Raw genomic sequence first — 116,874 nt, 5'->3', positions numbered from 1 at the left:
ACACATTTTAGTGGTTAGAATAATAATATGTTAATGTTATAATAATGTTATCATCTTAATGTTATGATAATGTTGCCTACCTTGCCGGTTTTGTAAAAAAACAGATTTATCTTAGGGGATTCGTTCTCCTGTTGTTTAAATACTCATCTTCAGTCTTTGTGAAATATGGTAGTTATGCAAGCGAGTCACCTATAATGTAAAAGGCCCCTCGCTGCCAGGAATTACATTTTGCAAGTTATGCACTTTCACACAAAAAAAAAGGGTGATTTGAGTAAAAATCATGGTCAATATATTGTTTTCTGACCATTAGTCATGCGACAGTAGGGATTGTGAAAGTGTCAACACAGCATTCTAATGTATCTGCAATTGTATGGTGGTATTTTTCTGACTTTCTGTTCCTCTTTTCAATCAGCTGACTATTTTTCTATCAAGTTCAACGAGTCAATTTCCTTTGACTTTAAGGTCAAAACCTGATGGATCAGGTTTTTGGCCAAAGAATAAAATAGAGAAGAGGAAAGTATTTATATCTTAGTGGATTCTATTATATTCTATATAAACACATACAAAACAACACATTAGCTAGGTTTCCATCCAATTGGCGACAGATTTTCATGCGAATATTCAAAAATCTATCAAACAATGGCTTGTTGCTGATAAAATGCTGTGCGCCCTTACAAAAATGTACCATGGCAGTACAATGAAAGAAATACCATGGTACTATCATGTTTTTCTGGACACTACCATGGTAGGAAAATACTATGGTATTGCAAACAGTACCATGACTTGGCTACTCTTATACAATTCTAAAAAGGTATAAATTGTCATTTTATCTCATAGATACATTTCCATCATGCAATTCTCAACATATCCCTAAAAACAACAAGTTACAATGTTTCTCTTTGGGTGTGTTCCTAAATTCAATCTGTAGAGCAAGAGTGCGCTCTGTGCGTTAGTAAATTCAGAGAGTTATCAGATTGTCCATTCCTACATTTTTTGCTGACGTTTACTGACACTGGCCATATTCAAGGGGTGTTGAGTGTTGGTAAATTAATCAGTTATCCTGAGGGAATTTACGAACGCACCCTTACTAGGCAGGTTAGCTCAAGAGTGAGAGTGCTTGAAGCAACCACTAGAGCGAGCGGCTCCCTCTGCAGGCCTGAATCAAGGGCAACACCCTTGACTTTAAATACTGTAAATGATTACACAATGCCAAACATTTGACTACCATATACACTACATGACCAAAAGTATGTGGACGGACACCTGGTCGTCGAACATGTCATTCCAAAATCATGGGCATTAATGTGGAGTTGGTCCCCCTTTTGCTTCTATAACAGCCTCTTCTGGGAAGGCTTTCCGCTAGATGGTGGAACATTGCTGAAGGGGACTTGCTTCCATTCAGCCTCAAGAACATTAGTGAGGTCGGGCGCTGATGTTGGGCGATTAGGCCTAGTTCGCAGTCTGCGTTTCAATCCATTCCAAAGTTGTTAGATGGGGTTGAGGTCAGGGCTGTGTGCAGGCCAGTCAAGTTCTTCCACACCGATCTCGACAAACCATTTCTATATGGACCTCGCTTTGTGCATCCGTCTTACTGCTAGATGGTGAAGCGTGATATATCACTCCAGAGAACACGTTTCCACTGCTCCGGAGTCCAATGGCGGCAAGCTTCACACCACTCCAGCCGAATCTTGGCATTGCGCATGGTGATCTCAGACTAGTGTGCAGCTGCTCGGCCATGGAAACCCAAATCTTGTGCTGACTTTGCTTCCAGAGGCAGTTTGGAACTCTGCAGTGAGTGTTGCAACCGAGGACAGACCATTTTTACACGCTTCAGCACTCGGCGGTCCCGTTCTGTGAGCTTGTGTGGCTTACCACTTCAGGGCTGAGCCGTTGATACTCATAGACATTTCCACTTCACAATAACAGCAGTTACAGTTGAACGGGGCAGCCCTAGCAGGGAAGAAATTTGACGAACTGACTTGTTGGAAAGGTGGCATCCTATGACAGTGCCACGTTGAAGGTCACTGAACTCTTCAGTAAGACCATTCTACTGCCAATGTTTTCTGTGGAGATTGCATGGCTGTGTGCTCGATTTTATACACCTGTCAGCAACGGGTGTGGTTGAAATAGCCGAATCCACTAATTTGAAGGGGTGTCCACCTACTTTTGGTGAATTAGTGAATCTTACAATCTCCCACATTTTAGGATGGCAAGACCGGGAACCCAAACATGAGCAAAGAATGGTACAATTAATACAGAAAGTATTACCCCTTTTTCCCATCAACTATTTCCCTTTTTCTTTGATTTTACAGACAAACTAGGACCAACAATAGTAGCCTGACTATCAGAAATTTGCCCACACTGTAACGGCTTTCGTCCTCTTCGTCTGAGGAGGAGTAGGAAATATCGGACCAATATGCAGTGTGGTACGTATCCATAATATCGTTTAATGAGAATGAATACAAAATACAAAAAGAACAAGATAATCAAAAGAAAACCGACACAGTCCCGAATGGTGCAAACACTGAAACGGAAAACAACTACCCACAACCCCTAGTGGGAAAACAGGCTACCTAAGTATGATTCTCAATCAGAGACAACGATCAACACCTGCCTCTGATTGAGAACCATACTAGGCCAAACACAGAAATATAACACACAGAACAAAACATAGAAAAACAACATAGAATGCCCACCCCAACTCACGCCCTGACCAAACTAAAATAAAGACATAAAAAGGAACTAAGGTCAGAACGTGACACATACTGGTATATAAATTCATCAATATAAAACCAACCAACCTCTTTTGACCTTGTGGGGTTAATTTATTGAATACATGATACTGCAATTGTGCTATGGAAACGCACAATTAATAAAGATGGTACTATATGATAACTTTTTGCAGCATTTATCATAATTCTGCGTTACTATGGTAGAATGTATAATGCAGGTTAAAAACCATGGTATTTCCATGATCCACATCTATCTATACCATGATAATTCAGGAAGTACAGTGCATTTGGAAAGTATTCAGACCTCTTCACTTTTTCCATATTTTGTTACGTTACAGCCTTATTCTAAAATGGATAATAAGGTATTTATGTTCTTTATTTTTAATACATTTTCAAACATTTCTAAAAACCTATTTTCACTTTGTCATTATGGGGTATTGTGTGTAGATTGGGAAAAACATTTATTTAATCAATTTTAGAGTAAGGCTGTAACATAACAAAATGTGGAAAAAGTGAAGTGGTCTGAATACTTTCCGAATGCACTGTAAGTGAAGTACCATATAAGTAGCATTATATGAATGAAAATACCATAGTAGTACGTGGTACATTTTTGTAAGGGCGTGATGACGTAGTGCACATACAATACATTTTGAGGTTAAGTTGCCATGTACCTGAATAGACAACACAACTTAAATTAGTTTCCATCGCATTTTAAACTCTAGCCAACAGAGCGCATATAGGCTACATCTGCGCACTGTTGGATAGAGTGCATGTACAGCATACAAAATGATATTATTATGGACTAAAGAGTGAGATTATTTTTAATTCTTCAATTAGCAGCCAAGCAGGGATGATCATGTCACCAGAAAAATGTTGTGTTAAGAAAAACTGGGAAATCTCCGACTTCCAACTTCAGTGCGTGCAAGACAACTGGGAACTTGCAAAAAAACTAGTTCCGACTGGGAAAAATCTTTTTGAAAGTTCACCCAACTCGGACTTCCAAGTCGGAAACTCTGGCATCTTTCTAGAGCTCTGACTTTCCGACCTGAAGATTACTGATGTCATGATTTGACCTTGTTTTTTTCCAGAGTTCCCAGTTGTTTTGAATACAGCATTAGACCTTCAATATTTGTTGGAAATGAGCATCACCTTGCACTTTCACCATCCTGTGAAGTTCCTAACTTATTTCATCTGTAGCCTAATAAACAGCATGGTTACCGATGAGTCATAGTGGTAGGACCAGACAACATGTCATCACGTTTACTTAGATATTATGTTATTATATCAATATTTGTGGATAAAAGCGTTACCACCCACACAAAAACCTCCTACAGTACCTTGTCTAGCATATTTTGTTTTGTGGACATTTGGAAAGTGTCATGATATTTTTTATCCGACATGTACTTTACTAGCATAAAAAGGTTGGATGGAAACCGGGTTACTGTAGTAGTAAATCATAGACATAGGCCTAAACCCAACATTATACACTGAGTGTACAAAACATTAGCAACACCTTCCCTGCATGCACCCGGCCCACCACAAGGAGTTGCTAGAGCACGATGAGCCAAGTAAAGCCCCTCCGGCCAAACCCTCCCCAAACCCGGACGATGCTGGGCCAATTGTGCGCCGTCCTATGGGACTCCCTGTCACGGCCGGTTGTGACACAGCCTGGGATCGAACCCCAGGCTGTAGTGACGCCTCAAATTAGCGATGCAGTGCTGCGCCACTCGGGAGGCCCCATATCTACAGTAGCTTTGATTGGACTGATCATGTCAACATCATACTTTCAAAATCATCATGAATCAAGTCGACAATCTACTGGCAAATCCTTTTCAATCCTTGTCATATGAAGAGAAATTATAGATAAAACGTATCAGTGCTCATTGGCCATTGGACATAAACATTACACAACAAGTTGGAAATCGCAAATTCAACAATGAGTGATTTGGAAGGAATCAGTAGCTAACTGCAAACTTTGCAAAGCAATCACTAGCCTGCTATTCAGTGGAGAGGGTGTGTGGTCCAAGTCTGGGTTTAAGGGTCTCTTTTCCAAGCTTAAAAGGATAAACATTCACTCGCAACACACAATGGGCCAGATAAGGTTGAACGTTGAAAGTTTTGAACGGTCATCCAACTCGGAATTTTAAGTCGGGAATTACGGGCCTCTTTCTAGAGCTCTGACCTGAAGATCCCTGACCTCATGATTAAAACTTGTTTTTTCCGAGTTCCCAGTTGTCTTGAGAACACCATAAATCCAGAGAATTCCAGACTTGGATGACCGCCGCGCCACCTTCCTATTCAAATGAGCATAGCACAACAAACTGAGTACAAAATTGTATTGTATGCTGCTGCATAAATTATGTAATATGCCAGGGAGATATGTATACTGTAGCTAAGAAAGTAATACCAAGTGTATGTTGTGTAGTAAGCTGTTAGTGTTCCTCTCACCATAACAATGTTGTCCCTTTCCCCCTCATAACTTAGCCTACTGTTCTGACTTAGTGGTGCACATGTAGCCTATAGGTTGTTTTAGAAAAATGGAATCATTGAATGTAAGTGCTTTCCTCGTCTGCTTATATGCCCCCTTTTTTTATCCTACGGTTCTGACTTGGTGTACAGGGAGAATACTATAAGAATGGCCCATGTTCTGAATTCTGTCACTGTACATTTCAAAAGTTCTGAACAAATTGTTATATTGACTACGTCCGTCCTAGCTCGCTCATTAATGTCTTAATCAACGTTGTGGATTGCCTCTGATGCGCTCATCGTTCCCTTATGCCATAGTTTGTACATCTCAATTGTCATTAGAAACCACATTTGTTTAAGCAAGTCAGCCATATCAGCTATGTTTTTTTTTTTTAAAGCAGTAAAGGAGGCTGAATGAACTGTTTCGCTGCAAAACAAGGCTCCGCTGATAGCCAGGTGTAGCGGTGGTAAGGATTCACTCCATGGTGCTGAAGACAAAGCTCTGCTGTTGGGACAGCTTTATGTAGGCCCTAACAGTTTGTAGGCACCTTTTGGCACCGTTACAGTGCAATTAAGTGCAATTATTGTTTAGTGTTGTGTTGTGTAGTGGCTTTGCTGGCATGCATATCCATTTTTTTGTTGTTTAGTTTGCCCAACCAAGATGTACATGCTCAAATCGCCACTTGACAACAGTAATAGCTAGCTAGTGATATTATTGTCATATCAGTGGCATAACTGTTAACCGTCATGGTAGGATAATATCAACAGAACAGTTTTTACAACATGTTGCCATGCAAGGCTCATTTTTGCTTGTAGTTTTTTTCACAGATTAGCATGGTGTTGGTGGGCTGGTACACAAGGTATGTCATGTAACAGTTGTTTTTTTGCACAACTGATGTTAAAACATAAAATACATTTGAATAATTTGCATTCCAAAACACTAAATATCCACTGGGGGGTTATCTTTCCTTTTCAGGACGACCCGATACGTATGTAGATACGATACAAGAACGATACATATTTATATGGGGGGGGGGGGGGATATTGGTTATACTTCACTGACAAGCTCTAAACTTTGCCATTATACTTGTTTGATTATTGGCAGTTTAATTGGCTTTTATAAACATCGTTAGACTGCGCTGGAGAGAACCTGTCAGTCAAGCTCAGAGGTTTGTATGTATGCAGAAGATAGTAATTATTTATTGCAGTATAGTAAATTCTGATTAAGGGCCTACTTATAGTTGTTTTAACTTTAACTGTCTACATCGAACATGTATGTTATTGTGCGTCACTCACTGTCAATACACTGTGTTGTTACCCGATGGAAAAGACTGCTCCCTGACATTTGTGACCCATGCACTGGGGAAGGCTTGTGTTCAGGGACACAGTGGTAAGCAAGAATGCATTCAATATGTGTTTATCCTGCATTGATGATTGTCAACTGCCTCACTTGTCCATTCATCAGAAGAGTCACATAATTTTGTGTCTCTTTCTGCAGGGTTAGTGTTTGAGGTGCTGGCACTTCGCTTCTCCTCCTGCACTCGCTCAGACATGGTGTGGCAGATTGTGTGCTGGAAGCTTCTGGAGAAGGTCCTGGAGTGCTGGCTGGAGAGTGTGATCACTGGGCAGGTGCAGGCTGTCAACAGATAAGGGAAGGTGATGGGTAGAGGTTATAAAAAGGTGTCAAACTGTCTGCGTCTTTGTCCAATCTCTTTCTCTCATAATGTAAGTGTTATTTTTCCTCTAGGCCCGACAGAGGTCCAGGATCATGGGGAACCTGGTGTTGATGGACAAAAAGGCCCGGTTTGTCATCACCCAACCCCCTCTGGATTAGCAGCTGTATGTGAGCCGGGCTCTGCTGCTGTGTGTGGGACGACTGAGTGATACAGGGCTACAGGAGCTACGCTCGGATACACTACGGCACAGCATTGTATCACACGATCAGAGCCGTTCACATTACTTTCTGACCTGTCCACCTCCGGGTTGTGTTAATTTGAGAAATGAACAACAACTAAAATCCTAACATTTTGTTATGGGAAGTGTCCGTGTAGTCCCGTCTTGTTGAAGTCTATTTTCTCCTGTTTGGTGCGTCATGATCACGACCCTTCTATCCTTTCCTCTGTCAGAACTGCTACAGTTCATGCTGGGAGAGATGCAGAGCCACCTGGATAGCAGTGTAGTGCGTGTTAGGGGCATGGTGGTGGGCGAGTGTCTCCACTCCTGCATGGACCTCAATGGAGCCAAGCTGAAATTCAAGGTACAGTATGGCACCTTACCCAAGGTTTTCGGTGCATCCCAATAGTCTGACGTGGCTCACAGTCATTATATTCTGTTCTCTGCTCATACTCATCTAAACGAACTGGACGGGTGAAAACAAATACCCTAATGCTTTCATCTGTCTGCTGTTCAGATCAGAGATAGAGGAAGCCACTGTAGACTATTGAGGTGCACCCCTACAGTAGGCTATGGCTGCCTTGTTAGGAGTCCTGTGTAGGACACAGGGAAGGGTGTGTGTTCAGTGTTTCTTTCCCTCGGGATGAGGAGACAAAAGGAGCTGCTCTCAATGATGATCACTGGCTGATGAAGAAACGGAGCCGCTTGATGACAGATTGGGCAGACTGTAGCCGCTCAGGTTGTACCATCCCAGGCTGCTTCACTGGCCCAAAAATCAGGAGCTGACCCAGATTCAGAGCTGGATAGGTAAGAGATAGCATTATCATAACCAAACCCGTAACACTCTGTAATACCTCTTGTTACGCACCACATTTATTAACATGATGTTGTCTTTGAGACTGAAGCTTTAGATTCCCATTCAAATCACTACAACTTATTTAATCTTCCCATGGGCATTTAAGAAGACATGGTATAGAGCTCGCCTGTTTGTAGTCTTAAAAAAACGGAAATGAGTTACCTCTGGTTTGTTCAGCCATTTCGATTGGGAAAGAAAAGGATTTTGGGATAAATGCTGAAAATGAGGTCTGAGGTTAACACAGGTTTATCTTATGTGTTTTGTTATGCGAGATAATGTCAGTCAGTTAACATGACCTTTATGAATTATGACGCCTTTATGTGCATTTTATGATTACATAATCACTGATGAATATTATCTCATAGAACAAAACATACATAATCTCCCAAATCTTTGTTTACCATAGACTTTATTCTCAGCTTTAGTGCCTACAAAAGATTCTCTCTATAGTAGTGTTGTATTAACTAGGCTCTATGTCCCTGTCCTGTGTGTGTATGAACCAGTGATGATTCGCTCACCCCTACTGACCAGGAGATGAGCCAAGCCACCCCACCTCGCTACCTCCGAGACCTCTTGATGGTAAGATACAGTATATATAGTAGGTCACTCCATGGATGGGAGATGGACATTTTAGCTTATCAATGCTCTCTTTATTTAACTGACTTGTTGAATGATTGATTCTTCCATCCCTCTATCTCTTCCCAGCCTTCATCTCCTCTGAGGACCCAGTGAGGCTGGAGCTCAATCAGAGAGCTGTTGAGGGAGTGGTTAGGAAGAACACTTCTACAGCCAGTGAGGTGAGAGGTCACATGGTTTAGATGATAAATATTTGTCACCATAGTGGTTCATCTCTGGCTGTATGAAAGTGTATTTCCCCCCCAGGCGCACACATTTTTCTTTGTTTTTATCAAAGTAATTTGTGTAGAATGTACATTTCCCCACATCTCTTTACATTGCTTATGCATATTCGGATGCCTGATTGCATCCAGACTACACTACCGGTCAAACGTTTTAGAACACCTACTCAAGGTTTTTCTTTATTTTTACTGTTTTCTACATTGTAGAATAATAGTGAAGACATCAAAACTATGAAATAACACATATGAATCATGTAGTAACCAAAAAAGTATTTTATATTTGAGATTCTTCAAATAGCCACCCTTGATGACAGCTTTGCGCACTCTTGGCATTCTCTCAACCAGCTTCACCTGGAATGCTTTTCCAACAGTCTTGAAGGAGTTCCCGCTTTTCCTTCACTCTGCGACTCATCCCTAACCATCTCAATTGGGTTGAGGTCGGGTGATTGTGGAGGCCGGGTCATCTGATGCAGCACTCCATCACTCTCCTTCTTGGTCAAATAGCCCTTACACAGCCTGGAGGTGTGTGTTGGGTCATTGTCCTGTTGAAAAACAAATGATAGTCCCACTAAGCCCAAACCAGACGGGATGGCGTAGTGTATATCAATTTCCAAACACAAGCCTGTCAGATCTGAACCTATTGTGAGCACAATACTTTGAATGTTTTATATACACTGAACAAAAATATAAACGTAACATGTAATGGTGGTGGTGTTTACACAGTGTTGTAAAGTACTTAGGGAAAAATATTTTAAAGTACTACTTAAGCAATTTTTTGCAGTATCTGTACTTTACTATTAATGTGTTGGTCCCATGTTTTATGAGCTGAAATAAAAGATCCCAGAAATGTTCCATATGCAAAAAAAATCATATTTCTCTAAAATGTTTTGCCCAAATTTGTTTACATCCCTGTTAGTGAGCATTTCTCCTTTGCCAAGATAATCCATCCCCCTGACAGGTGTGGCATCAAGAAGCTGATTAAACAGCATGATCATTACACAGGTGCACCTTGTGCTGGGGGACAATACAAGCCCACTCAAAAATGTGCAGTTTTGTCATACAACACAATGCCACAGATGTCTCAAGTTGAGGGAGCGTGCTGTTGGCATACTGACTGCAGGAATGTCCACCAGAGCTGTTGCCAGAGAATTGAATGTTAATTTCTCTACCAACGTTCTTTTAGAGAATTTGGCAGTGCGTCTAACCAGCCTTACAACCGCATACCATCTGTATGGCATTGTGTGCGCCAGCGGTTTACTGATGTCAACGTTGTGAACAGAGTGCCCCATAGTGGTGGTGGGGTTATGGTATGGGCAGGTATATGCTACGGACAATGAACACAATTACATTTTATCAATGCCAATTTGAATGCACAGAGATACTGTGACGAGATCCAGAGGTCCATTGTTGTACCATTCATCCACCGCCATCACATGTTTACAATTCCCGGAAGCTTAATATCTCCCAGTTCTTCCATGACCTGCATACTCACCAGACATGTCACCCATTGAGCATGTTAGGGATGCTCTGAATCAACGTGTACGACAGCTACTGACTGGTTTTCTGATCCACGCCCCTACCTTTTTAAAAAAGGTATTTAGGACCAACAGATGCATATCTGTATTCCCAGTCATGTAAAATCCATAGAATAGGGCCTTGACATTGACTGATTTCCTTATATGAACTGTAACTCAGTAAAATCTTTGAAATTGTTTCACGTTGCGTTTATGTTGGGTTTGGCCGAGGTAGGCCGTCATTGTAAATAAGAATTTGTTCTTAACTGACTTGCCTAGTTCAATACATTTTAAAAATGGTTCAGTATAATACAGTCAAGAAATGGAATGGCAAGGCCACAGAATATCACATACGCAGACCACCTCAAGCATGCCCATAGTAGAGCCGGGGGTGGTGTTTACACAGTGTTGTAAAGTACTTAGGTAAAAATATTTTAAAGTACTACTTAAGCAATTTTTTGCAGTATCTGTACTTTACTATTTATATTTTTGACTACTTTTACTTCACCAATATTCCTAAAGAAAATTGTGATTTTTACTACATACATTTTCCCTGACACCCAGAAGTATGTTACATTTTGAATGCTCAGGACAGGAAAATGGTCCCATTCAGGCACTTATCAATAGAACATCCCTGGACATCTCTACTGCCTCTGATCTGATGGACTCACTAAACACAAATGCTTAATTTGTAAATGATGTCTGAGTGTTAGAGTATGCACCTGGCTATCCGTAAGTAAATTAAGTATATTAAAAACCAAATATTTTTCGACTTTTAATCAAGTAGTATTTTACTGGATGACTTTCACTTTGAGTCATTTTCTATTTAGGCATCTTTACTTTTACTCAAGTATGACAATTGGGTACTGTTTCCACCACTGTGTTTACCACACCACCACGCCTTCAGCAGGCTTGAAAAGTGGGATTGATCGGTTGGTCTTTGTTTGATCCATTTGTTTCAGTGTTCAGTAGTTAAATCCTTTGACGTATTGTTGATTTAAAAAATATATTTTTCAACAAAAATGCACTGGATTGGTTGAAAGGCAATACTAAACTAACACTGACTGTACAAAACAATAAGCACACCTTCCTAATATTGAGTTGCACTCCCCTTTTGCCCTCAGAACAGCCTCCATTCGTCGGGGCATGGACTCTACAAGGTGTCGAATGTGTTTCACAGGGCTGCTGGCCCATGTTTATACCAATGCTTCCCACAGTTGTGTCAAGTTGGCTGGATGTCCTTTGGGTGGTGGACCATTTTTGATGCACTCGGGGAAACTGTTGTGTGAAAAACCCAGCAGTGTTGCAGTTCTTGACACAAACCGGTGCGCCTGGCACCTACTAACATATCACGTTCAAATGCACTTAAATCACCCTCTGAATGGTACATACACAATCCATGTCTCAATTGTCTCAAGGCTTAAAAATCCTTCTTTGAAGCACAGTGGATCTCAAAGCTGTAAACATGAAAACACATACCAAATCAAATTCCTTATTCATAAAGGCCTACACTGTAGGTATCCTACCGAATTGTATATGTTCCATGTGAAAAGATCCCTCTTACAAGTATTATATGTCCCCATTGTATAACCTGAAGTATGCCTTTGTGCGTTGGGATTGGGTTCTATGAAAGACTGTTATCCTTATGATTGCCAAACATATTTATAATTTGTAAATTCATAAGGTACACCGGGAAGCATTATTTCATGGCTTGTACAGTCGTGGCCAAAAGTTTTGAGAATGACACAAATATTCATTTTCAAAGTTTGCTGCTTCAGTGTCTTTAGATATTTTTGTCAGATGTTACTATGGAATACTGAAGTATAATTACAAGCATTTCATAAGTGTCAAAGGCTTTTATTGACAATTACATGAAGTTGATGCAAAGAGTCAATATTTGAAGTGTTGACTCTTCTTTTTCAAGACCTCTGCAATCCGCCCTGGCATGCTGTCAATTAACTTCTGGGCCACATCCTGACTGATGGCAGCCCATTCTTGCATAATCAATGCTTGGAGTTTGTCAGAATTTGCATGCAGATGCACTCACACCTGCCTGCTGCCATTCCTGAGCAAGCTCTGTACTGGTGGTGCCCTGATCCCGCAGCTGAATCAACTTTAGGAGACAGTCCTGGCGCTTGCTGGACATTCTTAGGCACCCTGAAGCCTTCTTCACAACAATTGAATGGCTCTCCTTGAAGTTCTTAATGATCCGATAAATGGTTGATTTAGGTGCAATCTTACTGGCAGCAATATCCTTGCTTGTGAAGCCCTTTTTGTGCAAACAATGATGGCGGCACGTGTTTCCTTTTAGGTAACCATGGTTGACAGAGGAAGAACAATGATTCCAAGCACCACCCTCCTTTTGAAGCTTCCAGTCTGTTATTCAAACTCAATCAGCATGACAGAGTGATCTCCAGCCTTGTCCTCGTCAACACTCATACCTGTGTTAACGAGAGAATCACTGACATGATGTCAGCTGGTCCTTTTGTGGCAGGGCTGAAATGCAGTGTGAAATGTTTTCTGGGGATTCAGTTCATTTGCATGGCAAAGGGGGACTTTGCAATTAATTGCAATTCATCTGATCACTCTTCATAACATTCTGGAGTATATGCAAATTGCCATTATACAAACTGAGGCAGCAGACTTTGTGAAAAATAATATTTGTGTCATTCTCAAAACTTTTGGCCACGACTGTACATACACAGGTTACTCTAGGTTACCTTAAACCCGCTTAACTCCTCCTTCATTTCCTTATCAACAGTGTGGGACTACTGGACTTTCACCCATAGAGCCACGGCGGTAGACCAAAAAAAGTACGTAGGGTTGGCCATAAAGTAGTTAGTCACATAGCCTGGATGTCAATCTAGATCAGAACATAACGGCTGTATTACAGATGCAGAGGACTGGTGGCTCGGTTAGTAAACGTCTCAGGATGAGGAAGAGGACCGGTGACCAAGATTCCGAGGAGCAGAGGACGGACAGAAATAAAACTAGGGTGTCATCGAGTGCGCAGCCGAGGTGAGTTGGTAGGCTGTGCATCGCACTAGCACTGCTTAAAATGATCCTCCCGTCTAGTCTAGTCGAGGCTAGAGTCTAGAGTCTAGACTAGTAAATAGGCCTACAGTTGAAGTCGGAAGTTTACATACACTTAGGTTGGAGTCATTAAAACTCGTTTTTCAACCAGTCCCCAAATTTCTTGTTAACAAACTAGAGTTTTGGCAAATCGGTTAGGACATCTACTTTGTGCATGACACAGGTCATTTTTCCAACAATTGTTTACAGACAGATTATTTCACTTATAATTCACTGTATCACAATTCCTGTGGGTCAGAAGTTTACATACACTAAGTTGACTGTGCCTTTAAACAGCTTGGAAAATTCCAGAAAATTATGTCATGGCTTTAGAAGCTTCTGATAGGCTATTTGACATCATTTGAGTCAATTGGAGGCGTACCTGTGGATGTATTTCAAGGCCTACCTTAAAAAAACTCTGTGCCTCTTTGCTTGACATCATGGGAAAAGACCTCAGCAAAATAATTGTAGACCTCCACAAGTCTGGTTCATCCTTGAGAGCAATTTCCAAACGCCTGAAGTTACCACGTTCATCTGTACAAACAATAGTATGCAAGTATAAACACCATGGGACCACACAGCCATCACACCGCTCAGGAAGGAGACGTGTTCTGTCTCCAAGAGATGAACGTACTTTGGTGCGAAAAGTGCAAATCAATCCCAGAACAACAGCAAAGGACCTTGTGAAGATGCTGGAGGAAACAGGTACAAAAGTATCTATATCCACAGTAAAACCAAGTCCAATATCGACATAACCTGAAAGGCCGCTCAGCAAGGAAGAAGCCACTGCTCCAAAGCTGCCATTAAAAAAGCCATACTACGGTTTGCAACTGCACATGGGGTCAAAGATCATACTTTGTGGAGAAATGTCCTCTGGTCTGATGAAACAAAAATAGAACTGTTTGGCCATAATGACCATCATTATGTTTGGAGGAAAAGGAGGAGGCTTGCAAGCCGGAGAACACCATCCCAACCGTGAAGCACGGGGGTGTCAGAATCATGTTGTGGGGGTGGTTTGCTGCCGGAGGGACTGGTGCACTTCACAAAATAGATGGCATCATGAGGATTGAAAATGATGTGGATATATTGAAGCAACATCTCAAGACCAGTCAGGAAGTTAAAGCTTGGACCCCAAGCATACTTCCAAAGTTGTGGGACAACAAAGTCAAGGTATTGGAGTGGCCATCACAAAGCCCTGACTTCAATCCTATAGAAAATTTGTGGGCAGAACTGAAAAAGTGTGTTCAAGCAAGGAGGCCTACAAACCTGACTCAGTTACACCAGCTCTGTCAGGAGGAAAGGGCCAAAATTCACCCAACTTATTGTGGGAAGCTTGTGGAAGACTACCCAAAACATTTGACCAAAGTTAAACAATTTAAAGGCTATGCTACCAAATACTATTTGAGTGTATGTAAACTTCTGACCCTCTGGGAATGTGATGAAAGAAATAAAAGCTGAAATAAATCATTCTCTCTACTATTATTTTGACATTTCACATTCTTAAAATAAAGTGGTGATCCTAACTGACCTAAGACAGGGAACTCTTACTAGGATTAAATGTCAGGAATTGTGAAAAACTGAGTTTAAATGTATTTGGCTAAGGTGTATGTAAACTTCCGACTTCAACTGTATTATTGGCATAACATGCACTTCAATGGTAATATCCAGTAAGGTCAGCTGACACAGCATGGACCAGTTGTCATTGTAATGTTTATGCTTTTTTTCTTGAGTTTGGTGAAGTAATGATCCAATTTCTCTCTCAATTCAATTAAAAAAAAAATATTTAAGGGCTTTATTGGCATTGATAATCATATGTTAACATTGACAAAGCAAGTGAAGTAGATCTCTCTCGCTTTCTTTCTGTCTCAGACCTAGCCCACATTTGTTGTGGTGGTTCAAAAGAGGTCTCCTGGCTGTATGTGTCATTTATGTTTCTGTGACTTTCATGATGCCACTGTTTCCTGACATCATAAAGCACCTGGTTTATTCTCACAGAGGTGAGTGTAATCATGAGCATTATCCAAAATACTGGACAAATTAGGAATAATAACTCAGAGTAATTAGTATATATTCTCACCTTGTTTTTAGTCAGGGTCCCATTCTTCGTCGACCATAGCCAGCCAGCCGACCTGTCTCTTAACCACACAATGAACATGTACCTTACATCCGAACAAGGGATCTCATTGGGCGTATGGTGAGTAGGGTAACGTAAACTCTTTCTCCAGGTTACATTGTGAGTTACGTTTAATGTAGCCTACCTACCTTACATCTGAAGTACATTCACTGCCACTGGACAGTGTAGATTTATAAAGACTGCATTGAACTTTTTACATCAAAGTCAGTATATAGTCCCTTACAAGTGTTGTCACTGTACAATATCTTCAAGGCACACAGTCCCTGAAAGTCAGTGGAAAGAGGCACAGGGAAAGGACTTGGAATGGTACCAAGATTCTTTGAGAGCTGGAAATCCGATCATCATTTATCTCCATGGCAATGGAGGCACAAGGTAGCAAGAACAATGGATTGCTACACAATAATATTTCAAATGTTCTCACTTTCAATCTAAAAGTCCACATTATTTCAAACAGGGCAGCAAGTCACCGCGTGGGAGTAATAAATGTAAGTGACTGACAACTACAACAAAAGTTACTTCATCATGGTGTGAATGATAAACTGGTGGTTGGCCTTTGTCTACAGCTGCTGAGTGCAATGGATTACCATGTTTTGGCTTTGGACTACAGAGGTTGGTTAACATTTTATTATTCTACTAGACGGTTGAAACAGGTCATTACACCTATCCTTGACAACCTGACATTAGCCTCATTTTGTGGTGTGTTATTTCACCTTGCTGTAAAGAGACTGATAACCACCTCCAAATTCCAAATACTCTAGTAAAGTTCACCTTACCCTCTGGGGTTGTTTTGCTTCTGACTGCCCCCTTGTGGTAATTTACAAATCAGTATACAACTGCATCAAGTTTACCTCAGGCAGACAGACATGACATGATAAGGACTATACGTAGTCTAGTATGTTTGCATACTGTACAGCCATTGATATAAGAAACTCTGACAGGTTTTGGGGACTCCACCGGAGAGCCCACTGAAGTTGGTATAACCACTGACACCCTCTACTTGCACCAGTGGGTAAAAGCCCGCTGTGGGAGCAGTCTGGTGGTATTATGGGGACACTCCCTTGGCACTGGGTGAGTGACCAGGTGGATGGTTCAGTCTGTAGAGAAAAGCGAGTGGAAATGATAACTTATGTCAATGCATAGTTGCACACAATTCTGCTTTTACTCAAACTATACACAGCGGTCTCTTAAATGAACAATGCTCAGATTTCATTTCAAAACAAATAACAGTTAAATCACATGACCACGATTAAAATCATGAAGAGCCTAACAGTCAAATAAAATGCACATCTCAGATGTAATGTAATTGAAGTGTAAGGCAAATTTCATAAAAGCAAAGGTAATCAAAAGTAATATTGCGTCTGCATAAGCAGACACAATATTACCTTTATTAAATTTACCTTGATTAACTTAAACTTTCCCTGTAATGCCTTTGTCTTACATTCCAGAGAGATGTGTATGTCATTCCACTGGTAGGTATCTCATTATTTAAATTATGATTATGTTTTAAAGTAAGCATTGTTCATTCAAGAGACTGGACTATGTTTAAAGTTTGATTCAACACTTACTTGTTTCATTTGTTGCTTGTTCCCCTCATACACAATACAGGTATTTGTGATATTTATGTTGTGAGTTTAAGTTAGAGGATCTGTCACTACTACTACTACTACTTAATCTACCCCCACTAATGGTGATGATTGAAATAGTCAAATCAATGATTACAAATATGACAGAACATTTTGACAGTTACTCTGATAGAGTATAAGACATGAGCAGTAAATTCCATTTTCCCCCTCATCTTTGTACAGAGTGGCCACTAATACTGCAGTCAAACTAATGGAACATGGTAGGCCTGAATCCATTCAACTTTCGTATTTTATACCCTCTGGTTAAAGTACAATACACATGATCGGCATAATGACATTCATTTCATGAAAGTTTCTTGTGTGACTCATTATGGAAGCTGACTTGATATATTTACACGCTTAGAATATTTTTGCTTTTATCAGGGATTGTTGTTGATGGTGTGATCATTGAGGGAGCATACACCAACATTCGACAGAAGGGTGCTCATCATCCGTTTGGCTGGGTAAGATTCACATACCCACCTCTCCATAGCGATACAGCACATCTTTAAAACGCCATGATTTTGTATTTATTAATGTACTAAACTGCATTTTGTCTTCAGTTTTATTGGAAGTTCCCAGGTTTTGAGTACTTTTTCCTGGACACAATGGCAGAAAACAATATAATCTTCCGTAATGATGAAAAGTAAGTATTTTTGATTTAGACTTAGGTTCAAATGAAACCAAAACATTTTGTTGTAAATTTGTTTTGGTTCATGCAACTTTTCACCGTACTTGTCATCCTTTATTTTGATAACATAATACAGGTTTGCAATATGCAGTAACAAATCGAATCAAAATAACTGATACACCCACTGCAACCAAATGTGTTTCAGAATTGTTCGGAGAGTTTGAGGTTGACTGTTCATGAAAGTGATGTTTCACCATGTCTCTACAGCTTGAAGAGGATGAGGAGTCCTCTTCTGATACTTCATGCAGAGGATGACCACTTAGTGCCTATCCACATGGCTCAGCAGGTGTGGCTTATACATTTATTGTAACTCACAATAATTTCTCTATTGTCATCTGTCTATTTTATCACAGGCAACATTTGTGATATTATCTGTATGGTTTGAATGACAATAGCAAGAAGGGTTCCTGGAAACATGATATACAGTTAAGGAAGTTTCCACCTCTCGTCCTTTGTTGTGTTCCTATCAAGCTCTATGAAATTGCACAGAGCGCCCAAAACTCAGAGAATCGAGTTAAGATGGTACCGTTCGCCAGATCCCTTGGGTACCTTCACAATGGATTGTACAAAGACCCTCACCTTCCCAACATTATTGGGTGAGGAAATCCTGTCAACTCTTCAATTGCAATTTGAAAAAAGGCAATTCTGGTTCTATATCAATGTTTATTCTAACTATAAATCGTACACCTTTTTTTCATCCATATCGTTACAGGGAATTTGTACATTCATTGCCCCCCTAATCCAGTGACCTATGCAGAAGAACCTTTGGACATCAATTGTCTCAACATATCTAGAGAACTGCAAAACCTAGATGCACAGTTTGCACGTGTCTCTTTACCTTATGGCAAATCAGTAGGGTGGACTTCAATCACATGGTCCAATCATTGATCTAATATCAGATAGAAGTTACATTGCTAGTAATGTAAAGCACTTACTTAGCTGAAAGGACTGAGAAAAAAAGAGAATCTATGAGGTTCAACTCTGGGTTTAGCACTTACTGAGATGTCCAATGCATTATTATCTAGCTATAGTCTTAGTCTATGTGCAAATTACAGAACTTTTGAGATGGAGGCAATGGATTGGTTTCCTTTCTATGAATTATAAATGTGAAAAATTATGATTAATCAATGTTTAAAGTGTTCAAGTTTAGGTGAATTCTTAGTAGGGATTACAGAAAAGTTACTCTTGTAAATGCTTTTCTTTTTGGCAAGTATTACATTACAAATAAAACCTGATCAATGTTCATGAATCATACATGTTCTTGTTGGATGTTTACATTGCTGGTTACTAGTACGTCTGAGATAAAGATTAAAAGAGACAAATCACTACAGTGGAAGTGTTACATACTGTATTTTCTGATGATGTAATGAGATCCTAGTAGATACACTACCGTTAAAAAGTTTGGGGTCATTTTAGAAATGTCCTTCTTTTTGAAAGCATCCCGGAGTCGCCTCTTAACTGTTGACGTTGAGACTGGTGTTTTGCGGGTACTATTTAATGAAGCTGCCAGTTAAGGACTTGTGAGGCGTCTGTTTCTCAAACTAGACATTCAAATGTACTTGTCCTCTTGCTCAGTTGTGCACTGGGGCCTCACACTCCTCTTTCTATTCTGGTTAGAGCAAGTTTGCGCTGTTCTGTGAAGGGAGTAGTACACAGCGTTGTACGAGATCTTTAGTTTCTTGGTAATTTCTCGCATGGAATAGCCATCATTTCTCAGAACAAGTATAGACTGATGAGTTTCAGAAGAAAGGCCTTTGTTTCTGGCCACTTTGAGGCAGTAATCGAACCCACAAATGCCGATGTTCCAGATACTCAACTTGTCTAAAGAAGGCCCGTTTTATTGCTTCTTTAATCAGAACAACAGTTTTCAGCTGTGCTAACATAATTGCAAAAGGGTTTTCTAATGATCAATTAGCCTTTTAAAATGATCAACTTGGATTAGCTAACACAACATGCCATTGGAACACAGGAGTGATGGTTGCTGCTAATGGGCCTATGTAGATATTCCATAAAAACTCTGCCGTGGTCAGCTACAATAGTCATTTACAACATTAACAATGTCTACACTGTATTTCTGATAAATGTATGTTATTTTAATGGACAACAAATTAGCTTTTCTTTCAAAAATAATGACTTCTCTAAGTGACCCCAAACTGTTGAATGGTAGTGTATAATGATGATCTGTTCAATGAGTTGTCTCTGTAAAATGAGATATCAACAGTTTAGTCATACATGAGAAGTGGGTCAGGCTTCATGCCCCCAAAGGTGAGGCAGTTCTAATACTTACAGTCGGATGACGTGGCTGAAAGTTGCGGACAGTTTAGAAACCGGAGTTCCATTATTCAACTGTTTGTTCACCGTCTTCGATTTGATTTGAGATTACAAGCCATGTGACATGTCTGCATCAATCACAAGCGAATGCGATGCGAGTGAGGCAATTTACGCCATATGCGTATGAGAGCATCCTGAAAACTGCCACTGTCGTACAACCAGGAAGAAGGTGGGATAGCATTAACAAAGCTAACATCCCAAATCTGCAAACTTTCCCAGAAAATGATGGGGTCTTCCAGGTGGAAGATTGCAGTGGTGGTCTTTCTCTCGGTTGCCGAGATATTAATGCCGATCGAGGCAGATGAACACGAACACACGGTAAGATCATTTGAGGCCGAATAAAAATGGGTAGCCTTGTGTGTAGTGTGAAAATAATGGACGTTCTGGCTTGTTAGCTAGCTGTAGTAGCTACATGATACAACCGATTAGCCTATTTTTTAACTCAGCGAGATAAGAGGAATAATATCGTTGCATGTAACTAGCTAGTTCATTGTTATGAGGTTAACGTTCAATGTTGATAAATAATAAATACAATAACTAACAAGTTAACATAGGGGGCCAAAGTTAGCTAGCTAATGTTAGCCAGTGACATCTCATTGCATACATATGGTAGGAATATTTTGCATAACCAGTCATCCATATAATTTGGTTATTTAGCTACTTATCTAGCTAGCTTGCCAACTACATATAGAAAAATTTATCTTCTAGGAATATGCCTAGCTAGTTAACTATTTTCGGTAGTTTACTAACGTTGTCATTGCGAAGACTGCATATCCGGTTATTCAGGCGGTAGGCCTGTCTAGGTACTAGGATATCAAATGGTCAAGACAAAAGCAAATCGCCTTCTGCGTTTTACGGTACAATTGGAAGTAAATACTTTTGCTCTTGATTTCTGACCTGTAACCTATATGGTGGTTTGATCATGCTTCAACCTAGCCAAGAATTCTCAACTTTGCAAGTTCAACCTAGCCTATTCATGAACGTATCTTCTGGCGGAGGGAGTGTTGTAATAGCCCCGACGCTCGGTCTGAACGTTAACACGCATCGCTTGCGGTACTGGTTTGGAAACGTAAGAGACGTGTATTTCATATCGGTGACAAATAATTTTCATAAAAACAAAAGGTTAAATTACTACACACCTTTTTTATAGGGTTTGTGATCTCACACGTCTATATATCCATGTTAGCGCTTGTTTACTGAAGACAGACAGAAGATGGCTAATTAATACAGATGGTCAACTATCTAGCTTGCTCCGAAAACTTGTGTGTAATGGGGAAGTGTAGTTTGTTGGTTGGAGGCACACACAGTATGGATCTGTGCAAACCTGCTATACCCTACATGGCCAAAAGTATGTGGACACCAATTCAAATTAGTCCATTCGGCTGTTTCAGTCACACCTGTTGCTGACAGGTGTATAAAATCGAGCACACAGCCATGCCATCAATATGGACAAATATTAGCAGTAGAATGGCCTTACTGAAGAGCTCAGTGACTTTCAATGTGGCACTGTTCTAGGATGCCACCTTTCCAACAAGTCAGTTTGTAAAATGTATTCCCTGCGAGTGCTGCCCCGGCCAACTGTAAGTGCTGTTATTGTGAAGTGGAAATGTCAAGGAGTGACAACAGCTTAGCCGTAAAGTGGTAGGCTACCCAAGCTCACAGAACGGGACCGCCGAGTGCAGAAGCGTGTAGCCTGTAAAAATGGTCTATCCTCGGTTGGAACACTCACGACTGAGTTCCAAACTGCCTCTGGAAGCAACGTCAGCACAATAACTGTTCGTCAGGAGCTTAATGAAATGTGTTTTCATGGCTGAGCAGCTGCACACAAGCCTAATATCACAATGCCAAGCGTCTGCTAGAGTAGTGTTTGCCGCCATTGGACTCTGGAAACGCATGCTCTGGAGTGATGGATCACGCTTCCCCATCTGGCAGTCCGACAGATTAATCTAGATTTGGGGGATGCCAGGAGAACGCTACCTGCCCAACTGCGTAGTGCCAACTGTAAAGTTTGGAGGAGGAATAATGGTCTGGGGCTGTTTTCATAGTTCGATCTATTCCCCTTAGTTCCAGTGAAGGGAAATCCTAATGCTACAGCATACAATGACATTCTAGACGATTTTGTGCTTCGAACTTTGTGGCAACAGTTTGGGGAAGGCTCTTTCCTGTTTCAGCCTGACAATGCCCCGTGTACTGAGGTCCATACCTCACTAATGCTCTTGTTGCTGAATGGAATGTTCCAACATCTAGTGGAAAGCCTTCCCAAAAGAGTGGAGGCTGTTATAGCAGCAAAGGGGGGAACCAACTCCATATTAATGCCCATGATTTTGGAATGAGATGTTTGACGAGCAGGTGTCCACATACTTTTGGCCATGTAGTGTATGTTTTTAAAGAAAAACGTAGGCCTATTGCAAGCGATTATTGACGTTTCTAAACATTAAAATAGAGCGCTGGGATTGTAGTTCACATGGTCTTACCGGTAAAATGCTCTGCATGGTCAATTTGACGTCTGCAGTGGCCGTACAGCATTTACGGTGATATGGCCTCTGCAGAAGTCAGGGCATTCATACTTCTTGTGCTTTGTTGTTGTCAAGGAAGTGAGTGTGTTTATACAGGACCTCCCACCCCCACCTACCATCAACCAATCATGTCAATGCAGAGCTGTACAGAGCCATCGGCATTGTTACAAAATTTGTGGGTGCATGGCGATCCAGTACGGCTCTCAATTTGGCCTCTGCATGTCTCCAGAAGCTCCGCATGAAGCCTCCGACCACATTTTCGGATCAAGTATAAATTGGATTTAAGCCTTGTTTATAGTTGAGAACCCTTTGCATAAGTCACAGTGCCTTGTTAATGCCTTGGGTTCTCAAGAGCAAGCTTCAACTTGGTCCTCACTGGTACCATAATCAGTTAGCACTGGCTAGTAAGCTTTGCATCCGCACTCAGTGCAGAATGAATAGCTGGCTACACAACCAGCGCAAGCAGACATCCTTACCAATGCTGTGTTGTCAGTGTGAATGTGATCAGGTGAGTTTTTACATGGATAAAGCCCCTTGTCGCTACATTGTTTTCTGCCCGTGATTGTCAAGCTGACAACTAACAAGGGTGCTTGCTCATGCCTGAGCTTTCACTCCGGTTGAAAAGACCTGTATTCAGTTCAATATACATTTCGTTGTCGATGACTCATGCCTGTATGTCGTGTGGATTGGTTTTGACATGGTGTCATTAAAACAGTAACTTTATGACTCATTGTCAATGTATTTTTGCCGCCGACAGCTGCTATCCAAAAGCTTTATAGATGGAGGCTGCTTGGAATAGACTAACATGTTGGCTGTTTTTTGTTATTATTTGCCTGAATGCGCAATTTATATCCTTGAATGGAATACCAAATGCCGCCATCTGAGAACTAGCAAAACAAGTAAGTTATAGCATGTTTAATGTGTGTCTTCCCTTTTTCAGTACACAGATAAAGAGGAGGTGGTTTTATGGATGAATACAGTGGGGCCTTACCACAACAGACAAGAAACGTACAAGTACTTCTCCCTGCCCTTCTGCGTGGGCACCAAAAAGACCATTAGCCACTACCATGAGACATTAGGAGAGGCTCTACAAGGAGTCGAGCTGGAGTTCAGCGGCCTAGACATTAAGTTCAAAGGTATACAAAAATCTACACCCATAGGCAACTGTACTACTTGGTTTACTTGGACTCTGGAGTGACAAAGTCACTATTTTATCAGCATTGTTTGATTTTGAGTAGTCAATTATATTCTTTCCTGGCATGAAGTTAGATCCAAAAGCAGCCTACACTTGCATTATGTCTTGTAGTGTTATGTCACACTAAACACTTTTTTTTTTGTCATTTTGTTCTCACAGATGAAGTCATGCAAACAACATACTGTGAAATCGAGCTGGACAAAGCCAAACGGGATGCCTTTGTATATGCCATTAAGAACCACTATTGGTACCAAATGTACATTGATGACCTACCTATCTGGGGTGAGTCATACTGCTGCACTGCCTGTTGCAACTTGTCCAGTAATTTAGTTATGGAGAATCAGTTATGCCCCTGAGGCAGTTGAAAAGATGGCATCCAAATGTTCATTCATACTTTTCTGGGCTTATCTGTTGCCTCACTGGTTGGTATGGGAAGTTGTTTGACTATGACAAAGGTTATCTATGGAAAAGCCTAGTTCATTATTATTGAAAGGGGCCCAGTTCTGGAATGAGGAATGTCTTTAACATGGAGTTATTTCACATGGAATGGTGCCTACTAGGGTTGGGCGACGTGCCGATGTATAGTTTTTCAACTTGACTGGCACCGCAGTAGAGCTGACCGGGCAGCCCACAGCCGGGCCATGCCAGGTGGCTTTTGCTATAGCCTGCATAAGCTATTTCAATAAATATGTTTTAAACAATTTACAGAATGCAAGAGAATAATGTACAGAGCTAAGCTTTTCACCAAAGCAGCACAAAATGTCCAGTTGGAAAATGTTTTTTTTTCTTCTCTTTGAATATTTTTACCAGACACTCCGGCGTCTTAATTATTTTAAAGCCTAAATTTATTATTATTTTTTTTTTTTCATTTGATATGACTTCAGTTTTTATGCGTGCTGGCTTTCTCCCGTCGTGCTACTTCATGATCAAACAATTAATTTACCTAATGGAGTTCTAGGCTATATCAGAAAGTTTTATGTTTTTGAATAACCTAAAAACATTAACATGTTCTGACAATGTGAACTCGGCATTCCTCTCTCTCCCCCTCAGTAACATATTTCAAGTTTAGGAGTCAGAACCCATCATAGGCCTAAGGTAATAATGAGAGGGGTAGAACAAACCATAGCAAGACAAAAAACAGAGTGAGTAATTTGAAAAAAAACATACATTTCAGTAAATATCAGTCTATTAGCTATAAAGGAAATGATGCATGCATCCCTCTTCCTTGCTGTTGCAAATCAAAAGGCAAATCCTACTAATTTAAAATAGCCTATCAAAGCAATAATACAAGTTAGTTATGAAGGGTATTTCCCAAATAGGCTAGTGTTTAATGTCCTAAAGTTGCAGCTTTCAAATGGGAAAGTCGGTCTATAGGCCATTTTCGCTTTGTTTTGCTTTATTTTGAATGACAATTATTAGACAACGAGTGAAATCGAGCAAACAATATCAAGATGGAAAAGTCCAATTTGGAAGTCAAAAGAACTTATGATAGAGTAGGCCTATTTCCATAGCCTATTATTGGCAGTGTAGGCTACAACCTACCTACATCGTTTAAAACAGAAGCCTAGACCTGATAAGAGCGGAAGATTAGGCAAAAATGTCAATCATTGAATAGTTCTCCAGTTCTGGGGACAGCAGCGTTGCATGCTTTGCAGCCAGGCCCTTGGTGATTTATAACCCGTCACACGACGCACTGCCAGCGATTCTCCTTGACTGCCACTTGTACAGACGCGCACCTCTTTCGTGCCACTGCTCCAAATCAAAGTGTATTGGTCGAGTACACAGATTAGCCTATTCCTCTCCAATAAAGATTTGGCTCAAAATATATTTTGTCAAGATTCTTCTCATTGGCTAAACGGCCACACTTAAACACGGAGTATACAAAACATTAAGACTATGGTGAATCAGGTGACCAGGTGAAAACTATCATCCCTTATTGATATCACTTGTTAAATCTACACGATCAGTGTAGATAAAGGGGAGGAGCCCGGTTAAAGAAGGATTTTCAGGCCTTGAGACAATTGAGACATGGATTGTGTATGTGTGCTATTCAGAGGGTGAATGGGCAAGACAAAATATTTAAGGCATATCGGTTTGTACGTTTTTCACGTTCAACAGTTTCCCATGTGTATGAAGCATGGTCCACCCAAAGGATATCCAGCCAACTTGACACAACTGTGGGAAGCATTGGAGTGTGGAATGCTTTTGACACTTTGTACAGTCCAACCCCTGACGAATTGAGGCTGGGAGGGGGGTCCTAATGTTTGGTGTACTTGGTGTATATGTATGCACAGGAGGTGGGGCAGATGGCATTGCCCAAGTCTTTCTAACCACGGAATAGTTCCATATTCTGAGTATGAATAAATATAGACTTTGGCCCTGGATCTGGTTACTGCATTCCACACCAAACTTGCCAAGTTGCCAGTACTTTTCTGGTGGCTGTGCACTCATCGCACTAATCTCTCTATATTCTAGGAATTGTTGGCGAGGCAGATGAAAACGGAGAGGATCATTATCTGTGGACTTACAAGAAATTGGAGATCGGCTTCAATGGCAACCGAATTGTTGATGTCAACCTGACGAGTGAAGGCAAAGTCAAGCTTGTGCCCAACACACGAATTGCAATGTCGTACTCGGTAAGTATTTGCAATTGCTTTTCAGAGATGGGAAATGGGACTGGATTTTTGTAATATACACAGGGTTGAATATGTGTTTTGGAGGTGTGATGTTTAAATTTACTACACAGAGCTTTATATTGTTTTATATAAAGTAAAGTCCCCTACGTCAGCATCCAAACGTGGCTCATTTGCCAAAGGAATGATGTGAATTGTCTTTTACCACAGGTAAAGTGGAAGAAGTCAGATGTGAAGTTTGAAGACCGATTTGACAAGTATCTCGATCCATCTTTTTTCCAACACAGAGTAAGTTCAATCTTTTAAGATAAGAAATGCAATTTTGCACTGAACTGTACAGTACTCGGTGATCAACCTGTTTTTAAAGATGCAGTATGTAGAAATCGCTCCGCCATTTCCTGGCTGCTAAAATTCTAATAGTTTGCCTAATTTCAGTTTGTGACCCAAACAAGCAAGTATAGTGTAGAGAATCATTGTACCATCTAAACAAACGAGAAGCATGGAAATGGCACGCACAGAACATATCTACTGCTTCTTAGACTTGCTTTCAATGAGTGACAGCTCTAATATTTCTATGTGAATTTTATCGGGTCACCCAGAAAGTTACACATTGCAGCTTTAACAATTCTGGGATTCAAGGATGTCATGTTCTGGAATCTAGGGATGTGCGATATTCCCTGTGGTAATACAAAAATTGTGTTTTCTCTAGATTCACTGGTTTTCCATCTTCAATTCCTTCATGATGGTTATCTTCTTGGTTGGCCTGGTGTCCATGATCCTGATGAGAACTCTAAGGAAGGACTATGCTAGATACAGCAAAGAGGAGGAAATGGATGACATGGTAACGTTTCATAGCCTTGGTAGCATTAGTGATAGAAAATCACATTGGACATCATGCACTAAAGATTTTGCTTTATTAGTTTAGGCCCAGGGCTTCGTATGATTTTGGCTAGCTGTATGTCCTTTGTCTTAATGTACCCCTGGACTTTTGACGCCTCTCCCTGCTGCAGGACAGGGACCTGGGGGATGAGTATGGGTGGAAGCAGGTCCATGGAGACGTGTTCCGGCCGTCCAGCCACCCAATGATCTTCTCCTCTCTTATTGGCTCTGGATGCCAGATCTTCTCGGTCTCGTTCATCGTCATCGTTGTGGCCATGATTGAGGATCTGTACACCGAGTGAGTGATGAGCACCTCCCCGCAGATAACCCAATGGAGTGTTTTTTCCCGTTGCTGTGTAACGTGGGTGTGTTCACGCACACTGCGGCTTCCCATTTGTCTCTGCAGGAGAGGATCCATGCTGAGCACAGCCATCTTTGTGTATGCTGCCACCTCTCCTGTCAATGGCTATTTTGGTGGAAGTTTGTATGCAAAACAAGGAGGTATGTAAGGGTTTGTCTTAAAAATAGAAACTCCATTCCTACATATCACACCTCAATTATTACTGCACTTTGCAAGGGAAGTTTTGCACACACAATATTGTCACCATGACATTTTCTGAACATGGAGCCTGGGTTGTCAAAATACTGTTTGTGGTACTTGGTGTAGAATGCTGCATTGTTAGTGTCATTATGTGTAAATAGCACATGGTGTTACAGAATCCCCCTCCTGAGGGCGCTGTGGGACTAATTTCTAGCGTGAGCATTTTCTTTCTGGAGCTGTTTGGGCTGATTCACCCATCCTCACCCTTTCTCCCCCTCACATGAGAGATCAATATCTTCTCCAGCTCATGGCTGTAGCCAATCCGACAATAGCCATGTGTCTCACCACTGTGCATGCTCTAGCCATGCCGTCTCTCCAGGTCCTGATTGGCTAGCCAGCCTGACCCATGCTTTCCAAGGGAGTAAATATTGCCAGTATCTGAATGGTGTTATTCCAGTCTGTGAGTGTGGGTGGACACATGTGCATGGGATGTGTGAACACAGAAACCATATCCATGTTCATATTCTCTTGAGTGTGATTTAAAGTTCATCTGTGTGTTTACTTGCTATTAGAACTATTAACTCTTGGGCTGCATTATTCCCCTCTAATCAGGGGCGGTGTCAGTGAGTCACAGACCAGTAAATTACATAGAGCCGTGTCGCTCTCTTTCACATGGTATGGTAGATTGTCATTCACTCATGATGTGCACCCTTATGGTAACCAATTTTAAATTTGATCCTATAGGCAGACGATGGATTAAACAGATGTTTATCGGGGCCTTCCTGATCCCTGGCATGGTGTGTGGGACAGCCTTCTTCATCAACTTCATCGCCATGTACTACCATGCCTCCCGAGCCATCCCTTTTGGCACAATGGTGAGTTTAGAGCAATGGCATTCAAAATATTAAAGAGAACAGATCATTGTATTGTATGGGACAACATACAAATGTTATTGAGAAATGTAATTAGAAAATTGCAATTTTATTGAGTAAATGTATTTATTGGTTCATTTACATTTTGAAACGAGAGATGAACATGTACTGAATTGGTAATTTGTTGATATAAAAATTGTTTTTTAAAGGTTATATCATTAGATGTGGGGTTGGCAGAAATTCTAGCAAAAAAATGGGGTCCCCAGAAATTCTGTTAATTGGTAACCAATTTATTATAGCAATAAGGCACCTCTAGGGTTTGTGGTATATGGCCAATACACCATGGCTAAGAGCTGTTCTTATGCACATTGCAACGCGGAGTGCCTGGACACACCCCTTAGCTGTGGTATATTGGCCATATATACCAAACCCCGAGGTGCCTTATTGCTATTACAAACTGGTTACCAACGGGGAAAAAAGTTTTGTCATACCTGTGGTATACGGTCTGATATACCACATCTGTCAGCCAATCGGCATTCAGGGCTCGAACCACCCACATTATAATGGCCAATATGCCACCCCCCCAGGCCTTATTGCTTAAATATAGTCTGCTCTCTCATTAATCATCTCATGGATTCTACCATTCCATGTTGTTTTCAGGTGGCTGTTTGCAGCATTTGTTTGTTTGTTATCCTGCCACTCAACCTTGTGGGGACCATTCTGGGAAGAAACCTCTCTGGCCAGCCCAACTTTCCGTGTCGAGTCAATGCAGTGCCGCGGCCAATCCCTGAGAAGAAATGGTATCTATGACTATGATCTTATTTGTACAGCACGACTCACTAAAAGCAATGTATGTGTGCCATTTTGTATTTTACATTCATTGATGTTTGTTTATTAAGATCCCAGTGCTGATATGTTTGCTACTTGAGAGCCACCGTACTGTTAAGTTTATTTTCTCGTTGATAGTTCAATAAAGGTCTGATTGGCCAAAGAGTCTATACCTACTTTCCCAGGTTGAAACCAGTCCTGGATTAACAGAGGAATAAAAACAGTGCTGAGAAACAGGAGGCCTGGAGTTGCATAGCTCTGATTGGTAAACTATTAGTGACACTGTCTGTATTGTGAGTTGATTGTAAATTTATAACATTTCCCAGGTTCATGGAGCCAGCTGTCATTGTCTGTCTGGGAGGCATCCTTCCATTCGGTTCCATTTTCATTGAAATGTAAGTCCTACCTCACATTAACTTCACTACACTATAATCTAGATCAGTTGTCACCAACCGGTCGATCTCCAAGGCAATCTTTGTCTATCACCAAACATTTCTATGAAAAACCCAACGATAAAGCCTTGAGTTCCTATTTTTTATTATTTGTTTTTCGATGAATGTACGGCGCTCCAGCATGAGTGGACATCAAAATATTTATTTGAGGTATCAGGGAAAGCTGTGTGTAGAGAGCATTGCTGTCTTGAAAGACTACAACTTGTTCAAAACGCTTTCAGACGAAGCATGCAGAGAAATATAGGAATATGTCTTCTGAGCAGAGGGCAAGTGCATCAAAATAGTTTCTCAGTTGCAAAAGCAGCAAGGACTTTTCACAAAACTGCATTCAGCAAATTACGGAATTGCGAGAGCTAGCTATGTACTGTCCCACAGAATTGCTAAACATAGCAAGCCAGTCGCTGAGGGCGAATTCATTAAAGAATGTTTAATTGACTCTGCAGCAATACTTTGCCCCGACAAGAAAGAGCTGTTTGAAAATATTTCCCTGTCAAGACAAACAGTGACACGGCATGTTGAGGACATCGCAGAGAATATGGAACAACAGTTGAAAGACCAGGTAAAGGATTTCACCTATTTCTCCTTGGCCCTGGATGAGAGCAGTGATGCACGTGACATGGCGCAGTTGTTGATATTCTTACAAGGCATAACCCCAGACTTTGACATTAGAGGAGCTTGCTTCAGTGCAGTCAATGAAGAGCACAACCACAGGGAAATACTTATTGGAGGAGGTTAATACGTGTGTGGCAAAGCTGGGACGGAATTTTGAAAATGTATCCAGTGTGACCACTGATGGGTTCCCAAACTTGACAGGAAAAAAACGTTGGCCTTTTGAAAAGGACACAAGATCAAGTAGCTGAGCTGAACCCAGAGAGTTGATCAGAATCCTCACTGCGCATAAACAGTGTAGAGAGCGTTTAAATCTGGCAACAACACAATATAATCTAATAATTTGGCCAGGTAAAAATGTATTTGAATGCACATTTCACGATGTGACATAATGGGAGCCTACTTTTTGGGCTTTAGAGGATTTGCCCTATTTTATTTTATGCTTCTATGATGGTATTTTTGTAACACCGGTAGACGGTGTCCTTCACTCCCGCCTGCTGGACAGGTGGGAGACACTGGCTGTCGGTTGCCACGATAGCACAGCAGGCGAGAGGCTAGGACGACGACGACACCCTGTGCTAGCTTGCTACTTAGCTAGCACACGGTGTCGGTCCCGCCTGCTGTGTACTGGATAAAACCGTGCCCAACAGGCGGGGAACACTGGCTGCCGGTTGGCCCGATAGCACAGCAGAGGGAAGGCTGGGGCGGCACCGTGTTAAGGACACTGTTTACCGTTGTATGGCTAGCTAGCTACCGTTGTGTCGCCCCTTCTGTGGGGTTTATCGGCGGCTTCAACGTTATTGTGCATTAACGCCACCTACTTTACTGGAGCGCTCGCACCAGTCCTTAAAAAATGGACCAATAAAGTATAAAGAGGGATTCCTGCAAATGCCCTGAATTGCTGGCCGCAATTGCACCCTTGAGGGACGGTAAGTTGGGTGAGAGGCAGCCTCACTGCTCACTAACTGCTGCTCCCTCCCCTCAGACCATAAGATGCAGGCCATCAGTCCAGTAAAACAAAAAAGCACTCACTCACCTGTGCCTCACAAGCAATACAACCAGTGTGATCATATACCTACAATTTTGAAATTTAATTTCAAAATGGTCTGTGAAGAACAACATTGGCAGGGCAATTCAAGCATAGCCAATATGCGGTGATAATGTATTGGGCGTATGGACTATTGCACAAACCTCATTGCTACAGAACTGTTTTTAATTGGTTAATGTTGCATAGGCTTACGTTTTAAGTTATGTTTGAATTTGTTTTAAATCTGAGGGGGTAGACCTCTGCCTGCATTTTCTGAGTCAAGATCACTTGAGTCAAAAGGTTGGTGACCACTGATAGTGCATTTGAACCGCTTAACTTTATCCACATTGTTACGTTACAGCCTTATTCTAAAATTGATTAAATGAATTAAAAATCCTCAATCTACACTGCCAATGGTGCTTCAAAGTGCTGAGTAAACGGTCTGAATACTTATGTAAATGCAAGATTTCAGTTTTTTATTTTGTATACATTTCTAAACATGTTTTTGGCTTTGTCATTATGGGGTATTGTCGATTTGATGAGTGGGGGGAAAAGAACAATTACATTTTAAAATAAGGCTAACGTAACAAAGTCTAGGGATCTGATTACTTTCCGACTGCACTGCATGTCAGCATTTAGCAGGTTGATAATTCACCAAATAAGACCTGTGCGTAAGACCATTGTTTGCTTATTTTACAGGTACTTCATTTTCACTTCATTTTGGGCCTACAAGATCTACTACGTGTACGGGTTCATGATGCTGGTCCTGGTTATCCTCTGCATTGTCACTGTGTGTGTCACCATTGTCTGTACTTACTTCCTCCTCAATGCTGAGGACTACAGATGGTGAGTAAAAGATAACCAGCAATGTATTTACTTGAATCATGTAATCGTAGAGACATTAAATTAATTAAATGAGGGACCTTGTGGAGGCCTTACACACCACTGTGTGATTAGGCCTAAGTAAGTGTATAATTACATGGCTAGCTTTATTTTAAAACTATTAAAAAGCATGAGCTGAAATTTTAGGTGCTGACTAACGGGATGGTAAACTTTATAAAAAGAAAGTCACATACTAAATGTTTCCAACAATTTAATGGATATTAAATATGGCTAGCTTTAGGACTACAACACAGCTAAATTCAGGAAAAAAAACTTACCAGAGTTGCTGTAACACAGTAATAGCCAGCCTGAGTACGTTGCATCTGTGCTTTTCAATTAAATTCTTTTTTTTTTCTCCACTCAGGCAATGGACAAGCTTTCTCTCTGCTGCATCCACTGCAGTTTATGTTTACATGTACTCCTTTTACTACTATTTCTTCAAAACAAAGTGAGTTCCAAAATCCATTTTCTTATTTAAAACACATTGTACACAACTGAAGTAAATAATCTGTTGACCGTAAAGACTAGCCCCAGTGCATTCTGTCATAGATAAGGGAAGGTTGTTATTTGTTTACTAAAAATGAATACAAGTATTAAAAAATTTAGACATGCAATTTAATTGTTTTACCTTTTGGGGCCCTCACCAGTTTGCATCGAATAGGGGGGACCCCCATTGATTTTGTTAAGTCAGTTTCACTCGTATCATTAAAATTTGCACACATTTCTCTCCACGGTATACTGAAACTTCGGTACTTTTCCGATACAAAAAAAAAACGGTTCAGTACTTCTTTCAAATTTTCCACACGTGATTGAAAGGATCAAATCTATCACCGCAGCCCCTTTATAGCGTGAAGAGCATAGTGCTTGCTCCACCTACTCACTCATTGTTAGAGCTGTCTGGGCTTAATTAGCTCCCCGGTCCTCACTCATGCTGCACAGAAGTTTACACAATTGAATAATGCAACACGGCATCTAGAAATGTTGAAACTGTTCACAAAACAATGTCTATACAGGCTAGAACACTTTTACAATGCAAGAGAGAACTGATGTTGTCCAGCTTTCAATTGTAGGCTAACTTTCAGCTGAATTCACTACCCTAGTACTTTGTTTGTGATATGCAAACCATAACGCTAAAATGCTGATTTCAAAGCTGACTAATCGTACTATTAATTCCCTTAATCTCCCTTGCCACCAAAAACAAATGAACTTGTTCGTCTTCCTTTGCTTCCCGTCTAGATTCCATAGCCACATTCTGCCTCATGAATAACATCATTCATTTCTTAGACAGCACACACATTTTGAAAAGAGATTGCTTGTTCTATGCAAATGCTGTTGATCAGTACAATAAAATGATATGTTCTAGCAGTTGCCAATAAAAATTTGTCCTAAATGGAAGGTTCTCTCATCTATAGCCCATGAAAGCAGCTAAAACAAGCTTAAAATTTCAATGCATGCACATACTGCTATTGAATAATATGCATTTGCCTATATTGTGAATAGACCAATGCTAAATCTTGGTTTACCCAGTTTATTAAGAGATTTCCCACTCAAATTATTACCGTTTTGTAGTTTGATTGTATTTACCAAAGTAAAATTGATTGTATAATTGGTGAATACGTGGCTGTCATTAATGGACAACACTTTTTAGATGTAATTATATTTTTCTCAGATGCCCAATGATTGAACAGTGCAGTAGCTAAGTTTGTCTGGAACATGTGCCATTCTGTGACTTTGACCAATACATCTTTTTTTTGTGGTATTGAGTGTCGTGATTGTGATACTAAACCTGGTATCGAAGTCAAAATTCTGGTATCGTGACACTAGTGTCTTCCTGTGTATTACTTCTGCTGACCGGTGGTGTAAAGTACTAAAGTTGTGTTTTGGGGTATCTGTACTATTTTTATATTTTTGCCTACTTTTACTTCACTACATTCCTAAAGAAAATAATGTACTTTTTACTCCGTTGTCCCTGACACCCAAAAGTACTTGTTACATTTTGACAGGAAAATTGTCATTCACACACTTATCAAGAGAACATTCCTGGTCATCCCTACTGCCTCTGATCTGGCAGACTCACTAAACACACATGCTTCGTTTGTAAATTGTCTGAGTGTTGGAGTGTGCCCCTGGCTATCGTCAATAAAATTGAAAAAGCCATTTGGACTTTTACTTTTGATACTTAAGTATATTTAAAACCAAATACTTTTAGACTTGAGTGATTTTCTATTAAGTTATCTTTACTTTTACTCAAGTATGACAATTGAGTACTTTTTCTACCACTGCCTGCTGACAGTTTTGTCCCACTCCATTTCAGGATGTATGGTCTGTTCCAGACGTCCTTTTACTTTGGCTACATGGCAGTATTCAGTACGTCTCTCGGAATCATGTGTGGTAGGTTCAACTTCTCTATTCAAAGTATTGTGACGTGTTTACGGAATAACAGTCTTTTTTTAATTCTCAAACGAGTGCAAAGCATGCGTGGTTATTGATGCAATGACAACCTTGTAATATCTTTCTTTTGTAGGAGCCGTTGGTTATGTGGGAACAAGTGCCTTCGTGAGGAAGATCTACACAAATGTGAAAATTGACTAGGACAGTTGCAAGCAGCAACAAGGGATCCAAGGATCAACAGAAGCTCTCCCCAACAGAAGCGGGCACAAGTCGTTTCTTTTGCAAAAAGAGATTGTGGCATCTCAATTTGTGCAAATGTAGTTTTTCCCTTTTCTGAATTAATTTCAATGTTGCAAAAGAGTGTACTAGAGCAAAAAACTGCAGGAAAAAGAAAACATTAACATCGGTTCTGTTTTTATCAATTGCTTTCAATCAATGTTCTGAAGCAGATGTTCTTCAAAACGTAACATGGCCCTTTCCAATCCAGTCCCACCCGTCACCAGAGAACATAAAGATCTTTATTGATGGAATAGTCTAGCTCTCTTCAGTGAAGAGGCCATATTGAAAGCCTTTGTTCTATTGTATTAGAATATTGAAGAGTTGGGTTTGTTCATGCTCTGACCTGATTCTATTTTGTATTCTGGATGAAATATTTTATTCTGGCTTCTACATTCAATAACTGGATGTTATTCTAACTTATCTGAGTTGGAGCCATTCCCATATTTGGACAATTCTCCAATTTCCAAATGCAGTAGTTTATAACCAGCCACCCAAGAAATTTGTTTGCTGTACATATGGAAAAAAAAACATTCAAGGAAGGTGTGATCAACAGTTTGTTTTGAGTTACATTATGTTTTAAATGGATGTTTGATGTGATCCAATTTCCTGTTTAGGCTATGTTTTCTTAATGGTAGGGTTTGAATGAAGACTACTTGTGAAAGATAATATGGATAGGGGGAAAAGTGTATATAACCTTAATGTAACTTTAGATGTAGATCCCAAATGTATTTTGGTTGTACAGATTTACTACAGTTTTTTTTTTATTACAAATGATTCAGTTATAAGCAAAAATATATTTCGTTTTGTCTCGCTTGGGGTGGCGCTGTTACATCTTGCCTGAAATTGCATGACGTTTCCATCAAATTCAGCTTTTTTTTGGCAGTTTCTCACTTTCCCTGGTTGTAGCAATAATAATAAAAAAGTTGGTCGTTGACTTTGTGCTGGCTGCTTGCAGAAAGGGATCACACTGACACTATTTGGTTTTGTGGGTTATTTAAAGCTTTAAAGGGCTCTGTTCAGACATGTCCCTCACGCTATCTTTAGTTTTCATAACCTGAAACATTGAATGTCAGATGAAATGAGGCAATTGTGCCAAGTTGCCGCAAACGTACTGTACAAAGTGAAATACACTTAGCTGCGGAGTATTTAATGCTCCCCCCATTTGTAAATACAGTATGTGTATGAGAAGTTGCAATGCCTTTTTCAAATTTTACATCCACTGAAGTTGATTTCTGGCACCTGATGTGTACCATATGTCAAGACATTTTAAACCTGCATATTAACTTGCTGTAAAAAAAAAAAAATGTACAGAGCTTATATAGGCATGGTTTGTAAATGAAGGTCAAGTTGTCTGGCTTTTAAATCTGGTAACTGCTTTTTTTTTTCAACTATCAAGACACGGTAGTAACGGTCTCTGTTAACACTGTTTGGGGAAAATACAATCTATGTATGATCAGTTTAATTTTGTTGATTGAAAAGTGTGTGATGGGTGTTTCCCCCCCCCCCTTATTTTGATACTATCAAACAGACCCCTGAAACTCTTGACGCTCTTTGCAATGTTAGGACTATTTCATTATTTTAAAACAAACGTGTAGGCTCTCAATACTTGCAATGTGATCATAGTGAATTGCTTGTAAGAAATAGAAGCTAGTGAACAGGATGGAATGTTTCAACTCAGACAACCGACCACTTCAAATCTTTATTTCCATCTACTTTAAAACTAAACTAATGGAAAGTATTTGGTATATCTATAGTTTTTCAATTCTGGATAAGTTAATTGATTTATTAAAGCTGTGAAGTGTGTCATCTAGTTGTTGACTTTCTCAAAGTACTCCTTTGAACCTTCTGGAGTTGGCTTGATCTGAAAAACAAAAACTTGCATAGTAAGCAAACTGATCATCCAAAAACAATGTACTGATGGGAGACCAAGACAAAGTCCTTGCTACTCATATGTTGGTGCTTGTATTCATTTTAGTTGTCTGAGGCCCTGGCAGGGCAGTGAAGGAGAGTGGCCTCACCGTAGGAGAGTCGGGGGTCCAGCTAGCAGGGCACACTTCACCGTGAGTCTCCACAAACTGGAAGGCCCTCACCAGACGCAGGGTCTCATCCACACAGCGGCCCACTGGCAGGTCGTTGACGCTCATGTGCTTCACCACACCATTTGGATCAATGATAAACAGTCCCCTAATAGACAGACAATGGATAATTACTCAATATCATGGTAGAAATACATACAATGCCGTGTTAAATACACTATTGGGAATAGGTTTCCATTTAGAATGCACAGTACCTCAGTGCAATGCCAGGACCCTCCAGAAGTATGCCATAGTCTCTGGACACCTGTTTGTTGAGGTCTGCCAGCAGGGGGATGTGGATGTCACCCAAACCTCCAGCCTGAGAACAAGACACATGACAGCTTTAAACAGTCTTGGCATTCTCTCAACCAGCTTCATGAGGTAGTCACCTGGAATGCATTTCAATTAACAGGTGTGCCTTGTTAAAAGTTAATTTGTGGAATTTCTTTCCTTAATGTGTTTGAGCCAATCAGTTGTGTTGTGACAAGGTAGGGGTGGTATACAGAAGACAGCCCTATTTGGTAAAAGACCAAGTCCATATTATGGCAAGAACAGCTCAAATAAGCAAAGAGAAACGACAGTCCATAATTATTTTAAGACATGAAGTTCAATACAGAACATTTCAAGAAAGGGTTAGGGGAGGGTTTGGCCAGGGTAGGCCGTCATTTTAAAATAATTTGTTCTTAACTGACTTGCCTAGTTAAATAAAAAGGTTTTTAAAAAATGTGTTTGAATTGCAGCAAAGAAACCACTACGAAAGGACACCAATAATAAGAAGAGATTTGCTTGGGCCAAGAAACACGAGCAATGGACATTAGACTGTTGGAAATCTATCCTTTGGTCTCATGAGTCCAAATTTAAGATTTTTGGTTCCAACCGCTGTGTCTTTGTAAGACGCAGAGTAGGTGAATGGATGATCTCCGCATGTGTGGTTTCCACTGTGAAGCATAGAGGAGGAAGTGTGATGATGTGGGAGTGCTTTGCTGGTGACACTGACTTATTTAGAATTCAAGGCACACTTAACCAGCATCGCTACCACAGCATTCTGCAGCGATACGCCATCCCATCTGTTTTACGCTTAGTGGGACAATCATTTGTTTTTCAACAGTACAATGACCCAACACACCTCCAGGCTGTGTAAGGGCTATTTCACCAAAATGGAATGTGATGGAGTGCTGCATCAGATGACCTGGCCTCCACAATCATCCGACCTCAAACCATTTGAGATGGTTTGGGATGAATTGGACTGCAGAGTGAAGGAAAACCAGCCAACAAGTGCTCAGTATGTGGGAACTCCTTCAAGACTGTTGGAAAAACATTCCAGGTGTCTACCTCATGAAGGTGGTTGAGAGAATGTCAGACTGTGCAAAGCTGTCTTCAAGGCAAAGGGTGGCTACTTTGAAGAATCTAAAATCTAACACTTGGTTACTACATGATTCCATATGTGTTATTTCATAGTTTTGATGTCTTCATTATTATTCTACAATGTAGTAAATAGTCAAAATAAAGAAAAAACCTGGAATGAGTAGGTGTGTCCAAACTTTAGACTGGTACTGTATATGGAATGATTTCTGTATGTCTATGGAATACTACCCTACCCACTGTACCTTGCGAGGGGTGTTTATCCATGCCAGGTGGGTGAAGTGCGAATCCACCGACACGCCCACTACTTCACAGTTGATGTCATGGAACTCGCTGGCCTTGTCACTGAATGAGATGATCTCTGTCGGACAAACAAACGTGCTGTAATGAGAAAGAAAAAAATGCTTCTGAATAAAATGGCACATCCACAATCTCCTGCTTAAGTATCTGTAGTGCAAAGAGCATAGGCCGTTAAATAATTCTAAAGACTAATAAAGTCAAGGATGGTGTACCGTACACGACATGCAGCTAAACACAGCAATCCATTCTCGTCTTTCCAAGGGAATAGTGCTACTCACAAATCGAGAGGGTAGAAGAAAAGGACCAGGTATTTGCCCTTAAAGTCATCTAGGCTCATCTCCTTGAACTCGCCATTGTGGACAGCTGTAGCTTTAAAATGTGGTGCGTGCTGAGTGACAGCTGGAGCCCATCCAGCTGTACCTATTGGGAGAAAGATATTAAATGAATAAAGTGGATTCTATATTTAGGGGAATTACAAAAATGTTATAACATTTACTTTATTGCATGACTTTAATATAATTGTATAAAATTGTTGAGCAGTTAATGAATGTGTTTTGAGAATGCAATTTAATAGGCATAATTGTTGCATCCCCCCTCACTTTGATCAACTTCATATCACATTCCCTGTCCATGGTCTATACATACTGGTGGAGAAACAGGTTTTCTGCAGTACAGGACAGATCAAAATTCTTGAGGCCTTGCTCACTGAATTTCCATGTGGCGAGGCTGATACTTTCAGTCCTCCAGTTGCAACCTTTGCCTAGATGGGGAGGGGTAACGTTAGAAAGGGAGATAGAGAAATTGCACTTCGTGACAACAACCGTTATTACTGGCGCTGATGATCATTAGACAGTTAGTATAATCAGTGATTGTATATTTAGAGTTTTTACTCAAATTTGGCATTAGCGGTAAGTTTTTATTTGGGCAGAGGGATTTGTCCTGAATAAAATTAGTGACGTTCCCGTCAAGCTCAGTTGACACTTTTTGCAACTCTTTGTCCAATTCGCATTGCCATTTATATAGCTACAACGAAATTTTAAATTGCTATTATACCGTTTGTATTTCAATGCAGCCCACTACTACTGGTAACGTTGTAACATAAAAATAATTCTGAATGAACTTACAGAGGTCTTTAATAGTCTCCCAATGGTGGCTGCCATTTTGTATATTGACAAGAGCAGAGGCCGAATCGCATTACTGGATACCAAGGCCTCAATTTGAATACTTCTAGCGTCCGCACGCCTCTCCTTCTCAAAACCCATTGGATGAGAAATCCAGAGGTCCCTCCCCTCTGACCTTCTCCTCCAATGTGTTTTGAGAATGAGGAGAGGACACTCACTGCAGCAAATCACATGGCCTTGACAAAGAGAACGGTAGTCTCAAGCGAACTGCGCATGTGCTTGTCGTAAATTTAAAGGCACTCCTTCGATATAAAGTTGTTTTGGATGAAAACAACATGCTTAATTACTTAAGACATTGGCTTGGATCTAGGTTGTGCCTTTAGATTTACCAACTAAGTAAGATTTTTTAACTTCTCTCATTAACTTCTCAAACCCCGACCTGGTCTGTTTCGCAGGCGTTCCTGGAAGTCTCGCGATGTTGCGCCTCTGGGTATAGAAACTCTGTGGACTTGCGTCCTCTTCTTATATGGTTTGTTTTTCGATATCAAGTTGTACAATAGCTTATCTAAGGTACAGCAACGGGATTTGGGAATGACAACAGGTGAAAAAAGATAAGATGCACGACTTATTCTTCTTCTGTGGGTTTTATGGCAGACTACAACCCAAAAATATATATTACCGCCGCCAACTGGACGAGTTGAAAAAAACAAGGTAAAAATACAACCCATATGCGACAGGGAAAACTAATTTAATCCACCCAAAATAAAACAATTTAAAAAACACATAGTGAGAGTAAACCCACTGGCGGGAAGTAGGAGAAGATGGAACAAGATTGACATTCTGCACATTTTCTTATTGATGAAACATTTGATCTCAATCAAGTTTTTGTTCACAAAACTAGAAATCTGTTATGAACAGAGTGGACAAGTTTTGTCGACTTTGCCCTTAGCCAAGTTATTTCAAAATCGTGTTGTTTAGAAGGTGCGCAAAGGCGATTTTAGTTATTGCGCACGCGCACTTCACAGAGTCGGTGTTCTCTAACGGAAATATGCAGATGATGCTAGAACATGCAAATAGGATCTCGCTAGCTCGTGCTTGGCTCTGCCCACCTCCTTGCTTGTTCTGCCCACTATGACTAATTTGTTCCCTTTGGAAACGACAGGCTGTGGTCTTACCAGGATGTGTACTCAGAGCATGTGCAGACCAACTGACATTTTCAACCTCTCCCTGACCGAGTCTGTAATACCTACGTGTTTCAAGCAGACCACCATAGTCTGTGTGCCCAAGAAAGTGAAGGTAACCTGGCTGAATGACTACCGTCCCGTAGCACTCACGTCGGTAGCCATGAAGTGCTTTGAAAGGCTGGGCATGGCTCACATCCACACCATCATCCCGGAAAGCCTAAACCCACTCCAATTCAAATACCGCCCCAACAGATCCACAGACGACACAATCTCAATCGCACTCCACACTACCCTTTCCCACTTGGACAAAAGGAACACCTACGTGAGAATGCTGTTCATTGACTACAGATCAGCGTTCAACACCATAGTGCCCACAAAGCTTAACATTAAGCTAAGGACCCTGGAACTAAATACCTACATCTGCAACTGGATCCTGGACTTCCTGACAGGCCGCCCCCAGGTGGTAAGGGTATGCAACAACACATCTGCCACGCTGATCCTCAACATGGGGCCCCTCAGGGGTGCATGCTTAGTTACCTCCTGTACTCCCTGTTCACCCACGACTGCGTGGCCAAGCATGACTCCAACACCATCATTAAGATTGCTGACGACACAACAGTGGTAGGCCTGATCACTGACAACGTGAGACAGCCTATATGGACGAGGTCAGAGACCTGGCTGTGTGGTGCCCGGACAACCTCTCCCTCAACGTGAGCAAGATAAAGGAGCTGATCGTGAACTACAGGGAAAGGAGGGCTGTTATTTTTTTATTTATTTTTTACTTTAGTATATTTAGTAAATATTTTTTTAACTCTATTTCTTGAACTGCATTGTTGGTTAAGGGCTCGTAAGTAAGCATTTCATAGTAAGGTCTACTACAGTAAGGTCTACTGTATACATCAATGTCGCTCTCGCTGCTGGTGATTCTCTGATCCACCTCTACGCAGACAACACCATTCTGTATATTTTTGGACACTGTGTTAACTAACCTCCATACGAGCTTCAATGCCATACAACTCTCCTTCCGTGGCCTCCAACTGCTCTTAAAATGCAAGTAAAACTAAGTGCATGCTTTTCAACCGATCACTGCCCGCACCTGCCCGCCCGTCCACCATCACTACTCTGGACGGTTCTGACTTAGAATATGTGGACAACTACAAATACCTAGGTGTCTAGCTAGACTGTAAACTCTCCTTCCAGACTCACATTAAGCATCTCCAATCCAAAATGAAATCTAGAATCGGCTTCCTATTTCGCAACAAAGCATCCTTCACTCATGCTGTGAACATACCCTCGTAAAACTGACCATCCTACCGATCCTCGACTTCGGCGATGTCATCTATAATATAGCCTCCAACACTCTACTCAACAAATTGGATGCAGTTTATCAAAATGCCATCCGTTTTGTCACCAAAGCCCCATATATTACCCACCACTGCGACCTGTACGCTCTCGTTGGCTGGCCATCGCTTTATACTCGTTGCCAAACCCACTGGCTCCAGGTCATCTACAAGTCTCTGCTAGGTAAAGCCCCGCCTTATCTCAGCTCACTGGTCACCATAGCAGCACCCACCCGTAGCACACACTCCAGCAGGTATATCTCACTTGTCACCCCCAAAGCCAATTGCTCCTTTGGCTGCCTTTCCTTCCAGTTCTCTGCTGCCCATGACTGGAACAAACTGCAAAAATCAATGAAGCTGGAGACCCATATCTCCCTCACTGGCTTTAAGCACCAACTGTCAGAGCAGCTCACAGATCACTGCACCTGTACATAGCCCATCTGTGAACAGCCCATCCAACTACCTCATCCCCATACTGTATTTATGTATTTATCTTGCTCCTTTGCACCTCAGTATCTCTACTTGCACATTAATCTTCTGCACATCTACCATTCCAGTGTCTATTTGCTATATTGTAATTACTTCGCCACCATGGCCTGTTTATTGTCTTACCTCCCTTATCTTACCTCATTTGCACTCACTGTAAATAGATTTTTATTTTTTCTACTGTATTATTGACTGTATGTTTGTTTATTCCATGTGTAACTCTGTGTTGTTGTATGTGTCGAACTGCTGTGCTTTATCTTGGCCAGGTCGCAGTTGTAAATGAGAACTTGTTCTCAACTGGCCTACCTGGTTAAATAAAGGTGAAATAAAAAGTAAAAATAAAAACACCTGTTGTATTCGGGACACATGTGACAAATACAATTTGATTTGATTTGATCTTGGTTTAGTTATGTGGACATATTATACTTTCATCTCGAGTTGTTTTACCTTAGACAATGTTTGACCTTGCAGAGAGGGTTAGGCATAGCAGAGTAATATCCGACCAATTACCTGCTCGCTTTAGAAACGCCCACTCCTTTGCACACTCCCATACTCCGGTCTCCATATAATGGGGCGCAGTTACTCGCTTCTAAAATTTCTCCAGACCTCAAAATTACCTTTGACAACGAAGTGATTTTGGAGGTATGGCAACGGGAGACTAGGGAGGACGTGACCGACCTGACACTCTTGTACAGTAGGTGGCAGTGTATGCACCTCTTGGTTGGATGCGATCCGCCAACACAATTAAAAGAAGAAGTGTCTACAGCAGTGCAATGTTTTAGGGCGTCATACAAATGGTTTGCGCAGGTAGGCTGCCTAATAATAACTTATCTAGCTAGGTAAAATACCTTTGGAATGCCTTGGAAAACTAAAAAAATAATATATATATATATATATATGGAATACATCTGGCAGAGAAAGTTTGTTCGCCAGTAACATAACGTAGCAGGCGTAATATAAACTGGTTCGCTATCTGCAGATTTTTTAATTTTGGTCATTGTGCTTGCCATCTGCGCACTGCTCAGCTCAAGCTGACTCTTGTGAACATGGCAAACGCTCCCTGCCATGTGATCAACTCAGGAAGTAAATTGTACATAGAACTTGACCTAGACACGTACAATTCAAACGGAGTTATTTCTATATTTCTTTACATAATGCAACAAAATATGTAACCTATACACCAATAATTCAGTGTGACTTTGTGGGTAGTCGTTGCTTTTTCAAATGGATATTAACTTGCTTTATTGGAAAAACGAGGGCAAGGTGAATATCCCATCCATCAACGTATTAGATGAGCAATGAATAACATACTGTATGTAACGTTAGTAAGCCACAGAATGCATATTTGAATGATTGTTGATCTGAAGTGTTTCAATGCATGGAAATTATTTTTCAGACATTCCTCAGTCGACTACGCCTCTGGTTTAATATTCTTGACCCAAGTTCCTTGCTCTGCTCTGATGTGAGTATCCAGGAAATGTGACTTATGAATGATTACATTTTTTGTAAACTCCACATGTGACTCGATTGTGGAGAGAACCGTTAGCAAAGTTGGATTTGAACTACTCTCCGTTCCATTACACATAAGCGTCATTGGACGAAGGCGTTTTTTTAACAGCCTGGACGCTTTGGTCTCAACATTAACACCTACTTTCTCTTGCTGTACAGATTTGGATGCATAAAGACCTTAAATTTCATATTAGCGATAAGTCATTTTTTTTAAACAAAAGGTTAAATTGATACACACTTTTTATAGGGTTGGGGTTCACACATGGCCATATTTCGATGTTACAGGGCTTGTTCAAATCAAATTTTATTTGTCACATACACATGGTTAGCAGATGTTAATGCGAGTGTAGTGAAATGCTTGTGCTTCTAGTTCCAGACAATGCAGTAATAAGCAACGAGTAATCTAACCTAACAATTTCACAACAACTACCTTATACACACAAGTGTAAAGGGATGAAGAATATGTACATAAAAATATATGAATGAGTGATGGTACCGAACGGCACAGGCAAGATGCAGTAGATGGTATAGAGTACAGTATATACATATGAGTAATGTAGGGTATGTAACCATTATATGAAGTGGCATTGTTTAAAGTGGCTAGTGATACATTTTTTACATACATTTTTCCATTATTAAAGTGGCTGGAGTTGAGTCAGTATGTTTATTGGCAGCAGCCACTCAATGTTAGTGGTGGCTGTTTAACAGTCTGATGGCCTTGAAATGGAAGCTGTTTTTCTGTCTCTCGGTCCCTGCTTTGATGCACCTGTACTGACCTCGCCTTCTGTATGATAGCGGGGTGAACAGGCAGTGGTTCAGGTGGTTGTTGTCCTTGATGATCTTTATGGCCTTCCTGTGACATCGGGTGGTGTAGGTGTCCTGGAGGGCAGGTAGTTTGCCCCCGGTGATGCGTTGTGCAGACCTCACTACCCTCTGGAGAGCCTTACGGTTGTGGGCGGAGCAGTTGCCGTACCAGGCGGTGATACAGCCCGACAGGATGCTCTCGATTGTGCATCTGTAAAAGTTTGTGTGCTTTTGGTGACAAGCCAAATTTCTTCAGCCTCCTGAGGTTGAAAAGGCGCTGCTGCGCCTTCACCACGCTGTCTGTGTGGGTGGACCAATTCAGTTTGTCCGTGATGTGTACGCCGAGGAACTTAAAACTTACTACCCTCTCCACTACTGTCCCGTCGATGTGGATAAGGGACTGCTCCCTCTACTGTTTCCTGAAGTCCACGATCATCTCCTTTGTTTTGTTGACGTTGAGTGTGAGGTTATTTTCCTGACACCACACTCCGAGGGCCCTCACTTTCTCCCTGTAGGCCGTCTCGTCGTTGTTGGTAATCAGGCCTACCACTGTAGTGTCGTCTGCAAACTTGATGATTGAGTTGGAGGCGTGCATGGCCACGCAGTTGTGGGTGAACAGGGAGTACAGGAGAGGGCTCAGAACGCACCCTTGTGGGGCCCCAGTGTTGAGGATCAGCGGGGTGGAGATGTTGTTACCTACCCTCACCACCTGGGGGCGGCCCGTCAGGAAGTCCAGTACCCAGTTGCACAGGGCGGGGTCGAGACCCAGGGTCTCGAGCTTGATGACACGTTTGGAGGGTACTATGGTGTTAAATGCTGAGCTGTAATCGATGAACAGCATTCTCACATGGGTATTCCTCTTGTCCAGATTGATTAGGGCAATGTGCAGTGTGGTTGCGATTGCGTCGTCTGTGGCCCTATTGGGGCGGTAAGCAAATTGGAGTGGGTCTAGAGTGTCAGGTAGGGTGGAGGTGATATGGTCCTTGACTAGTCTCTCAAAGCACTTCATGATGACGGAAGTGAGTGCTACTGGGCGGTAGTCGTTTAGCGGTAGTCGTTTAGCTCAGTTACCTTAGCTTTCTTGGGAACAGGAACAATGGTGGCCCTCTTGAAGCATGTAGGAACAGCAGACTGGGATAAGCATTGATTGAATATGTCCGTAAACACACCAGCCAGCTGGTCTGCGCATGCTCTGAGGATGCGGTTGGGGATGCCGTCTGGGCCTGCAGCCTTGCGAGGGTTAACACGTTTAAATGTTTTACTCACGTCGGCTGCAGTGAAGGAGAGTCCGCAGGTGTTGGTAGCGGGCCGTGTCAGTGGCACTGTATTGTTCTCAAAGCGAGCAAAGAAGTTGTTTAGTCTGTCTGGGAGCAGGACATCCTGGTCCGTGACGGGGCTGGTTTTCTTTTTGTAATCCGTGATTGACTGTAAACCCTGCCACGTACCTCTTGTGTCTGAGCCGTTGAATTGCGACTCTACTTTGTCTCTATACTGACGTTTAGCTTGTTTGATTGCCTTGCGGAGGGAATAGCTACACTGTTTGTATTCGGTCATGTTTCCGGTCACCTTGCCCTGGTTAAAAATGTTTTAATGTTGTAATAGTTGCTGTGGGTACGACATCGCCCACGCACTTGCTATATGTTTACAGAATACAGGGAAGACCTGTGCTAATTAGCTATCTGTAGTGCTGAGCAATTAGTGCTTTGAGGTCGTTTCGATTATTAAAAAATAATGGTTTTCGGTTTAGAATTATTATTTTTTACATTAAGTGCATTATGTAGGTTGAATGCTATAACAACACAGAATACAACAATTAATAAAAGACCCATGATGGTAGTGACTGTCCATTACTGCTTATCACTTAACCATAATTTATTCACCTTACTTTACTTGAATACAATATTTTAGTTGTGTATTTTACATTTAGTTTGATTCTTCAAAGTAAATAAGGCATACTTTTATGACAGCTGAATACCAACTATCAATCACTTAGATCATGTCTTTTCAGATACCTCGCAAAGCAACGGCTGCTATCTGTGTCACGTCACGATCAGGCATTCTTCCATTTCATTCTTCTCTCTTCAGTAGCAGGCGTAAAAAGAAACACAAAAAGAAAAGGAGAGCTCTGATGCAATATTTTTATAACCAATGTTTTGACAGCCAAGCTGTCTTTTTCTTCTTTGATGAGGTTTAACAGCGGTTGGCATCCAATATGTTGCATTACCGCCACCAACTAGACTAGAGTACAACTCCCTTATACTTTGCTTGAAAAGATAAACAAACAAATACCCTACCATCTAACACACACTCACAAAAAAAATAAAAACACCACCACACTACTCCACTATTTAAATCTATTTATTCCTACCTCATGCCAACAACCTGAAAGGATGGGACATCACCACTTAACACACCCTGTAACTCCTCTGATGTCAAGTCTCACATACCCAAATACCTCTCTGCAGCTGCCACCATAACCTCAATTTTCTGCGACTTGCATTCCATCCTTGCAGTACAGTTGATAACCATTGCTATAAATGATAAAAATCCAATCTTACTGAAAAATATATCACTTTTTGGCCTATCCCTCTGTACTGGTACAGATGTACTACTCACACCACTCCTCTCAGGATCCCTCCCCATTGACATATCTTCCTCTACTTTCTTCACTGCCTCAGCATATGACAACTTCTGCACTACTCTAACCCTGGAAACTGTATAGGAGATGTTGTACCCATTATGACTATTAAAACCTACTCAAACCAGAAAATCGAGGTCGACCCATTAATCAGAATGGCCGATTTTAATTAGGGCCGATTTCAGGTTTTCATAACAATCGGTAATCTGCATTTTGGCCGATTACATTGCACTCCACGAGGAGACTGCGTGGCAGGCTGACAACCTGTTACGCGAGTGCAGCAAGGAGCCACGGTAAGTTGCTAGCTAGCATTAAACTTATCTTATAAAAAAACAATCACTCTTAACATGATCACTAGTTAACTACACATGGTTGATATTAATGGGTTATCTAGCTTGTCCTGCATTGCAAATAATGCGGTGCCTGTTAATTTATCATTGAATCACAGCATACTGCCAAACAGGTGATAATTTAACAAGCGCATTCACGAAAGAAGCACTGTCATTGCACCAGTGTACCTAACCATAAACATCAATGCCTTTCTTAAAATCAATACACAAGTATATATTTTTAAACCTGCATATGTAGTCAAAATAAGTTCATGTTAGGAGGCAATATTAACTAGGGAAATTGTCACTTCTCTTGCGTTCTGTGCAAGCAGAGTCAGGGTATATGCAGCAGTTTGGGCTGTGAAGACCATTTCTTCCTAACAAAGACCGTAATTAATTTGACATAATTATGACATAACATTGAAGGTTGTGCAATGTAACAACAATATTTAGACTTTTGGATGACACCCGTTCGATAAAATACGGAACGGTTCTGTATTTCACTGAAAGAATAAAAGTTTTTTCTAAATGATAGTTTCCGGAGTTGACCATATTAATGACCTAAGGCTCCTATTTCTGTGTGTTTATTATATTATAATTAAGTCTATGATTTGATAGAGCAGTCTGAGTAGTGGTAGGCAGCAGCAGGCTCGTAAGCATTCATTCAAACCGCACTTTCCTCCTTGCCAGCAGCTCTTCGCAATGCTTGAAACACAGCGTTGTTTATGACTTCAAGCCTGTCAACTCCCGAGACTAGGCTGGTAATACTACAGTGCCTATAAGAACATCCAGTAGTCAAAGGTATACGAAATACAAATGGTATAGAGAGAAATAGTCATATAATAACTACAACCTAAAACTTCTTAACTGGGAATATTGAAGACTCATGTTAAAAGGAACCACCAGCTTTCATATGTTCTGAGCAAGGAACTTAAACGTTAGCTTTTTTACATGGCACTTTTACTTCTCCAACACTGTTTTTGCATTTTTTAAACCAAATTGAACATGTTTCATTATTTATTTGAGACTAAATTGATTTTATTTATGTGTTCTATTAAGTTAAAATCAGTGGTCATTCAGTAATTTTGTAAATGTCATATATAAATAAAAATTGTCCGATTAATTGGTATTGTCTTTTTTTGGTCCTCCAATAATCGATATCGCCGTTGAAAAATCATAATCGGTCGACCTCTACCAGAAACCATGGAAAGATGGAATCATTCACACACAACTGAAAGCACGAACCACCGTATTTTAAACATGGCAAGGTGGCTGGGAATATGGCCGAATACAAACAGTGTAGAATACAAACGAATACAAACTCCGTAAGGCAATCAAACCTGCAAAACGTCAGTACAGAGACAAAGTGGAGTCGCAATTCAACGGCTCAGACACGAGACGTATGTGGCAGGGTCTACAGACAATCACAGACTATAAATGGAAAACCAGCCATTTCGCGGACTCCGATGTCTTGCTTCCGGATAAGCTAAACACATTTTTCGCTAGCTTTGAGGATAACCGTGCCACCAACACAGCCAGCTATCAAGGCCTGTGGGCTCTCCTCCGTGGCCAACGTGAGTAAGACATTTAAGCGTGTTAACCCTCGCAAGGCTGCCGGCCCAGATGGCATCCCTAGCCGCGTCCTCAGAGCATGCGCAGACCAGCTGGCTGGAGTGTTTACGGACATATTCAATCAATCCCTATCCTAGTCTGCTGTCCCCACATGCTTCAAGATGTCCACCATTGTTCCTGTACCCAAGAAAGCAAAGGTAACTGAACTAAATGGCTATCGCCCCGTAGCACTCACTTCTGTCATCATGAAGGGCTTTGAGAGACTAGTCAAGGAACATATCACATCTACCTTACCTGACACCCGAGACCCACTTTAATTTGCTTACCGCCCAATAGATCCACAGACGATGCAATCGCCATTGTACTGCACACTGCCTTATCCCATCTGGACAAGAGGAATACTTATTTAAGAATGCTGTTCATTGACTATAGCTCAGCATTCAACCCCATAGTACCCTCCAAGCTCATCATTAAGCTCGGGGCCCTGGGTCTGAACCCCGCCTTGTGCAACTGGGTCCTGGACTTTCTGACGTGCCGCCCCCAGGTGGTGAAGGTAGGAAACAACACCTCCACTTCGCTGATCCTCAACACGGGGGCCCCACAAGGGTGCGTGCTCAGCCCCCTCCTGTACTCCCTCTTCACCCATGACTGCGTGGCCATGCACGCCTCCAAGTCAATCAAGTTTGCAGACGACGCAACAGTAGGCCTGATTACCAACAATGACGAGACAGCCTACAGGGAGGAGGTGAGGGCCCTGGGAGAGTGGTGCCAGGAATATAACCTCTAACTCAATGTCAACAAAACAAAGGAGATGATCGTGGACTTCAGGAAACAGCAGAGCGAGCACCCCCCTATCCATATCGACGGGACCGCAGTGGAGAAGGTGGGAAGCTTCAAGTTCCTCGGCGTACACATCACTGACAAACTGAAATGATTAACCTCAGGAGGCTGAAGAAATGTGCCTTGGCACCTAAAACCCTCAAACTTTTACAGATGCACAATTGAGAGCATCCTGTCAGGCTGTATCACCGCCTGGTACGGCAACTGCACCGCCCGCAACCGCAAGGCTCTCCAGAGGGTGTGGTCTGCCCAATGCATCACTGGGGGCAAACTACCTGCTCTCCAGGACACCTACAGCACCCTATGTCACAGGAAGGCCAAAAAGATCATCAAGGGCAACAACCACCCGAGCCACAGCCTGTTCACCCTGCTATCATCCAGAAGGTGAGGTCAGTACAGGTGCATCAAAGCTGGGACCGAGAAGCTGTTTTTCAGTCTCTATCTCAAAGCCATCGGACTGTTAAATAGCCATATATACATAGACTTGAAATCACTGGCCACTTTAATAGTGGAACACTAGTCACTTTAATAATGTTTACATATTTTGCATTACTCATCTCATATGTGTGTATATACTGTATTTTAGTCTATGCCGCTCCGACATTGCTCGTCCAAGTATTTATATATTCCTTTACTTTAGATTTGTGTGTATTGTTAGATATTACTTGTTAGATATTACTGCACTGTTGGCGCTAGAAACACAAGCATTTTGCTACACCTGCAATAACATCTGCTAAATGTGTATGTGACCAATAAGATTTGATTTGAGATGTAGTATTTGGCTGTTTTGGCTTCCAGAGCCAATTCAAATTTAATTAGGGCTAGGCGTCCCGTCAACGGGGCAGTTGTAAATAATGCAGCGCCATGTGTCACGATCGCAGATTTTAGAGAAACAACAGATGTCGGTACATATAAGTGTCTTATATCGGCTGAAAGCTTAAATTCTTGTTAATATAACTGCACTGTTCAATTTACAGTAACTATTACTGTGAAGAAATGGCATGCTATTGTCTGAGAGCTAACAACAAAACAATTTTTTTTCACCGCGATAGGTTTGATAAATTCCCCTCTGAAGGTGAAATGTGTACTTAAATCAGAGCAAGATTTCAGAATGTATCATCCAAAGGGTCCCAGAGATAACATGAAGTGTCGTTTTGTTAGATAAAATCCTTTTTCATATCTTAAAAAGGTCCATATATCATGCACGATCAATTTTGTATTTCCACTTGTTCAATTTGCAAAGAAAGGAATCTGTGAATCTAACCCTAAACGTTGTTTAAACCAGTCAAATTACATTTGTATTTATTCCTCAGAGATGCTAGAACGTAACCAGACTTCACTATATCATTATGGGTGTAGTATATCCTTTAGGACACCATATTTGGTCAGAGAGCAATGCCTTCATGGCGCGCCGATGACACGGGCGGTCTTCACTTGATTGACTAACTTTGTCAAATAAGCACAAATCGGGGTCAAACAAAGCTAGCTAGATAGCCAATGAGCTGGGAAACCCCGTATCTGTAACAAAATGTGGCTGCTAACCTTGTGCGACAGCAAGCCTTTTCTCCTTTTGTACAGAGTTATGAAAACTGGGTGTTTTGCAAATGTTGAACTTACAATATGGCTACTAATATGGGAAATGCTAAATCAAAGTCCAAGTATACAGATTTTACGATATTCTTGCAGAAAAATGTAATGTAAATGTGTCCTTCACGATTTGCCCAAATGTACCTGGGTGACTTCATACTCAGCTTGCTCTTACTTCAATTAATTGCCATCATTGCCATATCAGTCTGAAACATACACTGCTGCCCTCTTGTGGACACCATCGGAATTATAACCAGAGTGATGGCTAGATTTGGGACCTTTCTGTTGCATTTCAAAGATGGTGGTAGAAAGAAAAAAAAAGTTTTTTTCTTTGTATTTTCTTCTACCAGATCTATTGTTATATTCTCCTACATTCAATTCATATTTCCACAAACTTCAAAGTGTTTCCTTTCAAATGGTACCAAGAATATACATATTCTTTCAGGTCCTGAGCTACAGGCAATTAGATTTGGGTATGTCATTTTAGGTGAAAATTGAAAAAAGGGGGCTATCCCTGAGAAGTTTTAAACAGAACATGTAAGGTCCTTGGACTATAAGGAGTAACGTTAGGCTCCTTTAGTGCATTATTTGGCTATACTTGAACTTGCAGGCGTTCAAACATCAACTGTCCCGCAAAGGTCCACTTTGCAAAAAGTCAACTTAACCTTGCTCTGGCCATGCGATCCCGTGGCTTCGTACGGAGGGTTGAGATACAATTGCGTAGCCTCCGGAGGCTTTGGGAGGCCAAATCGAGCTCCGAACTACATAGACGCACACCTCCCAAATTTTGTAACAACGCAGAGGGTTCGGTATAGCTCCGCATTTTCATGACTGGTTGATGGTAGGTGGGGGTGGGAGGTCCTGTATAAACACAAACTCACTTCCTTGGCAACAGCTCTGCTCCAGGAAGCGCAAGAAGTATGAATTGATCTGACTTCTGCGGTGGCCGCATCGCAATCCTTGCTGTACAGCATTTTTTGCCTTGCGGCCTCCGTAGAAGTCAGAGCATGCCTGCTTCTTGCGCTTTGCAGAGCAGAGCTGTTGTAAATGAAGTGAGTTTGTGTTTATACAGGACCTCCCGCCCCCACCTACCGTCAACCAACCATGTCAATGCGGAGGTATACGGAGACCTCCACATTGTTACAAAATTTGGGAGGCACACAGCGATGCGGTACAGAGTTTGATTTGGCCTCCGGAGGCTCCGGAATTGTATCAACCCTCTGTACGGAGCCTCCGGATTGCATTGCCAGAGCAAGCATAAATTGTATTTAAGGCTGTAGAGTAGACCAGTGGTTTTCAACCGGTGTGCTGCGGCACACATGGTTCCATCTGTATCTTTGTTTCAGTGCGCAGGAGCTGTTACAGTTGTATCATTTGAGGGGCGCACATCACAAGCAAAATGATTTGTATAATTTTACTTCGCCTGTGAGAACCATTAGCGAAGGTCTGCGGCTTAGCAGTAACGAACCTGATCTCAAAGCATTTCGTATTATTATGTATATAAATCCGGGACATTCTATTTAGTATGGTGTGTTACATTTGGTATGGTTACATAAGACGGATGGTTACTAAAGGCAAAAATGAAAGGGGTATAATGCGAACGTCTAGCAACTCAAAGGTTGCAAGTTCGAATCTCATCACAGAAAACGTTTGCATTTTAGCTAATTACTAACTTTTCAACTACTTAGCATGTTAGCTAACCTTAACCCTTTTAGCTAACCCTAACCTTAACCGTAATCCTTTTAGCTATCCGTTCCCCTAATCAACCCTTTAACCTAACTCTTAAACTTAACCCTAACACCTAGCTTAGCTAACTTTGGCAACCTATCTAGAATTCGTAACATATCATACTTTTTGCAAATTCATTACATACACTGCTCAAAAATATAAAGGGAACACTAAAATAACACATCCTAGATCTGAATGAATGAAATTTTCTTATTAAATACTTTTTTCTTTACATAGTTGAATGTCCTGACAACAAAATCACACAAAAATGATCAATGGAAATCAAATTTATCAACCCATGGAGGTCTGGATTTGGAGTCACACTCAAAATTAAAGTGGAAAACCACACTACAGGCTGATCCAACTTTGATGTAATGTCCTTAAAACAAGTCAAAATGAGGCACAGTAGTGTGTGTGTGTCCTCCACGTGCCTGTATGACCTCCCTACAACGCCTGGGCATGCTCCTGATGAGGTGGCGGATGGTCTCCTGAGGGATCTCCTCCCAGACCTGGACTAAAGCATCCGCCAACTCCTGGACAGTCTGTGGTGCAACGTGGCGTTGGTGGATGGAGCGAGACATGATGTCCCAGATGTGCTTAATTGGATTCAGGTCTGGGGAACGGGCGGGCCAGTCCATAGCATCAATGCCTTCCTCTTGCAGGAATTGCTGACACACTCCAGCCACATGAGGTCTAGCATTGTCTTGCATTAGGAGGAACCCAGGGCCAACCGCACCAGCATATGGTCTCACAAGGGGTCTGAGGATCTCATCTCGGTACCTAATGGCAGTCAGGCTACCTCTGGCGAGCACATGGAGGGCTGTGCGGCCCCCCAAAGAAATGCCACCCCACACCATGACTGACCCACCGCCAAACCGGTCATGCTGGAGGATGTTGCAGGCAGCAGAACGTTCTCCACGGCGTCTCCAGACTCTGTCACGTCTGTCACATGTGCTCAGTGTGAATCTGCTTTCATCTGTGAAGAGCACAGGGCGCCAGTGGCGAATTTGCCAATCTTGGTGTTCTCTGGCAAATGCCAAACGTCCTGCACGGTGTTGGGCTGTAAGCACAACCCCCACCTGTGGACGTCGGGCCCTCATACCACCCTCACGGAGTCTGTTTCTGACCGTTTGAGCAGACACATGCACATTTGTGGCCTGCTGGAGGTCATTTTGCAGGGCTCTGGCAGTGCTCCTCCTTGCACAAAGGCGGAGGTAGCGGTCCTGCTGCTGGGTTGTTGCCCTCCTACGGCCTCCTCCACGTCTCCTGATGTACTGGCCTGTCTCCTGGTAGCGCCTCCATGCTCTGGACACTACGCTGACAGACACAGCAAACCTTCTTGCCACAGCTCGCATTGATGTGCCATCCTGGATGAGCTGCACTACCTGAGCCACTTGTGTGGGTTGTAGACTCCGTCTCATGCTACCACTAGAGTGAAAGCACCGCCAGCATTCAAAAGTGACCAAAACATCAGCCAGGAAGCATAGGAACTGAGAAGTGGTCTGTGGTCACCACCTGCAGAACTACTCCTTTATTGGGGGTGTCTTGCTAATTGCCTATTTCCACCTGTTGTCTATTCCATTTGCACAACAGCATGTGAAATTTATTGTCAATCAGTGTTGCTTCCTAAGTGAACAGTTTGATTTCACAGAAGTGTGATTGATTTGGAGTTACATTGTGTTGTTTAAGTGTTCCCTTTAATTTTTTTGAGCAGTGTATAAATTAATTATCATTTGTAACAATTAATACATACCACACGGAACATAACATAAATGGAGTGTCTCAGATTTACACAAAATGCTTTGAGACTAGGTTGCTGTACCACAGTGTCTTACAAACAAACAGAGCATGGCTTTGTCTGTGGTTGCACCTTTACAATGCAGAAAACCGCTCGTCGCTAGACCTTTCCATTCAAAAGTAAGACCTATTTTACCAACGTTTGAAGGGGTACACACAAATTAACCATCATGAGTAAGGAACTATGAAAATAGTTTAAATAAACTCTATTTAATCTATGAAAAATGTTTGTCACCGAAGATGTATGGATCAGAATAGTTTTTATCACATCAAGTTGTGCACAGTTTAAAAAAAAAAGGTTGAAAACCACTAGAGTAGACTGTAAACGGTTCACTCACACAAGAGGCCCCACTGTTTGAGTCACATTTGGGGCTATGTCACAGATCTCTTTGGCTATGTGTTCTTGCTGCACACAGAATTTCAAGCACCGTGAATTGTAGCTCACAAAGGTGAAAAATGTGTATTAAAATTAGGTGTATTTATTTTTCTCAGGCTGAAATACAAAATGCCCACTCACTCATTGGAAGTGTGGAGAGAATGGTGCATGATGAAAAGGTAGGCTAAAATTGCTCACAAGGTAAGTTTTTCTGTCCTCATGGCAAATGTTTTCATTTGACACATTTTAAATCAAGTTCTGTTTCCTCTAGGCTGAAGATGCAGCATGCATACTTTCTCTTGTAAGTGAGATACTACAACCAGCTAAGTCTACAACCTGTACTAAATCTGGCTTGTACAGAAACAAACTGTCTGATATTCAGTCAGTGAATTGAAAAATGATAACATTATACACTACCGTTCAAACGTTTGGGGTCACTTAGAAATGTCCTTGTTTTTGAAAGAAAAGCATTTTTTCTGTCCATTAAAATAACATCAAATGGATCAGACATAGTGTAGACATTGTTGTAAATGACTATTGTAGCTGGAAACGGCTGATTAAAAAATTTAAATAATGGAATATCTACAGAGGCCCATTATCGGCAACCATCACTCCTGTGTTCCAATGGCACGTTGTGTTATCTAATCCAAGTTGATCATTTTAAAAGGCTAATTGATCATTAGAAAACCCTTTTGCAATTATGTTAGCACAGCTGAAAACTGTTTTTAAAGAAGCAATAAAACTAGCCTTCTTTAGACAAGTTGAGTATCTGGAGCATCAGCATTTGTGTGTTCGATTACAGGCTCAAAAAGGCCAGAAACAAATCATTTTCTTATGAAACTCATCAGTCTATTATTGTTCTGAGAAATGAAGGCTATTCCATGTGTGAAATCGCCAAGAAACTGAAGATATCGTACAACCCTGTGTACTACTCACGGAACAGCTCAAACTGTCTCTAACCAGAATAGAAAGCGTGGGAGGCCCCGGTGCACAACTGAGCAAGAGGACAAGTACATTAGTGTCTAGTTTGACAACCAGACGCCTCACAAGTCCTCAACTTGCAACTTCATTAAATATTATCTGCAAAACACCAGTCTCAACGGCCACGGTGAAGATCCCGATTCCGGGATGCTGGCCTTCTAGGCAGAGTTCCTCTGTCCAGTGTCTGTGTTCTTTTGCCCATCTTAATCTTTTATTTTCATTGGCCAGTCTGAGATAATGCTTTTTCTTTGCAACTCTGCCTAGAAGGCCAGCATCCCAGAGACGCCTCTTCACTGTTGACGTTGAGACTGGTTTTTTGCGGAAACTATTTAATGAAGCTGCCAGTTGAGGACTTGTGAGGCGTCTGTTTCGTCAACTAGACACTAATGTACTTGTCCTCTTGCTCAGTTGTGCACCGGGGCCTCCCACTCCTCTTTCTATTCTGGTTAGAGACAGTTTGCGCTGTTCTGTGAAGGGAGTAGTACACAGCGTTGTACAAGATCTTCAGTTTCTTGGCAATTTCTCGCATGGAATAGCCTTCATTTCTCAGAACAAGTATAGACTAAAGCGTTTCAGAAAAAACACTTTGTTTCTGGCCTTTTTGAGCCTGTAATCAAACCCACAAATGCTGATGCTCCAGATACTCAACTAGTCTAAAGAAGGCCAGTTTTATTGCTTCTTTAATCAGAACAACAGATTTCAGCTGTGCTAACATAATTGCAAAAGGGTTTTCTAATGATCAATTAGCCTTTTAAAATGATAAACTTGGATTAGCTAACACAACATACCATTGGAACACAGGAGTGATGGTTGCTGATAATGGGCCTCTGTACGCCTATGTAGATATTCCATAAAAAAAACAGCCGTTTCCAGCTACAATAGTCATTCACAACATTAACAATGTCTACACTGTATTTCTGATCAATTTTATGTTATTTTAATGGGAAAAAATGTGCTTTTCTTTCAAACAAGGACATTTCTAAGTGACCCCAAACTTTTGAACGGTAGTGTACATTATGGCTTGATTATGGCATTTATTTTGATATCTTCCAAAGTTTTGATATAACTGATTGTTTCTGCAGTCTTCTGTTCATGCTGGTACTGGTGCTATACTTCCAGCTGTTTTCCGTCCTCAAGGTACTGTCTCATTAATCAAGTGAAATGTCTGATCGTAGCCTAGTTCTTTTTTCTGTGCTTTGTTACATTAGTCAAAAGCCAGTCTTAGAAATCCCAGACCTAGGGCAACAAACATGGGTAACATTGTGGGAGGCAGCCCGTCTGTCTAGAGCAGGGTCTCCAGCCCGGTTCCTGGAGGGCTACCCTCTTGTAGGTTTTTGCTCCAACCCCAGTTGTAACTAACCTGGTTCCTCTTATCAACCAGCTAATTATTAGAATCAGCTGTGCTAGATTAGGGTTGGAGTGAACCTACAGACAGGATGGTACTTCTCCAGGAACAGGGTTGGAGAGCCCTGGTCGAGAGAGACTAGCTTTTGACAGAAAATAACAAGGGTAACAAAATCATGATATCTTTTAACGGCATCTTTCATTTAATTTCTTTTTAGCATTTTTACCAATATCAGGCCCTTTGGTAAGTGTTTTACATTTTATTTCATGGTGTATCACGTTTTACTCTAAATTGTTAGTACAAAAATGTTAATAATCACTCAAACTCCCATAGCAATTGCAGCTGGTGTATTTCAATTTCATGGTTATTTCAAATTAATTGATATAATCTTGTATTCACCACACTGTAGTGGTTGATTAACATACTTTTCATTTTCCTTCAGGTTGTTGCCAGCTTTTTGCCACACAGTGGAGTCAAACCGGCTCTATTCTGGCAGGTAAGGGACTTGCAGATGATCACATTAACTAATATAATTATAACCAAGTACCAGTGGAGGCTCCTCAGAGGAGGAAGGGGAGGACCATCCTCTTCACTGAAATAATTTATTAAAACACTGTTTTGCAATGAAGGTCTAAAGTTGACTTAACAGCACTCTGGGTATATAGACTTCAATACAAAACCTAGGAGGCTTATGGTTCTTACCCCCTTCCATAGACTTACACAGTAATTATGACAAGTTCCGGAGGACGTCCTCCAACCTATCAGTGCTCTTGCAGCATGAACTGACATTTTGTCCACAATCAAAGGAACAGAGAATGAATGTAGTACTGAAAGCATAAGCTACAGCTAGCTAGCACTGTAGTGCATAAAATGTGGTGAATAGTTGACTCAAAGAAAGACAATAGTTGAACAGTTTTGAACAAATTCATTTCTTTAAACATTTTGAAATTAACCGGCGGAGGAAGAAATGGCATAAATAGGAAAGCATACCAGTTTCATTTGACCAGGATGTTGACAACTGTGCCATACAGATTGCAAAATAGTTGGGAAGAGGTTTTTGATGTACCGATTCCATGGTACAGGGTGTATGAGTTGATATATAAAACGCTGCTAAATTTAAGACTTCATGCTTGGCATCTAAAATTATTGTACAGAATTCTTGCCACCAACAAAATGTTGAATATTTGGGCTGTACAATCATCGCAGCTCTGCAGATTTTGTTGTGAGGATACAGAATCAATAGACCATTTGTTTTGGTATTGCCCTCAAGTAGCCTGTTTCTGGTTTCAGGTTCAGGAATGGTTGAAAATGCATAAGATTGATCTAAAATTGACCCTAGAAATAGTACTGTTGGGAAATTTGGAGAGACCAGGTCAGTCAATTACTAATACTCTTAGTAAAAGTATTTATACACATATACACACACTCTCATTCTCGGATGGTTGAGGGGCAGCTCTTGGGGAACTGTGGGGGGTGGGGGGGGATCTTAGAGGACTGGTCGCCTGGTGGTTGGAAACTTGGGGCGGTGGCTGATGGGTCGCTGGTTCGGGTCCCCGTTTTTTGACCTTGTGGGAGATCTGTCGATGTGCCCTTGAGCAGGATGTTGACCATGGTTGCTTCTGTAGGTCGCTCTGGATAGGAGTCTGTTAGATGACCGCTGATTCTTTTGAAAAACGTTTCTTAAATGGAAGCAAACGGGGATAAACATATCTGAATTTGTCCAATAGAAACTCGTTTGCAACTGTTGGACTAATGATTACACCCTAGATCAGCTAGATGCAGGCAAGAGTGTGCAAGGCGGTTTTGAATGTGTCACTGTCTGTCACCTTGATTATTCAAATGTTTCTCAACCTGTGCACCTACGTTGTAAACTTTCATTCATAGGCTAGGTTGTTGCAAGCTCATGATAGGTATAGGGGAAAATGTGAGTATCCTGTAGTAGCCTAAACCTATCGACGTTACATTGAACTGGGTAAATGGAATATGATTGAGTCATCCAATATGCTGTAATAGATAAAGGCCATGCTCACTAAAAAAATAAAAAATTGTCCTCCCTCATCTTAAACGTCACCAACCGCCACTGCCTGGTACTCAATATTGTTCACTAATGAGATAAATATTTCTGTAGTTTTTGCTTCAGAGTTACAGCGCTGGATTCAATCATGCAAACAGAAACGCATCTTCTGACAAGGTAAATAGTAAAGAAATGACCTTATTTTCGCCAAATTATGTCATCCCACACTGCTCTGTTTTCTACTTGTGTTTTAAATGCGTATCATATCTTTTCTCCATCAGGGGATTAAGACCTCTTTGAAGCAGGGTCTGTTGATTGTCGGATCAGTTGCATATGCAACATGTGCAGGGGTGAGTATCACCACTGGGGAAAATTTTTATGTATTTGGTTAATGAATTACTTGTAGAAGAGTAGATTGGGGCGGCAGGTAGCCTAGTGGCTAGAGCGTTGGGCCAGTAACCGAAAGGTTGCTAGATCGAATCCCTGAGCTGACAAGGTAAAAATGTTGTTATGCCCCTGAGCAAGACAGTTAACCCACTGTTCCTAGGCCGTCATTGTAAATAAGAATTTGTTCTTAACTGACCTTCCTAGTTAAATAATTTTAAAAAATGATGACTGTCAGAGGCTGTTTGATCATTAAGATGACACCCGGTTTGACTTTACCTGTGTTTCAGGCAATTCCTCAAATAGTCATACAGCGACTTAGCATGAGCAGCCCAGCTGTCCAGATGTTTTTTAGGTCCGTATTACCAATTCCCCTCTCAGGTAAGTGCAAAGAATTTGAAAAACCTATTTCTCACTTGAAAAGTGCACTGAAAGTAAGTGATCTGGGTGCACCTCAGCCACGCTGAGGTCCTAAACGATATCATAACCGCCATCGATAAGAGACAATACTGTGCAGCCGTATTCATCGACCTGGCCAAGGCTTTCGACTCTGCCAATCACCACATTCTTATCGGCAGACTCAACAGCCTTGGTTTCTCAAATGACTGCCTCGCCTGGTTCACCAACTACTTCTCAGACAGAGTTCAGTGTGTCAAATTGGAGGGCCTGTTGTCCGGACCTCTGGCAGTCTCTATGGGGGTGCCACAGGGTTCAATTTTCGGGCCTACTCTTTTCTCTGTAGACATCAATGATGTCGCTCTTGCTGCTGGTGATTCTCTGATCCACCTCTACGCAGACGACACCATTCTGTATACCTCTGGCCCTTCTTTGGACACTGTTAACTAACCTCCATACGAGCTTCAATGTCATACAACTCTCCTTCCGTGGCCTCCAACTGCTCTTAAAGTGCAAGTAAAACTAAATGCATGCTCTTCAACCGATCGCTGCCCGTACCTGCCTGCCCGTCTAGCATCACTACTCTGGACGGTTCTGACTTAGAATATGTGGACAACTACAAATACCTAGGTGTCTGTTTAGATTGTAAACTCTCCTTCCAGACTCACATTAAGCATCTCCAATCCAAAATTGAATCTAGAATCGGCTTCCTATTTCGCAACAAAGCATCCCTCACTCATGCTGCCAAACATACCCTTGTAAAACTGACTATCCTACCGATCCTTGACTTCGGCGATGTCATTTACAAAATAGCCTCCAACACTCTACTAAGCAAATTGGATGCATTTTATCAAAATGCCATCCGTTTTATCACCAAAGCCCCATATACTACCCACCACTGCGACCTGTATGCTCTCGTTGGCTGGCCCTCGCTTCGTATTCGTTGCCAAACCCACTGGCTCCAGTTCATCTATTAGTCTTTGCTAGGTAAAGCCCCGCCTTATCTCAGCTCACTGGTCACCATAGCAGCACCCACCCGTAGCACACGCTCCAGCAGGTATATTTCACTGGTCATCCCCAAAGCCTATTCCTCATTTGGCTGCCTTTCCTTCCAGTTCTCTGCTGCCAATGACTGGAACGAATTGCAAAAATCACTGAAGCTGGAGACTTATATCTCCCTCTCTAACTTTAAGCACCAGCTGTCAGAGCAGCTCACAGATCACTGCACCTGTACATAGCCCATCTGTAAATAGCCCATCCAACTACCTCATCCCCATACTGTTATTAGTTTTTTTGCTCCTTTGCACCCCAGTATCTCTACTTGCACATTCATCTTCTGCACATCTATCACTCCTGTCTTTAATTGCTAAATTGTAATTATTTTGCAACTATGGCCTATTTATTGCCTGACCTCCCTTATCTATCTTCATTTGCACACACTGTATATAGACTTTTCTATTATGTTATTGACTGTATGTTTGTTTATTCCATGTGTAACTCTGTGTTGTTTGTGTCGCACTACTTGGCTTTATCTTGGCCAGGTCACGGTTGTAAATGAGAACTTGTTCTCAACTGGCCTACCTGGTGAAATAAATCAAATCTGGGACATCAGGGTACCGTTACATAGAATGATCACAATACCAATTTTAGATGAACGTTGTTACCATTTCTATCCGGAATCAGTGCCCCAGTGTGACTCTGATTGTGTCTTTTGAACAAAGTACTTGTTGATAGGTTTATTGATCAAAGGGTGTTTGTTACTGACGCCCTTATCCACATTTATGGATAGGGTGGTGTTCCTTTTCTCAGATCTGTGCTTTATCCCATAGCCTCCCTGGCCTATTTCAATGTGATCATTGTCAGAAGTGAGGAGTCCGAGAATGGAATCCAGGTGTTTGATTCCAATGGGAATTCTGTTGGAATCTCTCAGGCAGCTGGAGCAAAGGTGAGAGGAAAAAGTTGCTGAAGTAAAATAAAATGGCATCAGCAGGCTCTTTTTAATATACCTTTGCAAATGATCGCTGACATGTTTTCTGGTTAGGCTGTGAGGGAGACTGCTCTCTCCAGAGCTGCTCTGTTAGGCACTACGGCTGCTGTTCCTAATCTTCTTATTTTCCTCTTGCAAAAGTAAGTCACTCGTCTTGTGCTGGGGCTGTATTTCCCACTATGATCTATTCAAGTCTTTGAGTATGTAAGGTTAGCTAATCTGTTTTATAAATAGTTGGTGACACAGCTTTGCTAATATTGCCTATGATATGACTAATACAATATGTGCTTTAATCCAGCAAACATTTAGCTTGAATTCAGAAACATTATGAAGATTTCTTTACCGAAAGCTATGAACAAATGGACCCAATCTTTTTTTCTGTCATTTCAGGACAAGGTTTCTGCAAAGGAGCCCCCTGCTGGTGGCTCCTATACGTCACATCAGCACTGCGATCGTCCTGGGCCTGATGCTCCCAGTGTCCTTCAGTCTCTATCCACAGCTTGGAACGGTAGGACTTAGATACGTTACATTAATACTGTATTTACTGTGCGCTTCTCAAAACCCAATCATACTGCAACTCAACATTTTATTCTCTCTGCTTTACAGATCAAAAAGGAAAAGCTGGAAAAAGAATTAGAGACTGCAGCAGTAAGTGGTGAACTATTCTACCACAGGGGGCTCTGAGGCACCAGCAAACAAGTTCTGCAGACTGCAATGTGGAAGCAGGAGCACCAAATCCGTGTGACTTCATTGACTGGGCAGCACGAGAAGTAACCTTTACGGCCGCTGGATACAGTTTATGGAATATTCAGTGTTGCTTCATGCACTAGGATGATGAATTCAGTCATAATTAATTACAAATTGATAAAGGACAGAGTCCATGTTTTGATTCAGTTGAATTTAATAGCTGCAACTTTTATTAAAAATTAACAATGCACTGCAAATGAATTGTAACCATGAGTTTGTATAGCAAACAATGCCCTTCCTCGTACAGCTATTCACATTTTCAAGTTTAGTGATTTGGTTTGCCAGCTTGATCTTACAAAAGCAAATCATATTACTCTCCATTATTTTTGTTAAATTGATATGTAAAAATTAAAAAATAAAATAATAATCTTGACGGCACAGATACTTACATGTATTTTTAGAACAAATAGGATATTACAGAAATGTAAAATAGATTAGTTGAATCTCCTAAAACTAGATGAGGACATAGTGCACACAACATTAGTGTCTCATTTAATCTATTCAGGCACAAAGACAAGCCTTTGAGAACAAGGGTACAATTGCCTAAGTAGTAAAACAATAAATTACATTGTTTTCAAAATATTAATAAAAATGTCATATTACAGTAACAAATAGGTATGCAATATCATTTGACATGATCATATATAAAACTAAAAAAATTGCTCCAGTAACGAACAATGGCTGACAGCTTTCCAGGCAGGACAGATATCCGTTATGCCTCCACCCTTGGCAATCGCTCTACTGCTTATCAATCTGAGGACACAAGGTTAGAAAAATGTTATCTGTGCTCCCTCTCATCTGACCAACACCCAAACATATGAGAAATTCCTTATATTGCATTATCCAAAGATATTAGTTCAATTTTGGCACTTTATTAATTAATAAGAATCGACAACACATTAAGATAACTGATAAAAATTATTTTAAATAAAACTACATATTTCTCATATTTGCCATGCATCTCTTTAATTCTGAAATCTAAGAGGATAAATCATGGTTCTTGAGACCTCAAATTATTCTGTTAAGTCTTAAAATAAACTATTGGATTGCTGAACTCTGTAATGCTAGGGCTACGTGATTTATTAGACAGTTTAAGACACTGCAGTGTTTATATTCCCAACCAATACATTCTGCACCTGGGGAACAAGACAACCATGTTCTCACTTGTTCATATAACAGTAAGACAAAGTAACTACAACCAAACACTTACCTCGTCAGTATTCAATGGATTAGCCCTATTTCACATATTGCCCATAGCACCATTATTTAATGTATTTGCTGTTATTGTATTGTTGTCAAGACAATACTTTACAATAAAGAACATGTATATCAATAATTTTTTCTGTCACAGAAAATGACAAGTAGGCTTTAAGTATTAAGAGTCAGGAATGCAATAGTGTGTGATACATAACACCTGAGTGCTTCCCATTCACCTTAACCATTAAAATGTCACTGTGGCATATTTGTGGTTTCAAATTCCACAATATGCATCAATATGGGGACAAAATGTATGAAATTTGGCAACTCAAACTAAGCTGCAATACAACAACTGAATTTGATGAAATTGACATCAAACAGCTATAGCAGGTAGCTACAGCACATTATACTAGTTGTGTAGTATAAAAGTACATTTTTGCATTTTGGCTACTGTTGTCCCCACAAACCAAATCAAAACCTTGTTGAATGCAAGTGCACGGTTCTTTCTTACTGCAACAGTGCATTTGGAAAGTATTCAGACCCCTTGACTTTTTCCACTTTTTATGTTACAGCCTTACTCTAAAATTGTTACATAAATGTTCCTCAGTCTACACACAATACCCCATAAAGACAAAGCCAGAATAGTTTTTTTTTTTAAATGTTAGCAAATTTATTACAAATAAAAAGCAGAAATACCTTATATAAATAAGTATTCAGACCCTTTGCTACGAGACTCGGAATTGAGCTCAATTGCATCCTGTTGTTTCCATTGATCATCCTTGAGATGTTTCTACAAATTGATTGGAGTCCATCTGTGGTAAATTCAATTGATTGGACATGATTTGGTAAGGCACACACCTGTCTATAAGGTCCCACATTTGACAGTGCATTGTCAGAGGATAAACCAAGCCACGAGGTCGAAGGAATTGTCCATAGAGCTCCGAGACAAGATTTTGTTGAGGCACAGATCTGGGGAAGGGTACCAAAAAATGTCTGCAGCATTGAAGGTCCCCAAGAACACAGTGGCCTCAATCGTTCTTAAAGGGAAGACGTTTGGCACTACCAAGACTCTTCCTAGAGCTGTCCGCCCGGCCAAACTGAGCAATCGGGAGAAGGGCATTGGTCAGGGAGATGACCAAGAACCCGATGGTCACTCAGAGAGCTCCAGAGTTCCTCTGTGGAGATGGAAGAACCTTCCAGAAGGACCACCAGCTCTTCAGCACTCCACCAATCAGGCCTTTATGGTAGAGTGGCCAGACGGAAGCCACTCCTAAGTAAAAGGCACATGACAGCCTACTTGGAGTTTCCCCAAAAGGCACCTACAGTCTCTTAGGCCATGAAAAACAAGATTCTCTGGTCTGATGAAACCAAGAACTCTTTGGCCTGAATGCAAAGCGTCACGTCTGGAGGAAACCTGGTACCATCCCTACGGTGAAGCATCGTGGTGGCAGCATCATGCTGTGGCGATGTTTTTCTGAGGCAGGGACTGTGAGACAAGTCAGGATCAAGGGAAAGATGAACGGAGCAAAGTACAGAGAGATCCTTGATAAAAACCTGATCCAGAGTGCGCAGGACCTCAGACTGGGTTGAATGTTCACCTTTCAACAGGACAATGACCCTAAGCACACAGCCAAGCCAATGCAGAAGTGACTTCGGGACAAGTCTCTGAATATCCTGGAGTGGCCCAGTCAGAGCCCGATCTTAAACCCGATTGAACATCTCTGGAGAGACCTGAAAATAGCTGTGTAGTGACACTCCCCATCCAACCTGACAGAGCTTGAGAGGATCTGCAGAGAAGAATGGGAGAAACTCCCCAAATACAGGTGCCAAGCTTGTAGCGTCATACCCAAGAAAACGCGAGGCTGTAATCGCTGCTAAAGTACTGAGTAAAGGGTCTGAATACTTATGTAAATGTGATATCAGTTTTTAATTTATAATACATAAACTATATAATCAATTTTTGAATAAGGCTGTAACGCAACAAAATGTGGAAAAAGTCAAGGAATACTTTCCGAATGCACTGTATGTATAGTAGATGAATGCCCATGCTAATATTCAGAGTGACCTCACACCAGATGATGTAGGAGGTCAAGGGTCATATCTTGAGGAGCTGCTCTGCAGCTGCCAAGTGGAACAAGAAGTTCTCGGTAGCAGGCGGGAAGTGACGCTGCTTTATGGTCTCCAGGGTGATTTTAGAGTTCTCACAGTCCTCAGCTAAGGACGCCAGGTTAGCAAGGATCTCCCTCGTCTTTATGGAAATGTCCTGGAAACCGGTTGAATTTCAGTCATCATATCAAACAGACAGCTTTTTTTTATTTTTAGATTGTGCTAAATACCTGAATACTTATTACATTTCTATAACACTTCATTACATGTATAATCTCAAATTGTATAAAATACTAAGTCTTTGAATAGACATCCCAAACATTATCTCTGAGCACAGATGGACAAATGGAAAGGATGTCATGTAATGCTTTCAACTCACCTTGATAACCTGCCCATCTGTTCTATCAGCATCCTCTGCAGACTGGACAATGACGAGGCCAATGTCTTTGTGCAACTTCCCCATAGCCATGGCCTCTGGTAGTGTGGTAGAGACGTCATAGTGTTTAAGAAATGGTGGATGCTTGCATTGGAATAATGAGGTAAGACTTGGTAGCAAAGTTTATCTTCAGTTTAATTTTTTTTTTTTACATTCTTCACTTTGTCTTCTACACTCATAGGAATAATATACTAATTGTGACACCCACCTTTGGCACTCTGGGATACGGTAATCTCAGTATCTGGGAGGTTTACATACACATCAAACAAGTCAGATCTGTTGCTCACTTGTGGGTCAACAAATCCTGCGACATATCCTGCAGAGACAGTGGGCATATGGGTGAATGCAGATGGTGGGTACTCAAACTGAACACTAGGTTGAAAATCTCCAAGGAACATATTTCTTTATGAACAACATGCATGTAAATTAATTCAATGCAAGTCAACTATTGCATGAGTCTTCCTGTGTATGTCAGTGAAGAACTGACTGTTGGGACACAGGGGGTATCTGTCCAATATCTGGGTTGTGTTCATTAGGACATGCAAAGGAAAACATTTTTAAATGTTTTGCAACAGAAAGTTAACATATCCTATTGGACAGGTACAGGAAGTCCCTCCCTTAGTCCATTTTCTTCTATTTGGTGTTTAATGTACACACCCAAGTTTGAATCAGTTTGTTGTAATGTGGATCTAATGATCCAGACATCCTCACCAGTGCATGTCCTGAGATTCTCAAGCTCACTGTCAGTCAGGTGGACATAAGGGTGCAGAATGGACCAGTCTTTCCTGTGCCATGTCAGAGCTGGAAGAGCCCTGGGGGAGGGGAATACAATTAAATCATACATTTAATAGAATGATTATAATGTTCTTTCAGAAAATGTTATTGTTATCCACTTCTACAATGAAGTATATTGAATATTCTAAATTTCCATCGTTTTTGGCCCACCGTAATGTAACAATTATGATTGTCAAAGCTCAAACCATAACTTCTCATTTGCCTTAGTCACCTTGTGAACTCCAACAGTGCTTCAATCCGAGGGTGATGGACCACAATCCTCTTCTTTAGCATAAGTGCTGTGTATAGGATGATGGTCTCCATCCCAAACTGGGACACCACATCTGAAACAGTAATCACAAGATAGTCTACCTAATCCTGGCAATCAAATGGTATCAGCTTCTTTGCATGCCATTAAGAAGTCTTGACAGTGTCAAGCACCTTGTATCAACAATCATTTCCTTATACTGTAATAACTGTTTTAAGTACACGTTTTACCTTTCACTGAGCCTGCTAAGTACGCCTTCCTGACATCGTAGTCCTTGATGAGAAAGGAGCCATTCTCATCACTCTGGCAGATGCCTTTGGTGAGGACTGCAATGTAACCCTCCATCATTTTCACTGGGCTCCCATGTTTGATGTACATCCTGAATGATAAAATACACATGAAGAAATACAGTTTTGGGGAAGTATTAAATAAGCAGACACTTGGCCATGGGGATGCATTAGTGCAGTATGTTGTACCTGCATAGTACTCGACTGAATGCTGCATACTTCTCAGGGTTGAAGTCCTTTGCTGTGACAACTAATGAAAAATGTGTGACCTAAAGAGAGAGAAATATGAGCAATATAATAGAACTTATAATCATTAGGCCTTCAACACCTTTGTTACAGTTTTTTCAATGAATGGAGAATTTCTAAACTAACGGTACCTTCTTTAGGGCGGTGGGTTCCTGTACCTCTACAGTGGATATGTAGTACCAGGTACGGCAGAACTGGCCGAACACAAAGGTGTTCAGGACCTGGCTGTCCTGTGTGAGACAGCACTTACTGAGCAGGACCTCCCGGAGCTCAGCACTGACTGAGGGATAGCACCACACCCACAAGGTGTCTGCATTCACATCTTTCTCTGTGTGGGGGAAGAATGGGAGTATACTATGTCATTACTTTCACAACTCATTATTACAAATATTACCAGTATATATTTAAATTAAATTAAATTGGAACTGTTCTCAAGATTTACAGGAAGTCAAATACTTGATCACATTGATATCATGTGGTGACAGTCAAAGTCAAACAGGAGAACACTTGGCATGCATCAACCAGCAGGGTAACATAATTACAACAAGGGAATGATATTCGGTGTCTTGCCTTACCAATTAATCCAATGCTTAGCATGAGCTGAGTTTCTGGTGACGCCATCTCCCATTACAATTCAGTCGTAAACTGTGGGAGTTGACAATTAGGGACTCATGATAGCTTGTCTTAGGACAAGGAAGCAACACTTTCACCAAACAAGCAGGCCGAAGTAATATTGGTTTTATATTGGATATTCGGCTTTCTCTAGTCAATAGCTATTGAACCAAGCATGCGAATGACTATGAAGATGGTACAGTATATTCTGAATCAGGTGGATGGAGAAAAATCTGAAATTTCTATTTAAAAAAAGATGTGGGTTCCTCCCCCGATTCATAATATATCGTTTTCATAGTCATGGCACGCTTTGTCTAAGAGCTATTGAAGATTTTAATAAGGTTTCAAACAAAAGAAAGAAAGGTGTGGATTTTTCTCCATCCACCCGATTCAGAATATACCATCTTCATAGACCTTGCAAGCTTGTTGTCCTAAAATCCAGAAATAAGTTACCTCTGGTTCGTTCAGCCATCCCTATGGGAAAAATGTATGGGGAAAGAAATGGGTTTTGGAATAAAAGCCGAAAATAAGGTCTGCGGTTATACAGGCGTCAGAATGCTTCAGTTCGGCTGGCGGCTAGCTGAAGTCCGCTAAGCGAAACCGAACGAATGTGCTCGCATACTCCCTTAAAATACCTTCGCTTGAAAAACAAGAAAGAAGCGGCAATAGTACTCTTTGTCCAATTTGAGACGCTGTAGCCTCAAAATAGTCCTAATTAATCTAAGACAACTCAAGAAATTTGTCAAATGTTGAAGTTTTTGCCAAAGAGATCTTAGTCGTGCAATTTTACATCTAACTAGATGCTTGGTGAAGTATCTTTCAATTAAAAAATGTGCATGGCCTCCCAAGTTGCGCAGCATTCTAAGGCACTGCATCGCAGTGCTAGAGGCGTCACTACAGACCGAGGTTCGATCCCGGGCTGTATCACAACCGGCCTGGATCGGGAGTCCCATAGGGCGGCACACAATTGGCCCAGCGTCGTCCGGGTTATAGGAGGGTTTGGCTGGGGGGGACTTTACTTGGCTCATCGCGCTCTAGTGACTCCTTTTGGCAGGCCGGGCGCCTGCAGACTGACCTCGACCTCGGTCGTCAGTTGAACAGTGTTTCCTCCGACACATTAGTGCGGCTGGCTTCTGGGTTAAGCAGGCGGGTGTTAAGAAGTGCAGTTTGGCGGGTCATGTTTCAGAGGACGCATGACTCCACCTTCGCCTCCCGAGCCCGTTGGGGAGTTGCAGCGATGAGACAAGATCGAAATTGGTGGAGAAAAATAGGGTAAAATACATTTTTTTAAATGTATATATATATATATATATATATACACACTTTTAAAAAACGTGCATGAAAATGAGTCGTCTCTCATTGAATGACAACAAATATTTTATTGAAGAATCCCTGGTATTGACCAATCACTGATGAAGGGGCGTAGACATTGGCTCTGAACTTCTGCTTGCCTCCAGAAAAAAATGTGTGTGCACGAATAGCCGAAAAAACCCTCAACAAAGTCCAAAACGTCACAAAATGTTGTCATAATATACGCACGTACTCTTCCAAACTGTTTTGGCTGGGAAGCATGCGAACACCTTTGGGAGATCTTCTAGGTTTTGTTCTATGAGATAATAGCAGTCAGTTAAACATGACCTTTATGAATTATGAAGCCTTTGTGATTTTTTTATTTTTATTATTAGTATTATCACCTACATTCTTAAAGATTCACAAAAAGTGATGTTAGCTGGTGAAGATTATCTCACAGAACAAAACGTATAAGATCTCCTAAGCCTGTGTTTACCACAGACCTTATTTTCGTCATTTATCCAAAAACCCTACAAAAACTCCATCAATTTTCCTCATAGGCCTTGTCCAACGAACCATGGAGGAGTTAGTGCATACAAAAAGACACCATTACTATTTCTATAATCATGACATGCTTGGTTCAACAGATATTGATGAGAGAAAACCGAATCTCCATTGAATATCCCATATAAAACAATTTACCTCGGTAAGGAGCAGGGGTGTATTCATTATGTATTGCAACGAAAACTGTTTACTGTTTAACCCTCGTGTTGTGTTCGTTTCATGTTAATTAATTATGTGTTCGCAGTCCAAAATGACCGCCCCATTATAGCTGATTTATAAATCCATATTAATACATATATTATCACCTAATGTTGTGTTAGATCATTTTATCAACTTAAGTTCTTGTGAACATTACAAGTTTTGAACTTCTATTTGCTATTTATTGCCTGTAGGCCTCATTGACCGGAGCTCATACAACTTGTTTTTGAGTAAAAAAGCATAATGTATGGACTATTTTGACTAACAAATACTCAGATGAAACATATTGTGCTATTTATCACAGATTAATTTCTCCTCTAATGCATCTTCACTGTCAGTTTCCTGGCCTCTCTCCTCCTCACAAGTATCATGATCAAAGATATAATCAAGAGCCTCACATACAGTATATCGTTTGGTCATTGTGCTGCCACAAAATGAATTGTGAGAAAAGTTACAGTATTATTGAAACAATGTTGCGATTGTGAGAATGCCAACAGGTGTGGTTCCCGTGGGGGAAAGATTCTATTGGGGAAAGGTTCCCGAGGGGGTTGCATTTGAAGCCAAGAAGGGGAGTGAGGTGTGTGTGTGTGTGTGTGTGTGTGTGTGTGTGTGTGTGTGTGTGTGTGTGTGTGTGTGTGTGTGTGTGTGGTCTGGGAGAGAAAGTGTGTCCATCTGAATGGGTATGTGCCTGAACTCAATTTTATACACTACTTGTAGTCTCACCCATTCATTTCTAATGAACGGTCAGTTTTAACCGGGAACACCACAGGTGTACAAAAGTTAAATAAAACACCCAAAATTGTATGAAAATCATCAAAATGTATTGTGTGTTCAGATGCCCTGTGTGGACAAAGTCATGGAACCTTATGACAGATTAAATTAACTACATTTTTCAGAGAGAGAACTTGTAAATCGGTCCAATTCGACCGGAACACAGCAAGAGGTTTAAGAACCAAACAAAGCAAAACGGTGAGAGAACTTCCTGAATTCGTCCAATATAAACTCTCGTTTTCGTTGCAAAATGTTTGAAGATTTGTTTATATACACTACCATTCAAAAGTTTGCGATCACAGAAATGTCCTTGTTTTTGAAAGAAAAACTCATTTTTTGATCAGTCCATAAAATTGATCAGAAATACAGTGTAGACATTGTTAATGTTGGAAATGACTATTGTTGCTGGAAACGACTATTTTTTAATGGAATATCTACATAGGCGTACAGAGGCCCATTATCAGCAACCATCACTCCTGTGTTCCAATGGCACATTGTGTTAGCTATTCCAAGTGTATCATTTTAAAAGGCTAATTGATCATTAGAAAACCCTTTTGAAATTATGTTAGCACAGCTGAAAACTGTTATGCTGATTAAAGAAGAAATAAAACTGTCTTTCTTTAGACAAGTTGAGTATCTGGAACGTCAGCATTTGTGAGTTCGATTACAGGCTCAAAATGGCCAGAAACAAATAACTTTCTTCTGAAACTCATCAGTCTATATTTGTTCTGAGAAATGAAGGCTATTCCTTGCGAGGAATTGCCAAGAAACTGAAGATCTGGTACAACCCTGTGTACTACTCCCTTCATAGAACAGCGCAAACTGTCTCTAACCAGAATAGAAAGTGGAGTGGGAGGCCCCGGGGCACAAGAGAACAAGTACATTAGAGTGTCTAGTTTGAGAAACCGACGCCTCACAAGTCCTCAACTGGCAGCTTCATTAAATAGTACCCGCAAAACACCAGTCTCAACGTCAACAGTGAAGAGGCGACTCCGGGATGCTGGCCTTCTAAGGATCATATCACATCTACCTTACCTGACACCCTAGACCCAGGAGGGACTGGTGCACTTCACAAAATAGATGGCATCATGAGGAAGGGAAATGTATGTGCATATATTGAAGCAACAGCTCTAGACATCAGTCAGGAAGTTCAAGCTTGGTCGCAAATTGGTCTTCCAAATGGACAATAACCAAGCATACTTCCAAAGTTGTGGCAAAATGGCTTAAGGACGAAGTCAAGGTATTGGAGTGGTCATCACAAAGCTCTGACCTCAATCCCATAGAAAATTTGTGGGCAGAACTGAAAAAGCGTATGCGAGCAAGGAGGCCTACAAACCTGACTCAGTTACACTAGCTCTGTCAGGAGGAATGGGCCAAAATTCATCCAACTTATTGTGGGAAGCTTGTGGAAGGCTACCCGAAACGTTTGACCCAAGTTAAACAACTGAATTGAGTGCATGTAATCTTCTGACCCACTGGGTATGTGATGAAAGAAATAAAAGCTGAAATAAATCATTCTCTCCACTATTATTCTGACATTTCACATTCTTAAAATAAAGTGGTGATCCTAACTGACCTAAGACAGGGAATTTCTACTAGGATTAAATGTCAGGAATTGTGAAAAACTGAATTTAAATGTATTTGGCTAAGGTGTATGTAAACTTCCGACTTCAACTGTATTTGGTTTCCAGTTTGGATAAAGTTCAGTGAAGTTCTTTGAGGGCCATCTGTGTATCGGCTTGAGGGGGAATATGCACGGCTGTGACTATAACCGAAGAGAATTCTCTTGGGAGGTAATACGGTCGGCATTTGATTGTGAGGTATTCTAGGTCGGGTGAACAAAAGGACAAGAGTTTCTGTATGTTATCAAAATCACACCATGAGTGGTTAATCATGATACATATGCCTTTCTTCTTCCCAGAGAGTTCTTTAATTCCTGTCTGTGCGATATACTGAGAACCCAGCTGGCTGTATGGACGAAGACAGTATATCCCGAGAGAGCCATGTTTCCGTGAAACAGAGTATGTTACAATCCCTGATCTCTCTCTGGAAGGAGATTCTCACCCTAAGCTTGTCTACTTTATTATCCGGAAACTGAACATTAGCTAGTAATATACTCGGAAGCGGTGGATGGTGTGCGCGCCTCCTGAGTCGGACTAGAAGTCCACTCCCAATACCTCTTCTCCACCGGCGGTGTTTTGGATCAGCCTCTGGAACCAGTTAAATTGCCCTGGGGGTACGAACAAAGCATCCAATTCGGGAAAGTCGTAATGCAGGTGAGTTACCGCCGCTCTGATACCCGAAAGTTATTTCCGTATGTAATAACACAAAAAAACGTATGAACTAATAATGTAAGAAATAACACACAAAAAGCAAAATACTGCAAAGTTGCTTAGGAGCTAAAAGCAGAGCTGCCCTATTTTTCGGTGCCTTCGTGCCAACCAGCATGGCTACCACAGCATTCTGCAGCGATACGCAATCTCATCTGGTTTTCACTTAGTGGGACTATCATTTGTTTTTCAACAGGACAATGACCCAACACACCTCCAGGCTGTGTAATGGCTATTTGACCAAGTCGGGGAGTGATGGAGCGCTGCATCAGATGACCTGGCCTCCACAATCACCCGACCTCAAACCAATTGAGATCAAATCAAATCAAATCAAATTTTATTAGTCACATACACATGGTTAGCAGATGTTAATGCGAGTGTAGCGAAATGCTTGTGCTTCTAGTTCCGACAATGCAGTAATAACAACAAGTAATCTAACCTAACAATTCCACAACTACTACCTTATACACACAAGTGTAAAGGGATAAAGAATATGTACATAAAGATATATGAATGAGTGATGGTACAGAACGGCATAGGCAAGATGCAGTAGATGGTATAGAGTACGGTATATACATATGAGATGAGTACTGTAGGGTATGTAAACATAAAGTGGCATAGTTTAAAGTGGCTAGTGGTACATGTATTACATAAAGATGGCAAGATGCAGTAGATGATATAGAGTACAGTATATACATATACATATGAGATGGGTAATGTAGGGTATGTAAACATTATATTAAGTGGCATTGTTTAAAGTGGCTAGTGGTACATTTTTACATAATTTCCATCAATTCCCATTTTTAAAGTGGCTGGAGTTGAGTCAGTATGTTGGCAGCGGCCGCTAAATGTTAGTGGTGGCTGTTTAACAGTCTGATGGCCTTGAGATAGAAGCTGTTTTTCAGTCTCTCGGTCCCTGCTTTGATGCACCTGTACTGACCTCGCCTTCTGGATGATAGCGGGGTGAACAGGCAGTGGCTTGGGTGGTTGTTGTCCTTGATGATCTTTATGGCCTTCCTGTGACATCGGGTGGTGTAGGTGTCCTGGAGGGCAGGTAGTTTGCCCCCGGTGATGCGTTCTGCAGACCTCACTACCCTCTGGAGAGCCTTACGGTTGTGGGCGGAGCAGTTGCCGTACCAGGCGGTGATACAGCCCGACAGGATGCTCTCGATTGTGCATCTGTAGAAGTTTGTGAGTGCTTTTGGTGACAAGCCGAATTTCTTCAGCCTCCTGAGGTTGAAGAGGCGCTGCTGCGCCTTCTTCACAACGCTGTCTGTGTGGGTGGACCAATTCAGTTTGTCCGTGATGTGTACACCGAGGAACTTAAAACTTTCCACCTTCTCCACTACTGACCCGTCGATGTGGATAGGGGGGTGCTCCCTCTGCTGTTTCCTGAAGTCCACAATCATCTCCTTTGTTTTGTTGACGTTGAGTGTGAGGTTATTTTCCTGACACCACACTCCGAGGGCCCTCACCTCCTCCCTGTAGGCCGTCTCGTCGTTGTTGGTAATCAAGCCTACCACTGTAGTGTCATCCGCAAACTTGATGATTGAGTTGGAGGCGTGCATGGCCACGCAGTCGTGGGTGAACAGGGAGTACAGGAGAGGGCTCAGAACGCACCCTTGTGGGGCCCCAGTGTTGAGGATCAGCGGGGTGGAGATGTTGTTACCTACCCTCACCACCTGGGGGCGGCCCGTCAGGAAGTCCAGGACCCAGTTGCACAGGGCGGGGTCGAGACCAAGGGTCTCGAGCTTGATGACGAGTTTGGAGGGTACTATGGTGTTAAATGCTGAGCTGTAATCGATGAACAGCATTCTCACATTGGTATTCCTCTTGTCCAGATGGGTTAGGGCAGTGTGCAGTGTGGTTGCGATTGCGTCGTCTGTGGACCTATTGGGTCGGTAAGCAAATTGGAGTGGGTCTAGGGTGTCCGGTAGGGTGGAGGTGATATGGTCCTTGACTAGTCTCTCAAAGCACTTCATGATGACGGAAGTGAGTGCTACGGGGCGGTAGTCGTTTAGCTCAGTTACCTTAGCTTTCTTGGGAACAGGAACAATGGTGGCCCTCTTGAAGCATGTGGGAACAGCAGACTGGGATAAGGATTGATTGAATATGTCCGTAAACACACCAGCCAGCTGGTCTGCGCATGCTCTGAGGACGCGGCTGGGAATGCCGTCTGGGCCTGCAGCCTTGCGAGGGTTAACACGTTTAAATGTTTTACTCACCTCGGCTGCAGTGAAGGAGAGCCCGCAGGTTTTGGTAGCAGGCCGTGTCAGTGGCACTGTATTGTCCTCAAAGCGGGCAAAAAAGTTATTTAGCCTGTCTGGGAGCAAGACATCCTGGTCCGCGACGGGGCTGGTTTTCTTTTTGTAATCCGTGATAGACTGTAGACCCTGCCACATACCTCTTGTGTCTGAGCTGTTGAATTGCGACTCTATTTTGTCTCTGTACTGGGACTTAGCCTGTTTGATTGCCTTGCGGAGAGAATAGCTACACTGTTTGGGATTAGTTGGACTGCAGAGTGAAAGAAAAGCAGCCAATAAGTGCTGAGCATATGTGAAAACTCCTTCAAGACTGTTGGAAAAGCATTGCAGGTGAAGCTGGTTGTGAGAATGCCAGGAATACTTTATCGAATCTAAAATATATTTTTGTTTAAACACTTTTTTGGTTACTACATGATTCCATATGTGTTATTTCATAGTTTTGATGTCTTCACTATTATTCTACAATGTAGAAAACAGTATAAATAAAGAATAATCCTTGAATGAGTAGGTGCCCAAAGTTTTGACTGGTACTGAGTATGCCCCCAATGCAATTCTGAATTCAAATACATCCACAGATTTCAACTGATTTTTTACTTTACTTTGTCAAATGAACTAGCTAATTGTCTTTTGTTGAATTTATATAACATTCCAACGTTGTTTAGCCTTATCTAGTCCAATTGTGTCATGTTTTCACGATTTGCAACCTTTTGCATCAGCTTCAATGCGGAACCTTTATTTTGAAGGCGAACAACCTATTCCACTCTTGTCGCTCACGCTAATGTTGTTCACAACACACTGGTCTTTTCCCTCGTACCAACTGATTGTCGTGGCAACCTAATGTAACGGATGTGAAATGGCTAGCTAGTTAGCGGGTACGCGCTAGTAGCATTTCAATCAGTTACGTCACTTGCTCTGAAACCAATATGTAGTGTTGCCCCTTGCTCTGCAAGGGCCGCGGCTTTTGTGGAGCGATGGATAACGATGCTTCGTGGGTGTCAGTTGTTGATGTGTGCAGAGGGTCCCTGGTTCGCGCCCGTGTCGGGGCGAGGGGACGTACTAAAGTTATACTGTTACACTAACACTCACTCCACCAATATGTGGAGTCGACAAACCCAGCTAAGGTTATACCTACATAAACCAGCCACAATGAATGATTAGCTACAATAACTTCCGACTGCCATAACATTTGAAATTAGAAGTTATGTAGCTACAGTTTGCGGAATACACTTATGCGCGTAACTATAGCTACAGTACTAGGAAACAAAGTTAATGAAAGTACAATTACCGTGTGTATGGTCCAGATCTGCAATTATGATCGTGCAGAGTGAGCAAATCTAGAACATTTATAAATAATTAGCTAACATTGACGCTTTCAAAAAGCAAAGTCTATCAAATTATATTCCTACTTCCTGATATTGGTTCTTCTTCTTCGGTTGCTTTACGAATAGAAGTGGAGATGGTAAAATTACCTTTGAAGAAAAGCCTGAAAAAGTCTGTCTTTTTTTACACTGACTTTTTTTTGGAGTATAAAGAAAGAAACACAAGCACAAATGCAGACTTTTTCGTCGTTTAGGATTAATCTCTTTGGTGCCACCTGCTGTGTTGGCGGTATTACTGTATCGTCACTAGAAATACTATATTAGAACAGTTAATTCCTCTTATCCTCTCATAGAAAAAATATGTAATTTACCACCAATCAATGTATCACAAATTTCCTTTTTTTGTTTATGTTGTGCTCATATTTAAATGTCACATTAAATGTCAGGTCATGTTTTCATCTCAAATGCCTGCAAACCAAATTAATGTTTATTAAATATTGAATTTATATTTATTTGTTTAATTCTTTACGGCAACGTCATGAAAAAAAATCACATGAAATTGTAATAAATTTTCCTGTCAATCAATATACATACGTTTAATAATTTACTTACATTACAGCCTTTCTATCTGATGTACGTCTCTTCTGTTACATACGGGAACCTTTGTCGTCACTGATGTGGGCCGTTCACGTGGTTCAATCCTTTCCTAGGAGCTTGTCGAAACGGGTGAATGCCTGGCGCGGATGGACCGGTGAAATTAGTAAAATTCACCCAAACCAACCTTCTCTTCATTCCGCGAGAAAGTCAGAAAAATGCCGGCATATTTCCAACGACCGGAGAATGCTCTCAAACGAGCAAATGGTGAGTCATATATGATCATTTCTTAGATGTCCGCGCTTGCGTCCCAGTTATGTATTCACATTGGCTTGCCGTGGTTCGCTAGCTACGCATGGCGGGGAAGACATGTTGTAAGTATAGGTACACTCATTCAAGCCACCCGTATCACTAGGCCTTTGAAGAACACCACCCATAATTACGTTAAAAGGTCTCATAGCCCGGCCAATTCAGCAAGAGTACTTGAAATCTAAAGTCACACCGATCAGATTTATGTTTGTCACTGATGTTAGGCCGGGTGCATCGAAAAGTACCTGCCATCTTGTTCACACTGACTAGCTAACATTAACGTCAGCACGTCCTAGCCTTGAAGGGTTAGCTAACGTATTAGCATATCCCCTAGCTAAGCTGCTAACTATTGACACGGGGATCAACTTGTTCAACTCACTCGGAAGTCAGTAATATTCGGTTTCGCCACATCAACTGAAAGGTAAGAGCTGCTGCTGGTTATTGTTTTTAGCCTTGTATTGGATAACTAACTAGGTAACTAGCTAGATTAGATCACCAAAACAGAAGGCCCAGCTAAGATTGGCTATCTATGGGCGAGTTCGTTTTGTATCGCCCTGTTCCCCGGGCAGGGTTTGCACATGACCCCCCCCCCCCCTTGAAAGTCGGTTGTCAAATGATGTTGTCATAGCTAACATTCTCAGTACTAATTAATCTTGCAGTTATATTGTCACTTGTTAGTCATAACATATGGCTGGATTGGGGTGTAGCTAAATAGCTACTATAGTAGCTAAAGTGCAGCTAGTAGCCTAGCGGTTGGGACAGTAACCCTTAGTCTAGGGGTCCCGTACTACTATTGCTGACCCTATAAAACAACACATTTCACTGGACCTGTCCGGTGTATGTGATAATAAAAAATAAGATAAATACAGTCAGCTATCAGGGCCTCGTTTCCCAAAAGTATCTTAAGGCTATGTTCATCATTAGTACGAACCTTCGTAGAAGCATCGTTAAATCTCATTCGACATCATTACTAAAGTTGCACGTGAAAAAGCTCATAATCTAAAGCCTGCCTCAGACCACTTGACGAACAGCAAAATGCGTGGTTAGATGTGTTTCTTCCCCCCCCCTGCCGCGTCACTTTATACACAGACGTCCACTAAACAGATCAAGATGTTTATCTGTCTCTGACCGTCGACAACATCACGAAGTTGACTACAAATCCAAAGTTGCCAATGTCTGTAGTTGTTATAAACAAGCAAAGGATAAAAAAATATGCTTCAAATGAGAGCCGAGATGACTGCATTCAAATATAAACAGCCTAACTAAAGTATAGGATACATAGGCCCACATACTGTTATTTCAATGATATTGAAATCAATTTCATGTTAATTCAGTGTTGTTTTATTTGGCTACTGTCTGTAATTTCTGCCTCAATATATTTAATGATGTGTAGCCTAATGTGTGCAATGATGTGCCAAATCATGATTAAGTACGTTATTATAGGATAATCGTTAGAATAAGCCGTCTCAATATTTGCGGCCATAAGTGATATCTTTCTAGGGGCTGATCTGTCATTATTGTGGAATAATTATAATATCAAGGTAGGATTTGAATGGAGAAAGCTGATCTGAGAGACGGACTGCCTTTCTTTCGATCCTATCAGTATCGACACATGCCTCAATGATGCTCTTAGCAATGTTCTCTCGTTGCATCTTCGGCTGTTGTAGGAAAGATGCATCGTTAAAACACTCGTAAGCCTAAATTCCAGCGGCGTTGTGGAAACCGGACTCAGATATTTGTAATCTATTAGGTGTTCCTTGTGCATGAAAGTTATATTTCAGCAACTGATTCACCTTCAGAACCTTTTTCATCCTTTTTCATGTAATGTGCTATGTTTTTACAGAGTTTTTGGAGGTGGGCAAAAAGCAGCCAGCTTTGGATGTTTTGTACGATGTCATTAAGAGCAAAAAGCATCGAACATGGCAGAAGATCCACGAGCCCATCATGCTCAAGTACCTGGAGCTCTGCGTGGACCTGCGCAAGAGCCACCTGGCCAAGGAGGGCCTATACCAGTACAAGAACATCTGCCAGCAGGTCAGCACACCAACCCCTCTCTTGGACAAGTGTAAATGTGGGATACTATTGATCCTACAAAGTCACTCACTTGCCGGAGTTAAGTATGACCCTCTATTTTGTTTTGTAGGTGAACATCAAATCCCTTGAGGATGTGGTTCGAGCCTACCTGAAGTTGGCCGAGGAGAAGACGGAGACAGCCAAGGGGGAGTCGCAGCAGATGGTCCTGGACATTGAGGATCTTGACAACATCCAGACTCCTGAGAGGTATTTAACCTTTTATTTAACTAGGAACCTTTTATTTAACTTTGAGATATGGGTCCATTGAAACCTTATTCCAATGTGATGGGCTGATGCTATATTTCAGATAAATTGGACTATCTGCAAACTTATTGATTGTCTTTTAATAGCTGTAAACATGATAACTATTGTGCTTCACCTCTGCTGTAAACCATTAGCATGGTGGTGATGTGTGCACAGTGATGCAATGTTGACGGTGTAGTTCTGTGAGCTCAAATATGACTTGACTACCTTGTGTGATCCTAGTGTACTTCTGAGCGCTGTGAGTGGTGAAGACACCCAGGATCGTACAGACCGTCTGCTGCTCACTCCCTGGGTGAAATTTCTGTGGGAATCCTACCGCCAATGCCTGGACTTGCTGCGTAACAACTCCAAGGTGGAGCGCCTCTACCATGACATTGCCCAACAAGGTGAGCACAATCTGAACTTTTAAGCTGGTGTACATCCGGGTAGGCAACTACATTCACCCAATTTGTCAGTGGATGGTCAGGGAGCGAAAATAATTATAACAATTTGTACACGGCAAATTGACCACAAGTAAGCCCAAAAAGATTGTTTTGGAAAATAGCATTTCCTACCTGATTACATTGAAACATTCTATTTTTTTTTGTGGAAATGCTTAAAAACAGATTCCTGAAATTATTATTTTTTAGCTGAATTCTTGGTGATTAGTATTTTTTTTAAACAAACTAAAATCATTTTTCCTGAACTTTGGGGGGGCCCAAAAAATCTCTTGCGTGCTGCCTTTTGCTGCCCCCTGATGTACATTTTCAGTGCCCGGTTTGAGTGTAGGTTTGATAATATCTAACAATCTTGTTATTAGAAATATATATTAGTCTGAGATGCATAAGTGTAATATGCTGTGACTGTAGCGTTAGGTTGACTCACATTTTCTGGCACCATAATCTATTTATTGCTCCTTATCCCAATCTTATCCTAATGTACTCCACAGCTTTCAAGTTCTGCCTTCAGTACACCCGTAAGGCAGAGTTCCGGAAGCTTTGTGACAATCTGCGCATGCATCTGGGTCAAATCCAGCGCCACCACAACCAGAGCACAGCCATCAACCTGAACAACCCTGAGAGCCAGTCTATGCACCTGGAGACACGCCTGGTGCAACTGGACAGTGCCATCGCCATGGAGCTCTGGCAGGTATGTCAAATATGATTAGCTTGCCATGTTTAGTTGTAACAATGTTGCATCTCGAATACTTTTATTGCCCATTTTATTTTTTCAACAGGCAATTTTATCTACATTTTATTATGAACATTGATTTTTATGTGTTATGAATGGTGAAATTAGATTTCTGATTTTTACAGGAAGCTTTCAAGGCTGTGGAAGACATCCATGGTCTCTTCGCCCTTTCCAAGAAGCCCCCTAAGCCTCAACTTATGGCCAACTACTATAACAAGGTGTCCACTGTGTTTTGGAAGTCTGGGAATGCCCTGTTCCACGCCTGCACCCTCCATCGCCTCTACCACCTTTCCAGGGAGATGCGCAAGAACCTCACCCAGGAAGAGATGCAGAGGTATGCAAGCCCAGTCCTGACCAGTCTGTTGGAATGTGTGGCACATTCCCGTAACAACAAAAATTGTCAGACCTTTCATCAACCGGACTTATGGTTTCTCTCTCACCTTAATCACCTGTCGATCAGTCACCCTCACATCTCTGCCCCATTTGCAACTAATTAGAGCCTTTTGTTACACTACAGGACACTGCCCCCTTCCTCTTCATGTTAGTGTGCTTTTTGTCATCAGTATTTGGTGATGGGTAGATCCAAGGTTGCAGGTCAGGCAGTTGCTCACGGCTCTCCTCTCTCTCCCTCAGGATGTCCACAAGGGTCCTCCTGGCCACCCTGTCCATTCCCATCACCCCGGAACGCACAGACATCGCCCGCCTGTTGGACATGGACGGCATAATTGTGGAGAAACACCGTAGGCTGGCCACACTACTGGGCCTGCAGTCCCCACCAACCCGCCAGAGCCTCATCAATGACATGGTATATACCCACATGCATGGAACAGACTATAGAAATAACCATAGATTTCTGTTTGTGAGCAGGCCGGTAACAGTATGTCCCATATGTCAGTGTTAGGAGTGTGTATTCTAGTGGTAAACTTGTTTTAGTCCTGTGAACTACCCATACAGATACATTTGTTTACTACATAAGGAACAATTCAAATAAACACTAGTTTTTCCATTGCTGAGATTTACTTACATGACGTTAGCTTGTGACCCGGGTCCAAAAATAGGCTGACTTGGTTTTTACCCCTAAAGAAGTCAGAGAAAGTTTAACCAACTGCTGTTTCTTTTTTAGTTGTCCTTTTGTCAGGGGTTGTTCACAGTGCTATGTGCATGTTATGTTTCCCCGTTAGGTTCGGTTCAACTTGCTGCAGTACATTGTACCTGAAGTGAAGGAGCTGTACAATTGGCTAGAGATGGACTTCCACCCACTGAAGCTGAGCGGAAGAGTAACAAAGGTAACATTTGAATTCAGAAAAGTTACAATGACGCAACATTGGGCAATTTGTCTTGCAACTGTCCAAAAAACAAAATAAAATACATACACATATAATTCCTCTGAAATTACAACTATTTGTGTCATGGCTGATTCATTTACCATTTCTTTTTCTTCATCTGTGGTATTGACCTTCCTCTTAGGTGTTGAACTGGGTGAGAGACCAGTCTGAGAAGGAGGCGGACCTCCAGCAATATGTTCCTCACCTGCAGAGTAACACCATCCTCAGGCTGCTGCAGCAGGTGACTTGTTGCTAATTTTGGATTGCTCACTTATACTTTAATGGTCTGTTAATCTCACTCGTAATTAAATAGCACGAATATGTGCCAAACAATAACTGATTCAATACAATGCCATACAATATATCTTTATTATTAACCGTGTCTGTTGTCCTTGTAACTCTATAGTGCAGGGATGGGCACTAGGAGGCCCGCGAACCGATTTAAATACCCACGATGGATTTAGTAAACCAAAAAAAAGTGGATTAAACTACATTTAAACATCTAAAACCTGATAGAAAGTAAATAACTGCCCTTTTTACGGTGCGCATTGATTTCTTTTTTTTTATTACTAACAAACGGTCAAAATAAAAAATCCCGACGTGGCCCTCAAGCCTCAGGATGTTGCCCATCCCTGCTATAATGTGGAATGCATGTTTTCATTGATTGTAATGATATGCTGTGTAACATGTCATGTATTTCATGTAAATTGTGGTCCTATTAACTAATCACTGAACACTGTTTTATTTTTATTGGATATTAGGTGGCTCAGATCTATCAAAGCATTGAGTTCAATCGTCTGGCCTCCCTGGTTCCATTTGTGGATCCCTTCCAATTGGAGCGCTCCATTGTGGATGCTGCCCGACACTGCGATCTGCAGGTAGAGAACTGGACATGTCAATAATATTCCCCGTGCAAAATTGTACAAACAACCAAGTTGATTTTTCACCTAAATACCAAGTTTTTTTCATACCTATACACTTTGAATTCAGTCAGTATTTCCACAACTAAAATATTAACACACTTCTGTTCGTTACACAGAATGGCACACTTGAAATCTTTTTTAAATGTCTTTTTCTAGGTTCGAATTGACCATACCACTCGGAACCTGAGCTTTGGTTCGGACCTGAATTACTCGACCAAAGAGGACTCTCCCGTGGGGCCGTTCTTGCAGAACATGCCCTCTGCCCAGATCAGGAACCAGCTGACAGCCATGTCATCTTCCTTGGCCAAGGCAATCCAGGTCATCAAGCCTGCATCCATGCTGGTGAGCACAGCCTCCCGTCGAGATGGCATTTGTACATGCACTGCTAGCCCTCAAAAAGTAGACAACGTCGCTGTCCTCCCTGATAAAATATCAAAACGTGCTTTCTATTCCATCATCCCATTGTGCATTCCATAAATTATTAAAAGGTATTTAAGGCATTTTGAAAATGTAACATTTTGGCCCAATACTATATGTATTGTTCCGTACATACACACACACACACCACCAATTCACATTGTGCATGAATAAGGGTTTCACGCAGTATCAATCTTTTATTGCTCCTCTTCATTCTCGCTCTAACAAACCTATCCCCATCTCTCACTCTTCTACCCTCTTGTCCACCATTTCCAGAAAGTGCGCGAGGAGCAGAGCCAGCTAGCCATCACCGCCTACCTGAAGAACGGCCGCAAGGAGCACCAGCGCATCCTGGCCCGCCGGCAGACCATCGAGGAGCGCAAGGAGCGTCTGGAGAACCTCAACATCCAGCGGGAGAAAGAGGAGCTGGAGCAGCGCGAGGCAGAGCTGCAGAAGGTGCGCAAGGCAGAGGAGGAGCGCCTGCGCCAGGAGGCCAAGGAGCGCGAGAAGGAGCGCATCATGCAGGAGCACGAGCAGATCAAGAAAAAGACTGTGCGTGAGCGGCTGGAGCAGATAAAGAAGACCGAACTGGGAGCCAAGGCCTTCAAAGACATCGATATAGAGGTAAACTACACACAAGCTCAACTAAGCTGTACACTCTGACACCCGTCCAACATATTGCTTTGTTAGACATGAAAAGATCACGTTGAGATCGACTTTAAGACAAGTTTTTTCCCCCAATGGGTCAAACCCTTATCAGTACCATAAGTGTTTGCCTGGAATGTACACTGAACAAAAATTATATAAACTCAACATGTAAATTGTTGGTCCCATTTTCATGTGCTGAAATCAAAGATCACAGAAATGTTCCATAGACACACAAAGCTTATTTGAGCGGTTTGCTGATGTCAACATTGTGAACAGAGTGCCCCATAGTGGTGGTGGGGTTATGGTATGGACAGGCACAAGCTACGGACAATGAACACAATTACATTTTATCAATGGCAATTTGAATGCACAGAGATACCGTGACGAGATCCTGAGGTCCATTGTCGTGACATTCATCCGCCGCCATCACCTCATGTTTCAGCATGATAATGCACGGCCCCATGTCGCAAGGATCTGTACACAATTCCTGGAAGCAGAAAATGTCCCAGTTCTTCCATGACCTGCATACTCACCAGCCATGTTACCCATTGAGCATGTTTCGGATGCTCTGGATCGACGTGTACGACAGTGTGTTCCAGTTCTCGCAATATCCAGCAACTTTTCACAGCCATTAAAGAGGAGTGGGACGTCATTCCACAGGCCACAGTCAACAGCTTGATCAACTCTGTCGCGCTGCGTGAGGCAAATGGTGGTCACACCAAATACTGACTGGTTTTCTGAGCCACGCCCCTACCTTTGTAATAAAAGGTATATGTGACCAACAGATGCATAGCTGTATTCCCAGTCATGTGAAATCCATAGATAAGGGCTTAATGAATTGATTACAATTGACTGATTTCGTTATGAACTGTAACTCAGGAAAATCTTTGAAATATTTGCATTTATTTTTGTTCAGTATAGATAACATCTGAAATCAAAGTTTATTGATCACGTATACAATTTTGCAGGTGTTATTGCAGGTCAGCGAAATGCTTATATTTCTAGCTCAAATCGCAACAATATCTAGCAATACAATACACACATAATCCAAAAGTAAAAAGAACAAGAAATTTAAGACATGTTAGAACAAGCAATGTCGGAGTCCGGAATATAAATCTATATCTAGAATGAGTTTTGGGAATGAAGTGTGGATCTACAATGGTGAAATGAACTAACTGTTTACCTCCCTTTGCACAGGACCTTGAGGATCTGGACCCTGACTTCATCATGTCCAAACAGGTGGAGCAGCTTGAGAAGGAGAAGAGAGAGCTTCAGGACCGCCTGAAGAACCAGGAGAAAAAGGTGAAGACATTTACATTTCAGCAAATGTAAATTCCTTGTTTTTGGTCTTGCCTGTTAAACAGGTGATGCATAAAGACCTCCACTAGGGGGAAAATTACTCACTCAATGTTTCATGTGTGGACTGGTCCTTGCAGATTGACTACTTTGAGAGGGCCAAACGTCTGGAGGAGATCCCCTTGATCAAGAAGGCCTATGAGGAGCAGCGTGTCAAGGACATGGAGTTATGGGAGCTCCAAGAGGAGGAGAGGGTAAGACAATATATTTATTCAGTGTCTATGCCTTTTGTGAATGTTAAACACAAAGCCATTGTAGGTGGCAAGCACAAACTGAACGCTCGAGCGATGGAAAACTGTCAGGCTGACTGGTCCATGTTTTTAGTGATGAAAAAAAACAAACATTTTAATTGTGGTTACACAATTGTCAATGATTATGGTCCATCTGTTTTTGTGTTGTAGATCAGCAACATGAAGGTGGAGCGTGAGAGGGCCTTGGAGCACAAGCAAAGGATGTCCAGAATGATGGAGGACAAGGAGAACTTTGTGGGCAAAATAACAGACGCTCGAAGCTTCATCTACGAGGTAAATGCCATTTTTAAAACCGGGTAGTTTGGCCCCTGGATGCTGATTGACTGAAAGCTGTGTTATAACAGGGGTATGACAAATAACTGTTTACTGTTCTAATTACATTGGTAAGCAGTTTATAATAGCAATGAGGCGCCTCAGGGATTTGTGGTATATGGCCAATATACCACGGCTAAGAGCTGTAATCCAGGCATTGCGCATAAGAACAGCTCTTAGCCGTGTTATATTGGCCATATACCACACCCCCTCGTGCCTTATTGCTTAATTAAAATGTGCATGAAACTACCGATTCTAGAAGCCCATTGGCAATGGCATTAAAGGAAAAATCCACCCAAAACCACAAATTTCTGTAATTTCAAGTGTTCCATAACACTGAACAATATTTCTTGTGGATTGTCTTTTCATTGAGTCGTTATAATAAGGTTGGTAGCAACATGTGGAAATCTGATGCAGCTCAAGTCGACTACAAAACCCACAATGCAGTGCTCTATATATGGGCGGGCTAGCTAACATAGCTACACAATAATACTAAAGTCAATATTAGCATGTGAAGTAGCTAGTTAGCTGTAATATCGCCTAAACAAACTGCACTATCAATTTAAGTCTACAATCTCACCATGTTTAACCTGCAGATCAATATGCCTCAGAGTGGAGTCTGACAATCACAATAGACTATATGTGGAAACACCCTAACACATTTCTCCTATTTGTCACTCGTCAGTCCATTGCATGACGAGTGACAAATAGGAGAAATGTGTTAAGGTGTTTTCACATATAGTCCTCTTTAAAATAACCAATCTCAGTCCTCTTTTAAAGTGAACTCTGTGGTAAAAATAAAAGCAAAAGATCTGTTCTCTTTGAATTCACGCTGCCCTTGCCTTTGAGGACGCAACTCGTTTGCCAGTTCACTTCACCTATTTTGTGGTGTGAGTCCTCTTTGCGTTCACATTGCTATGTTTAGAAAGGAACCAAGATCTTTTTCCAACATTCACTCAATGCACTGTGGGTTTTTACAAAGTGCAGGACAAGCCATTCCATCCGAATGTGTTAATGGACAGCTAGATATACCATATACCTACTTACATTTTGGAAGCTAATAGATTACAATTATGGCTCACCTTTTTAACTAAATGCAATCAGAAGATACTATTAACATGTACATATTGGTAACAGAATAAATAGCAGAAGAATAACTGCAGATTAAATAATGCTGTAATTGAAAATTGTACACCCAATGTAGGCTACTGCCCCTTTAAGAGCTAGAACATATTTTGTACTCTTATGTTTCTTACCAAATATGTTGTCATCTCACGCTATTCAAACCCCACTATTGAATAAACAACTTATGAAGCCTGTAGATCACATCGCAAACAAATAATCTGAACTAAAGTCCACACAGAGTATTTTGGAATTTCTGTGCGTCCTTGATAATCGCTAATCAATATCCAAAAACGGCACACATTTTTTCCCATGAACCTGCACAACATTTTCTCTCTTTTGTGGCACCAATGTGAGGGCCTATGGCAGGGGAAACGGTGTTGCAATAGTCTATTGTGTGGCGTGGGATTAATAACAAGCAAACCTGGGGAGCTTAGTGTTCACATTGCCCTAAAAAGGGGAACCGGGCGGCAGAATTCAAGCGAACCAAGCTCAGACCACCTCTTGAGATGGTTTCAGTTGGGGGCTCTTTTGAGGGGTCTGAGTTCCTTTTGGAGTGTTCACACTGCACAAAAATTAAGCAAACCGCACTGAGTTCACAAAAATTGTCTGAAAGGTGTGAACACCGTTAGACCCCATGTTAAATTACACATTTCTTGAGGTAGGAATATATGGTCAATGGCTCATTCGAGAGAAGACAACCTACCACGTTATGACATCTGCCAGTATTGAAATCCGACATGTACGATGGATGTTTTGGCAATCTAAAAGTCCTATTAACTTCCAGTGTAGTGAGAGCAGCTTTATCTCAATACTACGTCATAACCGGCAGAATTTCTGCCTGCTTGAACGGCAATATCTCAGATTAACATGAATTGGCCCAGGGAATCGATAGAACATCACTCAGCGACGCTCAAAAACAATATAACATTCAACATGGGTGAATATTTACTCTAAAGAGCTTATCAGTTGCTACAAAGAAAGCAGGAACAACCCCCAAAAAAGTGTTAATTGCCAATGGAGTTCTACCATGAGTTATTTTGCCTGAGTTATTAAAAAAAAAAAAAAAAAAATTTTATTAAGAATACACTTCAGTAAGCTCTTTTTGTTTCATTAAGAATACACCTCAATATTTATGTTGTCTTGTTACCATCCAAGGAAAAACTGAAACAGTTCCAGGAGCGCCTGGTGGAGGAGAGGAAGAAGCGTCTAGAGGAGAGGAAGATTCAGCGCAAGGAGGACCGCCGCAACACCTTCTACCGCCAGAAGGAGGAGGAGGCCCAGCGCATCCACGAGGAGCAGCTCAAGAAAGGTACCTCAGTTACACCTCAGGCCCAGACAATAATTGGTGTATATAGTATGGATGTCAAGTTATCTTAGATCTTATCAACTCTTAGTGTCTCTGAAAGGTAATAGTAACTTAATTGATGTCAATGGAAGACATCTGCAAAAACGTAAGTTATGAACACAGATTTCGGGTCGAAGTGTGTTGGTTGGTGTTTGTTCATCTGGGTGTCCCATGTGACGGTTGCCCCATAGTCTTCAGTGTCCTGTTGTCTGAATCGACATGTTATCCATGTGGTGTTGCAGAGCGCGAGGAGCGTGAGCGCATCGAGCAGGAAGCACGCGAGGCAGAGGAGGCGGAGTACCAGGAGCGCCTGCGCAAACTAGAGGAGCAGGAGAGGAAGCAGCGAGCCCGGCAGCAGGAGATCGAGGAGCGTGAGCGCCGCAGGGAGGAAGAGATGAGGGCCCCTGCTAGGTCTGAGGAGAAACCCAGAGGAGAAGCTAAGGTAGCCTACGACACATTCTTGCCAACATCTCCTCCAGAGCACTTTCTCACAGCTCACTTTCTGTTGAGTCAAAGGTGGCTCACTTTAGAGGGATGTTAAAATAATGATAATATTTATAAATGGGTTTATATAGCGATAAAGTTTTTTTCGCTCAGTGATGATTCTCCTTCATTGATCGCTCAAAAGAGCGACATGAAATTAAATGCACTTCTATTTCACCGGCGAACTGAGAGCGAGAAGCACAGGCAGCCATCTTAAAGTAAAAAGTGAAGTTTCTTGACATTTTCGGTGGAAAGTGGTACATTCATGTCCTCCATTTCCCTGAGTTATGAAGTCCCAAAATATCAGGTAGAGGTATGAAATGATCATAATGTTGCAAATATGGTGTTCTTTAAAAAAATATATATATATATAAACTCACTGTCAACTGCGTTTATTTTCAGCAAACTTAACATGTGTAAATATTTGTATGAACACAACAAGATTCAACAACTGAGACATGAACTGAACAAGTTCCACAGACTTGTGACTAACAGAAATGGAAAAATGTGTCCCTGAACAAAGAGGGAGTCAAAATCAAAAGTAACAGTCAGTATCTGGTGTGGCCACCAGCTGCATTAAGTACTGCAGTGCATCTCCCCCTCATCGACTGCACCAGATTTGCCCGTTCTTGCTGTGAGATGTTACCCCACTCTTCTACCAAGGCACCTGCAAGTTCCCGGACATTTTTGGAGGGAATGGCCCTAGCCCTCACCCTCCAATCCAACAGGTCCCAGAAGTGCTCAATGGTATTGAGGTCCGGGCTCTTCGCTGGCCATGGCAGAACACTGGCATTCCTGTCTTGCAGGAAATCGCGCACAGAACGAGCAGTATGGCTGGTGGCATTGTCATGCTGGAGGGTCATGTCAGGATGAGCGACGGTGGGTTTGTGCCCATAGGCGAAGTTGTTGCTGGTGATGTCTGGTGAGGACCTGCCTTACAACAGGCCTACAAGCCCTCAGTCCAGCCTCTCTCAGCCTGTAACTTGGGCAGTTGTTGTTGCCATCCTGTACCTGTCCCGCAGGTGTGATGTTCGGATGTACCGATCCTGCAGATGTTACACGTGGACTGCCACTGCGAGGACAATCAGCTGTCCGTCCTGCCTCCCTGTAGTTCTGTCTTAGGCGTCTCACAGTACAGACATTGCCATTTTGTTGCCCTGGCCACATCTGCAGTCCTCATGCCTCCTTGCAGCACGCCTAAGGCACGTTCACGCAGATGAGCAGAGACCCTGGGCATCTTTCTTTTGGTGTTTTTGAGTCAGTAGAAAGGCCTCTTTAGTGTCCTAAGTTTTCATAACTTTGACCTTAATTGCCTACCGTCAGTAAGCTGTTAGTGTCTTAACGACCATTCCACAGGTGCATGTTCATTAATTGTTTATGGGTCATTGAACACGCATGGGAAACAGTGTTTAAACCCTTTACAATGAAGATCTGTGAAGTTATTTGGATTTTTACACATTATCTTTGAAAGACTGGGTCCTGAAAAAGGAACGTTTTCTTTTTTTGCTGAGTGTATATATATATGGTAATGAAAGTTGTCACTCAGTGTTGTACACTCTTTTCCTCTCTAGGACTGGGGTGCTGAGAAGGAGGAGGGAGGAGGAGGATGGAGGAGGCGTACTGAGGTTGAATCAGAAAGGCGTCGCCCAGTGCCTGATAAGTGAGTGGGACTTAATTCAGACTGTACTTTTGAAGCATTTCATCTGGTTAAAAATACACTTTGTTCACTGGTCAAAAAAATCTTTTGTTACTCTCTATAGTGACGCCGTACCAGATAAGTGAGTGGAATTTCATTCAGATTGCATATTTGAAGCATTTTACCTGGTTTAAAATACTTTGTGTTCACTGGTCAAAGTGACTTGTCCTATAATGATGCTGTCCTTTCTCGCTAGGGACTGGAGAGCCGATGGCGGCGAGGACAAAGACCGAGAGCCACCCTCCAGGAGAGAAGTAGACGGCCCTCGCCGTGGTGGAGCCGACGACCGTGGACCCCCACGCAGGGGCTTTGGGGACGACGACCGCCCCCTGCGCAGAGGCATAGACGAGGACCGTCCACCAAGGAGAACCTTTGGGGATGATGACCGGGGTCTTAGAAGGGGAGGGGACGAGGACCGCGCTCCCCGCAGAGGCTTCGATGATGGCCCCAGGCGTGGCTTTGACGAAGACCGAGGTCCCCGCCGTGGCTTTGATGACGGCCCCCGCAGAGGCACGGACGAGTCCAGGGCCCCCAGACGTGGGGCTGATGATGACACCTGGGGCCCCAAGAGAGGAGGAGATGACGAAAGGGGCGGACCCCGTGACGACAAGCCATGGAAGCCAGCTGGCCGGCCCGGTATAGATGTTTCCCGTTTAATCTGTCCCAAATATGGATAATTGAAATGTGGTTGCATGTTTGTCTTGTGTAGTATGGTGTGTTGTTGTCGAAAGCCCGCTTCCTTGTACTTGTTCTCATATAATTATGTTAATTCATATTTAATAAACTTCTAATAGTAAATGTTTGTGTAGGTGCAACTTTTGCCAGTTCTTCTTACATGTTGTGCTGGATCATGGGCAGTTGCTCTGGTGTCTGCTTCAGGTGGTGGCTGGCGTGAGAGGGAGAAGGCCCGCGAGGAGAGCTGGGGTCCACCCCGCGAAGGTGGCGGCAGCAAGGAGGGCGAAGAGGGCGAGGGAGAGGAAAAGCAGGAGAGCGAACGCTTCCCTGAGCGCCGCCCACCCAGGTCAGACGCACAGTATGTGGACTACAAACAGCACTACTGTGATGTGAAGCCTCGTATACTATATGATCAGGAGTTCCCCTAAATTGGTGGATGGTTTTACTCATATAGTGAAAGCTGACTAGTCTTACAGGTGTTTTTATTTTTTTATGCCATAATCGGGGACCTCTGTTTTCAGGGAGGAGGGTGGTGGTGGTGCTTGGAGAAGGCCGGGTGCTGATGATGAGGTGCCCAAGAAAAGCTGGAGAGACTCTGCTCGTCAGGACTCTGCTCGTCAGGAAGAGCCTGACCGTGAGGATCGCCCTCCTATTCGTCGAGAGCGACCTGAGCGCAAGGATGACCGTGACCGTCCCCCACCCAGCAGAGAGCCTGAAGAAGGTAAGATGAGTCCTCTGCAACCTACCTTACTAGCCACATGTTTTTACATTTCGGTATAAAGTTTGGTTTTAAACCATTTAGCCAGCTCTGTATTCATTGCAAGCGTCAACCGATATCAAGCATCAACCTATTAATGCAGCAATACTCATACATGCCTATATCCTGAAAAATGAGACTACTGTAACCCCTGTTCTCTGGCAGTGTTTCCAATCTGGAGGATGTATTTTTATACACAGTACTTAGTTAAGATGTCATCCCCTAACGAGACAGATTCTCTGCACACAGGAGGAGGCTCTTGGCGCCGTGCCGGCGACGAGAAGCGTGATGTGCGTAAAGAGGAACGTCCGGCTCCCCCCAGACCCAGAGAGGTTGAGCGTGAAGTGGACGGAGAGAAGAGCTCCTGGCGCTCGGAGAAAGACAAAGAGAACGCTGGTCGTGCCAAGAAGACCAACGAAGAGACCGACGATGACGGCTGGACCACTGTGGCCCGCCGCTGAGTCCACCCTCTCTCTGAGCATCTGCTTCCAATTGGCCCCACAATGACTGTTGTACACCTCTATTGCTGCCAGCCTCCTAGTAATTTAACCTTGGCATAAGCTTGTGTCATCTCATCAGCTATCTCTATTGCCATTGAATATGTATTTTGCTAAAATTAAGGTTGCTTCTTAACCTAAAAACTAGTTAATTCCCATTTTGATGTGCATGCTTAGAGTATACAATTAGTCTCACTTAATATCTAGTGTGTGGTTCTATCTTAAAGCATTCAACCATATTTGACACAATGAGTTGCATGTTTATAGATAAATACGGCCTTTATTAATAAAGTACTTTGCTCAACAGTTGATTTTCTTTCTTTGCTCACTCAATTTCTCTGTTAATGCTCAAGGTCTGACTGATTGTGGTAGCATAGCTAGTAGCTACTTTGTAGAACGTGTCTTACACTTGGTCCTTTTTGAAGGATGAGCAGGATTTGTTATTTTCCTGGTAAGACACAAGTTTTAGTAACTTTTTGGTCTTTACTGGGCTGCATCAAATGTGGCATTAACCCTCAACCTAACAACATTTTACATGCACTATAAATACCAAAGTATGTGGATACCCCTTCAAATTAGTGGATTGGACTATTTCAGCCACACCCGTGTGCATACAGGTGTATAAAATTGAGCACACAGCCATGCAATCTCCATAGTCCAACATTGGCAGTAGAATAGCCTTACTGAATGGCCACCTTTCAAGTCAGTATGTAAAATTTCTGCCCTGCTAGTGCTGCCCCGGACTCAACTGTAAGTGCTGTTATTGTGAAGTGGAAACGTCTAGGGGCAACAACGGCTCAGCCGCAAAGTGGTATCACAGAACGGGACCGCTCAAAAATAACCTGTCCTCAATCGCAACACTCACTACTAAATTCAAAACTGCCTCTGGAAACAATGTCAGCACAAGAACTTTGTCGGGAGCTTCATGAAATGGGTTTCCATCGCCGAGCAGCCGCACACAAGCCTAAGATCACCATGCGCTGTGGTGTAAAGCTCGCCGCCATTGGACTCTGGAGCAGTGGAAACGTGTTCTCTGGAGTAAATAATCACGCTTCACCATCTGGCAGTGGTGGACGAATCTGGGTTTGGCGAATGCCAGGAGAACGCTACCTGCCCCGAATGCATAGTGCCAATTGTAACGTTTGGTGGAGGAATAGTGGTCTGGGGCTATTTTTCATGGTTTGAGCTAGGCCACTTAGTTCCAGTGAAGGGAAATCTTAATGCTACAGCATACGACTCTGTGCTTCCAACTTTGTGGCAACAGTTTGGGGAAGGCCCTTTCCTGTTTCAGCATGACAATGCCCCCGTGCACAAAGTGAAGTCTGTACAGAAAAGGTTTGTAAAGATCAGTGTGGAAGAACTTGACTGGCCTGCACACAGCCCTGACCTAAACCCCATTGAACACCTTTGGGATTAATTGGAACGCCGACTGCGAGCCAGGCCTAATCGCCCAACGCCAATGCCCAACCTCACCAATACTCTTGTGGCTGAATGGAAGCAACTTCCTGCAGCAATGTTCCAGAAGAATGGAGGCTGTTATAGCAGCAAAGGAGGGACCAACTCCATATTAATGCCCATGATTTTGGAATGAGATGTTCGACGAGCTTGTAGTGTGCATGGATTACCAAGAAGAAACTATTGGAAAAAGCAACAATCAGCAAAATATCAGTTTATTATTATTATTACATATGTAATTGTTATCCGATTTATACTTTTTTTCTCACAAACACTTAAGCAAAGTTAGTTAATTAGCATATTCTGTCAAACGAAAATGTAATGTGCAGCCTTTTTCCAAAGAACAATCCACATTAGTACAAAAATCTAATAATTGCAGCATGCTTCAAAAAGCATGCCCAAATCCTCTAAGTAACATAAAACTAAATGGTATAGCACCCAAAATATAAACTGCACATCTAAAATATTACAGGATATTATGTGTTGATGAACATAAACGTGCGAAGTTTGATGTCAAAGATGGACCTTCTTGATGTCTGGGTGCATGATATGAGCACTGATGATCTGTTTCTTACGGAGACCTGGGTCAAGGGTTCGATCATGGCTGAAGACATTGGAATTGCTGATTACAACATCTTCCGGTGTGATAGACTGAAAAAGAGGAAAAGGAAAGGGGGATACCCAGTGATGCCAATTTAGCAATTTTGTTGCTAGATTTAGCAACAAAATTTAGCAATTTTGTTGCTAGATTTAGCAACCTTTCAGAGTACCCTGGCAACTTTTTTTTCAAACAGCACCTAGCAACAAATTTAGCTACTTTTAAAAATGTGTTTGGAACTTTTAGCAACTTTTGAAAAGTGACTCAAATGCTAAAATGCATTTTCCCTCTAAATGACACAAAACCAATTTTCTCTGTCACACACTCAGTCACAACGTTCTGCATTAGCATCGAACAGCCCCCGTGGAATGCAACTTTTTAGGGAAGTTAGAAACCAATATACACAGGCAGTTAGAAAAGCCAAGGCTAGCTTTTTCAAGCAGAAATTTGCTTCCTGCAACACAAACTAAAAAAAGTTCTGGGACATTGCAAAGTCCATGGAGAATAAGAGCACCTCCTCCCAGCTGCCCACTGCACTGAGGATAGGAAACTCTGTCACCACCGATAAATCCACTATAATTGAGAATTTCAATACGCAGTTTTCTACGGCTGACCATGCTCTCCACCTGGCCACCCCTACCCCGGTCAACAGCACTGCACCCCTCACAGCAACTCGCCCAAGCCTTCCCCATTTCTCCTTCTCCCAAATCCAGTCAGCTGATGTTCTGAAAGAACTGCAAAATCTGGACCCCCACAAATCAGCCCGGGCTAGACAATCTGGACCCTTTCTTTCTAAAATGATCTGCCGAAATTGTTGCAACCCCTATTACTAGCCTGTTCAACTTCTCTTTCGTGTCGTCTACGATTCCCAAAGATTGGAAAGCAGCTGCGGTCATCCCCCTCTTCAAAGGGGGGACACACTCTTGACCCAAACTGCTACAGACCTATATCTATCCTACCCTGCCTTTCTAAGGTCTTGGAAAGCCAAGTTAACAAACAGATCACAGACCATTTCGAATCCCACCCTACCTTCTCCGCTATGCAATCTGGTTTCAGAGCTGGTCATGGGTGCACCTCAGCCACGCTCAAGGGTCTAAAGGTTCTAAACGATATCTTAACCGCCATCGATAAGAAACAATACTGTGCAGCCATATTCATTGACCTGGCCACTAGGTTTACTAGTTAAAAAGAAAATAAATCAAATGTAATTGTTCAATAATGTGTAATTGTTTAATAATTCAATGTGTATAAAATAAAAAATATCTGATGATACAAAATGTGTTGGGTTTATATTACATTTACATTACATTTACATTTAAGTCATTTAGCAGACGCTCTTATCCAGAGCGACTTACAAATTGGTGCATTCACCTTATGATATCCAGTGGAACAACCACTTTACAATAGTGCATCTAACTCTTTTAAGGGGGGGGGGGGGGTTAGAAGGATTACTTTATCCTATCCTAGGTATTCCTTAAAGAGGTGGGGTTTCAGGTGTCTCCGGAAGGTGGTGATTGACTCCGCTGACCTGGCGTCGTGAGGGAGTTTGTTCCACCATTGGGGTGCCAGAGCAGCGAACAGTTTTGACTGGGCTGAGCGGGAACTGTACTTCCTCAGAGGTAGGGAGGCGAGCAGGCCAGAGGTGGATGAACGCAGTGCCCTTGTTTGGGTGTAGGGCCTGATCAGAGCCTGAAGGTACGGAGGTGCCGTTCCCCTCACAGCTCCGTAGGCAAGCACCATGGTCTTGTAGCGGATGCGAGCTTCAACTGGAAGCCAGTGGAGAGAGCGGAGGAGCGGGGTGACGTGAGAGAACTTGGGAAAGTTGAACACCAGACGGGCTGCGGCGTTCTGGATGAGTTGTAGGGGTTTAATGGCACAGGCAGGGAGCCCAGCCAACAGCGAGTTGCAGTAATCCAGACGGGAGATGACAAGTGCCTGGATTAGGACCTGCGCCGCTTCCTGCGTGAGGCAGGGTCGTACTCTGCGAATGTTGTAGAGCATGAACCTACAGGAACAGGTCACCGCCTTGATGTTAGTTGAGAACGACAGGGTGTTGTCCAGGATCACGCCAAGGTTCTTAGCACTCTGGGAGGAGGACACAATGGAGTTGTCAACCGTGATGGCGAGATCATGGAACGGGCAGTCCTTCCCCGGGAGGAAGAGCAGCTCCGTCTTGCCGAGGTTCAGCTTGAGGTGGTGATCCGTCATCCACACTGATATGTCTGCCAGACATGCAGAGATGCGATTCACCACCTGGTTATCAGAGGGGGGAAAGGAGAAGATTAATTGTGTGTCGTCTGCATAGCAATGATAGGAGAGACCATGTGAGGATATGACAGAGCCAAGTGACTTGGTGTATAGCGAGAATAGGAGAGGGCCTAGAACAGAGCCCTGGGGGACACCAGTGGTGAGAGCACGTGGTGCGGAGACAGATTCTCGCCACGCCACCTGGTAGGAGCGACCTGTCAGGTAGGACGCAATCCAAGCGTGGGCCGCGCCGGAGATGCCCAGCTCGGAGAGGGTGGAGAGGAGGATCTGATGGTTCACAGTATCAAAGGCAGCCGATAGGTCTAGAAGGATGAGAGCAGAGGAGAGAGAGTTAGCTTTAGCAGTGCGGAGCGCCTCCGTGACACAGAGAAGAGCAGTCTCAGTTGAATGACTAGTCTTGAAACCTGACTGATTTGGATCAAGAAGGTCATTCTGAGAGAGATAGCAGGAGAGCTGGCCAAGGACGGCACGTTCAAGAGTTTTGGAGAGAAAAGAAAGAAGGGATACTGGTCTGTAGTTGTTGACATCGGAGGGATCGAGTGTAGGTTTTTTCAGAAGGGGTGCAACTCTCGCTCTCTTGAAGACGGAAGGGACGTAGCCAGCGGTCAAGGATGAGTTGATGAGCGAGGTGAGGTAAGGGAGAAGGTCTCCGGAAATGGTCTGGAGAAGAGAGGAGGGGATAGGGTCAAGCGGGCAGGTTGTTGGGCGGCCGGCCGTCACAAGACGCAAGATTTCATCTGGAGAGAGAGGGGAGAAAGAGGTCAAAGCACAGGGTAGGGCAGTGTGAGCAGAACCAGCGGTGTCGTTTGACTTAGCAAACGAGGATCGGATGTCGTCGACCTTCTTTTCAAAATGGTTGACGAAGTCATCAGCAGAGAGGGAGGAGGGGGGAGGAGGGGGAGGAGGATTCAGGAGGGAGGAGAAGGTGGCAAAGAGCTTCCTAGGGTTAGAGGCAGATGCTTGGAATTTAGAGTGGTAGAAATTGGCTTTAGCAGCAGAGACAGAAGAGGAGAATGTAGAGAGGAGGGAGTGAAAGGATGCCAGGTCCGCAGGGAGGCGAGTTTTCCTCCATTTCCGCTCGGCTGCCCGGAGCCCTGTTCTGTGAGCTCGCAATGAGTCGTCGAGCCACGGAGCAGGAGGGGAGGACCGAGCCGGCCTGGAGGATAGGGGACATAGAGAGTCAAAGGATGCAGAAAGGGAGGAGAGGAGGGTTGAGGAGGCAGAATCAGGAGATAGGTTGGAGAAGGTTTGAGCAGAGGGAAGAGATGATAGGATGGAAGAGGAGAGAGTAGCGGGGGAGAGAGAGCGAAGGTTGGGACGGCGCGATACCAGCCGAGTAGGGGCAGTGTGGGAAGTGTTGGATGAGAGCGAGAGGGAAAAGGATACAAGGTAGTGGTCGGAGACTTGGAGGGGAGTTGCAATGAGATTAGTGGAAGAACAGCATCTAGTAAAGATGAGGTCAAGCGTATTGCCTGCCTTGTGAGTAGGGGGGGAAGGTGAGAGGGTGAGGTCAAAAGAGGAGAGGAGTGGAAAGAAGGAGGCAGAGAGGAATGAGTCAAAGGTAGACGTGGGGAGGTTAAAGTCACCCAGAACTGTGAGAGGTGAGCCATCCTCAGGAAAGGAACTTATCAGGGCGTCAAGCCCATTGATGAACTCTCCAAGGGAACCTGGAGGGCGATAAATGATAAGGATGTTAAGCTTGAAAGGGCTGGTAAATGTGACAGCATGGAATTCAAAGGAGGCGATAGACAGATGGGTCAGGGGAGAAAGAGAGAATGTCCACTTGGGAGAGATGAGGATCCCAGTGCCACCACCCCGCTGACCAGAAGCTCTCGGGGTGTGCGAGAACACGTGGGCAGACGAGGAGAGAGCAGTAGGAGTAGCAGTGTTATCAGTGGTAATCCATGTTTCCGTCAGTGCCAAGAAGTCGAGGGACTGGAGGGAAGCATAGGCTGAGATGAACTCTGCCTTGTTGGCCGCAGATCGGCAGTTCCAGAGGCTGCCTGAGACCTGGAACTCCACGTGGGTCGTGCGCGCTGGGACCACCAGGTTAGAGTAGCAGCGGCCACGCGGTGTGAAGCGTTTGTATGGTCTGTGCAGAGAGGAGAGAACAGGGATAGACAGACACATAGTTGACAGGCTACAGAAGAGGCTACGCTAATGCAAAGGAGATTGGAATGACAAGTGGACTACACGTCTCGAATGTTCAGAAAGTTAAGCTTACGTTGCAAAAAATCTTATTGACTAAAATGATATAGTACTGCTGGCTGGTGAAATAGGCTAGCTAGCAGTGGCTGCGTTGTTGACTTTGTTTGAAAGTGTAGCTGGCTAGGTAACCTCGACAATTACTCTAGACTACACAATTATCTTGGATACAAAGACGGCTATGTAGCCAGCTAAGATCAAACAAATCAAACTGTTGTACTGTAATGAAATGAAATGTAATACTACCTGTAATACTACCTGTGGAGCAAAGCGGAATGCAACTACTCGCTCCAAACCAAACCGGAAGTGCGTATCGTAGAGGGAGAGGCAATAGAAGTGTTGTTTCTTGTATTATTGTCTTTTGTGTCTTTAGAGGACTGCTTCACCTTAATGTCCCCTTTCCCTTTTCTTCTGTCCTTATTTTGTCCCACTTTGTCCCTTCTTTGTCCCTTCTTCTCTTCTGCCAACTAGACACTCCTTGTTAGCTAGCTAGCTTCTTTCAGGAATGAATATTACTTTTACAAATACAAATATATGATAATAAACAAACAAATCTAAACTAACAAATGTCAAATCATATTTTTCGCCGAGATGGCCAGTCAATTTGAGTAACGTTATTGTGTATTCTACGTAACGATGCAGTTTTACGTTATTACGCAATGACGTCATTACAACGTCATTTTGCAACTTTTAGCAACAAATCGACCTGCCTCTAGCAACTTCCCCTGAAAATTAGTTGGGAACACTGGGGATACCTAGTCAGTTGTACAACTGAATGCATTCAACTGAAATGTGTATTCGGCATTTAACCCCTCTGAATCAGAGAAGGGGGGCGGCTATGTGAAATCGGCTCTTGTGGCATCATGTTCTCTAAGAGTTTTTTACCATCCACAGTTGTTATGGCCGTAAAGTCATACCATATAAAATGAAATCACGACGCCTATGTTGAAACAGGAAGTTTTGGTACAATCTTATAAATGCTAACACGTAATTTTAGCTAAAATAATTTTTGGGAGAAATGGCAGTGGAAACGCCTGTATGCGGAAATATTGATATAATAACCATCATATCGAAGTAAATTTGGAGTCACGCAATATGGTGTGTGGTCCTCCCACTACGACCAGAATACGACTCGGGAAACCATGCAGTTTATTAAACCACAGATTAAATAAATGATGACGAACTTCACAGGATGGTGAAAGTGCACGATGATGAGTTTGATGCTACTTTCAAATAAATATTGAGCGTCTTATTCTTGCGACATAATGATATATGCTTGACAAACAAATTATTATCGCTCTTATGTAATCATCACGTAAACCAGCCTACCAGCACTGTATCTGCGAGCTGTTGGCTAGAGTGCATGTGCCAAAACCAGAGTTGGAACATTTGCTATTTAATGCAACAGTTTGTGACAAAACTATCGGTAGCGGCAGATTTGAAAATGCGATGGAAACACATTGAACCTGAGATTATTCTTCGCTACATGAAAATGTAAGTGAAAAAGTACATTTTGTGTGCACTATGTCATTTGTCAGCATAAAGTCTGTTTGGTGTAAACATCACTGGTTGGAAAATGTGCATATTTTCATTATGCGGATTTTAGAATATTTGTATGAAAATCTTTCACCAATTGGATGGGAACCTAGCTGCTACTCCCAAAACCAAAACGTTTTTGAGTGTTTGGTTTTAGATTTGGCCTCATGCCAAGAGATGCATTTGTTTGTAGCAGAGATTTACCTTCCCCTGTTGCGCTGATGGATTTTGTTGATACCATTTCTGAATATTTAAAACCTTGTCTGTCATCTGAATTTGTTATTTTAAAGAGATTTTAACCTGGATTGTTTTATCCTGGCCTCTGATCATTGAATAATATTTGTCTTGACTTTAACCTGACTCAACTAATCTCCGAACCTACACAGATTAATGTGAGAAACCCAGGAAACTCCTCACTGATTGACCAAATTTGGACAAATTACTTAGTGTGTTTTTGTTAATGACATCAGTAATCACTGTCCCACTGCATGTATTAGAGATACAAAACAGAAAAACATTGATCCTCATATAATTATGAAGATACATTATTTTGTTTATTCTCCCCAGGCGATTCTTCATAATATGAATTGCTTAGAGGAAAACTCAATCAGCTGCATGCCAGACCCTGAATTGGCTCTAGAACATTGCTCATCTATTTTTATGTCTCTGGCAGACTAACATGCCCCCTTTAAATGCCTTAGAGTTAAAAATAGAACAAATCCTTTGTTCTCTATAAAACTTTCAGATCTCATTATGATGAGAAATCAGGCCTGGGCCAAGGCTAGAACAACTGACTCTGTAGCTGATTGGCAGCATTTCAGGCTAATGAGTAATAAATGTACTTCCTGAATTAAGTAGCTAAATCAAGCTACTTTCTAAGTTCTTTCACATCTGCTGGTGAACAGTCAACATTTTGGAAAACAGTTAATCCACTGAAGTGTGGAATTTTATTTTGTATTTTTTCAACTTTATTTAACCAGGTAGGCCAGTTGAGAACAAGTTCTCATTTACAACTACGACCAGGCCAAGATAAAGCAAAGCAGTGCGACAAAAACAACAACACAGTTACAGAGTTACACATAAACAAACGTACAGTCAATAACACAATAGAAAAAAATCTATGTACAGTGTGTGCAAATGTAGAAGATTAGGGAGGTAAGGCAATAAATAGGCCAATGAGGCGAAATAATTACAATTTAGCATTAACAGTGGATTGCTAGATGTGCAGATGATGATGTTCAAGTAGAGATACTGGGGTGCAAATGTATCTCCTTCCCTGCATAATCAAGTTGTGTCAGACTCTGGCATTATCACTGAAATGTTTTTGATAAGTGACGCTTTTAAATCAGCATTTTACCTCAGCAGGCTTTTTATTTGAAAGAAATTGTGGTTTAATTGATCCTGGTCAGTCAGTCGACTGCTCTTCCCCCTCCCAGCCTCCAGTTGACTCGATGGAAGATCAGTTTTATGTTCTTTATTTCAATTGAATAAACTTTGCTACTTGTGATGTCCTAGATGCCTTGCTTAAGATTGATGTAAAAAAAATCCACCGGGGCTAATTTGCTTCATCCTTGCTTCATCTTTCTGCTCCTCTGGTTGCGGAGTCACTAACCACATGTTTTTTTTTATCATGATAGCTGTGGAAGTTTCGTTACAATTTTACAAATGCCTACAGATAATTTGTTTGTTTGACATGGTGGGATCTTTTTGTGTCTGTAAAATGTATTATGCGAGTAATGGCGGTGAAAATATAATAATCATATCGAAGGTAATTTGGAGTCCCCCGATGACGTGGTGTGTCGTCCTCCCACTACGACTCGGGAAACCAAGAAGTTTAATAGGCTACAGATGAAATAAATTGTGATGAACTTCACAGGGGGGTGAAAATGCATGTTGTCGGTGATGAGCTTGATGCTCCTTTCCAATAGATACAAATAAAAATATTCTTGCTCTTATCTATAATAATCTCATGTAGATTAGTTTACCCACACAGCCTACCTGCAGTTTATCTGCGAGCTGTTGTTGGCTAGAGTGCATGTGCCAACACCAGAGTAGACACATTTGCTATTTAATGTGACAAAACTATCGGTAGAGTGTCACGGCCGTTGAAAGAAGTGGACCAAGGTGCAGCGTGGTGAGCATACATTTCTCTTTTTATTTAAAATGTCGCCAACAAAACAACAAATGAAAAACAACTGTGAAGCTTACAGGGCAAAGTGCCACTAACAAAGATAACTATCCACACTGAAAGGAGGGGAAAAGGGCTACCTAAGTATGGCTCCCAATCAGAGTCAACGATAGACAGCTGTCCCTGATTGAGAACCATACCCGGCCAAAACATAGAAACACAAAAGCATAGAAGTAAAGGACCTAGAATGCCCACCCAAATCACACCCTGACCAAAGCAAAAAGAGACATAAAAAGGCTCTCTAAGGTCAGGGCGTGACATAGAGTTGATGGAAAAACAGAATTTTAGATTTTTATTCAGTACATGAAAACTTATGCTAAAAATTACTTTTTGTGTGCATTTCCCCTACGATTGACCATGCCAGCCTCTTTCGTGGCTTCAATCAGCTGTCATTGTGTTGCAGAAAGTCTTTGTTGAACTGAAATTGGTACTTAATTCAGGTAAAACCAAGTATATGTTATTCTCCAAATCACGTAAATATTTATCTGATTTATGTATAGCCTATGCAGTGCTTTCAAAAAGTATTCACACCCCTTAACTTTTTCCACATTTTGTTGTGTTAGACTGAATTTAAAATGTATTCAATTTAGATGTTGTCTCACTGGCCTACACACAATACCTCATGATGTCAAAGTGAAATTGTTATTAGAAATGTTTACAAATTAATAAAAAATGAAAAGATTAAATGTCTTGAGTCGATAAGTATTCAACCCCTTTGTTACGGCAAGCCTAAAAGAATTCAGGAGTAAAAATGTGTGTCCTTCCTAACTCAGTTGCCGGAGAGGAAGGAAACCGTTCAGCGATTTCACCATGAGGTCAATGGTGACTTTAAAACAGTTACAGAGTTTAATGGCTGTGATAGGAGAAAGCTGAGGATGGATCAACAACATTGTAGTTACTCCACAATACTAACCTAAATTAGGTTAGTACTAAATTTACTCAATTGGATTTACGCAGTGCCTACAATCTGGTGAGCATTAGAGAGGGGGATGAATGGAAGACCACCTTCAGCACCGGGCACTACGACTACAGGGTAATGCCCTACAGCCTGACAAATGCACCCTCTGTGTTTCAATCATTCACTAATGAGGTGTTTAGATACATGTTAGGTCGCTGTGCAGGGGTGTACATAGACAACATCTTAGTGTACTCCACTACATGCGAGCAACGTGTCTCTCGTGCCAGGTCCGTTTTGGAGCGGCTGATAGGGCATCACCTGTACGCCAAGGCGGAGAAGTTCCTTTTCTCTCAGCAGGCGGTCTCCTTCCTGGGCTATTGAATATGCACCGCGGGGCTAGAGATGGAAGAGCAGAGGGTCAGTGCAGGACGCTTGTGGCCTGTTCCATCCAACATCAAGGGGGTTCAGCATTTCCTTGGTTTTGCCAACTATTTCAGGCGCTTCATTAGGGGTTTCAGCGCAGTGGTGGCCACTCACCTCCCTCTTGAAGGGAGGTCCTCGACAGCTGCTGCCTGGTCTCTTTACGGCCCTGAAGACCGCGGAGGCTCTCTTCTCTCACGACTTTCGGCACTACGGTATCCCGGAGGACATTGTGTCTGACCGTGGTCCTCAGTTCACCTCCCGTATCTGGAAGGCCTTCATGGAACGACTGCGGGTCATGGTCAGCCTCAACTCTGGGTACCGTCCCCAATCTAATGGGCAGGTGGAAAGGGTAAATCAGGAACTGGGTATGTACCTTCGTAGTTACTGTCAGGACCGGCCGTGGTGAGTGGGCTGCATTTCTGCATTGAGCAGAATACGCAGAAAACTCCCCCCGTCACTCCTCCACTAACCTCACACCCTTTCAGTGTGTTCTAGGCTATCAGCTGGCCCTGACACCGGAGTCAGATCGAGGCTCCTGCAGTGGACGATTGGTTCCGGCAGAAGACGCAGGCCAATCGTCACCGCAGTCTGGCCCCGGTCTTTCACCCTGATGACAAGCTCTGGCTTTCTACGAAGGACCTGCCCCTCCGCCTGTCCTGCCAGAAGCTGAGCCTGTGATTTATGGGGCCGTTCAAAGTCCTGAGGAGAGTCAATGAGGTGACGTACAGATTACAGATTACAATTATCGTATCTCAGCCTCATTTCATGTATCTCTCCACAGGCCGGTGGCAGCTGGTCCCTTGGCTAGTGTTGGACCCCACAACGCACCTCCCCCTCTCTTGGACTTCGAGGGGGCCCTGGCATACTCCGTCCGCAGCCTGCGTCGTGGGGGCTTCTCCAGTACCTGGTCGGCTGGGAGGGCTACGGTCCGAAGAGCGGTGATGGGTTCCGGCACAGGACGTCCTGGATCGTTCTCTCCTTCGGGACTTCCACAGGTGTCGTCCCGACCTATCTGCACTGTGTCTCCGGGGTCATCCCCAAAGTCAGCGGCGCCCCGCAGGGGTAGGAACTGTCACACCAGCCTTCGCTATGACTCCCTGTCCTGTCCAGCTCAGGCGTTCGGCGTCGCCGGCCTTCTAGCTGCTGCTGAACCTACTGCTGGCAAATGCCCTTCACACATCAACCCCGGACTTATCATCATCATCATTACACACACCTGGTTCCAATCCCCACTCTATATATACTCCCTCTGCCATTTGTCATTGTAAATGTTACTTGTTTTCCTGAGAGGAATCTCTCCTACTTTTTCCTGAGTACTTTATATTCTGCACTTTGGGTTCGCGTTGTGCCTTTTTGTTTATGAAGATATAGTTTGAGCACAACAGCGTTTGGGTTTCATCCCGCTTTGATCTATGGTGCTTAAATAAATTCAGTAGTTCTAAACCTGCAACTGCCTCCTGCCTACTCCTCTCTACACCAGTGACAACGGTTAATGTCCTGGGAGACAAATTCACCTTTCAGCAGGACAATACCCGAAAACACAATGACAAATATACACTGGAGTTGCTTACCAAGACAACATTGAATGTTCCTGATTGGCCTAGTTACAGTTTTGACTTAAATCGGCTTAAATCTATGGCAAGACTTGAAAATGACTGTCTAGCAATGATCAACAACCAACTTGACAGAGCTTGATTTTTTTTAAATAATTTTTTTTATTTCACCTTTATTTTACCAGGTAGGCTAGTTGAGAACAAGTTCTCGTTTACAACTGCGACCTGGCCAAGATAAAGCAAAGCAGTGCGACACAAACACAGTTACACATGGAATAAACAAGTGTACAGTCAATAACACAATAGAAAAAAAGAAGTCTATATACAGTGTGTGCAAATGGAATGAGGAGGTAAGGCAATAAATAGGCCATAGTAGCGAAGTAATTACAATTTAGCAAATTAACACTGGCGTAATAGATGTGCAGATGATGATGTGCAAGTAGAAGTACTGGTGTGCAAAGGAGCAGAAAAGTAAATAAAAACAATATGGGATGAGGTAGTTAGATTGGATGGGCTATGTACAGCTGCAGCGATCGGTTAGCTGCTCAGAAGATATCCCTCTAGTGGTGCGGGGGCTGTGCTTTGGCAAAGTGGGTGGGGTTATATCCTTCCTGTTTGGCCCTGTCCGGAGGTATCATCGGATGGGGCCACAGTGTCTCCTGACCCCTCCTGTCTCAGCCTCCAGTATTTATGCTGCAGTAGTTTATGTGTCGGGGGGCTAGGGTCAGTTGGTTATATCTGGAGTACCTCTCCTGTCTTATCCAGTGTCCTGTGTGAATTTAAGTATGCTCTCTCTAATTCTCTCCTTCTCTCTTTCTTTCTCTCTCTCGGAGAACCTGAGCCCTGGGACCATACGTCAGGACTACCGGGCATGATGACTCCTTGCTGTCCCCAGTCCACCTGGCCTTGCTGCTGTTCCAGTTTCAACTGTTCTGCCTGCGGTTATGGAACCCCTACCTGTCCCAGACCTGCTGCTTTCAACTCTTAATGATCGGCTATGAAAAGCCAACTGACATTTATTCCTGATTATTATTTGACCATGCTTGTCATTTATGAACATTTTGAACATCTTGGCCATGTTCTGTTATAATCTCCACCCGGCACAGCCAGAAGAGGACTGGCCACCCCTCATAGCCTGGTTCCTCTCTAGGTTTCTTCCTAGGTTTTGGCCTTTGTCCTTCTGGAAGGTTCTCCCATCTCCACAGAAGAACTCTGGAACTCTATCAGAGGGGCAATCGGGTTCTTTGTCACATCCCTGACCAAGCCCCTTCTCCCCCGATTGCTCAGTTTGGCCGAGCGGCCAGCTCTAGGAAGAGTTTTGGTGGTTCCAACCTTATTCCATTTAAGAATGATGGAGGCCACTGTGTTCTTGGGGACCTTCAATGCTGCAGACATTTTTTGGTACTCTTCCCCAGACCTGTGCCTCGACACAATCCTGTCTCAGAGCTCTGCAGACAATTTCTTCGACCTCATGGCTTGGTTTTTTCTCTGACATGCACTGTCAACTGTGGGACCTTATATAGACAGGTGTGTGCCTTTCCAAATCATGTCCAATCAATTGAATTTTCCACAGGTGGACTCCAATCAAGTTGTAGAAACAGCTCAAGGATGATCAATGGAAACATGATGCACCTGAGCTCAATTTCAAGTCTCATAGCAAAGGGGCTGAATAAATCAAATCAAATTTTATTAGTCACATGCGCTGAATACGACAACAGGTGTAGTAGACCTTACAGTGAAATGCTTACTTATGAGCCCCGAACCGACAATCCAGTTAAAACATTTTTAAAGTAAAATATGAAATAAGAGTAACAAGTAATTAAAGAGCAGCAGTAAAATAACAATAGCGAGACTATATACAGGGGGGTACCGGTACAGAGTCAATGTGCGGAGGCACCAGTTAGTCAAGGTAATTGAGGTAATATGTACATGTAGGTAGAGTTATTAAAGTGACTATGCATAGATGAGATGATAACAGAGAGTAGCAGCCGTGTAAAAGATGGGCGGGGAAGGGGGGGGGGGGGCAATGCAAATAGTCTGGGTTGGCCATTTGATTAGATGTTCAGGAGTCTTATGGCTTGGAGGTAGAAGCTGTTAAGAAGCCTCTTGGACCTAGACTTGGTGCTCCGGTACTGCTTGCTGTGCCGTAGCAGAGAGAACAGTCTACAACTAGGGTGGCTGGAGTCTTTGACAATTTTTAGAGCCTTCCTCTGACACCGCCTGGTATAGAGGTCCAGGATGGCAGGAAGCTTGGCCCCGGTGATGTACTCGGCCATATGCACTACCCTCTGTAGTGCCTTGTGGTCGGAGGCCGAACAGTTGCCATACCAGGCAGTGATGCAACTAGTCAGGATGCTCTCGATGTTGCAACTGTAGAACCTTTTGAGGATCTGAGGACCCATGCCAAATCTTTTCAGTCTCCTGAGGGGGAATAGGTTTTGTCGTGCCCTCTTCACGACTGTCTTGGTGTGCTTGGACCATGTTAGTTTCGGGGTATTGTGTGTAGATTGATGAGAAAAAAATATTTAATCAATTTTAGAATAAGGCTGTAATGTAAGAAAATGTGGAATAAGTCAAGGGGTCTGAATACTTTCCGAATGCACTCTATTTCTAAATTTAATGTTCAATAAATGTGCAAAAATGTCTAAAAACATGTTATAACTTTGTCATTATGGGGCATTTTGTGTAGATGAGTGAGAAAAAATATAAATTTGATCCATTTTGAATTCAGGCTGTGACACAACAAAATGTGGAACTCCTGTCGAAATAAAGGTTACATTATATTTTTTATTTTGATTGGAATTGTGGTATTTATATAACATTTTCAGTAAAATAACTTTTTGGGGAGAATACATACCAATACAGCACTATGTGTACATTCAGAGGGTAGCTGGTTTCTGTATTTACAGTTCTACCAAGTATTCATACCACTGACACTTTCTTCAGCTGTTTTGATTGTGACTAAGCATATATCTAAGGTAATGTTGATTTTGTACATTGTCGTACCTAGTTATAACCATAGGTTAGTACATAAGGTGCTCCATTTTTCAGGTGATCTGTCTATCTGGTCAAAATCACTGATACAGGTCCCCCTCCACCCTCTGATGATATGTAATTTGTAATTAAATAATATATGAGAAACCTCGTTTAAAAAAAAAAGATTTGCCCTAGAATAACTACTTTTCGGGGGAATACACATCAATACATAGTGTATCTGAGTTCTGTTTTTCAGTTCTATCAAGTATTTATACCATTGGCAGATTTTTTATATGCACAAAAATAAGGCAATTTTAGGCAAGTACACGGGGAGCTAAAGGAAACACTAACATAAAGTGTCTTAATAGGGAAATGATCCACTAGAACAGCTTCAATGCACCATGGCATAGATTCTACAAGTGTCTGGAATTCTATTGGAGGGATGTGACACCATTCTTCCATGAGAAATTCCCTAATTTCTATTGTTGATGGTGGTGGAAAACACTGTCTCAGGTGCTGCTCCAGATTCTCCCATAAGTGTTAATTTGGGTTGAGATCTGGTGACAGACAGACAGACAGACAGACAGACAGACAGACAGACAGACACACACACACACACACACACACACACACACACACACACACACCCTTTAAACTCCATATGCTCCTTTGAGACCCCTCGTTCAAAGTCACTGAGATCTCATCTTCTAGCCATGGTAGCCAAAATAATGAGAAACTGGGCTATTTTATACATGAGCCTAAGCATGATGGAATGTTAATTGCAGTGGAAGCAGGGCTGTCTTACCGAACGGGCACGCATGGCACATGTCCTGGTGCCCCGTAGAGGTATGCACTAGTCCAGCACTGTGTGGAAGCACCTGCTTTCAATATACTTTGTATCCCTCATAAGTGTTTCCTTTATTTTGGTAGTTACCTGTATATCTTTGCAGATGATCTAGTCAAAATCACTGATACAGGTCCCCCTCCACCCTTTGGTGGTATGGATAACTTGTAATTATGTCTCCAGAGAAACTTAGATTTAAATAAAGGTCCTATTTATCACATTTCTATAGGCGGACATACGTGTTTTTGGCTGGGGTACATTTTTTAAAAGTCCATGTTGATACAGAAACATTAAACAATGATTTAGATTTGTTAAGAACAAGTTGATTGAGAAAGTTATGAAACGTTTGAAGAATTTTGACCCCATTTAGTAGCTTAAGGGTTAAAGCCACACAATGTTCTGCGCACATCATCAAAGAGTGGGTCAATTTGACATGCAACCGTCAGGTGATCTCCATATATGTAATGCTCAAGGAGTGACATTCCATGAGAGCATTCTACATGATTTGAAACATTGCTTCGTTTGTTTACAAAATCTATGACAACAAAAACAATGGTAACAGGTCCCTCATTTGTTTTATATACTGTATATAGTAAGATGCCCCTGCATCCCACTGCTGGCTTTCCTCTGAAGCTAAGCAGGGTCAGTCCCTGAATGGGAGACCAGCTGCTGCTGGAATTGGTGTTGGAGGGCCAACAGGGGGCACTCTTCCCTTCTGGTCTAAGGTGATCCCAATGCACCAGGGCAGTGAAGGGGAAATTGCCCTGTGTAGGGTGATGTCTTTCAGATGGGATGTTAAACAGGTGTCCAGATTTTCTGTGGTCATTAAAAATGATATGGCACTCATTGTAAGAGTGTTAAACACGGTGTCGTGGCTAAATTCCAAACCTGGCCCCATTTCATCATGGCCACTATTCACTCCCCTCGTTCCTAATTGGCATGTATCACTCCCCACCTTGATAGCTGATGTGTGGTGAGTGTTCTGGCACAAAAATGGTTGCCGTGCATCACCCAAGTGGATGCTACACATTGGTGGTGTATGAGATGAGTTTACCCCTCATTTATTTATAAAGCCCTTTTTACATCTGCGGGTGTCACAAAGTGTTATACAGAAACCCAAACAGCAAGCAATGCAGCTTTGAGTACCTCAGTTGGTAGAAATGTGCTGTATAAATCAAATGTATTATTAAAAACATTTGAACAATTTGCATAAAATAACTCACAAACAGTAACTCCTTAACCATTCAAGCTAGAGACACCAAACCAACTTTCTCATGTTATCCTATCTTCAAATTCTTAAAATATTTGATTAACTAATAACTATATACATTTGCATCATACAACCCACCAACATCAGCTTTTGAACCATTCAAGCTAGAGACATCACAGCAACTGTCTCATGTTCAGGCTATTGTAACTTTAAATTCTTAAAACTTTTATCAATTATAACTATATAAATGTGCAGACTTAGCATAAAATAACTCACCAAAAGTAACTCTTGAACCGTTTTAAGCTAGAGGCACAAAAACAACTTCATCATGTTCAGGCTATCCTATCCAATCAATACATTTTTTACATCTACTTACTTTTTCAACTATAACCAATCACTACCATTACTACTGCAGCCACTACCACTACTGTAACGTATTTCAGAACCATAAATACAAGCTAGCAAGCACACTAGATTTTCTTCAGGAAATGTTACTTTCTCGTTTTTTATTCATCTTTAAAACATGTTTAAATATTTCATCATCTTTGACATTAGTATTTTGTGTATATTATTGACAAAAAAATACAATTAAATCCATTTTAATACCACTTTGTAACACAATAAAATGTCAAGTAATCAAAGGGATCTGAAAACTTTTGCCAAATTCGAAAAGAGCTAATAAGAAAATGTGTAAAATACAGGCCTAACGTAGTGGCGATTTTAGCATGTAAATCTTGGTGGGGCAAAAAAACAAGCAAGTGGGATGCATGCCAGCAAAGCCACTACACAACACAACACATTAATTGCACTATAACGGTGACAAACAGTGGCCACAAACAGCCCACATAAAGCTGTCCCAACATCTTACCACTGCTACACCTGGCTATCAGCGGAGCCTTGTCTGGCAGCGAAACAGTTCATTCAGCCTCATTTACTGCCTTTTAAAAAACATAGCTGATATAGCTGACTTGCTTTAAAAAAAAAATAGTTTTTAATGACAATTGAGATGTAGAAACTATGGCATAAGGGGACGACAAGCGAATGAGAGGCAATCCGTAATTTTGATTAAGACATTAATGAGCCAGCTAGGACGGACGTAACATGAGTAAATATAACTATTTGTTTAGCACCTTTGAAATGTACAGTGACAGAATTCAGAACATGGGCCGTTCTTACAGTGTTCTCCCTGCACACCAAGTCAGCCAATGAAAGCTCTTACAATAGTCGATGATTACATTTCTTTAAAACAGGTTATAGGCTACATGTGCACCACCAAGTCAGAACAGTAGGCGAAATTAAGAGCGGTAAATATACCAAATGATTAGGGTGAGGCACATGGACATCTTACTACACAACATACACTTAGATAAAGTATACACATCTCCCTGGCAAATTACATAATTTATGCAGCAGCATACAGTACAATACATTTTTGGACTCATCTTTTCCCCCGATGCCTTGAGATGGATGAAATCATACCTTGAAGGCAGAACTCAGTGTGTCAGAGTGAGCAATGAGCTGTCGCCCACTCTTAGCTATGATGTGGGCGTGCCCCAAGGGTCAATACTGGGGCCCCTCCTGTTCAGCCTGTACATTAATGATCTGCCTTCTGTCTGTACTGGATCTGAAGTTCAAATGTATGCAGATGATACAGTGATATATGATCATGCAAAGAGCAAACAACAAGCTGCACAAGAACTCACTACTGTCATGGTACAGGTTACAAAGTGGCTCAGTGACTCTTGTTTGCATCTCAATGTGAAAAAAACTGTCTGCATGTTCTTAACAAAGAGGGCAACAGATGCTACTGAGCCAGATGTCTATGTGTCAGGGGAGAAGCTCCAGGTGGTATCTGATTTTAAGTACGTTGCATCATACTTGATTCCAACCTCTCTTTTAAAAAGCAGGTGAAAAAAGTAATTCAAATAACCAAATTCAACCCAGCTAATTTCCGATTTATATTAAATTGTTTGACTACAGAGGTAGCAAAACTGTACTTCAAATCTATGATACTCCCCCACTTAACATACTGCTTGACTAGTTGGGCCCAAGCTTGCTGTATAACATTAAAACCCATTCAGTCTGTCTACAAACAGGCTCTCAAAGTGCTTGATAGGAAGCCCAATTGCCATCATCACTGTTACATCCTCAGAAAGCATGAGCTCCTGAGTTGGAAAAATCTTGTGCAATACACCGATGCATGTCTTGTATTCAAGATCCTAAATGGCCTGGCTCAACCTCCACTCAGTACTTTTGTTAAACAGAAAACCCAAACATATGGCAGCAGATCCACAAGGTCTACCTTGAGAGGTGACTGTATAGTTCCCTTAAGGAAAGCATCTGCTTTCTCTGTGAGAGCTTCCCATGTTTGGTATACACTGCCATCAGACACACATAACTGCACCACCTATCACACTTTCACAAAAAACATGAAGATACGGCTAAAGGCCAATCAGTTTTGTGAACATAATCCCTAGTTGTGTGTTGCCGCTTTCCATCTTGTCTGTAGCTGTGAGGTGTGGAAACATTTTGTTGCTTTTATGGATATTGTCTTGTTGCTTTTTGTGCTATGTTGCTCTGTCTGCATGCTATGTCTTGCTTGTCCTATGTTGCTCTGCGTGTGCTCACTGCTCAATGATTGTCTGTATTGTTATTGTAATTGTTTTTAATAACCTGACCAGGGACTGCGGTTGAAAATTAGCCGGCTGGCTAAAACCGGCACTTTTACTGAAACGTTGATTAATGTGCCCTGTCCCTGTAAAAATAAACTCAAACTCCTTGTTGAATTTGCGATTTCCAATTTGTTGTGTAATGTTTATGGCCGATGAGCTCCGATACGTTTTATCTATAATTTCTCTTCATTATTCCTCTTCATATGACAAGGATTAAAAAGGATTTGCCAATAGATTGTCGACTTTATTCATGATGATGACTGCCAGCTAAGATTTTGAAAGTATGATGTTGACATGATCAGTCCAATCAAAGCTACTGTACATATAACATGATTTGACGTCATTTTATCTGTGGCCAATGACCTTGAGCCTTCTTGGATGGGCACTTCTAATGTAACTCTATGGCAGCATCTAAAGGGCTATAATTTTCGAGGTCTCCCTTTAGATTTAGGGGTGATGTAGTGTCTCTATGAGTGACAGAACACTGAGCCAATCACGGCACGGCGCAACGCTACGTATTTTCTGCTGGCTTGCCCCACCACCATAGAAAGCACCGAGCTAGGCTGAAACACCTGCATTTTGGAGCTGCCTTACGCAAGAAAGCAAAGAGACCATGTTTGTATGCGGCTTAATTAACTCAATGATATATATTATTTTTTACATTGTTTGCAAACTGATATGTGAGACTTATTAATGCCAAAATAACATGCAAAACAGGCAAGCCCCCCCAAAAAAAGATGACGGGTTTACACTGGCCTAAGGTAGATTTCAAGATGGCTTGAGAAAGGCCTATGCCATGCTGTCAAATGTGTATAGATATTTCAACACACTCCCACACACTTTCTTAATTTTCGTAAGTCACGGCCGATCAAAATCTACAATATCAGGGCTATGAAGATAGGCAAAGTTATTAGCAAATGTGTTATCTTATTTTGTTTTCATCACAAGAATTAGTTTTCAAAAATGTAACAGCGTGCAAGTGACACGCATAT

General features: G+C 42.1%; 6 protein-coding genes and 1 long non-coding RNA gene across 17 annotated transcripts; 5 read left to right on the top strand and 2 right to left on the bottom strand.

The window, feature by feature from the left end:
* The first annotated feature begins 13,113 nt into the window (after positions 1-13,113).
* Positions 13,114-19,091, top strand: LOC139570683 (lysophosphatidylserine lipase ABHD12-like). The gene is made up of 13 exons (XM_071392778.1): positions 13,114-13,336; positions 15,260-15,387; positions 15,479-15,584; positions 15,777-15,896; positions 15,979-16,009; positions 16,088-16,133; positions 16,463-16,592; positions 17,330-17,367; positions 17,531-17,610; positions 17,710-17,792; positions 18,045-18,123; positions 18,309-18,433; positions 18,550-19,091. Exons 1-13 carry the CDS (start codon positions 13,212-13,214, stop codon positions 18,575-18,577), a joined length of 1,119 nt encoding a protein of 372 aa, XP_071248879.1. The 5' UTR covers positions 13,114-13,211; the 3' UTR covers positions 18,578-19,091.
* Positions 19,092-20,190: 1,099 nt separating this feature from the next.
* Positions 20,191-36,206, top strand: tm9sf3 (transmembrane 9 superfamily member 3). Of its 2 annotated transcripts, XM_071392772.1 has the most exons (15): positions 20,191-20,486; positions 23,625-23,820; positions 24,039-24,161; positions 26,355-26,515; positions 26,723-26,800; positions 27,222-27,353; positions 27,523-27,689; positions 27,798-27,892; positions 28,677-28,807; positions 29,465-29,604; positions 29,959-30,027; positions 32,420-32,566; positions 32,967-33,050; positions 34,917-34,993; positions 35,127-36,206. In XM_071392772.1, exons 1-15 carry the CDS (start codon positions 20,391-20,393, stop codon positions 35,192-35,194), a joined length of 1,764 nt encoding a protein of 587 aa, XP_071248873.1. In that variant the 5' UTR covers positions 20,191-20,390; the 3' UTR covers positions 35,195-36,206. The 2 variants fall into 2 exon arrangements, with proteins under 2 accessions (XP_071248873.1, XP_071248874.1); XM_071392773.1 differs by lacking the exons at positions 32,420-32,566; positions 32,967-33,050; positions 34,917-34,993; positions 35,127-36,206 and adding an exon at positions 30,528-32,396 and having other exon boundaries at positions 20,294-20,486.
* A 752-nt stretch (positions 36,207-36,958) lies between these two features.
* LOC139570684 (thioredoxin-dependent peroxide reductase, mitochondrial-like) lies at positions 36,959-40,813 on the bottom strand. Of its 2 annotated transcripts, none has more exons than XM_071392780.1 (7): positions 40,570-40,813; positions 39,655-39,769; positions 39,288-39,429; positions 38,955-39,090; positions 37,563-37,666; positions 37,291-37,456; positions 36,959-37,133 (listed from the first exon to the last, which is right to left on the bottom strand). In XM_071392780.1, the coding sequence occupies exons 3-7, from the start codon at positions 39,344-39,346 to the stop codon at positions 37,080-37,082; spliced, it is 519 nt and encodes a 172-aa protein (XP_071248881.1). In that variant the 5' UTR covers positions 39,347-39,429; positions 39,655-39,769; positions 40,570-40,813; the 3' UTR covers positions 36,959-37,079. The 2 variants fall into 2 exon arrangements, with proteins under 2 accessions (XP_071248881.1, XP_071248880.1); XM_071392779.1 differs by having other exon boundaries at positions 40,134-40,747.
* Positions 40,814-44,198: 3,385 nt separating this feature from the next.
* On the top strand, positions 44,199-64,552 carry sfxn4 (sideroflexin 4). Of its 2 annotated transcripts, XM_071392768.1 has the most exons (14): positions 44,199-44,403; positions 44,537-44,602; positions 56,437-56,499; positions 56,592-56,621; positions 58,384-58,438; positions 58,864-58,889; positions 59,089-59,142; positions 60,775-60,837; positions 60,942-61,010; positions 61,335-61,425; positions 63,270-63,385; positions 63,482-63,567; positions 63,818-63,935; positions 64,034-64,552. In XM_071392768.1, the coding sequence occupies exons 1-14, from the start codon at positions 44,365-44,367 to the stop codon at positions 64,109-64,111; spliced, it is 954 nt and encodes a 317-aa protein (XP_071248869.1). In that variant the 5' UTR covers positions 44,199-44,364; the 3' UTR covers positions 64,112-64,552. The 2 variants fall into 2 exon arrangements, with proteins under 2 accessions (XP_071248869.1, XP_071248870.1); XM_071392769.1 differs by lacking the exon at positions 63,482-63,567 and having other exon boundaries at positions 44,214-44,403.
* LOC139570676 (DENN domain-containing protein 10) lies at positions 64,311-79,056 on the bottom strand. Of its 5 annotated transcripts, XM_071392763.1 has the most exons (12): positions 78,987-79,028; positions 78,803-78,851; positions 70,064-70,133; positions 69,620-69,816; positions 69,432-69,511; positions 69,186-69,334; positions 68,920-69,031; positions 68,625-68,725; positions 68,122-68,229; positions 67,857-67,951; positions 67,444-67,634; positions 64,311-64,927 (listed from the first exon to the last, which is right to left on the bottom strand). In XM_071392763.1, exons 3-11 carry the CDS (start codon positions 70,107-70,109, stop codon positions 67,467-67,469), a joined length of 1,056 nt encoding a protein of 351 aa, XP_071248864.1. In that variant the 5' UTR covers positions 70,110-70,133; positions 78,803-78,851; positions 78,987-79,028; the 3' UTR covers positions 64,311-64,927; positions 67,444-67,466. The 5 variants fall into 5 exon arrangements, with proteins under 5 accessions (XP_071248864.1, XP_071248867.1, XP_071248865.1 ...); XM_071392766.1 differs by lacking the exon at positions 78,803-78,851 and having other exon boundaries at positions 78,987-79,056; XM_071392764.1 differs by lacking the exon at positions 78,803-78,851 and having other exon boundaries at positions 78,924-79,036.
* Positions 79,057-79,525: 469 nt separating this feature from the next.
* Positions 79,526-95,362, top strand: LOC139570675 (eukaryotic translation initiation factor 3 subunit A-like). 4 transcript variants are annotated; one of them, XM_071392761.1, is made up of 23 exons: positions 79,526-79,697; positions 81,583-81,773; positions 81,883-82,019; positions 82,299-82,462; positions 83,005-83,204; positions 83,372-83,580; positions 83,880-84,051; positions 84,428-84,532; positions 84,714-84,812; positions 85,333-85,449; positions 85,651-85,836; positions 86,188-86,535; positions 87,757-87,861; positions 87,996-88,109; positions 88,317-88,439; positions 90,759-90,912; positions 91,191-91,390; positions 93,003-93,091; positions 93,192-93,209; positions 93,324-93,763; positions 94,007-94,148; positions 94,324-94,523; positions 94,809-95,362. In XM_071392761.1, the coding sequence occupies exons 1-23, from the start codon at positions 79,649-79,651 to the stop codon at positions 95,018-95,020; spliced, it is 3,774 nt and encodes a 1,257-aa protein (XP_071248862.1). In that variant the 5' UTR covers positions 79,526-79,648; the 3' UTR covers positions 95,021-95,362. The 4 variants fall into 4 exon arrangements, with proteins under 4 accessions (XP_071248862.1, XP_071248861.1, XP_071248860.1 ...); XM_071392760.1 differs by having other exon boundaries at positions 94,007-94,160; XM_071392759.1 differs by having other exon boundaries at positions 93,986-94,148.
* Positions 95,363-102,716: 7,354 nt separating this feature from the next.
* LOC139570679 (uncharacterized) lies at positions 102,717-108,074 on the top strand. Its single transcript, XR_011674141.1, has 2 exons — positions 102,717-103,076; positions 107,113-108,074. It is a non-coding gene; the product is annotated as an uncharacterized lncRNA (long non-coding RNA).
* The last annotated feature ends 8,800 nt before the right edge of the window (positions 108,075-116,874 follow it).

The sequence above is a fragment of the Salvelinus alpinus genome, chromosome 3, assembly GCF_045679555.1.
Source record: "Salvelinus alpinus chromosome 3, SLU_Salpinus.1, whole genome shotgun sequence".
NCBI lineage: Eukaryota > Metazoa > Chordata > Actinopteri > Salmoniformes > Salmonidae > Salvelinus > Salvelinus alpinus.
This window is presented reverse-complemented; position numbering and strand designations above follow the sequence as displayed.

What these genes read in the sequence shown, in the direction of transcription:
- LOC139570683 (XM_071392778.1), top strand. Translation starts at nt 13,212, where the DNA reads ATGCAGAGGACTGGTGGCTCGGTTAGTAAACGTCTCAGGATGAGGAAG. An exon ending in CCTGGTTTATTCTCACAGAG is followed by an intron (nt 15,388 to 15,478) that starts GTGAGTGTAATC and finishes CCTTGTTTTTAG; the next exon opens with TCAGGGTCCCATTCTTCGTC. An exon ending in CACCTTCCCAACATTATTGG is followed by an intron (nt 18,434 to 18,549) that starts GTGAGGAAATCC and finishes ATATCGTTACAG; the next exon opens with GGAATTTGTACATTCATTGC.
- tm9sf3 (XM_071392772.1), top strand. Translation starts at nt 20,391, where the DNA reads ATGATGGGGTCTTCCAGGTGGAAGATTGCAGTGGTGGTCTTTCTCTCG. An exon ending in CCAATCCCTGAGAAGAAATG is followed by an intron (nt 29,605 to 29,958) that starts GTATCTATGACT and finishes AACATTTCCCAG; the next exon opens with GTTCATGGAGCCAGCTGTCA. An exon ending in GGTTCCATTTTCATTGAAAT is followed by an intron (nt 30,028 to 32,419) that starts GTAAGTCCTACC and finishes CTTATTTTACAG; the next exon opens with GTACTTCATTTTCACTTCAT.
- LOC139570684 (XM_071392779.1), bottom strand. Translation starts at nt 40,271, where the DNA reads ATGGGTTTTGAGAAGGAGAGGCGTGCGGACGCTAGAAGTATTCAAATT. An exon ending in TTCTTCTACCCTCTCGATTT is followed by an intron (nt 39,091 to 39,287) that starts GTGAGTAGCACT and finishes TTCTCATTACAG; the next exon opens with CACGTTTGTTTGTCCGACAG. An exon ending in GGTCCTGGCATTGCACTGAG is followed by an intron (nt 37,457 to 37,562) that starts GTACTGTGCATT and finishes TCTGTCTATTAG; the next exon opens with GGGACTGTTTATCATTGATC.
- sfxn4 (XM_071392768.1), top strand. Translation starts at nt 44,365, where the DNA reads ATGGATATTAACTTGCTTTATTGGAAAAACGAGGGCAAG. An exon ending in GAAACGCATCTTCTGACAAG is followed by an intron (nt 60,838 to 60,941) that starts GTAAATAGTAAA and finishes TTTCTCCATCAG; the next exon opens with GGGATTAAGACCTCTTTGAA. An exon ending in CTTATTTTCCTCTTGCAAAA is followed by an intron (nt 63,568 to 63,817) that starts GTAAGTCACTCG and finishes CTGTCATTTCAG; the next exon opens with GACAAGGTTTCTGCAAAGGA.
- LOC139570676 (XM_071392766.1), bottom strand. Translation starts at nt 70,109, where the DNA reads ATGGCGTCACCAGAAACTCAGCTCATGCTAAGCATTGGATTAATTG. An exon ending in TTCAGTCGAGTACTATGCAG is followed by an intron (nt 69,335 to 69,431) that starts GTACAACATACT and finishes TTTATCATTCAG; the next exon opens with GATGTACATCAAACATGGGA. An exon ending in GAATCTCAGGACATGCACTG is followed by an intron (nt 68,230 to 68,624) that starts GTGAGGATGTCT and finishes CTGTCTCTGCAG; the next exon opens with GATATGTCGCAGGATTTGTT.
- LOC139570675 (XM_071392758.1), top strand. Translation starts at nt 79,649, where the DNA reads ATGCCGGCATATTTCCAACGACCGGAGAATGCTCTCAAACGAGCAAAT. An exon ending in CCATGACATTGCCCAACAAG is followed by an intron (nt 82,463 to 83,004) that starts GTGAGCACAATC and finishes TGTACTCCACAG; the next exon opens with CTTTCAAGTTCTGCCTTCAG. An exon ending in AGAGCCTCATCAATGACATG is followed by an intron (nt 84,052 to 84,427) that starts GTATATACCCAC and finishes TTTCCCCGTTAG; the next exon opens with GTTCGGTTCAACTTGCTGCA.